At 42.5% G+C, this 144,179-nt stretch overlaps 2 protein-coding genes across 6 annotated transcripts in view; one reads left to right on the top strand and one right to left on the bottom strand.

The window, feature by feature from the left end:
- Nucleotides 1-1,866, bottom strand: part of LOC147634392 (uncharacterized) — a 13,737-nt gene extending 11,871 nt beyond the window's left edge. For 2 of the 3 annotated variants that reach the window (XM_086805547.1, XM_086805548.1), the window contains exon 1: nucleotides 1,683-1,854. The gene's annotated coding sequence lies outside the window, so the exon portion shown is untranslated. Of the gene's footprint in view, nucleotides 1-1,682 lie in introns of all 3 variants that reach the window. The other variant, XM_086805546.1, reaches the window with a different exon arrangement.
- Nucleotides 1,867-55,791: 53,925 nt separating this feature from the next.
- Nucleotides 55,792-113,499, top strand: KCO1 (Outward rectifying potassium channel protein). 3 transcript variants are annotated; one of them, XM_086804583.1, is made up of 4 exons: nucleotides 55,792-56,157; nucleotides 56,272-56,354; nucleotides 111,891-112,937; nucleotides 113,055-113,499. In XM_086804583.1, the coding sequence occupies exons 3-4, from the start codon at nucleotides 111,985-111,987 to the stop codon at nucleotides 113,209-113,211; spliced, it is 1,110 nt and encodes a 369-aa protein (XP_086660709.1). In that variant the 5' UTR covers nucleotides 55,792-56,157; nucleotides 56,272-56,354; nucleotides 111,891-111,984; the 3' UTR covers nucleotides 113,212-113,499. The 3 variants fall into 3 exon arrangements, with proteins under 3 accessions (XP_086660709.1, XP_086660708.1, XP_086660707.1); XM_086804582.1 differs by lacking the exon at nucleotides 56,272-56,354; XM_086804581.1 differs by lacking the exon at nucleotides 55,792-56,157 and having other exon boundaries at nucleotides 56,182-56,354.
- Nucleotides 113,500-144,179: the final 30,680 nt, after the last annotated feature.

The raw sequence follows: 144,179 nt of genomic DNA, 5'->3' as shown, positions 1-144,179 counted from the left end.
TTGCTGAAGATAACAGGTCGCTTGATGGTCATGTGTACAGCCAGCGCTGTGGAGAGGCGAACAAGCTGTTGTACGGCCTGTATGTGTGCGCTTTTTGTCCCCTCCTCCTGCCGACCAGCCCTTTGCCACCTTAAAAAGAGTTGTCCTCCTCTATATCAAGCGTAGGCTTTCTTTCTTTTTCCATCACTAAAAGTGGTAGCCTCTCCATAAATACCATAAAACTCCTCTTTTGGGAGTCAAAAACAACCGGTTTTCCACAGAAGCAGGGAAGTCACAGGATGGAAGACGCCTGTGTAAAGCCAATATCTGAAGGTGGATTACTGATGACCTCATCTTTACAGGTTCTTATTCTATGCGGATCCGTTCTGTTATGGATGCTTTGGAGACAGAATTTGAGATGACGGATCTTGGCCTCTTGCATTATTTTCTTGGCTTTGAGATTTGGCAGACCTCGAAGGGCATTCTCTTCTCTCTGATAGAATGTGCAGCGGAAGAAGGGAAAGTGGAAACACAGGAGAGAGAGAGAAAGAAAGAAAGAAAGAAAGAAAGATATATTAACGTCCTGTCGAGGCCAAAGCTGACCTATAGGACAGATCAGAATACATCTTTGGTTACAATCCACTTCGGGGTATCGGTTAAAGAAAAGTGCATGTGGGATCAAAAAGAAACTAACTTCAAAGCTCTCATGACTCATGAGAGTTACATGTTACAATGGTAAAATCACCATGTGCTTAATGTGATTAGATATGTATAAGTATCAAGTTCATGTTATATTAACGTCTTCAAAAGGCCATAATAGAGAGAGTCCTCTTCACACTGTGTAGGTGCTTGGTACCATATTGCTTGAAGAGGAGGTAGGGAAGTAGAGCAGCAGCAAAAGCAAGGACGCCTTTGATGCTGAAACAAATGGTGAGAGGACTCATCAATGAGTCTCTTGATCCTTAGTTAGAAAAGATCTCAAGTGCTCAACAAGTTAGTGAAGTATGACAAAGAAAGACAAGTAAAGGTAATTTCACAGAGGCCAACTGCTTAGAAGAGGATGTAAAGTCCGGACACTCAAATATTGGCGTGTAGAGGCTAGCTGCTTACTCAAGTAGAGGATGGAAAGTCCGGACACTCAAATATTGGTATGAACTAGTTTAAGGGACTAATATGCTTCTCTTAAGCCAGTGAGCGAAGTAATGAAGGTGAAATTCGCAAAGGAGAAAGGTTTAGGCTCCGTATTGGCCCGTGAAGGCATCACCAAACAACCAACTTACTTATGTACCGGATCCTCGGTGGCCTCACAACTGCTTTGCTGCCCAGGACCTTGTCTAGCCTCCAAGGTATAGTACAAGGGGATACTTGGGTAGCACATGTAGGCATGCCTTTGGGGTACTGTATAATGGTAAACCTGTTGAGTTTTTCCTGAGCTTTGTGATTTCTTCGACAAATTAGGGAGCCAAATTTCCATTTATCATTGCAAGGATTGCATAAAGCAGACCTCACAAAATTTGAAATGCTTCTCTTACTAACTGATTTATGTATGCGCATTTCAACGACCAAAATTGGCCTTGAAGCGGAATCGCATAAGCACAAACGCACATGTCGGCCATGGAAAAAAAGAACCCTAGCCTGTTGGCGAGCCAACAAAAAAAGAAACCATAGCCTGTTGGCGATGCAAGGTAAAACGAAACCCTTACCCGATGGCGATGTAGGAATGGCCAAGCAGTAGAATCGGAAACCGTAACCAAGGTTTGCCTGAAGCAGAAGCAAACCCTAACATGAAACCCTAAGCCAGTTTCTGTAGTGCGGAAGAGCAGGCTGCTGGGAGTACAGCCGATTGGTAGCCATGGTGGCCGAAAGAAAAAGTGCAACAAGCCTTCTATTTGACTGCAGCTAGCCGGCATCCATGTTGACTACCTTCAACGGCTCAGATCGCATATTCTTTGAATCCGACGGCTGTCATGGAGATCACAATCCTCACATTTCATGCAGGATATTATGTATCATTTTGTATTTTTAAATTTTGCATATATGTCATTGTACTTTTAAATTTTGCATATATGTCACTTCAATTGTACGCTACCATTTCGCTCTCTAGATTCTAAATTTTTAAGATGCTACTATTACATATGCTCTATAATAATCTTCTTCCTATTACAAGATAGCGTCATTCCGGGTAGCTTGCAAGGTTTGAACCTATAATGTTTCCCGTGGGTGTGCGTGGGGGTGTGGTGTTTGTAAAAGGGCATGCGGGCCTGAGAGGAGTACTCTCATCAACTAGGAATTCAAATTCTTTTTTTTTTTAATAATCTTCTTCCTATAAATTACAATTTCACATCAAATCTTTCATGGATACTTGCCATCCTTATCACAATCTTTTTTTTTTTGTTGCTAGATTTACTCTCACATTAGAATGAGAACCTCAATATGACATTTAGAGACATGATAATTGACAAGAGAGAGGACCACCTCATCATTTAGCCCATTGTTTGTTCATTCACTCAAATGACAATGACAACAATTCAAGAATGTAGATTAATCATCGTAGAAGTTTTTCGCCTAGGATATAAGTTGGATAACCCCTTCCCCGTGGTTTATGCAGGTGAAAAGATATCTATCAATCTGCCAATAGTTAAGCAATGTGAGGGTAAACAAGAGTGTAAAAATGGTGTCATAACATGTGGATCGATTACATATCCAAATCATTAAAAAGCTTTTTAAAGAAACATATATATTTTCTACACTAACATTAAAGTTTAAAATTATAAGCAAATTGTGAAAACACTTCGATCAATGGATCCAGGACAAGAAAAGAGATTTTGTGTATAACCAAATATAGAAAACATTCTACTTATGCTCGTGAAATGCATTAGAGAGATGCTCACTCATATTATAAATAGCTTATTTCTCCATGTTTATGAGCAAGCTTAGTTGGGGGGGGAAATAGTGCATGTTTAATAGATTATATGTATAGTAAAATTTCAACCGAGTCTACTTCTATTCATTTATGCATAAAAGTTATGCACCTACATTCAAAAACTTTTCACTCAAATCAGAAATTCACTCATTAGAATTACCATGATCTATTGGCATGTTTGACCTAACTTAGCAAATGGAATGATGTGGAGTGAATGATGTATTGTACAAGTTTGAACTATGCAAAAGTTGGTATGAGCATCCAATGAAGCAAAGTTCTTTCAACTAAACATGCATGTACTCTCATTACATCCCTATTCCCATCGGTCCATAGGTTTGCCTTTATCTTTCATGTGGAAGCTTCCATGTGGATGATACTCTCAAAAGCCCCTTTTTTAATTCTTATTGTCTTACAAAAGTAAATGCATGATCTTCCAATGTACTTTCACACCTTTCCTCCACATTGCACACAATAAATAGCCTTCACAGTGTTGCGAATTCATAAGTAGGTTATTTCCACATATTCTATTTTGTACGTGTCCATCTCATGTCCTTCAGGCTTTATATAAGTCATCTTTTGACATCATATTGTATTGAAAATCCTCACAACACTCATGATATCTTGACTTTTCAACATGCTAAAAACATTAATCATGCAATGTCCCACAGATTCCAAAGGAATGGTACATGGTTTCTTTCAAAGCGCCACACACGCACACATGCACCTCTGCCTATGCATGCACACACACACCCATCCATGCACTTTACATACACAAATGCACGCATGCACATGTGCACACACACACACACACACACACATGAGGATTTATTTACTCTACACCCTTGATATTTTCCATGCAATTATAAGTGCTAGGATTGAATAGTTGATATTGATCAAATCGGTATCACTTGATGTGAGCATCTTATGTCATACTTATGACTTTAGACTATCCCCATATGGCAAAGTTGTAATTTGTGATGCGAATATCAATAGATTCTAGAGCATACTATATAAGATGTTGAATATATAAATATGCATACACACTCAAGGTATACAAAAAGAAGACTTGAAAAAAAAATGGTTGAACTAAACCCAATGCCTTTGAACAAACTTTTATATAATGGAACCTATAAAAGTGGGTTTGAGCTAAGGTAAACATTATCCATATTCCATGCAATAAAAACTTGCAAGGCTACCTTCACATGAACTACTTGGAATAAAGTGATGAGAAAGTGATTTTTTCCCCGTTTGTGAGGCTTGTCCATAATATTGATCTTGAATTCCTCTCCTTACTGATTATGTTAATTTATAATTGCTTGGGCTCTTCAAGAACTTTCTAACATCTTTTCTTTATTTTTTAAAAGAAATTTTTAAAAGAAATGGGGTGAAGATGCAAATTAGAGAATTCACCATTCATTTTGATAGCTTCTAATGGCTTCTTTAGGAGAGAGGTTGTGAAGCTAGGGTCTCGTACATAGCAAAGGTAGATAAGTATTATAAGGATGGGTTACCATATGATTATCTATGTAACATCTATATATTATGGTCAATTTTGGCAATCCCCATGTGGCATGTGCTGAAGTGAGTGTTCTTTACAAGCTCGTAATGGTAGTAACAAAGAATCATGCAACTTTTAACCAATCCAAAGGCCCCATAAACTAAGGACAAGATGTCCCATGAAGAACTCCCCCTACCCTATACACGATGTTCATACTAGTGTATTGGGTACATACATAAGCTACCATGAACCCATGCATTACATAATAAGGATGGAGTTTTATAAAACTAAATATAAAATAACACTTTTTATATTCACTATATGCATTAAGGAGATGCTCTTGCCCAAGTAATTATTTGTAAATTCTTACTAATATTACAAGCTAGAATACTACTCGACATGTACATATGAGCAAATTTAGTAAGGGGAAGAAACGATACATGTTCTCATAGTAAAATTCCCCATATTATATTATTAGCCAATGCAATTCTCAATTCCCATATCCTCGTAAGTCCATGCGTATGCACGTTTTTTTGGCAAGCAATTTCTAATGATCACTTTTTTCAAAATGGCGACCTCTCACACACATTCTCACTCACACACTCTTTTTTTAGAATGGAGTCCTCATGCACACATGGACTCTCTCTCTCTCTCTCTCTCTCTCTCTCTCTCTCTCTCTCTCTCTCTCTCTCTCTCAAAACCAAAGCGATATCACTACTGGCAAGCTTGGGCTACTACACTCTTTATTGATGATACCTCTCACACACATTCTCGCTCACACACTCTTTTTTTAGAATGACGGTCCTCATGCACGCATAGACTCTCTCTCTCTCTCTCTCTCTCTCTCTCTCTCAAAACCAAAGCAATATCACTACTAGCAAGCCTGGGCTATTGCACTCTTTATTGATGATTGGTTATGCAAGTGCTACTATATGGAGTAGAGTCGTGGGGAGGATGCATATCATGATCCAAATGGGATGATCTTGAGAAAATACAAAAGATGTTTCTTCATTGGCATCTAAGGTGAAAGCTTTCACTCTATAGTCAATCATGCTTTTGGAAATAGCGACCATACCTTTTGAGATAATTGCACTAAAGAGAGTATACATACATGTAACGAAGGTCTAAAATATGCCTGCTATGTAAGTTGGCATGGGAAGTGGGCTCCAAAACCCAACAAACTACTAAGAGTTAAACACTCACATCATGATGGGTGCTTGACATCAAAGGGTGATTTCAAGAATGGGGATAGGTACACTATTAGAACTCACTCTCAATCAGATGCAATGTGTGAATGTTGAGTCACATCTACTAGATGCCTTGCAAATAGCATGGGAGAAAGAAAAAAGGATCCAACCTTGAATATTATTGCACACACATCAGCCCATAGTGTTGGGCCACATATAGGAAAGTTTCCTCTGAGAACGTGGCCAACCCCATACAGGCATGTCCATGATGGCATAAGTACAGAGAGCTATTCACACAATCTCATAACCTAGGTATCAAGACTACGGCATGGGTTATCTATAGCTGATCTCTTGGAGGGCTCTATTATTATGGAGGTGGAAATTCTCCTAACTACTCTTGGGTTATCGCATGACTGGAAGTTGTGGTGGATTATCCCATATACAAGAGCATGGGAAGTCGAAGAGCCATATTTAGGGTTTGGTGGCACCTTGTCATAGATATCTCCTCCGACCGGGTTTTTGGAGGGAGCAACGGTTGGGAGATGGGAGCCCACGGCCGCCGACGTTGCTCATTGCCCTAGGGTGGTGTGCGTGCTACTGATGCGTGACTTTGACATGGTATCAGAGCTCGGCTTGTGTGGTCTTGGGTGGTGCTAACCTCTATTGATCGAGGTGCTCGAATTGAAGGAGGGTGTTGGAGGTGGCTATTCTCATAGGGTTATCGCATGACTGGAAGTTGTGGTAGATTATCCCATATGCAAGAGCATGGGAAGTCGAAGAGCCATATATAGGGTGTGGTGGTACCTTATCATAGATATCTCCTCCGATCTGGGGGAGCGACAGCAGCTGGGAGATGGGAGCCCAGCCGCGCCGACATTGCTCAGTGCCCTAGGGTGGTGTGCGTGCTGCTGCGTAATTTTGACACTACTATGTACAAGTGCATAGTAGGCAATTTGTTTACATGACTATCGCAAGGCCAAATTTGAGTTATTTGGTTGGATTGGTGAGTCAATTTTATGCAGTCCCCCAAGGAAGCCACATTTAGATGTAGCTACTAGGAGATTTACTAGTGTGGATTTATGTTCTCTTTTAGGAGGAGTGCTATTGTTAGTTGGAGCAACAAGAAGCAACCCCTTACATATATGGTTATTTGAGCCCATGTATAGGGGTTGTTGTCATCTACAAGCAGCTTGGTTGAACAAGCTACTTGCAAATATGGGTGTTTGAGCCCATGTATAGGGCAATTATCATTTTTATTATAGATAACATGAGTAGTTTCAAGTAACCCAATGTATCATGCTAGGATAAGGCACATTAAGGGAGAAGGTTTTAGTAGCAAGTGATGTGGATTTACTATATGTCAGCTTAGAGGATCAAGCAACTAACAACTTCATGAAGGCATTGGGGTACATAGAAGCTTTGCAGGTTTAGAAACGTTTACAACCTTACTTAGAGTGCATGGTATGGAGTTGAGCTTGAGGGGGAGTGTGAATATATCCGAGCTCAACTAGTACAAATATGGATTTGTTATAGAGAAGCTTCATAGGATTAGAAGCCAACAGGCTATAGAGAAGCTTCACATGGTACATAGAATCTTGGTAGGTTTATAAGCATACTTGGAGTAGTGTAGGGTATGGAGTTCAACTCAAGGGGGAGTGCGAAGATATCAAACTCAAATAGTACAAATATGGATGACACCTCTGCACTTACGCCACTAGCATGGTTGATATGCCACTAATGGTGGTTTACACAAAGCCACTTTGGTTTACTAGAGCTATGACATTGTTACAATTTGGTTTAACACTTTGGTTTACTAGAATTATGGCATAGTTATAGCTTGAGCTCATATAGTCAGGATTACACTATGGACCTTGTATGTTTAGTAGTAAAGTACTTTGTATTATAGTATGTACTCTTATCTTGATGTTATGGAAGTAGATAAGTGAAGAAGAAAGAAGAAAATTTAACCATCTACCACGTGTAATTATTCCTCTCCCGAACCTGTCACGTTTCCTCTCCCGAACCTGTCTCACGTATAAGCTAACTAAGCTCAAGCTCACCATCCCTCGCATTCTTCTCAACCTCTACTAATGATTGCTCCTCACTCTACACACACGCATATATACACATGCATGCACACACACACACACACACATAAACTCTCTCTCTCTCTCTCTCTCTCTCTCTCTCTCTCTCTCTCTCTCTCCATGTCTCTCCCTCTCTCTCTACCCTCTTTCTCTCTTACACACACACACACACACACACACACACACACACTCTATCTCTCTCTCTCTCCCTCACACACACACACATGCACGCACACACACACACACACACACGTGCACACGCTCCCTCCCTCCCTCTCTCTCTCTCTCTCTCTCTCTCTGGAATCATGTAAGGCAAAAGTGGCTACAGGTGAGAAGGAAATGCATTCATGGGCTGAAATTACCACTGCCACAAAGAAACAAAAAACAGAAGGATACACCAGTCAATAAAGTAGAGGTGATGAATGCTACATTGGAAGAGGAAGCCAAGAGACGGGCACGTGCCTTACATGTACGTGTAGTTGGGTGGGAAGATAAGGGAAATCCCCAACCAAGAGGATGAAAAAGCTCTTACAACAAAAATTGGAGCCACTGATGTACCCATTACTAGAGCATGGCAAGTAGGCAAAGATGAAACTAGGGCGAAGATATTGATCATCAGGTTTGGTGACTTGGAGAAGAAGAAGGCCTTCCTCTCCAAAAGGATGGCCCTTAAGGGGAAAAAGATTTATTTGGATGAGGACCTTACACCGGCACATATAGCACACGGGAAGGAACACATGCCACGTGTGCTTGAGGCAAGGAAAGAGGGGAAATGGGCGGTATACAGAGATGGCCGAGTCATCATTACGGAGAGGAGGCCCGCTTGACAGTGCGTGGCCTATGAGACCTTGTGATTCATGGTGTGGAATTGCAACGGAGCCCTTAGATCAGATGCAGGATACTTTGAGGATACTTTCAGACACAGTGATATTGCTATGTATACGGAGACCCATCAGTGCACAAACAAGAGGCTTCCTGACGTCCGGGGTTATATCATGAGGTTTGCCAGCATGGGAGACATATTACTATTGGGAGACTTTAATGCACGTACAGGCACAGAGCAGACAGAGTTGTATGATACTCAAGAGGAGATCACGGCAGAGGATGTAGGGTTGCAGAGATCAGCACAGGATGAGGGGGAGATTACAGATTATGGCAGGCATTTTCTCACACTCGGGAGTGCACATGGGTTGGTCATATACAATGGCTTATTGAGATGGCAAGGATCAGATGCTCTCACACACTGGAACTCTAAAGGGGGAGCGAGCACAGTGGAATACTTGATGGGATCTCCTTCATTGATACCTGATGTGCGGGGTTTCACGATTTCCAATAGGCCCATTGGCATAGCAGTCGATCATGCATACCTGAGTTTCACACTAGTAGGTAGATCCTCGAGAGATGGGCCAGCCACTCATCTACCTAGGTATCCGAGATATCAGTTTACACGTGAGACAGTTAGGGTTTATCGGGATGCAGTATCTGATGGCTTGTTCGCTTTAGACCCACATAGCTCTCTGGACGAGATCACGAGATGATTGGCAGGTGTTCTACATGCATCCACCTCATATGCGTTTCCCTGCACTATGATCCCTTCCACCCACCCCTGCAGCACTGCCCCACAGAACAGTTGGTATGATGATGAGTGTCGTGAGACATGAGCAAAGCTACATCGTGAGATTGCCATTGGGTCTCACACACATAGACAGGCTAGGATGATCTTTCGACGCCTTGTGTGGAGGAAGAAATGAGCCTATCTGGCTAAGCTAGAGGAGGAGATCTACCAACTCTTCGTGGGGAAGGAAAGCAAGAGGGCATGGAAGATGTTTCAAGAGAGACAGCCTGGTACTCCGATTACTGCACCTGAGGCGGCATGGCATACTTATGCTAGAGAGCTATATGATGCACCAGGACAGCCCCCCCTCCACCACTAGGAGCTAGACCGCCTAGCAGCACCTTTTTTACTATATGTGGATGTTACAGAATGGAAAGGCACAGGATCGTGATGGGCTAGTTGGAGAGCACTTCTCATATGCACGAGACACTTTGGCTCTGCTCATCGTACATGTGTTTAATCGTGCCATTTGTGAGGGTTTCCTGACAAGCTGGACAGAGCATATCATTGTACCACTCTTTAAGAGTGGGGACCCCATAGTACCAGGCAACTACAGGACGATCATGATTGGTCATTACTTGGCCAAATTATATGGCTCTATATTGGAGTCGGAGCTGAGCCGATGGGCAGAGGCATGGTCATCGAGCACATGGACAGGCTGGCTTCAGGAGAGGATTTACTACCTTGGATCACATACTGACACTTCGGGCACTTATTGAAGAGGGCAGGGCACAGAAGAGAAGGATATACTGGTGCTTTGTGGACTTCCGCAAAGCCTTCGATACCGTACCACGTGCCAGGATTATGCACAGATTGCATGACATTGAGGTACCTGAGGATATGCAATGGGGGATATATGCTTTGTATGAGTCTGTGAGACAGGCAGAGTTCGAGCTCTAGGAGGCGGACTATCTGATAGGGTGACCAACACGATAGGGGTGAAGCAGGGATGCCCGCTATCGCCCACCCTCTTTGGACTGTAAATTGATGCGGTCTCTGATTATGTAGACACATTGGGAGGCCCAGGGGCATGCCTAGCAGGGGTGTTGATACCCATCTTGTTATATGCTGATGATATTGTTCTAATCTCAGACTCTCCGGGAGGACTACAGAGACACCTGGATGCATTACAGGCTTTCTGTGCGGATAGAGATCTGATAGTGAACCTTGGGAAAACCAAGGTTATGGTGTTTAACACCACAGAGGCATGGGGGGTGACGAGATCAGAGCCTTAGTTCACTTTCTGAGGGGAGCCGGTAGAGTACGTCACGTCATATGTCTACTTGGGAGTTACTTTCACAGGACCACGTTTCTCCCTGAAGGAGGCAGCAGCAGCTAGATTAGCTCGAAGGCATGCAGCCTTGGGGGCACTTGAGAGGCAGTGTGCACACATACAGTTTCAGGAGCCATGCACCAAATTGTGGCTATTTGATACACTTGTCACAGCAACCCTCCTGTACGGAGCTCCAATTTGTTGGTAGTATACATCACAAATCTCAGAGAGGGACAGATGAGGGATGGAGGCAAATGGAGAGACCACTGATTATGGTGATTGCCCGCATGATTCAAAGCAAATCATCAGTACCACATGAGATTGTTCAGGCTGAGCTGGGTGCCCCACTACACCTATCACATGGGATACGTTGTGCCATTGGACAGATCCGGACCTCATCACACCAGCTGCGGATTGAGACAGGGTGATATGTGCATCAGATCGTGGATGACCGCATTTGTCAGCTATGCTATCAGGAGGTAGAGACAGAGGAACACTACATTTGCCGATGTACAGTCTATTATGAGATCCGAGGAAGAGCTTACCTTAGCCTTAACGAAGCATATGCATGGAAGGACAAGCATGGGTAGACGGAGGTCCAAGATGTCTTGGTTCACGAGACAGGGTATTATTCCCAGATCTCTGTTGAGAAATGTGGTGCCATTGAGCACAAGGAAGAAGTAGTGACTGAGAATGAGTAGCCAAGCAAGAGCAAATTCTAGCATGATGCCATTTGAGCAAAGGGAATTATCTCACATTGATGTACAAGCCCAAGGGTGTACCTCCTTATATAAAAGGGGACCATTTCAAGCAATGAAATAAGAAGCAAGCTCTCAAGCCTCTATATGAGTACAAGTCTCAATCTTGTAACCTAATCGTGCTTAATTAGTTTAGCAATTAATCATCATGTTTATGCTTAGGTGTCACCCACCTTAGATTAGCTTAATCATGAGATTAATGTAGGATTAGTACTAATCACTATAGCCATGCACATCGTACCCTTGTTTCTCAACATGGTATTAGAGCCTTCCCTCTCTCCTTGAGCTTCTCACTAGTATCTCTCTCTAGTTTCATTTGCACTAATCATGTCATTAAGGCACTAAAATAATTAGAACCTTATCTTCTCATCTCCTTGTGGCTGAAATTTGTCAAGCTAGATTCTCAATGTGCAAGCCACCATTGTCTCTCATATTTTAGAAGCCTCTTACCCACTCCTAGGTGACCCTAGCCCCTAGAGGAATCGCTGTGAAATGCTACTCTCACAGCCCAAATTCGGCGCAAAACATACAGCTGGTCTTTTGTGCCATTATCATTATAGAGTTAAAATTGGCCTAAGCCCTCTTAGGGAAAGCTTAGGAATTGCTTAAGCTACCCAAAACTCAAACCTTAGCTCCAACTCGTTCATTGGTTGTCACAGTTAGTGAACAACCAGTCACTGCAATTGCTTCGTTGCGCCGATTTGAGCCATCATTGAAGTGGTTTGTGTGCTTGGGGGCTATCAATCTACCAAGGACAACAAAATTATGTAAAAAGCCCCAATTACTTTACCCCCCATAAGCTCAATTGAAGCCTCCAAAAATCAAAGCCTCCTAATCACAATTTACAATGTCAATCTCTATAATTAAGGGGTAATTAACAAAATTTAGGCTAATTAAAGGTTAAATTGGATTCATTGGGGTATATTAGCCTTAGTTGGGCATCAAATCACATCATTTGAAGCTAGTACAGAATTGTTAAGAGTGTCCAAGAGTTGGAGAATTTGGGATTAAGCATTGTTTCGTCACATTTCAAGCATCAAAATAAAAACTCTTTGCATTTTACATCATCCACATTGCATTAAGCTTGAAATCTGAGTCTATTTGCCAAAATGTATGAGAAGTAGACACTTTTCTCATTGATACTCAAAAGAGATCAATAGGTAAGACCTTCCTTAAAATCGCAAACACACACATGGCATTAAGCATTGATAAATTCATTGTGGAAGGGACATACACAAGGGATAAATTCATTAGTATGAATGGGTACACACATGTGCATAAGCAAAGAAAAGATGCACAAAACACTTTCCTAAGCATGCCAAGAGCACAAATGCATGGAGTGGCTGCATTACAAAGAATGGCACTCACATACAAAGCAAAGCATCAAGAAAAAGCATCAAGTGGCATTAAAGATAAAGTTTACACCAAAGGCACAATGAAGAAGACAATGCCAAAAGGTGGACATGAGGACAAGCAAGAACAAGCAACCAAAGAGCCAAGCGTCAAGCCAAAGAGCAAAGACCAAGAGCCAAGAAGCATTAAACAATGCGAATAAGGACACGGCATGGACATGAAGAATGAACGAAGCAATAAGGTATCTTCATCAAGAAAAAGTAAGGAGATTTGAAACCAGCCAGGAAGTACTAAGCAACAAGCTACCAACCACTACCCTAACCTAAATCATATGTTGTAAAAGCCACCAAATGAGTAGGTAAATTGATATGCAAATGTCAAACACTCGACCACCAGAGAGTAGCCAAAGTAGCACCCTGGGGGAGTGAAAATCAGCCCGACCATCTCTAAAGTAACCTCTGAGCTAGAGAGTAACCAAGACAAAGAGCCTATGAATTACCCAGCCAAGTTAGTAATGAGGGTGTGAAAATATGTTGTAAAACTCACATCTGACCACTTTGCGATAGCCTAAGAAAATGGCACCAAGGGGGGTGTTGAGAAATGTGCTGCCATTGAGAACAAGGAAGAGGTAGGAAGTGAGAATGAGTAGCCAAGCAAGAGAAAAGTCTAGCATGATACCACATGAGCAAAGGGAATTATCCCACATGGATGTACAAGCCCAAGAGTGTACCTCCTCATATAAAAGGGAGCAATTTCAAACAATGAAATAAGAAGCAAGCTCTTAAGCCTCTATATGAGTATAAGTCTCAATCTTGTAACCTAATTATGATTAAATCTCTTACTTAATTAGTTTAGCAATTAATCATCATGTTTATGCTTATGCATCACCCACCTTAGATTACCTTAATCACAAGGTTAGTATAAGATTAGTACTAATCATTATAGCCATGCACATGGTATTCTTGTTTCTCAACAATCTCATAGTGTGATGCCTAGCGATGGTGTGTTTTCTTAATAAATACATCGGCCAAGGCGAGGTGGTGATGGTGTGGAATTAGAGTTGAAACAGAGGTCATATGCATTGAATCACTTGAGTTATACCATGGGCTAGGCTTGTGCTTGCAATGGTCCCCCATCCAAGGATGTACCTGGAGGGTTAGTGTTGATGAGTTTAGTTGCAAGTTCATATGTTGGTGTGTGTCGTGAGATGCGAGAAGTGAAAAAACATTGTGATCAATATGTCCATCTCGTGAAATATGCAAGTGGCATGCATGGGTAATGGGTGAAAGGTGTGCCTATGTTTTGCACTTCTTTTTAAAAAAACCTCTTCAACACAATTGCTTTCTTTATCTCTCTTTACTACTTTCTTTGACATTTATTTGACATCCCTTTCTTGGGAAGTCAAGATCAATTGCATGCCAATGGATTTGCGCATGGTTGTGCCCATAGCTACAAATGGAGTTAGGCGGCCTCTAGTGTTGGGGCTAGAGGCATGGTGGATTGAATGGGTGGGATTGTCGAAGATGAGGGATGGAAGGTCTCTGTAGATTGTAGGAAGGTCTAGGTGATGGGTTGTTACCATGGGCTACGTATGTTTGGCACCCGCCATCCCTCTATCCAAAAATGTACCTAGATGGTTGTCTCGTTGTTGATGAGGCTCAATGCACATTCGTAAAAGAATCGTGCCTTATATATAAATCCCGTGGATATATTGTAGGTGGCATGCATCGTCACTCATTAGGCAAAAGGTGGGCTCGTGTGTAGAAGCTTCTTTCGGTGAAAACTCAAACACTTTGCTTTCTTTGATAGTTTTCATTTTGCTTTCTTCAACTCTTACACATGGTTTGAGATAGGAAATTAGTAATTCATGTGTAACAAGGCTAGTTGATAAGGCGGGTGTGACTAAGGGTGGGGTGCCATGAGAATGGAAGAATTGAGGGCACCCTATTGGTCACGGACATTGGTAAGCCGCCGTGAATGATGGGTGGCTTGTCAAGACATGGCAAATGGATTAGTGACATGGAACCTCAAATACTTTTTGAAGAATAAATCAAAAATCACATATACATCAAGGATTAAACCATAGAATTGAACCGAATTAACAAGATTGAGCATAAAATAACATAAAAACATGAGATAGAGTAGACATCACCTTTAACACAATATTGGGTGCAATCTGCCTCCCCAAGAAGTGTTGGCATACTCCCATTTCTTGGGTATTTATGTATAATAGACCACATGCTAAAAATAGTTGTACACTCTTGTATGGGCTTGCCCTTTACATAAAATAGGAGTTGCTTTTACCAAAAGCTTAAAGAAATCCTTCCTATCCAAATCACTAAGGAAAAATACATATGAATCCCCAAGGACTAATTCACGTGCAACCAAATTAATAGATCCATGCCCATGTATAACAAAAGTGGGCGGCTAACAAAATACAAAAAATATATTGTAGGCCAAAATACCAAAATCATTGTCTATCCTGCCAAAGCCAAAATACTAAAAGGAAAACATTCCCAGTAATTTCTCATGCCAAATCACCGCCATCATATCCCAGCCATACCAGCTTACGAGCACAAAGCTCGTCAATCTCACCAACCTACAAGTTGTCCATTCAAAACATTACACATTAGCAACACCTGCTAAAATTACACAGCAGCACATAAGCATTAAATCTAACACTTAGTTCCAACCATCCCTAAATTCATGTCTTATAGTGGAATATTTGGAATCACCCAAGTGCCATGCTATGAATGTGGTAATTAGGCATTCCCCAATTAACCCACAGAGGGATAGACATACAAACCGTAACATCCCTCTTGCGTGGGATAGCAACTGCCCTCAGTTGCATCATATCAACTAGTCTGTGTTTGAAAGTAAGATTGGATGAGGTCTGGATAAGCGCAAAAAACCACTAGGGAAAACTTGATCAACACATAATGCATATATGTAACAAACCAATCAAATGAACATATGTGAAACGAGTCTAAGTGTCCCATACCATGAAGGTGCATTCCACATACACATATAAGATGGTGAGTCATTTAAATGTGTCTAGTGTAAGTACATGAAATGAATCTAATGTCCCATACCACCAAAATTCTTAATTAAGATATTAATAATTAATACCTAAAGTGTGAAAAAATATTTTGAAGTATGCATGCTAAAATGTATTCTTACTTGAGAAATTAATGATAAGCTAATGAATTTCTTTTCAAAAATTTATTGCAAAAGTATAGATGGGATCTAAATATTGCTGCAGTTTTTCCAATTTGATCTAATCTTAATATTGAACGTATGGTTTGCTAGTGTTTATTGTTTAGGTCTTTAGATAGTAGAAATGATAAAATAGATGCAAAAACAAATGTGAACTGTTTGCGAAATGGAATCAACACGTACCTCCATTGTTGATAGTGTATTGGTTGATGATACCCTCTTGCTTGATATTTTTATCATTGATTGTGAGAGTAGATAAGAAATTGTTCTTCTTTTTCATGGGATAATCTTTAGCATAATGTCCTAATGGAGATAGATTTCTTGGACTTTTTGTTACTAATGGAGCTACAAGTATTTTCGTTAACTTTTCTTAGTTCTTTTTTATTGTTTCTACTCAGTCGTTTGAAAAGTATTTCTGGAATTTTCGTCAAAGTTTTTGTTCTTTATTTAAGAACTCATGAATAGAGTCAATCTGTTCTTGAGTTGTGGGGCATTGTGGTAAACTTTCCATGATTAAAACTAAAGAAATAACAAATATTTGTGATGAGAAGAATGGTAGAGAATACATATCTCATTATTGCAGTGTGGTTGAAATTATCTAGCAAAAACAATTGTAACACTCCAAAGATATGTGAACCTTTATACTTTCTATGCATACAAAATACAACTATTGATATCAAAGTTGGAGAAAGTTACCTTGAGTTGAAAAGTAGTTTGCTATTAAAGAAAAATGAAATTTGAAATGGATAAAAATAATAAATATAACAAGTTCAATAATAACTTTACAATCCTCTAGTAATGCAAATGTGATCAGTTTTATAATTACTTTCTTGGGTGGCAACTTAGTTTTAAGGTAATGAAGTCGACTAATAAATTCCTCATCAGATATTGATAAGTCATCCTCTATGCTATATCCCCAAATGATATTTGTGTTCCATGATCTGACAAAAACGGATGTTCGGAGCAAAAACTTTGGTGTTTTCGATGGGTATCATGACAAAACTTCATGGTCACGTGTCCAAATCTTTGACCATTCGTCATCTTGTTGATTAACGAAGATCCGCAGTAATAGCTGAAATAGAGCGATGTTCCATTTGGATAAATAAGCTAGATGGTTACACTTTGCCATGACTCGTAGGAGTTTCGAAGGTGGATAAGGGTCATGAGGAGATGCCCAGGTCATAACTCTATAGGCACAAAAAAAAAAGAGAGATTCAGAACTTCTCAAATTTTTTAAGAATAGAGAGTCCATGGGAATCTAGAGTTTTTGTTGGTGTAGTGTCTTACAACTATTTTTGGTCTCATTTGGAAGGTTTTTAAGTGGATGTTAGATTGTAAATAAACAATATACTAATGGACTTTCAATATGTCAAAAATTTAAACATAATATAAACATGAATATAATGAATGAGTAGCATCAATCTTAACAACCTTGATTGCTAAAATGAAACATGAATTTAACTATTTCGATTGATAAAATGAAACATGAATTTAACTATTTCACAATAACTCTCTCTCTTAGGGATCAAAATAAAAAGTTCAAGTCATAGATGAGTTAATGTCAAATGAGATTAGTGGGGGGAAAGGTCGTAGATGATTAGTAAAGGCCATGAAGAAGGTCGTAGATGATTAGTAAAGGCCATGAAGAAGGTCTCTAAACTAGGTAGGATTAAGGGTTGACACAACCTTTCAAAGAAAGAGTTATGATCATGTACTTATGTTAGTGGAGTTCTATGTGAACTCACATGTACACAAAGAGGACAGGATAATAGTTTCTAATGCATCTTCTATTATCTCTAATACAAACTAGGTCACAAGAAATAAACTTGTACATGTTATAAACTTTGGAACATCACTAGTTCATCCTTGAATCATTCTCACACGAGGATTGTCCCCCTCTAAATTGACTTGCCTAAAACTAGACTCCTATCAAATTAAGTATTACTCTTTCTAGCAATGGACAAAATCTATGGCATAAGGTACATAGGGCATGTGTCCCTCGAACTTAAAGAGGATAACCTTGTGATCATAATTTCCCAATTTACATACAAGTTTAAAGGGAAATCTCTAATAGGTTTTCCCTTAACACATCACATGATGGAAAATTCTACTAATTGTTCCACCATCTCTAAATTTTAGAAAGGTCTTTAACTTATGCTTTCATAAGTGAAATAAAAGTATATACCTATATAAGCTATTTAACACCCTAGTATAAGAATTATGCTTGAGGTTTTTCCGCCACTTAAATTATGACTCCATAATCTTTAAATTTGAGCATGATTAAAAGCTTTTACCTATAGCATTAGCTAATTTTGGTTTGATTTGGTCTAAAAGTAAACGTGCATGGCAACACCTAGAGAAGACAAAAATAAAGAAAAGAAAAAGCCCGAAGGTGGCAGCGAAAGACAAAAGATAAGGCTTACTTGAAGAAATATATGTATGACATATAAGAACTTGTTTCATAAGCTTAATAATCTAAGCTTTATAGTGTTAGTAGTAAAAGCTTTTAGTTTAAGCTTTATACAGCAAAGTTTAAGATTTTGCTAGAAAATCTTATAAGCTTTTTCTAATAATAGGCCTAAAAAAAACAAAGCTTAATATCTAAAGCTTTTAAACAAAGCTTTCTCCATGGCTTCAAGTCAAACCCGCCAGCGCATTCAGGAGAGAAAGAATGATGAAGCTGTTGTTTTCTTTCTTCTTCTTTTTTAAACTTTATAAATTAAAGCTTTGACTAAGCTTTAACTACAGCTTTAAAAAAAAAAGCCTCTCACTTTACTGAAAAACAAAGGAAAAATAATTCTCCACCTGCCGCCCGCGGAATGGAGAGAGAATAGAAAGAAATTGTTTTTAAAAGCTTGAATTTCCCATGAATTTTTCCTTGATTAATCTTTTTAATTCCAAAGTTAATTAGACAATAAACTCCAAATAAGCGCTACTATCTCAAATAAATTTATGGACAAATCTCCACCTTGCAATATGGATTTATGCCATGATCAGGGTTTAGCAATTTGAAAATTGGGCTTAAGCCTCCTCTAATTGGTGATTTTGTCCAAATCGTAGATCATTAAGAGACTAGGAATTGAGAAAAACCACTTTTCTTGAAGAAGGTGGTTTTTGGGCTTCACATAAGTGGTTTTATAAAAAATTTGCATCAAACCATAGACCTTGATCTTTTTCTCCATCCTATGGCTCAAAAATTTCACATAAACCTTCCAATTATTCTCCATCCTATGGCTCATAAATTTTACGTAAACCTTCCAAGCTTTGTCTAAGAGTCCCTAAGCTTTTGTCTTCTTTATACTCTGGATTTTTGTGAGCTTTCCTCTATTCTTCAAATCCAAGTACCCATAGCTTTATAACCAGATACCAGTGACAAGGGACCTCAAATACTTTTTGAAGAATAAATCAAAACTGACATATACATCAAGGACTAAATCATAGAATTGAAACAAATTAACAAGATTGAGCATAAAATAACATCAAAATATGAGATAGAGTAGACATCACCTTCAACACAATATTGGATGCAATCTCCCCCCAAGAAGTGTTGGCATACTCCCACTTCTTGGGTATTTATATCTTTATTCATAAAAATAGCCCACATACCAAAAATAGTTGCATGCTCTTGCATGGGCTTGCCCTTCCCGTAAAATAGGAGTTTCTTTTACTAAAAGCTTAAATAAATCCTTCCTATCCAAATCACTAAGGAAAAATACATATAAACATGCAAGGGCTAATCCATGTGCAACCAAATTAATAGGTCCACGTCCATGTATAACAAAAGTGGGCAGCTAACAAAATATAAAAATATACCAAAATCATTAGCTATCCCGCCAAAGCCAAAATACTAAAAGGAAAACCTTCCCAGTAATTGCTCTCCAAATCGCTGCCATTATATCCCAACCATACCGGCTTACGAGCAAGAAGCTCATTAATCTCACCAACTTGTAGCAAAAGCCAGTGCTTTGCTAGGCCACTTCATGACTAGGTTAAGGTGCATTGTGATGTGCTAGTGTTAGCAAATCTAGAGCTTGCCTTGGATTAGGTGGCAAGGCCTTCCGTAGATGTATAGCTTGAGCAGCCCTTTGGTGGTAGCAGATTGATATTTCATGATTGCCCCATCTCTGGCTGTAAGCACAATAGAGAGTTGGTACACTCTGTACTAGTGTGTTTGCCCCCATCAGTAAATTGGGTCCAGCACACTAGTTCTCTCTTGAGATAAAGATGAGGTTTCCCAACCTGATCGTGGCCTTGACCTATTCTCCATTATTGGGTCATTTATTGTATCAACGCAATTGCTAGCTGCTCCACCTGTTGTCCTAAAGAAGATTCCTTCCCTTTCCCTTTAGATTTTGTACTTGTGGTTTTGAAGGAAGCTTTAAGTGCCTTTATGCGATTCTCGAGAATGAATTCTCTTAAAATTATCTTTAAAATCCTTGGCGCTTCTGTAAAATTTCTCAAAGGAGGTGTGTCCAAGAGTATATAGCGAAAAGAGAGAAAGAGAGAAGAGAAGAAGACTCAATTGTGATAATGGGATTATATCCTTTTCATATTTCATAAGCCACTTATATACATGAGCTCTCTTTTTACAATGGTCGGCCACCCATTAACAATTGGGGGCCCAAAATTAGTTCTATAGCTCTATGCACGTCTAGGCATTGTTGCTTATGGCCGATATTACACATATCATAAGCTTGGTCATCCCATATCTTTTTACATGAAGCGCTTAGTGCGGTTTTGCATAAAAAGAAATTACATAAAGCGCTTAGCACGGTTTTGCATAAAAATAAATTACATGAAGTGTAACCATGCTTTGAGTAATGTTTACCATTGTGGTTAACATGTATTCTGGCAAGTAATGATCCACACAGTGTCACATTGTGCAGAAATTGGTGTGCTTGGAGCACTCAATTGATCAATTTGCACTTATCCAACTTCAAGGGGCTCTTGGGGAAAGATTTAGTAGTGAGTTAGCATTACCTTAAGCACCATAAACTCAAGATTAGGAATAATAATTAGTGCTTAATCTTAAAATTATCACAACTGCTTTCTGTGAGTACTAAGCACTGAAATCGGTTGCTAGCGACGATTGTTCGTGATTCTGACCACACAGGCGTGTTCGTAGTGTTGGAAAACCCCCAGGAACTCTCTCTTGAGGTCTATTTTGGTCAAAGCAGCATGTATTTGATGTTTGAAGTGATTCTGACAAGCTTTGGGGAAAACTTAGAATGCGCCGACCTGCGTCGTGCGATGCAGACTTCGTGAGCTGGAGATGGAGGTCGTCCTGACCTGATGATGAGCCCCCTCAAAGGATTTGATGAATGATGAAGGGGTTTAGGAGCATTGACTGCTTCTTCAAAGGGGTGTACAGGCAGCTATGGTGAAATGAAGGCAATAGTGATTAAATCACTAAATGATGGATTAAGAAATTAATGATAAGCTAAAGCAAGGATGGGCATGGATCTTTGGCTGTGATACCATGTTAAAATTTACATGGATACCATCACTAATGCAATGAAATGATCTATAGTGGGTCAAATATTAACCACTTCATAATGGCATGTGAGGATTAATACAAGATTAAAGAGCAATTAAAGATGGTGATTAGAAGCAAAATATGGACATGAGATTGACACAATAACCAGCTAGATCTTCATTAGCACAAGCTCAATTTATACAATTTTATCCATGATCTGCTCCTTGATTTGTGCCACCTCCCCTACATCTGGGGGGACACCTCATCCTTGATTCTCTCCACCTCTTTTGCTTGATTCTCTCCACCTCTTAACTTTTCCCAAAATATCTCCACACCTCCTAAATCTCCTCATGCTACCCTTTATTCTCTCCCAGTAGATACTTCTCACCTTTTCACAGCTTCTCTCACATTTACAGATTCTCTTTTATAGCCTTTTGCTAAGGGCTTGTTCCCGCACACACCCTATTCACTTGTATATTTCAATAGTTGGAACCATGGGAAGTTGAATTTTAGCCTAGGGTTCTCCTTTTGCTCGGTTTGGAACTCCCATATGTATGGTTTGAGAAGGAAGGGGCATCTCCAGATTGGCTGCTCACCCATCAGCTCAAATGTGATGGGCCGAGTAACTGATGGTGGTCATCTGTACACGTGCTGCATTGTTTTAGTGTGGGTATTGGTGCTTCCAAGCACCGTGTTTGTTGGTGTTAAGGTAGGGTCAGAGGACATGGATGTCTAGGTAGTTGGTGAACCTGGTGATGGGTGCTTGCTAGAGTTGTTGGACGATCAGGATGCTAATGGCCTACTAAAACTCCATTCGATCCAAAGGGTTACGGAAATTGAGTGGGTTGAGGGGTGGATCCAGTTTTTCGTGCCCTTATGGGGGTTGTGGTGGGATTTTGCCTTCCTCCAATGGGGTGGGTGAGGGAAGGTCAGTTGGAGATGGAGCGGTTGAGGACGAGGCTAGTGTGCCAACAGAGGCAGTGAAGGAAGGAGGGGGACATGTAGGGTATATCTTGGGGAGGTATAAGCAGTCTCAATCCCAGATGGAGGGACGAAGGGGGTGATGGGGGAGTGGGTGAGGGGGGTGGGGAGGGTACCTGAGGTGGTGTTGCAAAAGGCGAGGGAAAAAGGTGTAAGGTGGTGGTTGGAGGGAAGGAATGAGGAAAATTGGTGCCAAAGAGTATTTTGGTGTGGAGGGTGGGAGGTTCTAAGGCATGGCGGTGGTCAATTGGTGGGTGGGGGGTTGAGACAAGGGACCAGGTTGCAAAGGGGAATGTGGTGGGGGTGGAGCAAAGGAGGATGTGAGTGGGAGGCAGAGGGATTTGGGTGCTCTGAGATAAGGGGTGGTGTTTTCGTCCCTACCATTGTCATTGTCATCGTGTCTGGGTGTTGGGTTGGACATTTATAGAAGAAGAAGTGTCGGGCCTCCCTTGACACCTTGAAGGAGATGTCTAATGGGAAGGCAATGTGTGAATAATTGAACTACATTATGCATACAACAGCTATGACTTGCTGTTGAAGGTAGCAGCAATGATATAAGACAAAAAGACCATCAGGGATATGGGGGGGGAGATCACGACGGGGCGAAGGTATCCATAGGCATAGTAGATCATTAGACCAGCCAAGATTTTTGAGGAAGCCAAGTGCCGCACAGATTTGATGGAGTCACATGGGTATGGGCAGAGGCCATGTGGAATGGAAAGATCAATCATGGAATCCTCTTTGGTGGCGTGCCCATACTCCAAAATCGCTGCCCACCAATTGATGAGGCTTGCTCTGCTATGAGGGGATGGATGGGGAACGTGAAGAGGAGCATGGGGTCGGGAAAAGAGAACTCGTTTTAGAAGAAAAGGGTGACAAGGAGGCTAATGGTGGAGAGGCAGGGGAGCTTGTTAAGGATGTAGGGAAGCGTGGAAATGGATATTGGTTCGTTGAGGAAGATATTATGCCAGAGAAGGTTGAGGCAGATGGCTCGGTATTGGGAGGTCGAGGATTTGTGGAGGGTTTTGTAATGGAGTAGAGAGGGAGGGCAACTATGTTGCCATGTCCATGAGCGCATCCACCTTTTGCTCCATGGTGCTTGGTATTGGTACTGAGGGTGTGGGTGGGGGTTGGAGAGCCCTTGCTTCAGCTTCTTGCCAACTGAGTGTCCTTCTAAGATAGTGCCTTCTCAACCACCTGTTTGTAATTGTCGAATTGGAGTTGCAAGTCGCTTTGGTAGTGTGGGCTCTGTGGTTGAGCGCCTGGGCTTCCTCATGTGTGACGAAAAGGGCATGCTGGACGTGGCAGGCTTCTTCTTGGGCTACTTGGAGATGGTGTTGAAGATTGGTGACTGTGGCCAGGGTTGTGTGGCAAGGGTAGCCTCATGATCCTCTAAGGCCATTTTACAGGCGTTCATTGGCGATGGTAGCTTCCTGGAGGTGCTTGGCTTGCTAGGAAATGATCACTGTTGCACCCAGTAGCTCCTCAGAGGAGATAGTGCGCTCAGTCGGGACTGCCTCCCACGTCATGAGAACCACCTCGGTACTACACGTGTGATGGTGGCGGGATATAACCACCAGAGTAGTCATTGCCAAGATCAAGAAGACTGCTTAAAAGGATGGCTGATCACTATTTCAAGGAGTTCATGAGGTTGACCAAGAAAAGAAGTTGTGCACAGTCCAGGTCGAGAAAGCCCAAGAAGGGTGGAGCAACAAAACCAAGAAGAACAACCACAACAACAAAACCATGAGAAAACGTTCAAGGGAGCCATGGCATCATTAGCAAAAACTTTCCCGGTGTTCTCAGGAGAGAAAGGGGAAGATGCAGATCTGCATATAAGGAGGTTTGAGCAATATTGGAAAGTGGCCAGACCTTGAGATGTGGAAGAACCAAAGCTGTAGGTGAAATCCGTAGAGATTCTTTCATAAACACCTTCAAAGACAGAGTGATGGAGTGGGTGTCAAGATACCAAGACAATCATTTCTAGACTTATGAAGAGGTCATGACTTCTTTTTTGGGGAGATTCCGCAAGATAAATTCTGCAACTTAACTCTGTGTGATCAAATGAGAGAACTCCGACAAGAAGGCATGGATGTAGAGGCCTATGCAACAAAATTGTTGAGCTTGAGGAGGCAGAGAGTGGCGGAACAAACCTAACCCCCCTCAATCCAAATAGTTGCAGATTGGTTTGTCCAACGGCTTAAGCTAGACATCCCCATGGAGTAGTCAGCACAAAGTAGGCGGAACTTGAAGAGGAGTTTGAGGAATTGGTCAAGCTGGCCAAAATGGCAAAAAAAAAGAAGCCAAGAAAGAAGACAAAAGAGAAAGCCCAAGAAGAGTGTCACAACTGAGGAGGAGGATTCAAGTGACACCTTACATGACACTCCAGTGGCAGTAAAGAAAAGGAAGGAAAAAAAGAAGAAAACCACGGTCACAAACAAGCCCCGGAGAACTTGTGCTATAGGTGAAGCAGCTGATGCAAGAGATGAAAAAGAGAAAAACCACATAATTTCGTAAAAGGCGTTCTGCTCTCAATGCAAACAGGAAGGCCACCTCAAGGAGAAATGCACAGTGCCACCAACGTGTACCATTTGTAACATGTATAATCATAGTACATGGAATTGCAGGTACAACTTGAAAAATAGAGCTTCCATGGTGAACAATATGGAAGGAGCGGAAAGAAGACCCCAGGGATGGGAAGGTATGGGAGAAAAGGCCTCAAAAATTACTCAGAAAGAAGAATACGAGGACATGCTAGTGGTTCTACAACCTTCACATGCTACTATTGTCAACAACCTGGGCACACCAAGGTGGAATGTGCCATGAAGAAAAAACATGATGGATAAAGACAGGCAAAATTAAGGGAGCTCAGAGAAATCTGCCAAGTGTCAACATTATGCAAGCGAATGACATATAGATGGAGGTTCAAGACATCTTGGCAGTCACAAGGGCAAAAGCAAATGAATCTGGTGTAGTAATAACTATGCTAGATAATCAAGACTCGCCCAAAGCCCGCCCAAAGCCCGTAAGAGGTAGCTGTGGACTAAGAACAGCAGGAGAAGGTGAGGATCCAAACCACTAAAGAAATAGAAAGAAGGCAAGGCAAGCAGAAGGAGGGTGGCTCATACGAAGTCATCGTAGATCACCCGGAAGTAGGTAAAAATCTACACAAGATGCGTGCAGAGCACAACAAGGAAATCTGCTTAGAAGAAAGCAAGAAGGATGCTAGATTAGTTGTTAGTTTTGTAAACCAATGTAGTATCAATGCTATTGGATAGATAGGTTTTGATGAGACAAGTGTTGAACTTATGTCCAAGATTTAAGGCTAAAATCTTGATGGTAGGCATTGAAGGACTAAGCAAGGAATTGAAGCACTCAGAAGAAGAAAAAACCCTAAAATGCAGCAAAGTGCAAGCTGAGGAACTCCTAGCATCCAGAGATGATGAAGTGGCCAAAGTCACAATCGAACTGAACAATTTACTAATCAATGATGCTGAAAGATCCCTGTCTCTTCAATCCCCATTAGTGGCTCCATCAACATACTTAACCAATTGATTAGTTGGGGGCCTCTACCGTGAACAAAGAATTAAGCAATTTGTAAGGTAAATGGTGAATTTTGATCTTTTCTATAATTTCTCAATGCTTCTCTCTTCTCAACCCCTCTCAAGCTTGAGAAGCTTAATTGGAATGGTTTTTGAATGCTATTGAAGTTAATTGATGAATGGTAGTGAAGAATTACATAATTTGATGAATGCTATTGAAGTTAATTGATTAATGATAGTAAAGAATTACATAAATTTCCATTTATGCTTAATTCTAATAGTTTTTATGTAATTTCTCTCTCTCACTCAAGAAATGGTCATACTCATGACCCATTCTCAATCCAAATGAAGCTTTTCATAAAGCTTTTCTTTAATCCAAGATTAATCTATGCTTGAGGTCAAATTAATGGCTTTTTTCTATGCTTTTAGTTTATGTATTTCGTGTGACTTTTATCATATTTGGATTTCATGCATAGAGGTATGCATAAAAGTTGATTATTTTATTATAAAAGTGTGACTTTTATCATATTTGGATTTCATGCATAGAGGTATGCATAAAAGTTGATTATTTTATTGTAAAAGTGTTACTTTTATCATATTGGATTTCATGTATAGATGTATGCATAAAAGATATTCTTTTTATACTAAAAGTGTGATTTTCATCATAAATGGATTTTATGCATAACTTAGATGCATAAGAGAAATTCTTTTATTCTAAAAGTGTAATTCCTACCAAATTGAATTTATGCATAGGAAGATGCATAAAAGATTGATTTTTAAATTCAAAGTGTCATTCTCATCTAAATTGAATTTATGCATAGGAAGATGCATAAAAGAATGGAATTTCAATTCAAAAGTGTTATTCTCATCCAAATTGAATTTATGCATAGGAAGATGCATAAAAGATGGATTTTTAATTCAAAAGTGTCAATTCTCATCTAAATTGAGTTTATGCATAGGAAGATGCATAAGAGATGGAATTTTAATTCAAAAGTGTCATTTTCATTTAAAATGAATTTATGCATAGGAAGATGCATAAAAGATTGATTTTTAAATGAGATGTGATAATATGTGATAAGATGCGTATGAGAAGTGATAGGATGTGATAAGAGGTGTATGAGATGTGATAAGATGTGATAAGATGCATATGGGAAGTGATAGGATGTGATAAGAGGTGTATGAGATGTGAAAGGATGTGATAAGTTGTGTATGAGATGTGATAGGATATGATAAGAGGTGTATGAGATGTGATAGAATGTGTTAAGATGAGTTAGGATGTGTTAAGATGTGTATGGGACGAGGTAGAGAGTGTATCTGATGGGATAAGATGTATATGGGATGTGTTAGGGCGAGAATGGATGTAATATGGATGTATGAATGTAGATATGGATGTATGAATGTGAATATGGATGTGTGGATGTGGAAATGGAAGTGTGGATGTATGAATGTGGATGTGGATGTATGCATGTAGATGTGTATGTATGAATGTGAATGTGGATGTGGATGTGGATGTGGATGTATGGATGTAGATCCGGATGTATATGTATGTATGTGGATGTGGATGTATGAATGAGGATGTGAAAATGGATGTATGTATGTAGACGTGGATGTATGGATGTGAATGTGAATGAAGATGTGGATGTGGATGTATGGATGTAGATACGGATGTGGATGTATGTATGTGAATGTGGATGTATGAATGAGGATGTGAAAATGGATGTATGCATGTGAATGTGGATGTATGAATGTGAATGTGGATGTGTGAAAGTGGAAATGGAAGTATGGATGTATGAATGTGGATGTGGATGTATGCATGTAGATGCGTATGTATGAATGCGAAATTGGAAGTATGATGTGGACGTACGAACATGGATATGTATGTAGAATAATGAATGTGAAGGTGTATGTGAAATAATGTGTAGTCTATATGAGTGAATGGATGAGAATGAGTACACATTGAATGGAATGTGGGATAAGTAATGTGGTCCGAGAGTGGATAATGTGGAAAGACGAGAGTTCGTTATAGAAACTGTATTTGTGACTGTTTGTAAATGACTGTTTTATGTCAAGAATGCTGGGGAAGCATTTTGACCGTCTTAAGGATTAAGGTCATGAAGATCAAACTGATAAAGTTGCAACTGCTGTGACGGAGAGTCAATGGAGGACGTCTCGCGTAGCAAGGTCGATCAACGAGGTCTTGATCAGCCTCGATTGGATTAAAATGGTGAGCTTCCGGTACGGTGGATGAGGGACCAAGGAAGCGGCCTATAAGTGAAGCGCTAGGTTACCTGCGAAGGATCCTAGAGGGTGCTGACCATACGGTGCTCGGGCTCTGGGTCGTCGCCGAAGATACCCACACGTGCGTCGTGAAAGATATTGGAACAAGGAGTAAGAGTTGTTTTCTGAAACCGGGCATGGATCTGGTTTATTGACCTTGCTGGTCCTCAACAACGGATGAGTCCATGGCTCTTTTATATGGATCTGTGGGTTGATCTTGCTGATCTTCCACAGAGATTCCATTCTGTTATATGAATATATTATCGGTTACTATGAGCTAAGAACTATGGAAAAGGCCCCTGAGTGAACAGGTGGTGAGCGTTCTGGTTGCCAATGATGCCATAAGTACACCAATGAATGAATGACGGGAAATAAGGATTCAACCAGAGACTTTGAGGATTGTCATCAGTGGCATAATGGTTTCATTAAAGGATTGTTTGAAAGTTAGTTGATGCTGAGAAAAAGGTAATTTCATATTGGGTGTGTAAGTGGTGTGACTAGTTTTACGTTTGCATGAACTTCCGGCTAGGGGGCCTGGGAACTCTTTTCCCTGGTACCCGGGACAAAACCTAACCAAATTCCTAATTGGATCCCATCACTACAGTGGTTGGGAGGTTGGCTAACCCATGGGACTGGATGGGGTTAGGCTGGACTGATGGATCCGTAAATCGAGACTCAATTTCTGTTATTACGATAGATGAAGTAAATCCCGGATAGTAATTGTTCTATGGATAGGAATCAACGGCTGTGCCTCTTGATGGGGAAAAAAAGTTGATCCCAATGATCCAAGTGCAAGTTTCTTCCTTGATTGACCAAGTACCTTTAAAGGTGCAGTCAGATCAGTTTGATCAGTAATGGTCTTGACTACGTTAGAGTAAAAAATTATCTTGGTGGAATTGCCCGTGCTTTCTGGATAAAGGAAGTTTTTCCGGGTTCGGTTTTGGAAAAACCGACGGATTAGTCTCTTGTCCGGATATCCGTGGATGAGGCCCCAAGTGTGGGGCTCTGCCTCGCGCAAGATATGCTACTTCCGCTGCTAGTACCCCGAATCCATTGCGCGGTGGGGGACAGGGATCTCACAGTTGGTATCAGAGCGAATTGGCTAATAAAGATCAACTGAAAAGCCAAATATGTCAAAAATTTATCAAGTAGCACAAAAAGGTTATAATTGTGTGATATAATTCATACAAATTGATATTCAAACTAATATCGTAAATTAGTAATTGGGTCTTCAAATGGAAGTACCGCAATTATATGGAACCCTGACTTGCTTGAGGCTTAGACATAATAGTATTTACCTTATAATTCCAAGTATCATAACTAACCGTATATACCGAGGGTATAACTGTAGCTCTTTACCGGCAGTATATACGAGTAAATCTAAGACTTAAAATTATAATCATTAATGCTGTCTAGTTGATGAATTCGAATGTGGTTGATATGATTTTTAATTTTGTTTGGGAACTGATGAATTGATTTGGATTCTGATTGAAAAATGATGATCCCTGAAAATGGGTTGAACTGTAATAAGCTGAGCGAAACCATAATGTGGATGATTGGGATGAGTCCCTGTAATGATAAATGATGAAAATGATTCAGCAAATCACTATGAGATTAGTGGATTGTGCTGTCAAATTGCTACTGTTAATACTTGAGACGGTAGATCAAGTTAAGGGATGACAAATTGAGAACTTGCTTAACTAAAATTCCCATGGAGGAATGTTCAGAAGGAAATTTTTCGGTCTAACGGACCATTATCGTGTTAAAGATATGAATGATATGATCTGAATGAATTGCTATTTAATGATGAGTTCTATATAAGGGATATTTATCCCCATATTCTGTTGGGTTGACTGGAATATAAGGAACCCCAGAATAAATTGGATCTTAAGCAAAAGAGTTGTCCTCTACTTGCGAGATGAGGACATCTTGCACCTTTTAAGTGGGGTAGAATGTAAGATTCCTTCCCCAGCCTTAGAGGTATACACACTTAGAGGTATACAGGAGTAAGAATCTCCCTTTCTGATCTTATAATTATTCCCTCTCTAAAATAAAAGAAAGATTCTGTTTAAAAAGGGAAGACACTTTCCCCAGAATACCTTCTCAGGAGCCCACCTATTTTAAGGATTCAGAACGATGAGTTCAGAAGTGAGAACCGATGTTTTGGATACCAAGGTTTTGGTCATCAGTTAAAAAGACTGCCCGACTCCTACCATGAAAAGGGCACAGGAAGTCTAGAACCCAAATTCAGAGACCAATTCCTTCATACCAATCTAATCAGGGTCCGTCTCTCGGACAAGATTTCTTAACTCCATTAACTAGGTCCGACCCATTGATTAGGGTCGAGATGACCAGTCAAATGCTTGGCGACTTAGAGCAACAGATGCAGGCAATTCATAAAGATATAAACGCTGTCCACTAGGATCGACAGAGACAATATACAGATAAGAAGAGGACAATCAGAGAATTCAAAGAAGCAGTTATAGTCTTCATTTGAATACGGACCAAAAGAATTTCTTTATCTCTAGGGGAGTATAAGCAGTTATCCCCCAGATATTGTGGACCAAAGAAAGTAGGTGACTTAGCCTCCTACGAACTTCTTTTATCTCTTGATCTCAAAGTTCTTAATGCTTTCTATAGAAAATGTGCGAAACCCAAATCATGGAAAGACGGCAAAACTTCAGTGGCAAGATACCATTGGCTTCTAGGTTACGGTAGCTCCTTCCTTTATATAAGTCGTAACTTTTACTTGTCGCTCACAGTAATCTTACTTCCATCGATCTCCTTTCTTTCTTAATCTCCTTCATGGCTTGGCAATAAGAATTAGTTTTATCCATGATGATTTCTCACCTTCAAGACGCAAGCGAGTCTGTGAAGAAGGATTTTATAGAACAGTATGAGCGCTCACTTTTTCCTCACTTGGGAACTTCTGTAGCTCAGACCAAATGGCGGACCTATCAAGACATAACTAGGGTAACACCCTGGGGTCAGCAGCACTTTCGTAACAATGTCCGCTTGGCCATGGTTATTGAAGCCTTGGGTTTGGGTCCCCGATACTACTGCGTCATGAGATCAAGACATCTTGGGTTTTCTGAGCGAGTCTTCTTACTGGCGTGTTTTCTTCCTCATCAGAAGATATGCCTTTACCCCGTTTTTGGCTTGCCGCTCTCAGAGGTCCTTTTGTTAGATCACCTCATACCACTGAGATAGGTGCGGCAATAACAACAGAATTATTCCCATAGATGAGTTACCTTATACGTACGCAGCTTGTGAGTGCTGCTTTTGTGATCATATGATGGACGGCCTTATGGAAGTGTAAAGAGTTCTTCTATCTTTACTGTATATGTTCCAAGATAGAATAAAGTTTAAATCTTGTTCTTGTCTTGAATCTTACTCTCCTTGAGACTTTTTTTTTTGGTAGTTAATCTTAATTAAATTTTTCTCTAAGTCTCATATTCGTGCATCTTGCGAAATTATCCCAAGTTTGCGAAATTTTTCTCTAAGTCTCATATCCCAAGTTTGCGAGATGAGGACATCTCACGTTTTTCAAGTGGGAGAGAATGTAAGATTCCTCCCCAGCCTCTCAAAATGTCCAGCATATTCCCCTGTAATCAATTCCCTCTTCAGAAATATAAGAGATCTTGTCTCTGTCTGTTTTGGCATAGAGAGAGAAAATATTCTAGAGAGAGATTTTGAATATTTTTGGATAGAAAAATATCTCATCTTATTAAAATGAATTTTCCTAAAACAGAAATTCAGAAAGAATTTTCCAATGTGCAATTGGAATTAATTAGAAATGAGTATAAAGGACCTTAGCCTAAGGGTCTAGATTTTCAAAAATTTTAGATTATGGTCCAATTAAGGTTCCTTTGGGCCAATAGCATCAATCCATGTGTAGGTAGGAGATAAATCCAATTTGTAAAAGAAGATACCCAAAAATGAGTAAATGCTCACATAAGATGAAGAGTTGACTATGTACAAGGTTTATTAGTAAGAAACTATGAGTAATATCAAAAATATGAGATATTTTGGATATCCAAAAATGAGTAAATGCTCACATAAGATGAAGAGTTGAAAATGTACAAGGTTTATTTAGTAAAAAACTATGGGCAATATTAAAAATATGAGATATTTTGGGTATAATAATTCCATTTTGACACATATGTAAGGAAGGGGAGTCCATTAAAGGAGGTGCATATTTCACATGCTTGAATGAGTTTTAAACTCAAAATTAAAAAACTATGGGCAATATTAAAAATATGAGATATTTTGGGTATAATAATTCCATTTTGACACATATGTAAGGAAGAGGAGTCCATTAAAGGAGGTGCATATTTCACATGCTTGAATGAGTTTTAAACTCAAAATTAATGTGATATTTTTATCTCTCCTCTCTCTTGAATCAAACCAAATCAAAATGGAACCAAACCGAATCAAAAAGGAACCAAACTAGATCCAAATCTAGTCTAAATTTAACCAAACTAAATTTGGAAAATTCTAGAATTCAGTTAGCTTTGGTTAGAGCTTCCCTCTCCTATAAATAGAACATGAGTCCTTTGAAAAAAATAGAAGAATTTACTATACTAGAGTTATGCTGAAATAATGCTAATTTCTACTATTCTCTAAAATTCTCTCCAAATTGAAGAAATTGGAGCTCCCCTCTTTCTTCAATCCCCATTAATGGCTCCATCAACATACTTAACCAATTGATTGGTTGGGGGCCTCTACCGTGAACAAAGAATCAAGCAATTTGTAAGATAAATGGTGAATTTTGATCTTTTCTATAATTTCTCAATGCTTCTCTCTTCTCAACCCCTCTCAAGCTTGAGAAGCTTAATTGGAATGGTTTTTGAATGCTATTGAAGTTAATTAATGAATGGTAGTGAAGAATTACATAATTTGATGAATGCTATTGAAGTTAATTGATTAATGATAGTAAAGAATTATATAAATTTCAATTTATGCTTAATTCTAATGGTTTTTATGTAATTTCTCTCTCTCACTCAAGAAATGGTCATACTCATGACCCATTCTCAATCCAAATGAAGCTTTTCATAAAACTTTTTCTTAATCCAAGATTAATCTATGCTTGAGGTCAAATTAATGGCTTTTTTCTATGCTTTTAGTTTATGTATTTCATGAATATTGATGAATCAACCCATTATTGGGTTAATGATCCAATTAGGGATCATTCTAATCATTTCCTTAATGATAAGCTTTATCCTTCAAAATAAATTGAGATTTATCAGTCATAGTAGCGGAGCTATGGCCAAATTTTATAAAAATTACACATAAAATAATTTTATTCAAACCATGAAAAGAGAACTTCCTACCATATTCTAGGAATTATCATCCTAGATTAATTGAAAGAATTTTATTGTAATCATGGAGAAATTAATTTTTATGTTATGCATAATTGATGATTATTTTATTGTAAAAGTGTTACTTTTATCATATTTGGATTTCATGCATAGAGGTATGCATAAAAGAATTATTATTTTAATATAAAAGTGTTTCTTTTATCATATTTGGATTTCATGCATAGAGGTATGCATAAAAATTGATTATTTTATTATAAAAGTGTGACTTTTATCATATTTGGATTTCATGCATAGAGGTATGTATAAAAGTTGATTATTTTATTATAAAAGTGTGACTTTTATCATATTTGGATTTCATGCATAGAGGTATGCATAAAAGTTGATTATTTTATTATAAAAGTGTGACTTTTATCATATTTGAATTTCATGCATAGAGGTATGCATAAAAGTTGATTATTTTATTATAAAAGTGTTACTTTTATCATATGATTTCATGCATAGAGGTATGCATAAAAGTTGATTATTTTATTATAAAAGTGTGACTTTTATCATATTTGGATTTCATGCATAGAGGTATGCATAAAAGTTGATTATTTTATTGTAAAAGTGTTACTTTTATCATATTGGATTTCATGTATAGAGGTATGCATAAAAGATATTCTTTTTATACTAAAAGTGTGATTTTCATCATAAATGGATTTTATGCATAACTTAGATGCATAAGAGAAATTCTTTTATTCTAAAAGTGTAATTCCTACCAAATTGAATTTATGCATAAGAAGATGCATAAAAGATTGATTTTTAAATTCAAAGTGTCATTCTCATCTAAATTGAATTTATGCATAGGAAGATGCATAAAAGAATGGAATTTCAATTCAAAAGTGTTATTCTCATCCAAATTGAATTTATGCATAGGAAGATGCATAAAAGATGGATTTTTAATTCAAAAGTGTCAATTCTCATCTAAATTGAGTTTATGCATAGGAAGATGCATAAGAGATGGAATTTTAATTCAAAAGTGTCATTTTTATTTAAAATGAATTTATGCATAGGAAGATGCATAAAATATTGATTTTTAAATGAGATGTGATAATATGTGATAAGATGCGTATGGGAAGTGATAGGATGTGATAAGAGGTGTATGAGATGTGATAAGATGCATATGGGAAGTGATAGGATGTGATAAGAGGTGTATGAGATGTGAAAGGATGTGATAAGTTGTGTATGAGATGTGATAGGATATGATAAGAGGTGTATGAGATGTGATAGAATGTGTTAAGATGAGTTAGGATGTGTTAAGGTGTGTATGGGACGAGGTAGAGAGTGTATCTGATGGGATAAGATGTATATGGGATGTGTTAGGGCGAGAATGGATGTAATATGGATGTATGAATGTAGATATGGATGTATGAATGTGAATATGGATGTGTAGATGTAGATATGGATGTATGAATGTAGATATGGATGTATGAATGTGAATATGGATGTGTGGATGTGGAAATGGAAGTGTGGATATATGAATGTGGATGTGGATGTATGCATGTAGATGTGTATGTATGAATGTGAATGTGGATGTGGATGTGGATGTATGGATGTAGATACGGATGTGTATGTATGTATGTGGATGTGGATGTATGAATGAGGATGTGAAAATGGATGTATGTATGTAGATGTGGATGTATGGATGTGAATGTGAATGAAGATGTGGATGTGGATGTATGGATGTAGATACGGATGTGGATGTGTGTATGTGAATGTGGATGTATGAATGAGGATGTGAAAATGGATGTATGCATGTGAATGTGGATGTATGAATGTAAATGTGGATGTGTGAAAGTGGAAATGGAAGTATGTATGTATGAATGTGGATGTGGATGTATGCATGTAGATGCGTATGTATGAATGCGAAATTGGAAGTATGATGTGGACGTACGAACATGGATATGTATGTAGAATAATGAATGTGAAGGTGTATGTGAAATAATGTGTAGTCTATATGAGTGAATGGATGAGAATGAGTACACATTGAATGGAATGTGGGATAAGTAATGTGGTCCGAGAGTGGATAATGTGGAAAGACGAGAGTTCGTTATAGAAACTGTATTTGTGACTGTTTGTAAATGACTGTTTTATGTCAAGAATGCTGGGGAAGCATTTTGACCGTCTTAAGGATTAAGGTCATAAAGATCAAACTGATAAAGTTGCAACTGCTGTGACGGAGAGTCAATGGAGGACGTCTCGCGTAGCAAGGTCGATCACCGAGGTCTTGATCAGCCTCGATTGGATTAAAATGGTGAGCTTCCGGTACGGTGGATGAGGGACCAAGGAAGCGGCCTATAAGTGAAGCGCTAGGTTACCTGCGAAGGATCCTAGAGGGTGCTGACCATACGGTGCTCGGGCTCTGGGTCGTCGCCGAAGATACCCACACGTGCGTCGTGAAAGATATTGGAACAAGGAGTAAGAGTTGTTTTCTGAAACCGGGCATGGATCTGGTTTATTGACCTTGCTGGTCCTCAACAACGGATGAGTCCATGGCTCTTTTATATGGATCTGTGGGTTGATCTTGCTGATCTTCCACGGAGATTCCATTCTGTTATATGAATATATTGCCGGTTACTATGAGCTAGGAACTATGGAAAAGGCCCCTGAGTGAACAGGTGGTGAGCGTTCTGGTTGCCAATGATGCCATAAGTACACCGATGAATGAATGATGGGAAATAAGGATTCAACCAGAGACTTTGAGGATTGTCATCAGTGACATAATGGTTTCATTAAAGGATTGTTTGAAAGTTAGTTGATGCTGAGAAAAAGGTAATTTCATATTGGGTGTGTAAGTGGTGTGACTAGTTTTACGTTTGCATGAACTTCCGGCTAGGGGGCCTAGGAACTCTTTTCCCTGGTACCCGGGACAAAACCTAACCAAATTCCTAATTGGATCCCATCACTACAGTGGTTGGGAGGTTGGCTAACCCATGGGACTGGATGGGGTTAGGCTGGACTGATGGATCCGTAAATCGAGACTCAATTTTTGTTATTACGATAGATGAAGTAAATCCCGGATAGTAATTGTTCTATGGATAGGAATCAACGGCTGTGCCTCTTGATGGGGAAAAAAGCGTTGATCCCAATGATCCAAGTACAAGTTTCTTCCTTGATTGACCAAATACCTTTAAAGGTGCAGTCGGATCAGTTTGATCAGTAATGGTCTTACTACATTAGAGTAAAAAATTATCTTAGTGGAATTGCCCGTGCTTTCCGGATAAAGGAAGTTTTTCCGGGTTCGGTTTTGGAAAAACCGACGGATTAGTCTCTTGTCCGGATATCCGTGGTGGACGAGGCCTCGAGTGTGGGACTCTGCCCCGCGCAAGATATGCTACTTCCGCTGCTAGTACCCCGAATCCGTTGCGCGGTGGGGACAAGGATCTCACACTTATGGAGCCAATCCATTCCAAGGATTCCATCATAGATTCCCAAGGGTAGGACTCTGAACTGGCACTCTGTTACATGCCCATCTAGACTAAACTGAATAAGGTCTGTCTCAAGGTGTGTGAAAAGAATCTTTCCACTGGCCAATTCCACTTGTATAGGTTTCCCTGATTTTTGATTTAGGACTAACTTACACAGACATCCTAGGGAATTAAAAGAATGAGTACTGCCTCAATCAATTAAAAGCTTGAATTGCTTACCCTGGTACTCTACTAGAGTCTGGAGGACTGAAAATTGACGATTCTTCCCCTGATGCCCAATTGCGGCATAGATCTGTCCTTTTTCTTCCTCCACTTCCTCAGCTATAGTGACGGCTCTAGCTGCTGCAGTAGTCTAAGGTGGAACTCTCTCTCTTTGGTTACCCATTTTTGGTAGGGAGTTTCGAGACTGCTTTGCATGAAGGCTGCAGGCTGAGCTGGCACTCTTCTCTGGGGTTGCTCTAATTTTGGCATGGGGGGGACCCTGATTGGACTAATACGAAGGAGTCTGTCTCTGAACTCCGGGACCCTGGCTTCCTTGGCCCATAGAAGGAGATGGGAAATCCTTGAGCTGGTGCCCAAACCCCTGACATCTGAAGCACCTGTTCTCACTTCAAAGCTCTTCCCTCTGCATTCTTGAAAGAGCCGGAGTTCCTGAGAAAGAGCTTTGAGGAAAGGTCTTCCTTCATTTCCTGAAACTTCCTGTCTCCAGATTCTGATTGGGACCTTGGTGTCTCTTTGGAGGCGGAAGGTTGGAAGAACTTCCTGGTGTTTGGAATCTATTGAAGGATGAGGGAGCTGGCTTTGGCAGGACTTTAAGGATGAAGGCTTTGGTGAGGTCCTTCGCCATTCTTATAGCTTCAGCCATGGAAACTGGCTTGGCATTCTTGACCAGGGTGTCTAAAGGTTCGTTCATTCCCCGAATGAACTTGGCCATATGTTGTTCTTCGTCTAGCGGTGGTGAGTACTGAAGAGAAGAGCAAATGCCTGGTGATATTCTTCAATAGTTTTGCTCCCCTAGTTTAGCTCTTAGAATTCATTCATCTTGGTTTCTAAAAATCCGGGGGGACAAAATCTCTTCCTTAGATAAGCTTTGAGATCATTCCAGGATTGGGTATTCCTATCTAGATGGTTGGTGTCGCAATGGTTCCTCCATGCCACCCTGGCTATTTCCACAATCTTTAGCCTAGCAAGAGCCATTTTGCTCCTCTCATTGTATCCAGTGACATCAAAATATTCCTCCATGGCCTCAACCCACTCCCTTCACCTTTGAAGGGTCCTGGCTGAGTTCTCCTGGCTGAGTTCTGTTGGCTGAGTTCTGTGAAGGGCCTTGCAAACTTCGGGGTCAAGCCCTTCCTCATCAGTGAGAGGATCTGGATGTAGGCCATGGTTCCCTCGCCTCATGATTCTGCCAAAAATGATACATTATTTTAAAAAAAATATTTCGTCAAACGAGATCCTAAGACTTACGAGGTTCGAAAAATAATTGCTTAAACAAGATAAACAATCTTATTGGAGATCTATGACATATGTCCGAGTAATAGATCTTGCTTCTTCAATCCATCATATAATAAACAATCACTTATATAACAGGGAATTTTTCCACAAAACATTTCTTTATTTATATAAAGGTTGCAATAAGTACATAGAGCATCTCAGCTCCAGAAAGTCAAAACCTCCTCGCGGGAAATGCATAAGACGATGATGCTAGGCTACAAACATGCCCCGATACAAACGTTCCCTCACTGCCAAGGGAGCTACTATCTTATCCTTTGGAATAAAGCGGCTAAGGAGTCTGTAGATATGGCAGGAAAGTCTGAAATCACGAGGCATGGGGTGATATAGAATAACACCATGAATCACTTTTAGCCTCAACAGAATCATGGCCAACAAGATATTTTCCCTCAACATCACACGTTGGTCGCAAGAGGCGTGGACATACTGCCCTGCAAACCACTTGTGCTGCCGTCTCTCCGTTGGGTCTGGGAAATATAAATCCTCGAAATGGCTTGCGAGTCTGGCTCGGCTCATTCGAGTTGTAGCAGCTGAAGAGATGATATGCTCAAAGGCAAAAGCAGTCATATCTTGTGACTGGGTGAGATTAGGAATACCGGATAAGCATGGAACTTCCATCTATAAAACCATATTCTTTGATTAAAAATCTTCATTAATGAAGCTTAAGGAATGAAAATACAATACGTAAATGCCCTTTCTGAGTTTTTATTATAAATTTTTGATAAGATTTTATTTTTCCTTATTAGCTTTCAACAAAGCTCTGATAACAGCTGTGAGACCCCCTCCCCCTCCGAGGGCGCTAGCGGCGGAAGCAGCATCAATCTCTCGGGCGGGGTAGGGATCCACACTTGGGGCCTCGCCCACGGATATTTGGACAAGAGACTAGCCAACGGTTCCTCCGGAACCAAACCCGGAAAAACTTCCCTCGCCCAAAAGGCACGGGAGATTCCACCAAGAAAATCATCTAACGGGAGAATTGACCTAACAAATCAAAATCTTAACTAACCAAACTGATCCGACCAAGCCCAAAAGTCACATGGTCAGATCAAGGAAGAGACTTGCACTTGGTCCATAGAATCACCACTTTTTTCCTCCTTTAGCGAGGCACAGTCCCGCCGTTGATTCCCTCCCACAGAACAAGGGTCTTCCTAGGACTTAATCAAACTAACGTAATTTAATCGTAACTATTTGTATCACAGAAATTCCCCGATCCATGAGTTAGCCAACCACTGTATTGGTGGGATTCCTTTATTAGAATTTGGTTATGTTTTGCCCCATCCGGCCCATGGGTTAGCCAACTGTCCAACCACTGTATTGGTGGGATTCCTTTATAAAAATTTGGTTATGTTTTGCCTGGGTACCGAGGAAAAGAGTTCCCAGGCCCCCTAGCCGGCGCTTCAAGCAAAATTCAAGGTAGTCATACCACTTACACACCCAATATGAAATTGCCATTTTAACAGATTTGGCTGTCTTTAAAACAATCTTTCAATGAAATCATAGTATTACTGATCATAATCCTCCAAAATTTTGAGTCCATTGATTTACAAAAGTTATCATCCGGACTCTCCATTGAAGACCACAGCTGGTAAACCAACCAGATCCAATATCAAAATTTAGTTCACAAAATTAATTCTTTTCAGTTCATCAGTATCTTCCTCGACGTAAGCATGGGTGTCCTAGCAACCGCGAGCTCGTGCATCACTTGGTCAAAACCCTCTAGGACCCTACTTAGGTGTCCTGGCACTTCACTCAGGGACCACTTTGTCGGTCCTCACCCATCATACTGGAAGCGCACCATTTTAACCATACCAAGGCTGGTCAAGACCTCGGTAGGCTTTGCCACGAACAACGTCCCTCAACGACTCCCCGCTAGTTGTTGCACAAAGAGTCTCTCCTGTTTTTATTAATAGCACAGATGACAATGAGTCTTTTGAGGATAAAAGGCAAGTAAGGTCAGTTTCTATTTCCACTATTGTCCTAATATTGAATGTATTAACGTTGATACATCAGGTGAACTATTGTATCAACTTACTCCTCATGTATATGTCAAGGATCACAGGTGGGAGTTGGATCTAGATAATCTCTCTGATATCACTGATGACATACTACAAGATGTAATTATGGAAGCATTGAAAAAGAGTGGCAAATCCCCGTGCAAATGTGTCTGGAGCTACATTAAGGCCAAAAAAAAGGTAAGATCTTCTCCACAAGGAGAAGGGAATATTTTTGATGTGGATGAAGAAGAGTCTGCTACATCAGAAGCTAAAGGTTCTCAACTAGTGCCTTCCTCAAACTTGAAGATTATGAACCCCAAAGCTTTGGCAAAGAAGGCTAGAAAGGTGAAGGATTCACCTATGTGGCAGGTATGGATAAGTATGAAAAATACTTTCGTGTTGGTTTGTACATTGAGTTTGAAATCCGAGTGTCGAAGTGTTTGACTCCAAGATTTCCTTTCCAAACTAATACTTAGCCTTTATCCATGGATCACAATTACGTTGTACCACACTATAGACATTATAAGAGGTAGCCAACTCTTCCTAGTTGTGACACTTCTTTGAATCATCCAATTTAATAAACGTGATGAGTAGCTCCTCTTGGATAAATTTATCTTGCTTCATTAACATTACATCCTCAACCATGTATATCTTGTCCTTGTCATTAGTACCCTTGGAAAGAAAAATGGCTTTGACTTTAGTTCCGACTATATGATCTTCAGCTTCTCATTTTCTAGCCCACACAAGCATCTAAAGAGAGAAGGGTTGGGTTTTCTTCATTCCATTGCACCTTTTTCAATACCTTCTATAAATTCTACCCAAGTAATGAAGATCTCATTTGGACATGCAACCATATGTGAATGTTTTTGTGCAAAGTAGGCACCCATAGATGTTTCTGCGCACACTCGTAATAATAAATTTCTACAAATACGAATGAACACAAAGTAAACAACAAGAAATTTCAAAGTCTAATGTATCTGCAAGGAAACATAAGAAATAATGACTTACATACCAACCTTGAGCGAGATGCATCTCCCTTTACAACTAGACACTGCTTGGGCCTCTTGATTTGCCATCTTCGAGATAGCCACACAGGCTTCCGAGAGTGCATCAACCACAATACGAGCCTTCCGATTTGTATAAATATTCCTCAATTAAAGCATATCATTGGGCAATTGATTCCTTAACAAGAACTTGGTAGCATAAATGGAATGTTGGTCAATAATCATAATTCTTGACCTTTTCATTTACAAAATTTGCTTTGGTCAATGGATTCCCTCCCTTTTTGACAATTCTCTTAATTGGCATCAAGTATGCACTCAATCTTCTTAACTATAGTTTTAACATATTTCTACCTAGAATAATTACTTCCAAGGTTATAACATAGGTGAAATTGATTTAAATGTGTTTCTACACCTTAAACTCTCTCTACATAATTCCCAAAGCTTAAGGGTCACATATCTATTTAATAGAAATCTATAATAAAATATTCTAGAACAATCCTAATTCTCTGAAATAATATAGTGAACTATTCATTCAAAAAGAAACGAATTGATCAACTCTAAAGTCATTTAATTCATATATGAATTGCTCTCAACAAAGGATATGTGCAATTCAACAAATACATTAAATTGAATCTCTATACTTATAGAGAGTTAAATTTTGAAAAGAATAGAATTTATTTTAAAGTATAGAAAACAAGAAGAAAAGGTATTAATTATATAAATTTATGATAATTTGAAAACATAGGCCAAATGCATTAAATATAACACAGTTTTCTATTGTAGCTAAGATTTCAATATATATATTTCCAATCACAAGCACCATCACCTCTTACTGTCACATTTTCTTTCTCCTACCTTTCTTGAGTTTAATATGTTTATCTAGCTTTTTGTTTCTCAAGTTATTCTTGTATATGGTCCTACCTATTGGATATCAATACTCCACCCTCATATTGTATTGTCCAGTCGTACTAGTGGTTGGCTAGTGCTTGTTTTTATGGCCCTCATTATATGAGGAGTAGCCATGGGTAAGCAACCTAGGCACCCGACATCCCCGTATTCACACAAGAAGGTGGCCTATATGGCTAGATGGTTTAGAGACGTCTTGGATTAGATCTAGCACTCTGCCACCATAGGCTACATGCTTCATTAGACTGTTACCTCATAATGGTCCATACGTGGAGTAGGTAGAGTTTACTCTTAGATACCTTGTCCTAAAATTATGGGGCCTAAATGGGACCCAAAATGAGCCGAATGGTAGTGGGAAGTGTGGCAACTGCTAAGCAGATTCTAGTACACCTTTATGGGCCACATCTACATAATGGACAGTGGAACCAACTATGACTACAAACCTATGCCGTCGTACCATGATTGCTCCACGTATACATGCCTCTATCGATACTACACGACCAATCCCTTATCCATACAATTCATCAGTTCATCACTATAAATTTACTCCCTAACTTCTGCTAGCATACAACCTCCATCTTTGTAGTTTCCGATCAGCCCCACCATCGAAAGGTACCTTCACTATAGCAAATGTATGTATGGATCACGACAAGGAGAGAAAAGTGAACCAATGCCTGTACCAGCATTTTTACGAGTTTTTATGCTTGCTGATTGCTAGTACGGGATTGGTGGTATAAGATCGTCCTAACAATTTTACTAGCAAACTTACCACAACTCCCATACAAACGATCTGAATTTGGAAAAAAAAAAATTGGACAAATTGGGTACATAATTAGTAGTATACTTAATATGACGATAATGACATACTTAGCTCCTCATCCTCATCATCATCTTCATTATTGTCACTCTACATGTCAAACAACCCCCTTGAAAATGCATGGAAAATGTGGGATCATCGAGAAAGTAGAGGATGTGTTTAATGTGTTATCGAGATAGAACATTTTGTCGTGGAATGCGATGATCTCTGCTTATGCTGACCCGAGTCATGGAGAGAAGAGAAGGCTTTACGGTTATACATGAAGATGCAAAAGCAAGGTGTGATGCTAGATGATGCTACACTTAACTGCGTTTTGCAAGCTTGCAATGTAACAAGAATCTTAGAGATATGTAAACATGTCCACTTCAACATTATCTGTGCTAAATATAATTGGATGCACTCAGTTTGGTAGCTCAGCTGGCTATTAAAGATAACTTAAGAAACAATGTGATCACAGTGTCTACTGAGGGAGAGTATGCTCCTATAGTTTAGCAAGATGTTTATGGTAGGATGCAGAGTGGTGAAAGCCAACTGTAGGATCCTACAGTTGGCAGGATGTTTATGGTAGGATGCAGAGTGGTGAATGCCCCATGGACAAGGAAGTCAAGAGCACACTCAAGGAGGAGGATCCATTCTTCTTTCCAACCATAGAAGATGAGACATTCCCCATTCTCTATAAGCGGCAGAGGGAAGAGATATTATGGGACCCTGAGCCAAATGATGATGAGGATATGATACTTTCTATAATGGCTCTTGATGGCCATGGAGAGATTTCAAATGGTACCTTCATTCATGAAATAATTATCAATTTTTGAGGAGACATGCCTAGCTAGGAGCCAAGCATTTGACGCTGAGGTGGCTGGACAACCCCACGATCCCAAAGATGTAGCTCGAGGAGTAACTTTTGTGCCTAATGGATGCTCAAATGAAGGAGCACGATACTTACATTGTGGATGCTCACATGAATGAGCATAATGTTTGCTTTGAGGATGCTCAGATAGATGAGTAGGAACGGTTACAACATGTACCCATGGATGATGGAGGAGCTATGTGGCCGAGAGAGCCCAAGAATTCCCTCACATGTTAAGACCCCTCAGATAGATATGCAAGATATGCCCTCACATGTTAAGACCCCTCAGATAGATATGCAAGAGAGCATGGAAAACGATCTCCGGGATGCTCAAATGCATGAGGACAAGGGTGAGGTTGTGGAGGAGCAAAGTGGTTGTGAGAGCCCATAGAAGCCCTCACATGCCAAGACCCCTTGGATGGATAAGCAGGTGGATCACAAGTATGCAGTTTTTCTTTCTTCTACCCACATGCAACAGATGTTTTTCTTTCTTCTACCCACATGCAACAGATGTTTTGAGCTTGTGTCAAGTATGCCCACATGTATGTTGAGTTTCCACATGCAGCTATCTACGCATGGTTCGACAGTATGGAGGATCCCTTGGTGCAGTCCGTCGTTATGTCTTACGGTGGCCGAGTTTTCACCTATTCAGATTGCTTCCCGACTATTGTTAGTCAGCTCATTTTGGCATTGACATATCTATCTACTTTCCGACTATTGGCCTCCGGATCCGAGGCCACCAATGCTTCATGCAGAGGAGTAGTATATACTATATATTCCTGGAGTCTTGATCTTCTTGTGGAGACATGGTTTTATGTTTTCATTTTATATGATCATGTGTGGATGGCATTGTATTTTATGGGTTCCCCCAGCCCTAGCATGTTGCCATAAAATGGTTTCACTGTACTTACACTATGATATATGTTATGTGCACGACACTAGCATGGCCCTATGCTTGTGGGTTTGAGTCGTCGGATTGGGAATTCGACTCCCACACCGAGTGTGCCAAGTGGGGTATAAGCATGCTTAATGACTCAATGAACTTAATTCATTAAGGCATAATAAGAATTAATGAACACACATAATTGGGACATAAGCATAGGATCATATTATCATCTCCTCTTCAATGGATGAGTGATGCACCATAAACAATTAAAGAAAGGGATTATGAAAGACAAATACTCTCACCTTGAGAAGAAGAGAAGTTGAGTTTATGTTGCGAAGTTGACCTTACATTACAAAGTCAACCTATAAGTTTAAGTAAATATATATGCTAATAAAGCACAGATACATGTGGATTATACTTATGCATAAAGCTTTTACATTAAGGTAAGCATAAGCAGGGCAAGCCAAGCTAATGCAAGCTTGTGCAAGCCTATGCAAGCATGTACAAGCATAAGCATGCATGGGTAAGCCATGGGCAAGCATAGGCAAGTCTATGCAAACCATGAGTAAGCCATATGCAAACATGGGCAAGCCTATACATGCATATGCAAGCATAAGTAAGACATGGACAAGCTTATGCAAGCATAGGCCAGCCTATGCAAGACATGGGCAATAAGATTAAAAAGATAAAAGAGAGGGTGCCACATACCTTGCAAGAACTCACAATAGTTAAGTATGGCAGTGCCTGTAAGATCCCTGTCCCCACCGTGCAACAAATTGAGGGGTGCTAGCAGCGGAAGTAGCACTCCTTGTGCGGGCTAGGGTCCCTTATTCGGGGCCTCACCCACGGATATCCGGACAAGAGACTAATTCATCAGTTCTTCCAAAACCGAACCCAGAAAAACTTCCCTTGCCCGGAAAGCACGGGTGATTCCTCCAGGAGAACTTTTCTCTAAAGTAGTCAAAAGCCTTAACTAACTGAACTGATCTAACCGAACCCGTAAATCCCATAATCAGATCAAGGGAAAGATTGCACTTAGATCATAGAGACCAACACTTTTTTCCTCATTGTTGAGAGGCACAACCATTGATTCTTTTCCATAGAACAATTTTTATCCGGGATTTACTTCATCTATCGTACCAACAGAATTTTAGTCTCATTTTAGGGATCCATCCAATCCCATGGGTTAGCCAACCGCCCAACACTGTAGTGATGGGATCCAATTAGGAATTTGGTTAGGTTTTGCTCAGGTACCAGGGAAAAGAGTTCCCAGGCCCCCTAACCGGAAATTCATGCAAACTTAAAACTAGTCACACCACTTACACACCCAATATGAAATTGCCTTTTTCACAGAATCAGCATCTTCTAAAAACAATCTTTTTAATGAAACCATTGTGTCACTGATCATAATCCTCAAAATCTCCAGTTGAATCCTTATTTCCAATCATTCCTTCATCGGTGTACCTATGGCATCATTGGCAACCAGAACACTTATCCTCAAAATCTCCAGTTGAATCCTTATTTCCAATCATTCCTTCATCGGTGTACCTATGGTATCATTGGCAACCAGAACGCTTACCACTTGTCCACTCAGGGGCCTTTTTTATAGTTCCTAGCTCATAGTAACCGGCAATATATTCACATATCAAAATGGAATCACCGTTGAAGATCAGCAAGATCAACCAACGGATCCATATAAAAGAGCCATGGACTCATCCGTTGAGGACCAGCAAGGTCAATCAACCAGATCCATGCCCAAATTCAGAAAACAACTCTTACTCCTTGTTCCAATATCTTCCACGGCACACATGTGGGTATCGTCGGTGACCCAGAGCCCGAGCACCGTATGGTTAGCACCCTCTAGGATCCTTTTCGAAGGTGACCTAGCACTTCACTCATAGGCCACTTCCTTGGTCCCTCATCCACCGTACCAGAAGCTCACCATTTTAATCAAACTGAGGCTGGTCAAGACCTCGGCTGACCTTGCTAGACGTCCTTCATTGACTCTCCGTCAGCTGTTGCAACTTTATCAGATTAGGTCTCCACACGACCTCATTCACAAGACGGTCAAAATGCCTCTCTAGCATTCTTGACATAAAACAATCATTTAAAAACAATTCAAAAATACAGTTTCTATAACAAACTCTCGTCTTTCCACATTAATCAACATTACTTAATCCACATTCATTTCATATAAATTCCCATTCTCCTCCATCTCATCACTTCTTTCCTCAAATATCCTCATCAGATCTCATCCACTCGCATATACCCATATCCACATCTCATCACATCACATTCATTCACATCTCATCCATTCATATTTACCCGATTAGCATCACATCACATCACATTCATTCACATCGCGATTCACATGACATCACATCCATTCTCATCCCATATCATTCATTCACATCCTGATTCACATGACATCATATCCATTCACATCCCATATCATTCATTCACATCCCGATTCACATGACATCACATCCATTCACATCCCATATCATTCATTCACATCCCGATTCACATGACATCACATCCATTCACATCACATCTATCTGATTCACATCTTATCTCATCACATCTATATATCTCATATTCTCATCACTTCTATTCACATCACATCTATCCAACCATCTATCTAATTCACATCTTATCTCATCACATCTATATATCTCATATTTCAATCATCTATTTGATTCACATCTTATCTCATCACATCTATATATCTCATATTCTCATCACTTCTATTCACATCACATCTATCCAACCATCTATCTGATTCACATCACATATCATCACATCTATTCATCTCATATTCTCATCACTTCTATTCACATCACATCTATCCAATCATCTATCTGATTCACATCTTATCTCATCACATCTATATATCTCATATTCTCATCACTTCTATTCACATCACATCTATCCAACCATCTATCTGATTCGCATCACTTCTCATCACATCTATTCATCTCATATTCTCATCACTTCTATTCACATCACATCTATCCAATCATCTATCTGATTCACATCTTATTATCTCATCACATCTATATATCTCATATTCTCATTACTTCTATTCACATCACATCTATCCAATTATCTATCTGATTCACATCTTATCTCATCACATCTATTCATCTCATATTTTCATCACTTCTATTCACATGAATTTAAACATAGAATTTAAGAGGATTCTAATTTTTTATATAAAGATTCTTTACGCATCTATTTATACATAATTCAATTTTAAGGAAAATAACACTTTTGAAATAAAATTGAATCCTTTATGCATCTTTCTATGCATAAATTCGATTTTAATGAGAATAACACTTTTGAAATAAAAATAAATTGCTTTATGCATCTTTCTATGCATAAAATCAAAGTTAATGAGAATAACTCTTTTGAAATAAAAATAAATTCCTTTATGCATCTTTCTATGTATAAAATCAAAGTTTATGAGAATAACTCTTTTGAAATAAAAATAAATTTCTTTATGAATATTTTTATGCATAAAATCAAAGTTAATGAGAATAACTCTTTTGAAATAAAAATAAATTTCTTTATGCATAAAATCAAAGTTAATGAGAATAACTCTTTTAAAATAAAAATAAATTCCTTTATGCATCTTTCTATGCATAGAAATTAATTCTAATGAAAATAACGCTTTTATAATAAAAATATTTTCAATATGCATCTTTCTATGCATAGAATAAAAATGACACTTTCAGAATACACAAACGGAGGGGATTATTCTTTTTGAATAACATAAAGATAAAACTTATTTCCACAAAATTTAAGAAAATTTTGCCATAACCTCCTTTGTATGGCTGACCATTTCTCAATTTTAACATTCAATTTATGACTTGAATTCTAATATCTCTAATCTACTCCATTTTTCAAAAATCAAGAGAGTAAATAATGAAAAGAGTTTAATCAATCTTATAATTAAACTTTCTAGGATTAAGAAGGGTTGAATTGTAAAGAAGAGAAGGGGGTGGCCTTTCCATCAAGACATAGCATTAGATTTTAATTCAACATTTACAAAGCATAAAATTTAAGAAAACCATATATTTAAAATTCACAATAAGTAAGAATTAAGCTTACATGGAACTTGTAAGCTTTCCTTTGGCTTGAGGGATTGAGGGTTCTACTCTTTTTTGCAACAAGAGTGGCCACCAATTCTTTTGGAGAGGATTTAGTCAAAAACAATTGAATTATCAAGTGAATTCAATGTATTTGACTCTGGGGAGGAGTAGAGTAACAGTGCATAAACACTATTAAACCTTTACAAGGGGGGAGGCTTCTATTTATAGGAAAAAGTGAGCCTCTAATCAAGCAAACTGATTCTAGAATTTTTTAGATCAGTTTGGTCACTTTTTTGACCATTTTTAGGCCAGTTTAGCTCACTTTTTGGATCTAGTTGAAACAGGAGAGAAGAGAGATGAAAATATCTCATTCTTTGTGAGTTTAAAACTCATCCACACATGTGAAATAGGTGCCTCCTTCATGAGGGGATTCATTCACATCCCGATTCACATGACATCACATCCATTCACATCCCATATCATTCATTCACATCCCGATTCACATGACATCACACCCATTCACATCCCATATCATTCATTCACATCCATTCACATCCCGATTCACATGACATCACATCCATTCCCATATCATTCATTCACATCCTGATTCACATGACATCACATCCATTCACATCACATCGATCCAATCATCTATTTGATTCCCATCTATATATCTCATATTCTCATCACTTCTATTCACACCATCTATCTGATTCACATCACATATCATCACATGTATTCATCTCATACTCTCATCACTTCTATTCACATCACATCTATCCAATCATCTATCTGATTCACATCTTATCTCATCACATCTATATATCTCATATTCTCATCACTTCTATTCACATCACATCTATCCAACCATCTATCTGATTCGCATCACATCTCATCACATCTATTCATCTCATATTCTCATCACATCTATCCAATCATCTATTTGATTCACTTCTTATCTCATCACATCTTATCTCATCACATCTATTCATCTCATATTTTCATCACTTCTATTCACATGAATTTAAACATAGAATTTAAGAGGATCCTAATTTTTGATATAAATATTCTTTATGCATCTATTTATACATAATTCAATTTTAAGGAAAATAACACTTTTAAAATAAAATTAAATCCTTTATGCATCTTTCTATGCATAAATTCAATTTTAATGAGAATAACACTTTTGAAATAAAAAAATTCCTTTATGCATCTTTCTATGCATAAAATCAAAGTTAATGAGAATAACTCTTTTGAAATAAAAATAAATTCCTTTATGCATCTTTCTATGCATAAAATCAAAGTTAATGAGAATAACTCTTTTGAAATAAAAATTAATTCCTTTATGCATCTTTCTATGCATAGAAATTAATTCTAATGAAAATAACGCTTTTATAATAAAAATATTTCTAATATGCATCTTTCTATGCATAGAATAAAAATGACACTTTCAGAATACACAAACGGAGGGGATTACTCTTTTTGAATAACATAAAGATAAAACTTTTTTCCACAAAATTTAAGAAAATTTTACCATAACCTCCTTTGTATGGCTGACCATTTCTCAATTTTAACATTCAATTTATGACTTGAATTAATCCAATTTGAATTCTAATATCTCTAATCTACTCCATTTTCTAAAAATCAAGAGAGTAAATAATGAAAAGAGTTTAATCAATCTTATAATTAAACTTTCTAGGATTAAGAAGGTCTGAAATGTAAAGAAGAGAAGGGGGTGGACTTTCCATCAAGGCATAGCATTAGATTTTAATTCAACATTTACAAAGCATAAAATTTAAGAAAACCATAGATTTAAAATTCACAATAAGTAAGAATTAAGCTTACATGGAACTTGTAAGCTTTCCTTTGGCTTGAGGGATTGAGGGTTCTACTCTTGTTTGCAACAAGAGTGGCCACCAATTCTTTGGAGAGGATTTAGTCAAAAACAATTGAATTATCAAGTGAATTCAATGTATTTGACTCTGGGGAGGAGTAGAGTAACAGTGCATAAACATTATTAACCTTTTACAAGAGGGGAGGTTTCTATTTATAGAAAAAAGTGAGCCTCTAATCAAGCAAACTGATTCTAGAATTTTTCAGATCAGTTTGGTCACTTTTTGACCATTTTTAGGTCAGTTTAGCTCATTTTTTGGATCTAGTTGAAACAAGAGAGAGGAGAGATGAAAATATCTCATTATTTGTGAGTTTAAAACTCATCCATGTGAAATAGGCGCCTCCTTCATGAGGGGAATTCCCCCACACTGAGGTGTCAAAAATGCATCATTTCTTCTAAATATCTCTTCTTCTTTTAACTAATAACCTTGTCCTTAGTCAACTCTTCATCTTATGTGAGTATTTACTCATTTTTGGGAGATTTTCTTTTTATTCTTAAATTTATCTCCTCCCTACATTTGGATTAATCTTATTGGTCCATAGGAACCTTAATCCAAAATTTTCAAAAAATCTGGACCATCAGGCTAAAGTCCTTTTTACCTATTTTCAATTTATTCCAATTGCACACTAAAAAGTTCTTTTTGAATATCTATTTCAGGGGAAATCATTTTAGTAAGAAGGGATATTTTTCCATCCAAAGATATCTAGAAACTAAATTATCTCTCTCTAGAATATTTTCTCTCTCTAGGCCAAAACAGATCGAAACAAGATCTATTATTATTCTAAAAAAGGGATTGAATACAGGGGGAGAAACTGGACATCTTGAGTGGGGGAGGAATCTTACAGTGCCTATGCAAGCCTTCTTCTTTAACCGCTCTCAACCTAGGAAAAAACCATAAAAATAAGTTAGTTTATAAGCATAGGTAAGCATAAGCATGTATTAATTAATATACACTAATTACTTAATAATTTAGTTTATAAGCATAGGTAAGCATAATAATGTATTAATTAATATACACTAATTAATCTACTCTCCAAATGCTTTTTCCTCCCACACCATGCTAGTGAAACCCTAATATTGAGTTTTAAAGTTTTGTGACGTGAAAGATCCTACTTCTTGTGAGTGTTCTCTTGTATATACTGCACGTATTCTTTTACACTACCAGTATCCTACTAAACTACCATATGCATGTCCTACTACAAGCTATCAAAATCATGCTTCTCTTGTGTTTGGTTAGTTTTGTAGCAAACTATTTATATCTTGGGACTTAAAATCATTTGAACTATTTTTATCTTTGGGACTTAAAAATGTTTGAGCTATTGCAACTTACAATCTAGTGTAGGCCAAAATGGTAAAAACATTGTTTATGAAATATGACTTATTTTTATGCTAAAACAATTATCTTCTCTCTTTATTAACTTTCTTTTTCTTTACAAATTCGCTATTGAAAATTTTGGGCTACATAATACAAGTAACTATAGACATGGGAAAATCTTCCCATTAAAATTAGAATAGCATGGTGAAGGAAGACTCTAACATATAAGAAATGCATATAAATTTATGAAATAAGCATCAGATTGCAATATGTATATTAAAAATTTTCATGTAAAGGAGAAGTTAGGGGACTTAAAATTTAAGTTATCATGTCATGATAAAAAAATTTCATTCAAAAGCTCATTGTGTAAATTCATTTATAAAAGTCACATGGTGAGGAACTTATTTTTAAGCTTTGTGCTTTGCTTGAACTCAAAGTTTCCTTCTCAAAGTAATGTGTACAAAGGCACACACATTTTTTAATGTGCACCAAGTACACACGTACATGTTGTTTGTGGGAATTTGACTTTGAGTGTTTCTTTTGTTCCCTAGTACAATGGTACAAATGGTTCCCTAAAATGGTTCTTCCAACTTATTTATGCTAAAAGGACAAACATTGAATAGTACAAAGGTAAAATATTTGCATAAGCATAAACACATTAAAAAAAGAACCCACAAGTGCAACACAATATCCAACTTCTTCATAAGGATTTGGATTATGGATATATATATTTTTTTCCACTTATCACTTAGGCTAGAATGGATGGCCTTTAAAATGAGAAAAGTAAAGTGGTTTTTTAATAAAACACTTATCACTTAGGCTAGAATGGATGGCCTTTAAAATGAGAAAAGTAAAGTGGTTTTTTAATAAAACACACTTTAAGTTTTTCATAAGGTGTCTCGCTTCAAGGATTGTGGGTTCACAATGAGACATTATAATTTTCAAATGGTTTTGAACATTCCTAGTACTTTCATGTGCCTCATATTTGATGCTATGAAAACTTGTATGTAAACATTTGTTTGATAGAAGGCTAAGTGGCAATTTTGTTTATGTTGTAGTACTAAAAAGAGACCAAAATAATTTTGGCAATTTTGTTTATGTTATAGTACTAAAAAGAGACCAAAATAAACATGCCCCATTTTTGTGAGCGAGCACTAATTCAAGGCCTTTTAATACCTTAAAAAGAGCTCTTTTTCCCTTTTATTTTTTCAAAGAATCTTGCATTGATTCACAAAGGTTCTAGGCGGCCTTAAATACAATCTTCTATAATCTCCCATGGTGTCAGCTAGTGGCTAGGGGGTACAAGTAGCCCTGGGTGCATCATGATTGGCAGGGTGTGTGTGTGTGTGTGTAGCCTATTGAGTTGTTGGTATAACAAAAAAAAATCTTAACCAAAAACCAATCTTTACTACCCAAATTTTAGAAAGAACTTACAAAAATGAGGTTTACACTTGTGTTGTCCATGGGGTCTTCCTAGGTAGCCTTAAATTGGGTCTTTTAACCTAGGGAACTAGCTTATATAGGCTAGCAAGACTCACCCCCACAAATGGTTTGGCTGTTCTACAAAGAATATGTGTGCTTCTCTTCTCTTCTCTTCTCTTTATCTCTATATTATCTTAAGGAAGAGTTTCACAAAGTTGCCACGTGGCAAGAATTTAGAGGTTTGGGAAGGGGAAGAGTAGAATTTGATTTTGGGAGCCTCAAAAACATGCGGTACGAATAATAAGAAGGTACAAGCCTTAAATTGAGTCTTTTAACCTTGGGAACTGGGTCATATAAGCAAGCACTTGCCATTAGGTTAGCAAGACTCACCCCCTTTTTTGCACAACAAATGGTTTGGCTATCCTGTAAAGAAGATCAAGCGAGGAGCCAAAATTCCAAAGATGGCAAGCATTGATTGGTTCATTTGTAGCAATACTACCGGATGTTCCACACTCTTCTTATGCCTTGTCATGCGTTCTTATTCTCGTTCGTGAAGGATTTGCAAAACGAAGTTGTAAATTTCTCGTATCCATTTGTAATTGGCTTAGCTTTAATAGATTTTTAGTGTTGATGGAAATTTCCTATTCACTCTCCTATTCGGAAAAAATCATAGCTCCACAGAGACAAGGCCGATCAAAATTCTGTCACCACAGATATTTTTTAAATATACCAAAGAAAATTCCTATGGAGTTAGACTTTGTGTCGGCTGCAAACGGACCCGGCTGTCGCCTTTGCTTCAGCATGTTGATTTGCGCCTCCCACTGCAGCCCGCAGCAGTTGCAAGAAAACGAGAGCAACTTTGTTTTAAACACCAACTATAAAGCTCTGTAGAAACAAAGTTTGGTATGCTTGTAACAAACACTTCAAAGAAGCTCAGCAAAATATGACACTCTGCAGGCTACATCAAAAACACAAAGCCCCAATTCTCACAACTAAGCTACTCATCAGAGCACACTGCAGCAGAAGCAGGCTAGAAGGTCAACAGGCCAACCTGGGTGCAAAGCCAGGGCCATTCTCCCTCATTGGAGCACTTGTGAGGAGATTATAGCAGCCTTCTGACCTCCAGGTCCAGCCCAAAACACCCGTAAATAGAGATTGCACATTCAGCGTGGGTTGCCGCTCACGTGGGATCTGCCTATTGCCTCGTGAGAGCCGTCAGGTGGACAGAGCGAAGAAGAGGCGACAAAGAGGACGGTTGCAACTGTTGGAACGTTTCAACAATTAAAAAATTAAAAAGATGATATTAACCTTAGCTAACGTTTTCTACGATTAATTAATCGAAAGATTATTATTTTTCACTCATTGTGGCCCCCTATTCACTCTTTTTAGTGTTGCATTAATTAATGCCCACTATCCGCGGGCATTAATTAACACAACCTTACGCTATTAAGGTTTATCAGTGTTGCTCCCACGGTTGGAGGCGATGGAGAAGGGCCAGCCCGGCTGGTCACCTCCCTTCACCCGCCTCGTCCACCTTCCCCTTGGTTATTTGCCTGCTTGTCTCCGCTCCCATGTCCTTCGCTCGCCTGGTTGCTTGCTCGCGTGTGCTTGCCTCCCTGCCTCAACCAGCTCTCAGAAAACGTATCCATCCACTGAAGGCTCTACCTGTATATCGGCAGCCTGTACATCGATATGGCTAGTACATCATAGGGAGCTGCAAATTATGCGGGTACATCAGTATGGCTACGCCTATGCTAGGCAACTGCAAACGATGCGTGCCCCCCCTCCTTAGGCCATGGACACTCGTGTGAGGGACGGAGGGAGGGAGGCGTGCATGCGAGGGAGGGAGGCAGGGGAAACTGGGGGACGCGACCATGCAGTGAGAGAGAGGTCGGGGAACTCTAGAAAAGCATGCACCTGCATGTGCAGTTCTACTATTTTTACTCAATCTCAAAATAATGCAGGTCTTTCAACCTTTACAAATATATCAAAATTTTGCTTTCTTTTTCCTAAGGTTAAAGGAAACAAGATTTTACGATGGCATTATTTATTTAGAAAAAGCATATTGGCTTAGCTTCAATAAATAATAATGCAAGGCAATTCATTGATCTGAGCACCGGGTGTCACCATCACCACACAAATAGTCCACATCGTGCCATTCTTGTGGTGCCCACGACCACACCAACAGAAAAGGCCAGAGTGTTGTGGGTGATGTGAAACGCGTCCGGACTAACAGTGCAGCCATTCCCGTAAGTCCTCAACGAATAACATTAGAATAACAATGTGGTGGTCGCAGCAGCAGCAGCAAGTCGACGGAGTTGTCAGGACGTGCTTCGATCGAACAAGACAAGCAACGGTTGGAGGCGGGCCCCGTGGCCCGGCAATGACAAAACGTTCGCTTTTTAACCACCAGCTGCCGTTGCTTCGGCACTTTGCGCGACTGCGACACACACATGCAGTTTTGGGCAAGCAGAGGTTCTTTTGAGAACGCCCTTTCTTCACTGTTTGCGGTAAATGTACTCTTACCTTTTAAATTGACTATGCTGAGAAAATTTGTGTGTTGGCTTCCATCTGGACGAGTTCCCCATTAAGGATTCGGACCCTGCAAGCTATTATTTGAACAGGTGGATGATGTCTACACACATTGCATCTGGATCTTGATCTCTCTCTCTCTCTCTCTCTCTCTCTGGAACTACCCTTTGACATGGTGAGTCGAAGCTGCCTCATGTGATCATATTGATTGTACTTAGTTTCAAATACATCTGGAAATGTTTTCAGAGCTCTTATGATGGTGTGAGGCCCATTCATCAAGGTGTGGGTTTAATAGTATAATGTGTAACAAATGCTGTGTAGCGGGGAATCCATACAAGCCATAGTTGTCAAAACTTGGTGTTGGCAGGTTCCCAAGAGGAGGAGCCTTGATGAGACGCTTGCATCCCAACATGCTAACTGACACTTTCCACCACCATTGACAACATCATTGAAAAGCATTGGTTGGCACATTGGAAAAGGTCGCATTGGTCTCACATTGAGCTCGGCCTTAGGAAATTAACATCCTGTCATACCATTGCCGTGCCTTCAATCGACTCTTTCTCACCCTGCAACCTTACACTTTCATTGACTTTGAGGAGATTGGGACCTTAGGGTTCTAAAGATCACTAAAGGGTAGACATACTATGGGTAGTGTCTTCTTGTGAATTGCTCACGCTTGTGCCCCTTCTTACGGAACATAACTAACCCTATGACATCTTGCCCAATTTCCTGTTTTCAAAACATGTGGGGGTTGCCATTTCATTCCGTTGAGGTGTGTTGGCAATTATGATACAAGCTGTTGTATCAATACAAATGAAATGAAAGTGAATAAACATAAGTGAAGAAGATGCCAAAAGTATATGAGTTCTTGTGTGCCAAGGCTCTTTACTGTCAGAGCATGGATTACAGATGCACTTGAGAATATCTTTTTCCAAGGGTCTAGATAAATGAACCCTCCATGTAGCATCCCCCTCGTTGCTCGATCGTCCCAAGCATGGACTTTGAGCTGGTACCTTATCAATAGCTGCAAAGGCCCCACCATGCAACCTTCTCTTGGATGCATATCTCCTCAGCTTGGAAGAAGTTTTGCATGAATTTTAAAGCACCCTGCTTGAAAACCACGTTAGGGATCATTCATATATAGCATAAAAAAGAAGTGATTTGAGAAAGTGGTATCAGCTGGGGCTGAGTACGCCCTGTTTGATTGATAGCCCACTCATCTACATAGAAAACAATCCAAGTGGTTGGATGACATGGTGATTTGAATGGGAAAAGGGAATACTCTTGGGTAACCTAATCTCATGACCTGTAGTGTGAGGACAAGCCCTTCCCTTGGCTCACTCTATCTACCTGTAGAAAAGAGAAGGGAGCTTCACATTGTTTGTTATGGGGTGCCTCCAGCATGTTGAAATCCCCTCCCATGATCTAGGTATCAGCCTGCGGGTGGCCATGAATCTAGAAGAGCGCACTGTCTCTATACCCATTCATTATAAATCTCACTTTATCAGCTTCCTATTGAGAAACAAACAAACCCCCACAATCAGCTAGTTTTGATGAATGAGAGTGCTATCTAAGATGCAGACCATAATCTAATTACTCTTAATTGCTGAAGGTAGGGGGGCAGTTAGTGTCACTTTGGCCCATTATTTTCCCTGACTTGTGGCTATGTCTTTTGATGAGGTGATGCTCCTAGATAAGCTAAACAGTACACTCTTCACCCACTACTGTTTGCTGCATCCCAGCTTCAAGTGGCATTTTTTGGTGCCTAACAACAAGCCCCATGTGTACCTTGGCATGGACTAGGTGAACATATTACACACTTTTTTGCTTCTTACTTTTGAGTAACTTTTCTATATACCTAACTTGCCCTTGGTATAGAAGGAAATAATTCCTGAAGTTTTCGTGGATGGAGTGCAAGGTGTCCATAATTTTTTTCATTAAGAAGGACCATTTAGACTTGACTCGCGAGTGCACCCCGGCTGTTTGATGTTTGTGATTGGTGAATTAGGGGTAGAAGTGTTCTTGGATGGGGAATCTGGGTAGGGAAGAAGATAAACATGTGGCTGTTTGCCTCAGTCATAGATGGTGCCTGATACAACTTGTTTACCCAGGTATGTGTGTGTGATATGCAGCGGAAGACTTTGTATTGGAAGATCCTGTCACACAATATGCTCACACCGTCTTCTGTATCCTGAGTTTCGTGAGTTTAGCAATCCACTTTAATACTTCAAACTTTAAAGAGTTGAGAGAGAGAGATATGAGAACTGTACACCAGATTGGGTCCCGAATTACCCACTGAAGGGCCCCCTGTCCCGATAACGAGATAGTATTTGCTTTATTTCTTTAGAGAGAATGACTGTGGACTGTAGATAAGCCAAACGCAAGATCTCGGAGGATCGGAGAGTGGCTGATCTGTACACTGCTGTAGAAACACCTCGATGACTTGATCTCGAGCCTATGCACTCTTCCCAAGGGCATGAGGAAGGGCTGCACACCTGAGGCTCAAAGAAGAAGAAGGTGGACTGTTCTACTCTATGTTAGAATGCTGAAAACACTTATGAATGCTGTGTTACCTTCACCAGATGACTGCTGCATGTGTGGATGATGCATAGAAGGCTGGACACTGATGCAAACAACAGATTCAGGGCTGGAAACTGCTGTAGACTGAACCTTCAGGGTTGGAAACTGCTGTGGACAGAAACGCTGAAGTGTAGAGGATGTTGTGGACTGAAACGCATGAGAAACAGGGGGCTGCAGGGCTGCTGCTGCTGAATGGCTGGAACAGAAACGTAGATTGCTGTACGGCTGTGCAAAAACGCAGGTATCTGCAGGCTGAATCTGGCGTTAAACTGAGCTGAATGAGGTGCTGAATCTGAGCCTGAATGGATGCTGAATCAGGGCTGAATGCAGGCACCTAGGGCTGACTGAAGCTAGGGTTCTCAAGGGGCTGGAGAAGAAAGCTTATGGGCTCTAGGGTTGGATTAGTCTTGGGCTGAAAGCAAGGAGGAGGAGAGCTCTTAGCACAATGAAGACTGAATGAGAAAATAGGCTCTAGGCAAGCCTATTTATACTAACTGGAGGTTGGTCATTTAATAAAGTTTATATTTATAAATACCCAATAATGCAAATAATGCTAAATAAATACTAATAAATATGGAAAAAATACCAGATAAATCCCAGTAAATTCCCTAAGGCTTCAGGGATGTTCTAAATGATGCACAGGCATATGAATGCATATTATGCAGGATGCAGAGTGCTTTCTGATGCAAACCCTAAGGCTTCTACTGACTCTACATGCATGAATGATTCTCTCCAAGTGGGTTAAGGGACTTGACTGACTGAGTGACCCGCTAAGGCTGAGGAATGACCTACGTAGCTCGTGCCTGACTTATCCTGGACTGAGGATGTGCAATGGGGTCACGACGTACGACAATTATCATCCTATTGGGTTCTAAAACTATACAACTGTTGCACTTCTGATGATGAGCCATCTTGTCACCATGCACTGAGTGCAGAGTGCATGTGACATTTCCTCCTAGCTTGGCGGCAGGTTCATGGCTTCCAAGTTGTCCGCCAATACATGGGGGTACTCCTGGAAGAACTCCTCGTCGAGCCATACGGCTTCGTGGGTGCCTCGATCTTGGAATTTCGTATAGAACTGACGAATCCGTCGACCGGAACCATGCTTCCATCGATGAAGAAGGATCTGCTCAGGCTCAATAACTTCTGCCTCGTCTACCACGTCTGGCTGCTGTTCATCTGAAACATCAAACACTTCTGGACCAACATATGGTTTTAGCCAAGAAACATGGAAAACATCATGCATTGTCCAACTGGCAAGCAACTTTAACTTCATTGAGACATCACTTATCTTCTTAACTATTGGAAAAGGGCCAAAACTACGGAATGAAAGCTTGGGACAACGTTTGCCCACTTGTTTCAATCTTTGTTTCATGATGCACTGAGAGACCCAATCCCCTTCCTTGAAGTGGATATCTCGTCTAAACTTACATGCCTGTCTGTGAACTGAATGATGGGTAGGCTCAAAATTGAGGGCCAAACTGTGTTGAGTACCAAACTCTACGGAATCGACATACTGATCTTCTAAGTCTTTTCCAGAGATGTTGAGAATGGTAGACTCCTGACTGGTCGGGATGCTGGTCTTTCTACTAAGAACATCTGCTACTGGGTTATGTTGACCAGGGATGTACTTGATCATTCCTCCAACCTGGTGGAAGAGCTGACCCTGTCTAGTGTGCTGAGCACTCCACTGGGCACTTGGCATCGTCGGGAGCCACTTAAGTGCTTGGTGGTCTGTGGTGACTGTGAAAATGTGTCCATAAGGAACATGTTTCAAATGTTTGAGAACTGACTGCTGTTCTAGCTTGCCCTTGAAAGTCTTGGAAAGACAAGAGGGAAACTTGCTAGGAGGTTTTGCTAACTGTGGGATACTGGGTAGGAGATCATCCTTAAAAATGTCTGAATGAGAAAGGAGATCTGCTAACTGAGGGACCGAAGATGATGAGACAGCGGTTATTGATGAGATAGAAGCTGTCTGAGCATAAATTAATGTTTCTTTTGCTCCCTTGCACATAGCTCGTCGGGCCTGGAGATGAGAAATCATAGGAACGCCAAGAATGCTCCTATCCCCCCGAATCATGACAGGCTCAGGCAAACCTTTAGAGATAATAAAGGTGTCGTGCCCCCAATTGGGAATAGGTTCATACTGACGAAACCACTGGATTCCTAAGATCATGTCACATCCCAAAAGAGGAGAGACAATGAAATCTCGCTGGAATGAGGCCTTTTGAACTTGAAAAGAAAACTGTTGTGCCTTCTGAGAGATGTGGGTGCGGAGACCAGGTGTAAACCCGTCTACCTCCAAATGATAGGGCACTAAGGTAGAGCTCATGTTGGTAGCCAACTGTCTGTGTGATTGTTGCCTCACCCTCCTGCGTAGCATCAAGTATCACGGATGGCATGGAATGCATAGAAGGTAAGATATGAACCGCATTGAAGAGCGGCGGCGGTGGCTCCTTCTTCATCGCGGCACGAGAATCCTTCACGACGGTGGTCTGAGCGATGAGTGACACACCATTGCTCCCTGTTTTAAGCTTACTGGTTTCTTGGTTATGTGCTTGCAGCCATTCTTGGCTCGTACACGGTGCTTGGCAAGTCTCTAGCTCCGACACGTGCGATAATAGCGCACATTTTTGGTGCCACTGTCGGGGAATTGCCCTGCACCAAGCTCCAGATGCAGCTCGGGCTGCTGTTTGAAGTCTATTTTATTCTGCAGGAAAGGCAAAAGCAGGTTTGGAGGAGCGGGGGATACTGCGGCAACTATGGCAGAAGACTCTTTGGAGGCTTGCTCCGCTTGTCTTTTTGGACAATCCTTCTTACCATGCCCAATAGTATGACAGAAAAAACATCTGTTTTCTGACTGATACTGTCTTTGCTCCTCTGGAGGAAGATAGCCTCCAGTGATGCCTGCTTGAGCCTTTTCCTCAGGGGTCTTCTTAGGCTTGGATTCCTTACCCCCTGAACTAGAGCTAGGACTGTTGTCTCTCTTAGTGTCTTTACCCTTCCCCTGTTGGGGTTTGGTACTGGACTGAGATGACTGCTTGGGCTTCCCCTGTTGGGGTTTGGTACTGGACTGAGATGACTGCTTGGGCTTGCCTCCGTTCATCTTCATTTCTTCATTCTGAGCGAGAGTCAGAGCCCGGTCATATGTACTTGGTTCAAAGTTACGAACTGTGAACCGAATGTTGGAGTCCAATCCACGAATGAATTGCTCTATCTTGGCCTGCTCAGATAACCCTAACTGATGTGCTAAAGTAATAACCTTACCGGAAAACTGAAGCACTGGGGATCCGTTCTGTCTGAGTCCATAGAACTCGTCTTTCAGACCGGTCATGTACTGGGGCGGGAGAAATCTGGTCTTCAGGTCATGGACAAAGATGTCCCAGTCAAAGGCTGTGACACCTGTGGCCTGGTCTGTATGAATACTAGACCAATGCTGCCACCAAGTGACTGCCTCACCAGTGAGATGGGGAGCCGCTAAGTGGACTTTGTCTTGTGGGTCTGTGATCCTAGCTAATGGAAAATGAGCATTAAACTGATGAACAAATTGATTAACTGATGAATGATCACACTTACCATCATACTTACTGAAATTTGGTTGATTGCGAATGATGGTGGTTGATGCTGCTGCGGGTTGCTGGTGGCTGGTGACACCTATGACTGGGGAGACTGAGGAGAGCTGCTGATACCTCAAGTGTATGGCCTCCTTTTCCCGTTGGTGCTCGAGTAACATACGTTCTCGATCAAGCTCACGTTGGTGTTCCCGAGCGGCGAGTTCAGCCTGACGCCGGTCTTCGTCGATCCTGCGTTGGGCTTCCTCATAGTCCCGTCTTTCTTCTTTTTCTCTTTTCCTTCGGGCCTCGTCCTCTCTCCTTTGTTGTTCCATCTGAAAGAAGAGGGAGATGTAGTCGGGTGCTGCTGGAGGTGTAGAAGGACGTGCTGCTGCTGCCTCCAAGAGTTGGAGACGCTCCATGAGAAGCTGGTTCTGAGCTCTAAGAAGAGCTATGGTGTCTGCTGTAGGCGGAAGAACGAGGTCTCCTTCGGGGGAGACGTCTTCCGGCTGATGAGTACTCTCTCCTGTAGACATGATGCTGAAGTCGGTGGTCGTGCCGGAACGCAATCTAACCATCCAAGGATGCCCCCACGCTAGGATACGGTGTGTGTGGACTATCTGAATCTGATACCAATGTGATATGCAGCGGAAGACTTTGTATTGGAAGATCCTGTCACACAATATGCTCACACCGTCTTCTGTATCCTGAGTTTCGTGAGTTTAGCAATCCACTTTAATACTTCAAACTTTAAAGAGTTGAGAGAGAGAGATATGAGAACTGTACACCAGATTGGGTCCCGAATTACCCACTGAAGGGTCCCCTATCCCGATAACGAGATAGTATTTGCTTTATTTCTTTAGAGAGAATGACTGTGGACTGTAGATAAGCCAAACGCAAGATCTCGAAGGATCGGAGAGTGGCTGATCTGTACACTGCTGTAGAAACACCTCGATGACTTGATCTCGAGCCTATGCACTCTTCCCAAGGGCATGAGGAAGGGCTGCACACCTGAGGCTCAAAGAAGAAGAAGGTGGACTGTTCTACACTATGTTAGAATGCTGAAAACACTTATGAATGCTGTGTTACCTTCACCAGATGACTGCTGCATGTGTGGATGATGCATAGAAGGCTGGACACTGATGCAAACAACAGATTCAGGGCTGGAAACTGCTGTAGACTGAACCTTCAGGGTTGGAAACTGCTGTGGACAGAAACGCTGAAGTGTAGAGGATGTTGTGGACTGAAACGCATGAGAAACAGGGGGCTGCAGGGCTGCTGCTGTACGGCTGGAACAGAAACGCAGACTGCTGTACGGCTGTGCAAAAACGCAGGTATCTGCAGGCTGAATCTGGCGTTAAACTGAGCTGAATGAGGTGCTGAATCTGAGCCTGAATGGATGCTGAATCAGGGCTGAATGCAGGCACCTAGGGCTGACTGAAGCTAGGGTTCTCAAGGGGCTGGAGAAGAAAGCTTATGGGCTCTAGGGTTGGATTAGTCTTGGGCTGAAAGCAAGGAGGAGGAGAGCTCTTAACACAATGAAGACTGAATGAGAAAATAGGCTACTAACTGGAGGTTGGTCATTTAATAAAGTTTATATTTATAAATGCCCAATAATGCAAATAATGCTAAATAAATACTAATAAATATGGGAAAAATACCAGATAAATCCTAGTAAATTCCCTAAGGCTTCAGGGATGTTCTAAATGATGCACAGGCATATGAATGCATATTATGCAGGATGCAGAGTGCTTTCTGATGCAAACCCTAAGGCTTCTACTGACTCTACATGCATGAATGATTCTCTCCAAGTGGGTTAAGGGACTTGACTGACTGAGTGACCCGCTAAGGCTGAGGAATGACCTACGTAGCTCGTGCCTAACTTATCCTGGACTGAGGATGTACAATGGGGTCACGGCGTACGACAATTATCATCCTATTGGGTTCTAAAACTGTACAACTGTTGCACTTCTGATGATGAGCCATCTTGTCACCATGCACTGATTGCAGAGTGCATGTGACAGTGTGGGAAGATGAAGTTGTTGGAGGTGCAATTTTCACATGTCTAATGGGGATTGCAAGATGGGAAAAGGGATGGCAAGTAATCTCACATGCAAAGACAGTGTGGAAGATGAAAGGGCATGTGTAGTCTTAAGGGATACCTCCTCCTATCTTCACCCTCCCCCCCCCCCAAAGCTTGTCTTTTTTGGAAGATTGGAGGGCTGGTTAAGTAGAGTGGGGACTTGCCTTAGCATGCTAGCTCCTCTGCAAGCCCATATGGATGTGTATGCATCCAGGGGTGCTATTGGGAGCACGCTGGAGACATACGTCGGCCAACTGCCGTCTCTGTCATGGTGTGGTATTGGACATATCATTGGGGGGCCTAACAACTCTTGGTTTCTTGGGCCTCTTTCCTCCGTGCTCGATTGGAGGGTGTTAACCACTCCGGTTAACATTACCTTTTGCGTGGCTACACTCTTTGTAATCTATCTTTTGTAATTGCGCAATGCGCTTATTGTATAAGAGACATGGGATGACCGAGCTTACGGCTTGTGTAATGCCGGTTATGAGGAATAGTTGTACATAGAGCTAGAGAAACTAGGAAGACTAGTTTTGGGCCCCCAATTGTAAATGGGCGACTGGCCATTGTAATTATGAGCTCTTGTATATAAATCATTTTATAAAATATGAAAAGGAATTTGTCTTAATTGAGCTTTCCTCTTCTCTCTCTCTCTCTCTCTCTCTCTCTCTCTTATTTGAGCTTGTGGATGCATGTTGACTTGTGTTCTTGCTTGCTTACATGTTTGATTGTTGGTGTATGTAAGTAGGGATGGTAATGCTCTCATTTCTCTTCTTCTCTACCCTCTCTTTGCTATCTACCAAGTTGAGGTGAAGGTTGAGCTCTCCATCGCTCCTTCCTTCTTGCTCTCTGCCTAGCCATTGGATGTCACATGCACTCTGCACTCAGTGCATGGTGACAAACTGGCTCATCATCAGCAGTGCAACATTTGTACATTATTAGAACCTAGTAGGATGATATTTGTCGTACGCCGTGACCCCATTGTACATCCTCAGTCCAGGATAAGTCAGGCACGAGCTACGTAGGTCATTCCTCAGTCTTAGTGGGTCAGTCAGTCAGTCAAGTCCCTTAACCCACTTGGAGAGAATCATTCATGCATGTAGAGTCAGTAGAAGCCTTAGGTTTGCATCAGAAAGCACTCTGCATTTTGCATAATGTGCATTCATATGCGTGTGCATCATTTAGAACATCCCAGAAGCCTTAGGGAATTTACTAGGATTTATCTGGTATTTTTTTTCATATTTTATGGTATTCATTTAGCATTTCATGTCATTTATAAACATAAAGTTTAGTAAAGTTATGAACAGCCAACTTGACCAACCCCTAACTAGTATAAATAGGCTTGCTCGGTGCTTAGAAGAGCATTCAGCCCTCAGAATCCAGGCGCCTCATATCCTCAGCCCTAGGAGCATCCCTGCTTGCAGCCATAGTCTCATCCAGCCCTTGGAGTACTTGCGTTTTGCTTCAGCCAACCCTGGTTCTCCAACGCAGCAGTTCAGTAGTCCTTACAGCCATCAGGCGCAGCCATTCAGTACTTCCACAGGCCCCAAATCAGCAAACACAGCCGGCCTGTGTACAGTTCACTATAGCTCTGCGTTTTCAGTCCTACAGCAGTCGAGGTCTGCGTTTTCAGTCCTACAGCAGTCCTACAGCAGTCTACATCCTTCTATGCAGCATCCACACATGCTCCAGCCATCTGGTGAAGGTAACACAGCATTCATAATCATTTTCAGCATACTTTCATAGCTTAGAACAGTCCACCGCAGTCCTTTCTCAGCCTCGGGTGTGCAGCCGTTCCTCATGCCCTAGGGAAGAGTGCATAGGCTCGAGATCAGTTCATTGAGGTGTTTCTACAGCCGTGTACAGTTCAGCCAGGCTTCCGATCCTCCGAGATCTTGCATTTGGCTTATCTACAGTCCACAGTCGTTCTCTCTAAAGTAATAAAGCAAATACTATCTCGTTATTTGGATAGGGGGCCCTTCAGTGGGTAATTTGGGACCCAATCTGGTGTACAGTTCTCATATCTCTCTCTCTCATCTCTTTAAAGTTTGAAGTATTAAAGTGGATTGCTGAACTCACGAAACTCAGGATACAGAAGACAGTGTGAGCATTTGTGTGACAGGATCTTCCAATACAAAGACTTCCGTTGCATATTACATTGGTATCAGATTCAGACTGTCCATACACAGCGTATCCTATCGTGGGGGCATCCTTGGATGGTTAGATTGCGTTCTGGCAGGACCACCGACTTCAGCATCATGTCTACAGAAGAGAGTACTCATCAGCCGGAAGACGTCTCCCCCGAAGGAGACCATGTTCTTCCGCCTACAGCAGACACCATAGCTCTTCTGAGAGCTCAGAACCAGCTGCTCATGGAGCGTCTCCAGCTCTTGGAGGCAGTAGCAGCACGTCCTCCTCCGCCTCCAGCAGCACCCGACTACATCTCCCTCTTCTTTCAGATGGAACAACAAAGGAGTGAGGGTGAGGTCCGAAGAAAAGAAGAAAAAGTAGAAAGACGAGACTATGAGGGAGCCCAACGCAGGATCGACGAAGACTGGCGTCAGGCTGAACTCACTGCTCGGGAACACCAACGTGAGCTTGATCGAGAACGTATGTTACTCGAGCACCAACGGGAAAAGGAGGCCATACACTTGAGGTATCAGCAGCTCTCCTCAGTCTCCCCAGTCATAGGTGTCACCAGCCACCAGCAACCCGCAGCAGCATCAACCACCATCATTCGCAATCAACCAAATTTCAGTAAGTATGATGGTAAGTGTGATCATTCATCAGTTAATCAATTTGTTCATCAGTTTAATGCTCATTTTCCATTAGCTAGGATCACAGACCCACAAGACAAAGTCCACTTAGCGGCTCCCCATCTCACTGGTGAGGCAGTCACTTGGTGGCAGCATTAGCCTAGTATTCATACAGACCAAGCCACAGGTGTCACAGCCTTTGATTGGGACATCTTTGTCCATGACCTGAAGACTGGATTTCTCCTGTCCCAGTACATGACCGGTCTGAAAGATGAGTTCTATGGACTCAGACAGAACGGATCCCCAGTGCTTCAGTTTTCCGGAAAGGTTATTACTTTAGCATAGCAGTTAGGGCTATCTGCGCAGGCTAAGATGGAGCAATTCATTCGTGGATTGGACTCTAACATTCGGTTCACAGTTCGTAACTTTGAACCAAGTATATATGACCGGGCTCTGACTCTCGCTCAGAATGAAGAAATGAAGATGAACAGAGGCAAGCCCAAGCAGTCATCATAGTCCAGTACCAAATCCCAACAGGGGAAGGGTCATTCGTCTTCTAAAGACACTAAGACAGACACCAGTCTTAGCTCTAGTTCAAGGGGTAAGGAATCCAAGCCTAAGAAAACCCCTGAGGAAAAGGCTCAAGCAGGCATCACTGGAGGCTATCTTCCTTCAGAGGAGCAAAGACAGTATCAGTCAGAAAACAGATGTTTTTTTCTGTCACATCATAGGGCATGGTAAGAAGGATTATCCAAAAAGGTAAGCGGAGCAAGCCTCCAAAGAGTCTTCTGCCACAGTTGCCGCAGTATCCCCCGCTCCTCCAGACCCGCCTGCTACCACCAATGCGGTTCAGATCTTACCTTCTATGCATTCCATGCCATCCGTGGTACTTGATGCTAAGCAGGAGGGTGAGGCAACAACCACACAAAAGAGCTTGATCCGAGCTTATGGCTCTGCCCAAGGGCCGACAGTTCATAATCCTTTTTGACATGGGCGGTTCTGAGGATGCCTTCTCTCCCCAGTTGGCTACCAACATGAGCTGTACCACCTTAGTGCCCTATCATTTGGAGGTAGACGGGTTTACACCTGGTCTCCGCACCCACATATCTCAACAGGCACATCAGTTTTCTTTTCAAGTTCAAAAGGCCTCATTCCAGCGACATTTCATTGTCTCTCCTCTTTTGGGATGTGACATGATCTTCAGAATCCAGTGGTTTCGTCAGTATGAACCTATTCCCAATTGGGGGTAGGACACCTTTATTATCTCTAAAGGTTTTCCTGAGCCTGTCATGATTCGGGGGGATAGGAGCACTCTTGGCGTTCCTATGATTTCTCATCTCTAGGCCCGACGAGCTATGTGCAAGGGAGCAGAAGGAGCATTGATTTATGCTCAGATAGCTTCTATCTCATCGATAACTGTTGTCTCATCATCTTCAGTCCCTCAGTTGGCAGATCTCCTTTCTCATTCAGACATTTTTAAGGATGATCTCCCACCCAGTATCCCACAGTTAGCAAAACCTCCTAGCAAGTTTCCCTCGTCTTTCCAAGACTTTCAAGGGCAAGCTAGAACAACAGTCAGTTCTCAAACATTTGAAACCTGTTCCTTATGGACACATTTTCACAGTCACCACAGACCACCAAGCACTTAAGTGGCTCCCGATGATGCCAAGTGCCCAGTGGAGTGCTCAGCACACTAGACAAGGTCAGCTCTTCCACCAGGTTGGAGGAATGATCAAGTACATCCCTGGTCAGCATAACCCAGTAGTCGATGTTCTTAGTAGAAAGACCAGCATCCAAACCAGTCAGGAGTCTACCATTCTCAACATCTCTGGAAAAGACTTAGAAGATCAGTATGTCGATTTCGCAGAGTTTGGTACTCAACCTAGTTTGGCTCTCAATTTTGAGCCTGGCCATTATTCAGTTCACAAATAAGCAAGTAAGTTTAGACGAGATATCCACTTCAAGGAAGGGGATTGGGTCGATCAGCGCATCATGAACCAAAGATTGAAACAAGTGGGCAAACATTGTTCCAAGCTTTCATTCCGTAGTTTTGGCCCTTTTCCAATAGTTAAGAAGTTAAGTGATGTCTCCATGAAGTTAAAGTTGCCTACCCATGATGTTTTCCATGTTTCTTGGCTAAAACCATATGTTGGTCTAGAAGTGTTTGATGTTTCAGATGAACATCATTGAGTCCCAGCAGATTCTTCTTCATCGTTGGAAGCATGGTTCCGGTCGACGGATATGTTAGTTCTATACGAAATTCCGAGATCGAGGTACCCACGAAGCCGTATGGCTAGATGAGGAGTTCTTCCAGGAGTACCCCCAGTTGTTGGCGGACTACTTGGAAGCCATGAACCTGCCGCCAAGCTAAGCAGGAGGAAATGTCACATGCACTCTGCACTCAGTGCATGGTGACAAGCTGGCTCATCATCAGCAGTGCAACATTTGTACATTATTAGAACCCAGTAGGATGATATTTGTCGTACGCCGATCCTCAGTCCAGGATAAGTTAGGCACGAGCTACGTAGGTCATTCCTCAGCCTTAGCGGGTTAGTCAATCAGTCAAGTCCCTTAACCCACTTGGAGAGAATCATTCATGCATGTAGAGTCAGTAGAAGCCTTAGGGTTTGCATCAGAAAGCACTCTGCATTTTGCATAATGTGCATGCTTCACATTGAGGAGTTAACCCTCTTAGGGTTGGCTAAGTGCAACTCTTCGGACTTGACCCTTGTATGTATCCCTCTTCTCTTCTCTTCGCTTTCCTTCTTGCGTGGAAGGTAGCATGTTTTTCGTAACATCTTTGGCGCCGCTGCCGGGGAATGCATTTGGCTTAGGGTCCTCCATTCTATTCGTTTGCTAGTGTCTTGATTAGCCCGGTTGGAGTCAAATCCACTGGTTGGTTCTTTGATTTTGTGTTTGTTTTGTTTTTGATGGTGATTATCCGGAGCACTGGAGATTAACCGAGCATTGGAGCATTCAAGTCTTCACGGAGCACGGGAGGAGCAAGTAGGTGCTCTCACATTGCCCTTAACATTCATGCAAAACCTTGATTTTTTGTTCTTTTTTCTTTAAGCTTGCATCTTAGTTTAATCAGCAAATTAATCTCAATTTGTTAGTTTTAATTATTCATTGTAGACACTAATAGATAGCTAGAGACTAGCTCTAGCTCTCTATTGAATAAAAAACACAAAAAATCAATGGGAGAACACCTGAATCAGTAAGAATTTGAGGAAAAAACCAAGCGAAACTGCATTTTGCTGGCTGTTCTGAGAAGCGAACGTCCGTTCGCTTGGACGTTTGTTTTGCAGTCCATTTTTGCTACGTCCGTTCCCTTCCTCAGTTGACCAAATCTAGGAAGATTTTCTGGCTGAATGTGGCAGTTGCATTAAAATGGGAATATTTGCATTAAATTAAGCATTAAGTGCATTTAACTGCATTCAATCAAGTGGGTGTGGCTGAACTGTCATATAATATACTGGGTGGTTGTCAGACCTGCAGTCTTAAATTCCCAGACAAATCTTAAAAATTTCCAAGTATGATAGTGCCACGACCGTTCCGAACATGCCACGCTCGTCTGCCACTTGATATGAGAAGCGTACGCCCGTTCCTCTCATTCACAAGTGAACGTCTGTGCCATTCAACCTTGGGAAGCGAACGCTCGTCCCTTCCTCATTCAAAAGTGAACGCCTGTTTCCTTCAGCCTTCAAGAAGCGAACGTTCGTGGATCGCTTGCCCGTTCCATCCTAGACCCAACTTGGAATACCCGTTCCTTTCCGAGTTTTGAAGCATCCACCCGTTTCATTTCAAAAGCGAACGTTTGTGTCAGTTGTCCTTGGAAAGCGAATGCCCGTTCCCTTTTCATTTACAAAGTGCACGCTCGTTCCTTCCCCTTTTGAAAGCGAACGTTCGTACCAGTTTCCCCTGAGAAGCGTACGCCCGTTCCCTTCTCATTTTCGAAGCGTACGCTCGTTCCACTTTAAAGCGCACGGCCGTATCATTAAAAAAAAAAAGTCTTTTTATAGAGGGGTTCTAGACAACAATTCCACATTTCCATGCACCTACGATCCGGTAGATTGGTGCAAAATAATCCTCTTTTCGACGAAGAAAACTCTCTTGAAGCTCCCTCGCTTGTAAGGTTGGACCCATCGGTCAATATCGCGTGGAGTCAAACGGTGCTTGTCTTTGACAGTACCAGCGAAAGCAAAGACCACCTTAGCACGAGACGAGGAACTCGTGATCTTGAGACAGGAGAGCTTGAACTTCAGTGCATGGACATACCATCTGTCCAAGAGCAAGCTCCTACCTCTCCCACACATTTGTAGAGAAGCCTTGCTTCGAGGCTCTGCAATTTTAACCTAGGAAACACACAGTCGGAAGAACCGCAACCCAGGGTGAGAGGCATGGACTAACCACAAGAAATCGAGCCCACTTTGTCTCTAGATCCTAGAGTAGAAGTAGGGCAAAGTAAAAGCCAACAGACCCAGACTGAACCATCAGTCTGGAGAGCCATGCCTGTCTCTCAGGTGTGGCTGATCCTTATAGGGCCCAACATCCTGTACAAAACCTAGGGCCAGGTCCATCATCCCAAGGACCAGAAACATCTCACCAAAGGGAAAGGGTCTTCTATCCAGGCCCTTCACATCAACCTGGTCCACCTGTATATCAGGAGTACCCACCACAAGGAGTTTACCCTGGGTACCACATGGGACCACAAGGGGTACATGCTAACCCACCTATCTGACAAGGGCCTCCAATGGTATATTATTCTCCTAGCCCCGCTCCTCCACCAACCTTTCCTCAAACTACACCTGTTCCAGCCATGGCAAGGTTGATACTCGAAATGTTGAGATTAGCCATGGAAATAGGGAGGGGGGGGGCTGGAGTTTTGGGCATATCAAATGTAGCTGGAGCAGACAACTGACGGCTCGCTGAAGCTCCCGCCCCTCCCTGCTCGCGCTACCTGGACACCTGCGCCCCCCTGCCTACCTGCCTGCTCGCCCCCTCGCGCCCCCCTCTTTCCTTGCGCCTCCCCTTGCCCCCCCCCGCCTGCCTCGCTACTGTGCCCCCCTCCCTCGTTGCACTGCCCGCCGCCCCCCCTTCTCTTCGCGCCCTCCTCCCCTCTGCAGCGCCTCGACCCCCCCCTCCGCCAGCTCTCTCTCCCCCCCACCCCTCTTGCGCGCAGATCCCCCCCCCCCCCCCCGGGCTTCTCCTTCGCCGCTTCGCCCCCCCTCCCTTTTCTTGCTGATTTTCGCCCCCAAGGGGGTTTTTCCTTTTTCTCTGGCCTTCGTCTTCCGCTTCTCGGTGTGCAGCTCGGTTCTTGCAGGATCTCCGCTTTCGCCTCGCCTTCGCCTTAGCTTCAGACTCTGATGGAGGCTCCTCCCGCCCCACCTCAGAGGGACTCCCCCGCCGCCCCCTCGCGCGCCCTTGAGGATACCCCCATCAGGCTTTCTCTTTCGCCAGAAGAGGAAGCGAGCCTCACCGCAGAGGTGGAATGCCTCCAGGCTCATTCCACCATCTGCCGTATAGTAGATCCGGGATCTTCTCCAGGCCCGCCTTCTTGCAGATGTGGGCAAGATCCTGGACGTACAGCTACTGGGCCGTGGACATTACTAGATCGAGTTCGAGACCGCCCAGAGCGTGGCCAAGGTCCTAGCCATGAGTCCCCTTGACATCAGGGGTGCTTGGGCTTTCTTCAGATCTTGGCAGCATGGCTTTGACCCAGCAGGCTGAGCAGGGAGAGCGCCTTTTCCATGTTACAGTTTGCTTCCCTGGACTCTGCCGGGAGTATCTTCCGCTCCTCTCTAGGCTAGGAGCATTGGTGGGCTCGGTACTAGAGACTGGCCCCACAGCAGCTTCAGTGGTGGCCAGAGCAGCTGGGCTACCTTCGGTCAGAGTTTTGGTGTCTGACATCTCCTCCCTTCCTAAGGTCATTCAGCTACCTAGGATAGGGGGGGGATGGATTGATCAGAGAGTGGAGTTCTCGGGGCTCCCGAACCAGTGCTTCATTTGCAGGCAGGTCGGTCATCTGGCCAAGGCCTGCCCTCGCAGGAATCCCCGACCCTCACCACAGCAGCAGGCCCCTGATGGCCCGCCCACAGATGCGGCTCGGCAGGCTGCCTCCGGGACACCTGCTCAGGCCACAGAGACCTCGGAGTGGCAGCCTGGACAGGGGCGCCGTCGAGGGAGACAGCCACAGCAGCACGCCCAGAGACCGCTGCAGCAGCAGCCACAGTCTCAGCATCACTGGGTTCCCGTGAGGAACAGCTTTGCTCCCCTCCAAGAGGAGACCCCTGCGACGACTGAGAACCAAGAGATGCCAGCCCCCCCTCCTTCACCCCCCCCCCCACCCCCGTCCCCTCCCACCGCCTCGCTTCCACCTTCGCCTCCTCCCGTCCCCGCTCCGGTTTCGGCAGCGGCTCCCTCTCCACCCCCCTCGCCCCCCCCTCCTCCCCCCCCCCGCCCGCCTCACCTTCCCGGGAGGCCCTGGCAGTCCCCTGGCGTTCACTTGCAATCCGGAGGGCGCTGAGCACCGACCTTGCTCGAGCACCACAGAGGAGACTTACCATGCCGATTCGGGCTTCACGGATATCATCTATCCGCAGTCGGCTGAGTCGCCTCGGCATTAGACAGCGCTCGGAGGCTTTTGATTACGCCTTCACACGGCTTTTTGGAGCAGAGGGCCCCCATGAGCCAGCACCCATCCGAGTTCATGTAGTGATACCTCCGGCCCGTTGGGGAGCAGGCACTTGATTCAGCGGTGGCCTTCTCGTTCCCTCTATGTGGCCCATGCGACCGGGAGTGGACTCTAGAGCTCGCTCTTAGCACTTTGAAGACTCAGGTAGTTGAGTTTTCTCATCATGTGAGCGATCTGGAGGTGACAGATGTGATAGGCCGACTATGGGAGTTGGCTGATTTTTTTTTGGATCCCGGGAGTGTGGATGCCTCAGGGATTCGTCATTTGGTCGTTCGCATAGTGGCAGACTTAGCACGCGACCCTGGATATGTATGTATACACGAGGTTGCTCTGTCAGAGCGGGAGGCAGTCGCCATGGGCCACAGCCACTGGCGCGTGATCCGTGATTCTTGCAGTACACCGGGTGGGCAGATTCGCAGCCGCTCGGATGGGGACTACTCTCCATCCAAGCCGCTTGCGAAGGCCCGCCGTACGGCTGAGACAACATCCACCTCATCAGGTCATCCATGAGGATCATCTCATGGAATGTACAGGGCCTTGGCGGAGCACATTTTATACGCTATCGTGGTTGCTTGAGGCAGGAGCTTCAGAGATGCCTGGTTGGTGGTAGCATTGATATTTTGATGATGCAGGAGCACCACTTGGGTGAGAGCAGGATCCGGAGATATGGTTCGGTGATGCCTGGTAGATGGGACACCTTTTGGTCTGCAGGGTTTGGTCCTTTGGGTGGACAGGGAGGAGTATGCATGGTCATTGCAGATGTATGGCGGCAGGCCATTGTGGATCGAGGGATCATTGTGCCTGGTAGAGCACAGTATGTCATTCTGAGGATGCATGATGACCTGTTGGGCGTGCTCACGTCTATGCGTCCAACCATGCTAGTGCCAGAGCAGAGTTCTGGACCCAGGTTACGGATGCATTGCCAGAGGCCGCACATTGGTGTGTCGGGGGAGACTTCAACATGCTTGAGGACCCGGCCGATAGGGTGGGAGGCAGTCATGTTACAGTGCACGGCACGGAGCTTGCAGCTTGGGACCGGTTTTGCATGTCACTGAGGATCACTGATGCATGGCAGCATGGGGCCTTCTCCCGCTCTCAGGACAGTCTTAGTTTCTCTCGGTCGGATCGCCGGCAGGGAGGGACTAATCTATCACGGATTGATCGCTTTTATGTGGGCGACTGGTTAGGGGAGCGAGGGGGCTCCGTCGGCATTCTCGCTGGCACCTCATTTTCAGATCATGCGCCAGTTATCTTGACATTGGAGGAGCGGACACGGGAGCCCAGCTTGCAGTTGAGGATCCCAGAGAGGGTACTTACAGATCCCAGTCTTGCTGAGGATATTGAGAGGATCTGGCATGATAGTCAGTGCTCTGACCAGGATGCAACAGGCCAGTGTGCCCAGGGACTCATCGAGCTTAGCTCTTTTTTGTACGCTGTAGCTTTGACACGGCTGGGAGAGATTCGCGAGTGGGAGCATCGGCTGAGACGCAGCCTTGCTTCGCTTCAGCGCCTTCAGGAGCAGCAGCCTGCATGTGAGTGGGTGGCGTCCCAGCTGAGCCAGGCACGCCAGGAGGTTAGAGAGGCAGAGGAGCAGAGACATGATTTTTACTATCGTCGTCAGGCCTCTCAGTGGACGCAGCTTGGTGATAGAGTGACTGGGGAGTTTTTTGAGATCACTGGACCCCGCCATGCTCGAGCAGGAGTCCGTCAGCTTGGTAGGCCTGATGTAGCTACTGAGCCCGGGGAGATCAGAGCCATTGCCACTGCATTCTATAGAGACCTGCTTTCAGCGAAGCCAGCCACCACTGAGGATCGGGATGCTTGCGGACAGACTGTGTGGGTCCATGTGCAGAGGAGGGTCACAGATCGTATGCGTACAGTTCTTGGTGCGCCTCTTTCAGAGATTGAGCTTGCCGAGGCCTTGAGGGTCCTGCCGCGACATAGTTGCCCAGGGGAGGACGGACTGAGGCCGGCCTTTTTTATGCGCTATTGGGACCTTTTGGGACCAGGCCTCCGCAGGGGCTTTCAGTATGTTTTGGACACTGGGGTGATGCCACAGAGCTTTTCAGAGGGCTTGATCTTTCTTATCCCCAAGGGGGAGGGAGTATCAGATGATATTCGGCATTGGAGACCTATTACGATCCTCAATACTGTCTACAAGGTCTTAGCCAAGGCCTTGAGTTTGAGGATCCAGCCCTTCCTGGGGGAGTTGATTCATGCTACCCAGACAGGATTCGTCAAGGAGCGCAGTATCCTTGACAACATCTTTACTTTCTGGGAGGTGACGGCCCGAGCTAGATTTCTTGGTGAGGACTTGGTCGTGATGCTTCTCGATTTTGAGAAGGCATACGATAGAGTTGATTGGGGTTTCTTAGAGGGCACTATGCTTCGCCTGGGCTTTGAGCCAGGCTGGATTAGAGGGGTGGCGGCTCTGTATTCCACAGCTCGTAGCCAGGTGTTGATTGCAGGAGGATGGGGGCCGAGTTTTGAGCTGACCAGATCAGTCCGTCAGGGGTGTCCCCTCGCCCCTTTTCTTTTTCTCTTCTTTGCGGAGGCTATGAGCATGTATTTGACGGCAGAGGAGGTTGGTTTGAGAGGACTCCAGCTCCCAGTCCGGGGGGAGGACCTGCTCGATGTTGAGTTTGTTGACGACACGGGCTTATTTTTGCATGGCCAAGAGGCCAATCTTCTTCGGGCAGAGCAGTCGCTCCAGGTTTTTAGTGCAGCTTCGGGAGCATTGATCAATTGGCGCAAGACAGTGGCCTTTTGGATTAGCAGCGCTCCCACTCCGGCATGGAGCCCGGACCCCGGTTTTAGATGGATTCCTCCTGGCACAGCAGTGCGGTATTTGGGATGCCAGATTGGACTAGATTTGTCACCTGAGCAGCAGATTGCCCCGCTTCTTCTGAGCATTCGGAAGAAGCTTTTGTATTGGAGTACAGCTCGACTATCCTTGGCTGGGAGGGTGGTGGTGGCAAATGAGGTGCTGTTAGCGACCATGTGGTACATTACGTCTTGCTGGATCTTTTCGAGCTCTTGTATCAGCCAGGTACAGAGGCTGATCAGGAACTTTCTTTGGTCTGGGCGGGACGGTCAGCCAGCCCGAGCAAAGGTTGCATGGGCAGTTATTACACTTCCGCTGGCTCAGGGAGGCTTGGGCATTATAGATCCAGTCGATCAGAGTAGAGCCTTATTGGGGAAGCTTATTGTTCGGGGGCTGCTTCCAGGCGCAGAGCCGTGGAAAGAGCTTCTCTTGCAGCGGCTGCAGGCTCGGGCTCCCCCAGCAGGGGGCACTTGGGCACCAGAGATTCGCTGGATCTTCATAGAGATGAGGAGGACAGGCCTCAGTAGAGGATGGGAGGACAGATTTGCTTTGAGCATCCTGAGAGCTTGGGAGCTGCTGAGACCGGGGCTCTCTGAGCGACCTTCTTGTGTTGAGGAGCGGGCCAGACAGCCGCTCATCTGGAGTCCAGCGGTTCGCACAGAGCAGGGTCATATGCTGGGTTCTCGGCCTCGTCTAGCCTGGGGGCCTTTAGCGGCAGGCCCAGCACGTAGTTTTGGAGACTGGCAGGCCTTCTGTAGTCTCCTAGAGGAGATCCAGGTGGAGAGGCTGAGTCACTTCAGAGGGGGGTTGATTATGAGGGATGATATTCAGGAGGCACTCACAGAGGAGTGGTTCACGCCTTTCGAGCTAGTGGCCCCACGGTGGATGGGAGCCTTTACACAGTTGGAGATCCTGATTGCTTCAGAGCTTGCACTGAGGATGGCAGATGCCTCTACTATGAGATTCAGGATGAGGGCAGACTTCAGAGAGTGGAGGTGGAGTCGCCTTTGGTTGCAGAGTGCACCTTTCAGAGGACACGGGTAGTGGCCGCCGCTTCTCGGAAGTGGCATATTGACCCCGACCCTGCAGATGTGCTCCCGGATTGGCGCATATGGGCATATGCAGCGCGCCCCTTGGCCCGGCTACAGTGGGACCCTGGGGAGTACGAGTGGCATGATTCTTATGCATCCCTTGAGGCCACAGAGATCACCTTTTTCCAGTATACTGTTCGGCTGGGGCGGCATATTTTGACGGCAAGGAGGATGGTCTCTCCAGCTGCAGCAGGGCACTGGCGGCTACAGGGACTCTCACAGGAGTTCCTGGAGGATTTTTGGGCTCGGCTCTGGGCTAGTCGACAGGCCCGCAGGATCTCGACTTTCCAGTGGCTGGTCGCCCACAGGGGCTCAGCAGTTGGCACCTGGCTTGTTTACAGCGGTCTTCCGACGGCCTGCGTCCGATGCGGCCACCCTATGGAGACACAGAGACATTGCCTATGGGATTGCCCTCAGGCGCAACAGATTTGGCTGCGGATGCTGCGTATTCTGGCCCCCCTCTCTCCAGAGGGTATGTTTACGTGGGGTGCCGCTGCTTGGTCGACTTCGTCAGGGCCTGCTATGGGCTATGAGATGGAGCAGGACAGTCAGGCCATCAGATTCATTAGGGGCCAGCCTCGCCTGGTTCCGTCACCGGATTTCTCGTCCGCCAGCTGGACACAGGAGAGGGATTTACGATGGGAGCTCCTCAGCAGCCTCACCATCTGGTTCACCTGGAGGGCCCGGTGTTTCACGGCCTTTGAGGGGAGATTGGAGCCACCAGCAGAGACTGTACGGGGGATTTGGCAGGAGTTGATCCACACCCTGCGAGGACAGTATGACCGCATCCGCGGGGCGACTCGGATAAGGCGATCTTGCGGCGCCAGGCCTTTCACACCACCTGGCGCAGCGGCCCCTTCTATACCTTACACACGGGATCCCCCCGTTGGCATTACAGGCCACCTGTTTGGCTTTTCCCCCCTCCTATTGTATGATTTAGCCCCTCAGTCCTTTGTACTGATGCTTGTATTTTGCAGCACCTAGGGAGAGTCTCCCGGGCTGCCTTGCTGTATTCACTGCTCTGTTTCTCTTATGAGCAGGAGAGATCTTTTGTAGCCCTACGAGCATTTTTATATAACTAATGAAAGGATCTTTTCTCGGGGAAAAAAAAAAGGGAGGGGGGTGGCTGCGGGCATCACGCCCCTAGCACCAGTACAATCTGCACCTTCACCAAGATTAGAGCAGAATAAACCCACTAACATCTCGAAACTCGTCACGAAATTTGATGGGATTGGAGATCCAATCCCACACCTGGAGATGTTTAAACTTTAATCAGATTTGCGAAGCCTTTTGCCATGTAGAAGATCAAGTCAAGGTAAGTGCCTCGGCCTCACCCTTGATGGCAAAGCAGGCCAATGGTCTAGGTCCTTGAAAGCTGAGGACAAGGCCACCTTTGAAGCCTTGAAAGAGGCCTTCAAGGCCATAACTTTATTTTACTTTGTGTGACATTGTCTTGCTGCCTGGACAATGCTTGTTATTTTGGCTTGTGAAGTCCGAGGGACCGGGGACGCCCGGGCACCTTGTAGACACGTGTGTGCACTCCTGTTTGGGCCTAAAACTGTGGGCTTATGGGTTTTGTAGGTGGTAAGTGCGTCCACACTCAATTTACAGCTTACTTCATTTACTACTAAGGTTTATTGGTTTGCAGGTCCACACTCATTAATAAGTGGCCGGACAACTTATAATGCGTTCGCATTTGGTTGGACCAAAATTAATGAAGTCCGGACAGCTTATGGCCATTTCCCATTTGGTTGGACCTAAACTTATACAAACAAGACAAATGGAGCACTATGGGCTGGACACCTACCTGGACACCTTATGGGGACACATGTCGGCCAGTATGTGTACCCACCAAGCCCCTTAGGTGGCACTGGAAAAAGGCGCCTCCCTCAAGAGGTCTTTTGGGCTGTTTTATTCATCATTCAACACATTGGAGAGCTGGTTGGAGCTTTGGGAGTTGCTACAGGGCTGGTTGCTTGCTTCCCGGACTCACACAAGCTTGGACAACGATCCCCACACTCTTCTAAAGGGCTGGTTGGTAAATTTCAGACCTGCAATTTCTGGTTATTGCGAGTTTTGGGCTGGTTACAGGTGTCCAAAGTCAACTTGGACAGTACAGGACAGCTCTAGGGACCTCCACAGGGCTGTAGGACCCTTTACAGGTGGAATTCTTGCGATAGAAAGTTGCTGTTTTGGACTGGTTATTGCACAAAACAGGCCGGACAGCAATGGAATATGTGAGCATGGATGTGTCTCAAGGATTCCTGGTATAACAGGTGCTTAGGGCAAGCATTGGGGACACTTGCTCGCGGAGAACACAGGTTTCTGGATCAGTTTCTCGCGTGGAAACAAGGCCTAAAGATCCATTTACATCTTGTGCAGGGCGGAGTACCTGTGAGGATTGTGATACTCTTGTGCAGGGCGGATGTACCTGTGAAGAGGCTTGTGCAGGGCGGATGTACCTGTGTGTAGGGCGGATGTACCTACAAATTCTCTCGTTTGAAATGTATTCATTCATGATGTATTTGGAAGAATCAGGTGCAGGCTGGTGGTGAATCCCCAGGCACCCGTAAACTTGTACTTTGCAGACTCTTTTGGTAATATAACCTAAAGGGGGGGGGTCAGCCTATCATCGGCCCCTTTATGTGGTGTACTGACATTTTCAGCTTTGTGGTTGTAATGCTCAAGTGTTAAGTGCTCAGAATCTTGTTCACATTTATACGATTCCAATACACGCGTTCGCCTCCCGTTACATTGGTATCAGAGCTCAGTTTTTCCCCTCATTGGAAAACGGTCTGAGGCTTGGAATCATAAGTGGTGATCTGATTTGATTGTCATGGACAGCCACATTTCTGACAGTGTGGAGAACACACACGACCGTGAATTTCATGGTACAAAGGATGCAAGAGATGCTGTAGGCAATGATGTCTATGGAGATGCAGGTACTCATGACACTATGCATTCTGATTTGGAATCTTTGAGGCGTCAAGTGCGACGCTGTAGGGCTGAAACCGAAGAGCTTAGGTCATTGAAAAATGACCCGGATGTACAAAGGGTGTTGACTGCGAAGGCAAAGGCTTAGGTCCATGAAGTCACTTTTGAAGCAATTGCAAAGGAAATGGATGTTGAGAAACCCCGAGAGCTTGCACTTGCATACCTAATGGTTAAGGGTGATGTATACACTGAAGCAGATGGTAGTTTGGCTTTCAAGAAGCCACCCCTCATGGCTGCCCGTGGTGGTGCACATGATGCACAACAAGCAAGAAGAGCACAGCAAGTGCCAAATGCTGAAAGGACAAGAGTCCCTGGTGCTAGGCTTGATGCAGGTCAAGAGAAGAGTAAGGATGAGGGATCCTCTACTCATTCCCGCTTTGCTCCAAGAAGACATGTCCGTTCTCGTGTTGAGCTTTCCACTCATTTGGAGAGTGTGGCTCAAGAGAGAACGAAGAGGGATCGTGAATCTTCATCGCGGCATCACCACCATGGAGATGAACAGGATGTACATAGGGATGCACATAGAAGGAAGAAGTCTCGAGAGTTCAAGTCCGGTGACAAGGATGTAAAGTTTGAAAACTTTCAGGGACGGATGGACTCTACCAAAGCACTTGCTTTCATTAGACAGTCTGAGATAGCTTTTTGCAATGAAGATTTTTCGGAAAAGTCTATGCTCAGGCATGTGGGAATGCATCTCAAGGATACGGCAAGTGATTGGTGGCTTGCAAAAATACTTGATGGAAGTGCTGCCCCAACTTGGTCTTCTTTCAAAATTCAGTTTTATGATCAATTCTTACCACCAAACTTTGCAAAGGATGTACGCAAGGAGTGGGATTGGCTGTCCCAAGATGAGGGAGAGTCCGTTGCTTCTTACATAGCAAAGTTTTGGAAAGTCCTTCTCAAGGCTACTCCCTTCATGAAGATTGGAGAGGACGAGAAGAAGAGAAAGTTTGAATCGGGGCTCCATCACATCATTCAACAAAGCTTGGGAGTGTACCCAAATAAGACCATACAAGAGCTTATACACTCAGCCATGATTGCGGAGAACTTGCACATAAAAGCACCCACAAATAAGCCATTTGCAGGTCAAAACAAGAGCAAATTCAGGGCTGGTTATGACCAGAAAAAGGGTGGACAGCCACCTAAGAATGCTCCCAAAGATGGCCGAGATGCAAAGGATGACTCCGAAAAGAAGCCGGGGGGTAAACGCCACAATTTTGGGCTCTCAAAACAGCAATTGGAAGAGTACAGGAAGGCTGGAAAATGCTTTAAGTGTGGCAGTAAAGATCATATATATCCTAAATGCCCACAAAATCCTAAGAATGTTGAGCCTAATGTGGAAATGCCTCTTGTGAATGTTGTACCCGATGTGCAGGATAATACAGGGCATGAGCCCAAGAGTAGAGTCATATGCAAGGCTTGGGGCAAATTGAAGGATCAGCCCGCTTTGTTTCTTTTTGATGATGCCTCCACAGATAACTTTATATCCGTACAGATGGCTGCCGCCATAGGTCTCAATGTGGAAGACATGGGAATGCAAATGAATGCAGATGCCGCCTTTGAGGGCAAACAGGTTGATGTAACTTCGGTCATTGGTAAGCTCCGTGTACACATACAGGACTACCTCGACCATGAGAGCTTTTTAGTGGCTCCTCTTACAGGTTGTGATGTTTTGTTGGGGATGCCCTGGCATCACCGTTTAGAGCCTATTAAGGCTTACAAAGAGAAGAAAATCAGCTTTGTACATAGAGGCCGTGAGCACTCTATAGATGCTGGTACTACTGGAAGTACCATACCTCTTGTAAGCCATGTACAAATTAATAAGGCAATAAAGAAATCAGCTTGTTCTTACTTGGTTTTTGTACGTGATACCATTGAACATTCTAGTGTTGATATTAGTACATTAGATCAAGACAAGCTTAACTTTTTGAATGAGTTCAAAGATTGTTTTGCGAATGCTTTGCCAGCAAGGTTGCCACCAGAGAGGCCGGAAGATCATTGCATAGATCTAATTCCCGATAGCTCTCCACCTAATAGGCCACCATACAGGGTGAGTGCTAGTCAACAAGAAGAGATTATGGCACAAGTGAATGAACTTTTGGAAAAGGGTTTGATTCGGCCTAGTTCCTCGCCATATTGCTCGCCGGTACTTCTTGTTCAAAAGAAGGATGGTACTTACAGGATGTGTGTTGATTACCGTGCCCTCAATAAGATAACCATCAAGAATCGGTTTCCGATTCCGCGCATTGATGACATCTTGGACAAGTTTGAAGGTTCGGCATGTTTCAGCCGAATAGACCTCAAGAGTGGGTATCATCAAGTGAGAGTGGCATCTCAAGATGTACACAAGACTGCATTTAGGACAGCCTTTGGTCTTTATGAGTTTTTGGTGGTGCCTTTTGGCCTTACAAATGCACCCGCTACCTTCAACAGGATGATGGACAGGGTGTTCAGAAAGCATAGAAAGTTCACAGGTATATTCTTTGATGACATTATTGTATTCTCAAAGAATGAAGCCCAACATCGTGAGCACCTGGCTATTGTGTTTAAAGAGCTTAAAGAAAATCAGCTCTACATAAATGCAAAAAAGAGTGAATTCTTCCTTCCAGAGATTCACTATCTTGGTCACATTGTATCAAAGGATGGTGTGCGCATGGATCCCGCAAAGATACAAGCCATGCAAGAATGGCGAGAGCTGAAATCAGTCCATGAAGTGAGGAGCTTCCTTGGTTTATGTGCTTACTACAGGAGGTTCGTCAAGCATTTCGCTTTCATTGCCGCTCCGTTACATGAGTTAACGAAGAAGAAAGCAATCTTTAAATGGACACAAGAAGAGAGAGATGCCTTTCAAAAGTTGAAGAGTGCAATCATCTCGGGACCGGTACTCATTATTCCGGATTTGCACAAACCTTTTGTGGTGGAATGTGATGCATGTGGGGACTGCATAGGGGTTGTTTTGAACCAAGAAGGACATGCCATTGCCTATGAGAGCAGACGCTTGCAACATGCAGAGCTTCACTTACAGGCTTATGAGAAGGAGTTGTTGGCTGTAATTCATGCCCTTACTATTTGGAAACACCATCTTTTAGGGGCTGATTTTATGGTCAAAACTGATCATCAAAGTTTGAGATACTTTTTGACTCAAAGTAAGCTCTCAGAGAAGCATATGAGATGGGCAAATTTCCTCTCAATGTTTCATTTTCAGATTTTATACACTCCAGGGAAAAAGAATGTGGTGGCGGATGCCTTATCTAGACGACCACAGGTTCATGCTATTACAGTTGCATACCATGAGGACTTATCGGATATGCGTAATACTTATCATCTGGATGAGGATTTTGCACATGTATGGGCTAATTTGCAAGAGAGTATTGCTGTCCCATCTTATGTCATAAGAGATGGATATCTCATGATGCAAAATCGTATGTGTGTGGTAAAGAACCTTCGCCATAAGGTTATGGATGAGTGCCATGCTCCTCCATATGCAGGTCATAGAGGCATTTTGGCCACAGCACAAGCTTTGGAGAGGTATTTCTTTTGGCCACATATTCGCAAGGATATTGAAGCATATGTACGTGAATGTATGGTATGTCAAAAGGTCAAGTTTGACAGACATAAAGCACCTGGATTGCTTCAGCCTATGCCTATACCAAATGAACCATGGGAAAGCATTGCTATGGATTTCATTATGGATTTGCCAAGGACGCCACAGGGAAATGATGCTATTTGGACCATTATTGACAGGTTTAGCAAGCAGGCACATTTCATTCCCGTGCGCAAGACAATAAAGCCAGATCATATGGCTAGGATGTTTTTGGCACAGATATTCAAACACCATGGCATGCCTAAATCTATTGTGGGGGATAGAGATCCTAGAACCACAAGCTTATTTTGGCGCGCATTGTTTGACAATATGGGTACAAAGCTGAACTTCTCATCAGCTTACCATCCACAGACAGATGGGCAAAGTGAAATAGCAAATTCAGCCGTCCTCGACTTGCTGAAATCTTATGTATCCGATCGCAAATCGGATTGGGAGAAGTATTTACCGCTTGTGGAGTTTGCCTACAACAATACGGTACATACTTCTACGGGCAAGGCGCCCTTTGAGATTATCTATGGCAAGGTGGTACTACCACCCATCCTTCGTACAAACGATGAGATTTTTGCAGCAGATGAGTATGTCAGAGACTTGGATACTGCAATTGCACAGGTACGGACAGCCATAGAGAGGTCTCAAACCAAGAATAAAAGGGCAGCTGATAAGCATAGAAGGGATGTACAATTCAAACAAGGTGATTGGGTCTTGCTGAAATTTGAAAAGGCACGCCTTCGGAAGAGGCCAGGAAAAGAGGGAAAGTACCCTAAGCTTTCCAACAGGTACTATGGACCTTTTCAGATCTTGGAGAAGATCAATGATGTTGCATTTCGGCTTGTACTCTGAGATCATTGGAACATGCATAATGCTTTTCATGTGAGCCTATTAAGGCCTTATGTGGGACCGACACCGTTTGACCCCATTTTGGAAGACCCACCCGAGGTGGATGAGCTGGAAGAGATTCTTCAACCTGAACAGATTGTTTTTCACATTGAACGAAAGCTTGCGGGAGGCAAACTTGTTCGTAGGTACCTTGTGAAGTTCAAGAATTATTCAGCTTTGGATGCGAAATGGATGTATAAGGCCTACTTCGAGGATTACCCAGATCTTTTGAAGGCCTATCTGGAGGCTTTTCAGTTGCGGTCAACTGAAAAGAAGCCGGGGGGATGTCACAAACCCCTATATTCTAGGGACATGCGGATGCGTGTCAGGCCTAGAAACATGCGGATGCATGTATGTATTATACCTGGGCATGTGTATGGATCATATGAGTGGATGCATATGAGTCCAAGGACATGGCAGGACATTTGTGGGCTTTCGGGCGGTGCCCGTGTGGATTCCGGCCATGCACACATGGTGTGTTATGATGGCAGGCGGAATATTTTCGAGTACAAGAATGATGATAGGTGGTTCTCCAAGTTTACATGTGCACAATGCATAAATGATGCATGCCATAACTTTATTTTACTTTGTGTGACATTGTCTTGCTGCCTGGACAATGCTTGTTATTTTGGCTTGTGAAGTCCGAGGGACCGGGGACGCCCGGGCACCTTGTAGACACGTGTGTGCACTCCTGTTTGGGCCTAAAACTGTGGGCTTATGGGTTTTGCAGGTGGTAAGTGCGTCCACACTCAATTTACAGCTTACTTCATTTACTACTAAGGTTTATTGGTTTGCAGGTCCACACTCATTAATAAGTGGCCGGACAACTTATAATGCGTTCGCATTTGGTTGGACCAAAATTAATGAAGTCCGGACAGCTTATGGCCATTTCCCATTTGGTTGGACCTAAACTTATACAAACAAGACAAATGGAGCACTATGGGCTGGACACCTACCTGGACACCTTATGGGGACACATGTCGGCCAGTATGTGTACCCACCAAGCCCCTTAGGTGGCACTGGAAAAAGGCGCCTCCCTCAAGAGGCCTTTTGGGCTGTTTTATTCATCATTCAACACATTGGAGAGCTGGTTGGAGCTTTGGGAGTTGCTACAGGGCTGGTTGCTTGCTTCCCGGACTCACACAAGCTTGGACAACGATCCCCACACTCTTCTAAAGGGCTGGTTGGTAAATTTCAGACCTGCAATTTCTGGTTATTGCGAGTTTTGGGCTGGTTACAGGTGTCCAAAGTCAACTTGGACAGTACAGGACAGCTCTAGGGACCTCCGCAGGGCTGTAGGACCCTTTACAGGTGGAATTCTCGCGATAGAAAGTTGCTGTTTTGGACTGGTTATTGCACAAAACAGGCCGGACAGCAATGGAATATGTGAGCATGGATGTGTCTCAAGGATTCCTGGTATAACAGGTGCTTAGGGCAAGCATTGGGGACACTTGCTCGCGGAGAACACAGGTTTCTGGATCAGTTTCTCGCGTGGAAACAGGGCCTAAAGATCCATTTACATCTTGTGCAGGGCGGAGTACCTGTGAGGATTGTGATACTCTTGTGCAGGGCGGATGTACCTGTGAAGAGGCTTGTGCAGGGCGGATGTACCTGTGTGTAGGGCGGATGTACCTACAAATTCTCTTGTTTGAAATGTATTCATTCATGATGTATTTGGAAGAATCAGGTGCAGGCTGGTGGTGAATCCCCAGGCACCCGTAAACTTGTACTTTGCAGACTCTTTTGGTAATATAACCTAAAGGGGGGGTGTCAGCCTATCATCGGCCCCTTTATGTGGTGTACTGACATTTTCAGCTTTGTGGTTGTAATGCTCAAGTGTTAAGTGCTCAGAATCTTGTTCACATTTATACGATTCCAATACACGCGTCCGCCTCCCGTTACATTGGTATCAGAGCTCAGTTTTTCCCCTCATTGGAAAACGGTCCGAGGCTTGGAATCATAAGTGGTGATCTGATTTGATTGTCATGGACAGCCACATTTCTGACAGTGTGGAGAACACACAGGACCGTGAATTTCATGGTACAAAGGATGCAAGAGATGCTGTAGGCAATGATGTCTATGGAGATGCAGGTACTCATGACACTATGCATTCTGATTTGGAATCTTTGAGGCGTCAAGTGCGACGCTATAGGGCTGAAACCGAAGAGCTTAGGTCATTGAAAAATGACCCGGATGTACAAAGGGTGTTGACTACGAAGGCAAAGGCTTAGGTCCATGAAGTCACTTTTGAAGCAATTGCAAAGGAAATGGATGTTGAGAAACCCCGAGAGCTTGCACTTGCATACCTAATGGTTAAGGGTGATGTATACACTGAAGCAGATGGTAGTTTGGCTTTCAAGAAGCCACCCCTCATGGCTGCCCGTGGTGGTGCACATGATGCACAACAAGCAAGAAGAGCACAGCAAGTGCCAAATGCTGAAAGGACAAGAGTCCCTGGTGCTAGGCTTGATGCAGGTCAAGAGAAGAGTAAGGATGAGGGATCCTCTACTCATTCCCGCTTTGCTCCAAGAAGACATGTCCGTTCTCGTGTTGAGCTTTCCACTCATTTGGAGAGTGTGGCTCAAGAGAGAACGAAGAGGGATCGTGAATCTTCATCGCGGCATCACCACCATGGAGATGAACAGGATGTACATAGGGATGCACATAGAAGGAAGAAGTCTCGAGAGTTCAAGTCCGGTGACAAGGATGTAAAGTTTGAAAACTTTCAGGGACGGATGGACTCTACCAAAGCACTTGCTTTCATTAGACAATCTGAGATAGCTTTTTGCAATGAAGATTTTTCGGAAAAGTCTATGCTCAGGCATGTGGGAATGCATCTCAAGGATACGGCAAGTGATTGGTGGCTTGCAAAAATACTTGATGGAAGTGCTGCCCCAACTTGGTCTTCTTTCAAAATTCAGTTTTATGATCAATTCTTACCACCAAACTTTGCAAAGGATGTACGCAAGGAGTGGGATTGGCTGTCCCAAGATGAGGGAGAGTCCGTTGCTTCTTACATAGCAAAGTTTTGGAAAGTCCTTCTCAAGGCTACTCCCTTCATGAAGATTGGAGAGGACGAGAAGAAGAGAAAGTTTGAATCGGGGCTCCATCACATCATTCAACAAAGCTTGGGAGTGTACCCAAATAAGACCATACAAGAGCTTATACACTCAGCCATGATTGCGGAGAACTTGCACATAAAAGCACCCACAAATAAGCCATTTGCAGGTCAAAACAAGAGCAAATTCAGGGCTGGTTATGACCAGAAAAAGGGTGGACAGCCACCTAAGAATGCTCCCAAAGATGGCCGAGATGCAAAGGATGACTCCGAAAAGAAGCCGGGGGGTAAACGCCACAATTTTGGGCTCTCAAAACAGCAATTGGAAGAGTACAGGAAGGCTGGAAAATGCTTTAAGTGTGGCAGTAAAGATCATATATATCCTAAATGCCCACAAAATCCTAAGAATGTTGAGCCTAATGTGGAAAAGCCTCTTGTGAATGTTGTACCCGATGTGCAGGATAATACAGGGCATGAGCCCAAGAGTAGAGTCATATGCAAGGCTTGGGGCAAATTGAAGGATCAGCCCGCTTTGTTTCTTTTTGATGATGCCTCCACAGATAACTTTATATCCGTACAGATGGCTGCCGCCATAGGTCTCAATGTCGAAGACATGGGAATGCAAATGAATGCAGATGCCGCCTTTGAGGGCAAACAGGTTGATGTAACTCCGGTCATTGGTAAGCTCCGTGTACACATACAGGACTACCTCGACCATGAGAGCTTTTTAGTGGCTTCTCTTACAGGTTGTGATGTTTTGTTGGGGATGCCCTGGCATCACCGTTTAGAGCCTATTAAGGCTTACAAAGAGAAGAAAATCAGCTTTGTACATAGAGGCCGTGAGCACTCTATAGATGCTGGTACTACTGGAAGTACCATACCTCTTGTAAGCCATGTACAAATTAATAAGGCAATAAAGAAATCAGCTTGTTCTTACTTGGTTTTTGTACGTGATACCATTGAACATTCTAGTGTTGATATTAGTACATTAGATCAAGACAAGCTTAACTTTTTGAATGAGTTCAAAGATTGTTTTGCGAATGCTTTGCCAGCAAGGTTGCCACCAGAGAGGCCGGAAGATCATTGCATAGATCTAATTCCCGATAGCTCTCCACCTAATAGGCCACCATACAGGGTGAGTGCTAGTCAACAAGAAGAGATTATGGCACAAGTGAATGAACTTTTGGAAAAGGGTTTGATTCGGCCTAGTTCCTCGCCATATTGCTCGCCGGTACTTCTTGTTCAAAAGAAGGATGGTACTTACAGGATGTGTTTTGATTACCGTGCCCTCAATAAGATAACCATCAAGAATCGGTTTCCGATTCCGCGCATTGATGACATCTTGGACAAGCTTGAAGGTTCGGCATGTTTCAGCCGAATAGACCTCAAGAGTGGGTATCATCAAGTGAGAGTGGCATCTCAAGATGTACACAAGACTGCATTTAGGACAGCCTTTGGTCTTTATGAGTTTTTGGTGGTGCCTTTTGGCCTTACAAATGCACCCGCTACCTTCAACAGGATGATGGACAGGGTGTTCAGAAAGCATAGAAAGTTCACAGGTATATTCTTTGATGACATTATTGTATTCTCAAAGAATGAAGCCCAACATCGTGAGCACCTGGCTATTGTGTTTAAAGAGCTTAAAGAAAATCAGCTCTACATAAATGCAAAAAAGAGTGAATTCTTCCTTCCAGAGATTCACTATCTTGGTCACATTGTATCAAAGGATGGTGTGCACATGGATCCCGCAAAGATACAAGCCATGCAAGAATGGCGAGAGCTGAAATCAGTCCATGAAGTGAGGAGCTTCCTTGGTTTATGTGCTTACTACAGGAGGTTCGTCAAGCATTTCGCTTTCATTGCCGCTCCGTTACATGAGTTAACGAAGAAGAAAGCAATCTTTAAATGGACACAAGAAGAGAGAGATGCCTTTCAAAAGTTGAAGAGTGCAATCATCTCGGGACCGGTACTCATTATTCCGGATTTGCACAAACCTTTTGTGGTGGAATGTGATGCATGTGGGGACTGCATAGGGGTTGTTTTGAACCAAGAAGGACATGCCATTGCCTATGAGAGCAGACGCTTGCAACATGCAGAGCTTCACTTACAGGCTTATGAGAAGGAGTTGTTGGCTGTAATTCATGCCCTTACTATTTGGAAACACCATCTTTTAGGGGCTGATTTTATGGTCAAAACTGATCATCAAAGTTTGAGATACTTTTTGACTCAAAGTAAGCTCTCAGAGAAGCATATGAGATGGGCAAATTTCCTCTCAATGTTTCATTTTCAGATTTTATACACTCCAGGGAAAAAGAATGTGGTGGCGGATGCCTTATCTAGACGACCACAGGTTCATGCTATTACAGTTGCATACCATGAGGACTTATCGGATATGCGTAATACTTATCATCTGGATGAGGATTTTGCACATGTATGGGCTAATTTGCAAGAGAGTATTGCTGTCCCATCTTATGTCATAAGAGATGGATATCTCATGATGCAAAATCGTATGTGTGTGGTAAAGAATCTTCGCCATAAGGTTATGGATGAGTGCCATGCTCCTCCATATGCAGGTCATAGAGGCATTTTGGCCACAGCACAAGCTTTGGAGAGGTATTTCTTTTGGCCACATATTCGCAAGGATATTGAAGCATATGTACGTGAATGTATGGTATGTCAAAAGGTCAAGTTTGACAGACATAAAGCACCTGGATTTCTTCAGCCTATGTCTATACCAAATGAACCATGGGAAAGCATTGCTATGGATTTCATTATGGATTTGCCAAGGACGCCACAGGGAAATGATGCTATTTGGACCATTATTGACAGGTTTAGCAAGCAGGCACATTTCATTCCCGTGCGCAAGACAATAAAGCCAGATCATATGGCTAGGATGTTTTTGGCACAGATATTCAAACACCATGGCATGCCTAAATCTATTGTGGGGGATAGAGATCCTAGAACCACAAGCTTATTTTGGCGCGCATTGTTTGACAATATGGGTACAAAGCTGAACTTCTCATCAGCTTACCATCCACAGACAGATGGGCAAAGTGAAATAGCAAATTCAGCCGTCCTCGACTTGCTGAAATCTTATGTATCCGATCGCAAATCGGATTGGGAGAAGTATTTACCGCTTGTGGAGTTTGCCTACAACAATACGGTACATACTTCTACGGGCAAGGTGCCCTTTGAGATTATCTATGGCAAGGTGGTACTACCACCCATCCTTCGTACAAACGATGAGATTTTTGCAGCAGATGAGTATGTCAGAGACTTGGATACTGCAATTGCACAGGTACGGACAGCCATAGAGAGGTCTCAAACCAAGAATAAAAGGGCAGCTGATAAGCATAGAAGGGATGTACAATTCAAACAAGGTGATTGGGTCTTGCTGAAATTTGAAAAGGCACGCCTTCGGAAGAGGCCAGGAAAAGAGGGAAAGTACCCTAAGCTTTCCAACAGGTACTATGGACCTTTTCAGATCTTGGAGAAGATCAATGATGTTGCATTTCGGCTTGTACTCTGAGATCATTGGAACATGCATAATGCTTTTCATGTGAGCCTATTAAGGCCTTATGTGGGACCGACACCGTTTGACCCCATTTTGGAAGACCCACCCGAGGTGGATGAGCTGGAAGAGATTCTTCAACCTGAACAGATTGTTTTTCACATTGAACGAAAGCTTGCGGGAGGCAAACTTGTTCGTAGGTACCTTGTGAAGTTCAAGAATTATTCAGCTTTGGATGCGAAATGGATGTATAAGGCCTACTTCGAGGATTACCCAGATCTTTTGAAGGCCTATCTGGAGGCTTTTCAGTTGCGGTCAACTGAAAAGAAGCCGGGGGGATGTCACAAACCCCTATATTCTAGGGACATGCGGATGCGTGTCAGGCCTAGAAACATGCGGATGCATGTATGTATTATACCTGGGCATGTGTATGGATCATATGAGTGGATGCATATGAGTCCAAGGACATGGCAGGACATTTGTGGGCTTTCGGGCGGTGCCCGTGTGGATTCCGGCCATGCACACATGGTGTGTTATGATGGCAGGCGGAATATTTTCAAGTACAAGAATGATGATAGGTGGTTCTCCAAGTTTACATGTGCACAATGCATAAATGATGCATGCCATAACTTTATTTTACTTTGTGTGACATTGTCTTGCTGCCTGGACAATGCTTGTTATTTTGGCTTGTGAAGTCCGAGGGACCGGGGACGCCCGGGCACCTTGTAGACACGTGTGTGCACTCCTGTTTGGGCCTAAAACTGTGGGCTTATGGGTTTTGCAGGTGGTAAGTGCGTCCACACTCAATTTACAGCTTACTTCATTTACTACTAAGGTTTATTGGTTTGCAGGTCCACACTCATTAATAAGTGGCCGGACAACTTATAATGCGTTCGCATTTGGTTGGACCAAAATTAATGAAGTCCGGACAGCTTATGGCCATTTCCCATTTGGTTGGACCTAAACTTATACAAACAAGACAAATGGAGCACTATGGGCTGGACACCTACCTGGACACCTTATGGGGACACATGTCGGCCAGTATGTGTACCCACCAAGCCCCTTAGGTGGCACTGGAAAAAGGCGCCTCCCTCAAGAGGCCTTTTGGGCTGTTTTATTCATCATTCAACACATTGGAGAGCTGGTTGGAGCTTTGGGAGTTGCTACAGGGCTGGTTGCTTGCTTCCCGGACTCACACAAGCTTGGACAACGATCCCCACACTCTTCTAAAGGGCTGGTTGGTAAATTTCAGACCTGCAATTTCTGGTTATTGCGAGTTTTGGGCTGGTTACAGGTGTCCAAAGTCAACTTGGACAGTACAGGACAGCTCTAGGGACCTCCGCAGGGCTGTAGGACCCTTTACAGGTGGAATTCTCGCGATAGAAAGTTGCTGTTTTGGACTGGTTATTGCACAAAACAGGCCGGACAGCAATGGAATATGTGAGCATGGATGTGTCTCAAGGATTCCTGGTATAACAGGTGCTTAGGGCAAGCATTGGGGACACTTGCTCGCGGAGAACACAGGTTTAGGGCCTAAAGATCCATTTACATCTTGTGCAGGGCGGAGTACCTGTGAGGATTGTGATACTCTTGTGCAGGGCGGATGTACCTGTGAAGAGGCTTGTGTAGGGCGGATGTACCTGTGTGTAGGGCGGATGTACCTACAAATTCTCTTGTTTGAAATGTATTCATTCATGATGTATTTGGAAGAATCAGGTGCAGGCTGGTGGTGAATCCCCAGGCACCCGTAAACTTGTACTTTGCAGACTCTTTTGGTAATATAACCTAAAGGGGGGGGGGTGTCAGCCTATCATCGGCCCCTTTATGTGGTGTACTGACATTTTCAGCTTTGTGGTTGTAATGCTCAAGTGTTAAGTGCTCAGAATCTTGTTCGCATTTATACGATTCCAATACACTCGTCTGCCTCCCGTTACATCTACCTCAGGCCTTGCCAGCCAATCCCAGGTAACCTTGTCAGCACCAACACTTCATAACGCACCTTAACCAGGCCAAGAGGTGGCCCACAGAGGAATCCTGCGGATGCCTGAAATGCCCTTACCACCCCTGGTTCTTCGACCTCAACCCCCACTGCCGAGAGTTGCACTAGTTCGTCAGCTAACTCTGACTGAAATCTTCGAAGATGGGAATGAGGGGGAAATTTCGGAGGTTCCCACTTATGAAACCCTAGAGCCAACAAGCCCGCCCTCTCAAATCTTAAGTCACTTTGTTATGGAGGGAGACTAAATGTACCCGGTGTACTTAGCAGCCCTCATGCTGCGGGCCAGAGACATGAATAGGATGGTTAAATGACCACCCATACAGTGCTATGATTGTGCGAGACCTCACGGAGTGGCTGAGTGTTCCAAGAGTGGCCGAGTGTCCCAATAGAAAAGGGATGGTGAGTACCTCTGCAGGTGCTCTTGCCGACTCCCATGTGTGTTGGGTGTAGTATTGATCACATGTATAAGGATTGTCCGCTAAGACCTGGAACAATAGAAAGGGCTCATGAAGCAAATTCGAGCACCAGCCTTAACTTGCTGAGCACGTTAGAGATAGTTTCATCAGAGCAGTCCCACTTAACGCTGTAACTAGACTGCAGAACAGGCAGAGGGCCGCAGCTCACACTGCGCGGAGGCATCAACCTCACGAGGCCAGGGCCAAGCTAATGCCCCTGAACAAGCATGAGCGACTAGGCGCTCAAGAAAGAAAGCCACAAAGATTGGCAAGGGCGAGAGCCGGGTGGTTATCAAAAGTGGTTCAGAAGATGGCACGACAACTCATGCGTCAACTTCTTTATCTGAAGAAGACGACTTGCTACGCTCTGCTGCCCGAGCCAAAGAACCTATCGACACGCACCAACTACTGAAAAAGCTCACTGAATATCCTAACCCTATAGAGGAAAAAGAGAGACTCTTGGCAGCCCAAGAGTTGGTCAGGGACTGCCAAGCGCAAATGGAAGATGAGCCTACTACAGCCTATCTTGAACCATGCCCATCGGTCTCAAATCTGAGGCCTGCGGAAGAAGCTCAAGTATATCGTGGAAAGCTCCCAGACCAACCACCTCCACAAAGGCTAGCAGAAGCAGTAGCTTCCACTGCAGTAGCTATCCCCCAGTAGGGAGACAGGGTGGCTGAATATCGTAGAAACCTGGGGGATGACCATCTCAAGAGAACGAGCATTGAAATCCCCATTCCCATCCCTTATACTAAAAAAAGCTTAAGACTAAGCCAAACCAACCTTCCTCGCGGGACAGCCCCAGCTCCAAGAGACATTGCAAGTCTCTCCTTCTTTCTCTCTTCTCAAATCCAAATCCCTATCGGCACCTTGCTCCGAGGTAGCCCAAGCTTATGGAATGATCTGAAGGATTGGATGGAAGGATGCCTCGGGGCAGGCATGCACGAATCTATGGAGCGAGACAGCTCTAATGAATCCGAGGAAGAAGAATTCCTTGTACTTCGTATGGTAATTGGCACCATGGTTGTTTCTCGTATTGGTACGAACCTATTCGTACCGTACGGTTCGTATGATACGAGTTCCCCCCCCCCCCCCCCTCCCAAACTAGAGAAAGTAAAATCCAAATGCTCAAAAGAAATATAAATCGTGCTCAATGGAGATCCCAAATGCCCGCAATACTTCGCAACTTTCGTGTCCACTCAATATACCTAAAAAATATAGCAAGGTAGACTGGTAGTGTACACTTGATTGGTAGGATGAGAGAATCTTGCTACATCACTTGGAGATCCCTGGTATAGGTAGGCTAGACAGTCAGATCCTCAAGTTATGTACGAGGGAGGAGATTTGGAATGGGCCATTTCGATCTATAGAGGAGTCCCTAAACCTATCACCCTAGATGCACCGCCCGTATTTGTACAAGGATGGTCCCTTAGTCATAAACGCTACACTGGGAGACCTTTGGTATCGCATTACCTAGGTAGGCTCTTTTTTGGAGACAATTGGGAGATTCAACTGGGAGAGACACATCTCCATGTTCTGGTTCCTCAAGCACTCTAGACTCCTCCCCCCCCAACCTTTCCTCACATTCAAGCTTGAAGCTTCATAGTTTGTAAGTGAAAAAAAACCATATTTTATCGTACCAAAAACTCCCGTACGGTAATGTATCAAAAATTTCCGTACGGTATCGTATTGTACCAAAAATTCCCGTAGTCAATAAAATCTAAAGTCTCATTAATATGTAACTTAAAAAGAGTCGAAGAGAGAGGGCACCCCTGTTCGACCCCAATCACGTTGCCAAGCTCTGTGCATAAGCTCCCAGCTTTCTCTTGCTCGCATGGGTTAGCGGCTATTTCCACACTGTCTTCTTGACGATGTGAAGTACTCCTGACTGCGTGCTTTCTAGAGGGTCTTTTGCGAGGCATTACTTTTCACCTTTTCTGGCTGCTTTTATATGAGAATGGCATGCTTGAATGTGGTTGGGTTGTGCGATGAGCAGCTCTTCATGTTGAGTTTTCCAAAAGGTTCCCTCCATATTGTGATTTCACTGTGTGTCTGCTTCAAAGCCCTCTTACCCTTTCCCAATGGTGCAGATTTATACACCGAGAGGTTTGTTGTGAGTTCCCCAGCAGGATCGCCAGATGTTTTTAGCTAATCTCCCTATAAGCGGAATGGCAAGACAACAGTCTGGGGCGGCAGACTAGTCAGGCAATGCCGTGGGAGCCATGAGGACTCCCGCCCAAGGTTGAGGGTTCAAACACCAATTCTAAAGTAGTTGCTAGGAATTCTTCGGACCTCTCTCTCGTGGACAGGCTTGTGTGCAGTGGGTGTGCATCACTCTCTTTCTCACTCAGCTCTCACTTAACATGCACATATGAGCAGAACTACAACATAATCATTCACTACAAAGTAAAAGTTGACACAACAAGGATGAGTAATGACAAGTGTGTCCCTTGATCCATTCCAGAAGTATTACAAGTGAGACGGAAGATATTTGTAAGACTCTGACACATTACAAGCTCCATGACATGACAGTCAATTAACATCGCAAGCTTACAAGGCTACATTGTAGCACACAGACCATAAGCTTACACACGTACACACCATGTAAGATTTCTCCCTCCAGCTTTTGAGGTGTAAAGGTTTAAGAACCTCCTCTTCTGTTCTTGAAATTATTCCCCTCTGAAACAGAAGAAAGATCTTGTTCTACCCTGTTTTGGCCTAGAGAGAGAAAAATTCTAGAGAGAGATAGTCCTAAATTGAGGTATCTTTGGATATAAAAATTCTCCTAGTGTCTAAAATGGATTCCCCTGAAAGAGAAATTCAAAAAGAACTTTCCAATGTGCATTTGGAATTAATTGAAAATGTGTATAAAGGACCTTAGCCTAAGGGTCCACAGTTTCAGAAATTTTTGGATTATGGTCCTATTAAGTTTCCAATGGGCCAATTGGATTAATCTAAGTTTTGGGATGAGATAAATCCAAAGAATAAAAGAAAATATCCAAAAATGAGTGGGCGTGTGTCATCACCACACACGATGCCCCAAAGCCCTTTGGCTACCAGCAAATTACGGATCATGAAACTCCAGAGGGAGTAGTTAGATCCATCCAGCTTGTCCTCCTGGGTGAGCACACCAAATACATCTGTAGCATTCTGTGCCATGTCAACAAAATATATCTGCAAGCAAACCAAGCACCAATGTGCACTGCTAGGTAACCAAATGTCTTGTGCAAATGTATGCCTGCAAACCAAAGCAAGTGTAAACCTGCACCAAATTGTCCCATTACACACAATGTGTAGACATACGCGACAAATCGTAGCTGTAATGCCCAATTACATGCTCCAATCAGAAAATCCTCAATTTTTATGCACTCCAATCGCTTCAATGTGCATCTAATTGGCCAATTTTCACAAAAGCCCCAAATTTCTGCAAATGAAAGAGGTTCAATTTGCTGATTTTGACCTCAATTTTGAAAACCCCCAAATTGCAATTTTCAATTTTGCCTCAAATTGAGAAATCCCCCAATTTGCCTGAATCCTGTACCACCTGCAAGCTTTCAAATTTTCCTGGCAAACCCCCAAATTTGTCGAATCTGGAGCGGAGTGCTTGTTGCAGAGCTTATTTTGTTTACTTTGTTTAATTTTGCTGTTTGTTGAAACAAAGGTACCTGCACGTGTGGGCAGTACTGGCAGCCATATGGAGGCATGCAGAGTGTCGAGGAGCTGCAGGTGTCGAGGTGGGCAGGCTGAGGTGCGCCGACGAGCTGCCTGAGGCGGAGAGCAAGCGCTAGTAGCTGCAGCAGGACCCGGTGGCCTGGAGTCGTGCACGGCGTTGGAGAGTGTCGGCAAGTGTCGGGCGCTCAGGTCGGAGCTGTGGGCAGGTGACGGGCGCTCAGGTCAGAGGGTGCGAACAGTAGACGGAGGCGGCGCTGGAGTTGGGCAGGACCCGCCGACGGCCTTGGACCAGCAGGGAGGGCGCAGGGGAGCCTGGAACGGGCTGGCCGAGAGTGGAGGTCGGAGCCGGACATGCCGGCCGGAATGGAGCAGGATGGCGCTGCGTGCGGAGGTCGGAGCAGCGAACGGCGCGAAGGATGTCGCCCGGAACGGAACGGCGTGGGCGGGTGGCTGGAACGGACCCGCGACGGCGCAAAGGACGTCGCCCGTTTTGGAACGGCGAGGGCGGGTGGTCGGGACGGCGCGTCTGTGGGCGGCCGGATAGGAGCGCCGTCGGATGGACGGAGAGGCAGAGGATCTGGGTAGAGTGTCACCGCCGGCTGGAGAGACAGTGCCGCCCGCGAGGCTGGGCGGTGGTGGTGGGCTCCCACTAGTGCCGCCCGTTTCTGGTGGCCGGACGGTGGAGCAGCGACGGAAACGTTGGACGGAATCCACGGACGGACGACGACGGAAGTTCGCAGGCGACGAAAAAACACAGCGTCGACGGAATTTTGCAGGCTTTCCTCCAGCAGCAGAATTTCAGGGCCAGCTTCCAGCTCCCAGCTCTGATACCAATTGTTGGGTGTTGGACTTACACACTCACACACACAAACCTGCACATTAGGGTTAGGTGCAGGGTAGAGAAGCTCACACACAGAAATGAGAGAGAGAGAGAGCCAAAAGTGTGGTATCCACAAAATGCAAGTCAACTCTTGCATGTGTGCCACATCCATATAATATAGAAGTACAAAATATTATATGTTAGAGTGTCCTTTCACACTTGATGTGCAAGGGGAAAAACCACATGGGAAAAAGTACCCTTGGTTAAGCCCTGTTCACACATAGCACTACCATAAGTGAGCATATGCCTACATATACAGGTCTATGGATTCCTGGACTTCTTTTGTAGGGATTTGGATCCATCCTCAGGTTTATGGATTATGTTTATGACTCCCTTTTACTGGGATGGATTATTCTTTATGGCTCCCTTTATTTGGGATGCATTGGACTTATGAAACTTATGGTTCACATACCTTGTGTAGTGTTCTCTTGTACTACGTGCTCTCTTGAAGATTGTTTCTACCATGTGTGGGTGGAACAATAGAGAGCAGATGGAGTTAGTAGTTGAAAAGGGCTTGTGTGGGGGGGACACTTCAAAGGGTAGTGTCGAGCACAACATGCCGTGTGTAGTGTTCTCTTGTCCTACGTGCCCTCTTGAAGATTGTTTCTACCATGTGTGGGTGGAACAATAGAGAGCAGATGAAAGGGAACATGGGCAGTGGAGAGGGTAGTGTGTGTTGGTGGCCGAAATGCCTATAAACTGTGTGTAGCAGAAATGCTTATGGAACATCAGGTTATCTATGCTTGCGAGTGATTGTTTTATCTTGTTACTTGAGCCCACCTCTCATCCAAGGTGTGTGGTCAGAGTACCAACACGGAGTACAAGTGGTAAAGTGGACATGACGCCTGGTTGGCACGGGACTTATGTCTATGCCAAGGGTCATGTGGACCGATGCCTTGTTGGCAGGAGACTTATTCGTCTCGCCCATTTACTTGGGACATGGATTACGATATCTGGACTTATGGGACTGATTTGTCTCGTCCATTTACTTGGGACATGATTATGATATCTCGACTTATGGGACTGTTTTGTCTCGCTCTTTTATTTGGGACATGGATTTATTTATTTATCTTTCTGCCATATTAGAATCACTATCTTCCCATACAGAGGCCAAGAGGTTCATTGTTCATCTCACCATGCATGTGGATTCATGTTGGGATTGTGAGAGGGCAATTCAATGAACACTCCACCATACACGTGGATTCGTGTTGCGATTGTGGAGTGAGTGTTTCATTGTTTCCACACCATGCTTGTTGATCAGAGTTGGGATTGTATGGGAGAACATGGGAATTGTTGGGATTGGGAGAAAGGATTGCCAGAACTATGGAGAACCAGCTTTTCTGTCACCATGGTTTGTGCTCTTGAATGGCACCAGTTTGTGTACATAGCACATGTTTCTGTGCGAGGCACTAGTTTCTTATGCATGGCACTTATTTAAGTGTCTTAGCACGTGGTTGGTGATTTTCATTGGCATATGAGTATCTCATTGATATTGGTGATTGAGACACAATTGGCTCTTGTGCATGTGTCTAGCATATCTTCCATGGAATTCTCGCCCATTTATTTTGGGACATGATTTTGATATTGGTATTATGGAGACTTATTTAGTCTCATCCATTTCTTTGGGACATGGATTCTTCAGTTATATTGGATTTTTGAGATTGTCTCGTCTCGCCTACTTGATGGGACATGATTATATCTTGAATATATGGCTTCAAGCTTAAAGTTGTGGACAATTTCTAAGAAGTTGGGGAGGATGTCACCAAGACATTTCCCAGTATGAAAGGAGTATGGTGGACTCTAGGATGTCTAAATATTTGGAAAGTACAAGCTTTGGGAATGGGGGATTATCCTAGAATACAAAGGACCATACTCCTAAAATTTAGGAGAGTTGCTATTTTTGGCCCGAATCCGATGGAAGTTCTGTTCGCGTCATTACATCTGGAATTGAGCAGATACCAAGAGTTGGCAAAGTGCCTATGACAGAATGTCTACTAGTTGGGATATTTTTAGAGGTAAAGATTATGGAAGGACCCATCTTTTAGATTGGGACATGTGGCAAGAAAGTGGACCAAAGTGAGACAAGTAGCCTGACACTTGTTAGAAAATGGATCAAAGTGAGACTAGTGGCCTCACACTTGTCACTTCAGCTATTGTGTGGCTCTCCACTTGTCATTGTAGCCTTCTCTTGCCATTTTAGCTCATGGGAGGCCCAAATCTATAAATTGGAGCCCTCTCTCTTCATTAATGGAGGCTCTCTTTGTTGGGTTTTATGCTGTGTATGCACCCAGAGGAGTGCTAGTATCATCAGTAGATTACTGGGGCACTTTTTACTTCAGTTAGTGGAGGTTTTTTCCCCCAGTTTAGCTCAGTTTCACTTATATGCAGTTTATAAGTGTTTTGGTCCACCCGGCACATTTATGGCCGGACATGTGAACACTTATCTTTAGGGTCACTATCATGTGGCTATTGTACTTCACTTTTTTTATTATTCAAGCAACAGACTGAAGTCGTGTTCTCTATGTGTGTTGGTTTCCACGCCTGTTTGTACCTTCTGTAAACCCTAACCCTTCATTGCCTTCAATTGGTATCAGAGCATTGAAGCTCTGCATTGCCCTGCCCGTACACTGCCAAGCTCTTGTTGCTGCTGCCCGTACAGCACCAGTACAACTGTGCGCTTGCTGCCCCGTATACCCACACTGCCCCGTACACCTGTGCGCCTTCTGTACCTGCTTCGAATGACTGCGCCTGTCAGCGCCTGTACCTGAAACGTACATCTGAAACTGCAGCGCACGTGTATACTGTACCTACTTCGCAGACTGCGCCTCTGTACAAACCTGCGCAGGACTGTGTAGACAGCCGTACAGGCGACCTGCTGTGGAACTGGTCGCCCTGCTCCGTACAGTGCACAGTACAGAACACGACTGCAATAGTACAGTCAAAGTACCTGCATAGTACAGCCGACCAGAATCTGCTACGTCAACATTCGACTGCAGTTTAGCCTTCTGCTTCAGTACTGTACCTGCTTGCTCAGCTTCCGTACTGCTTTCGTACCTGCTTTCGTACAGCACCTCGACTGTAGTTGCTGTGTACCTGCACAATACAGTCGACTGTACTACTGCTCAGCATAGAAGTGTTTGGGTGCAGCAAATTTGGGCATTTTGGCATTGTGTACGCCATTTGCTGCTCTACTCAGTCATTGGTGCATTGAGCTGCACATTCCGAGGATTGAGAGTGCAGGCATATTTGGGTGAACTGTATTCAGTGGAGTACAGTTATTATCAGGGTTTCTGCTATTGGGTTTTTTGGTAAACAGGTACAACATTGTGCGTAAAGCATAATGGCAAATCAACAGCAAAGTGATGTATTCACATATTTGTCTAAGGAAGACAAATTGGATGGCACGAACTACTCCTTGTGGAGTTTTATGCTGAAAAATGTGCTTGTGGCAAAAGGTCTTTGGGATTTTGTTAGTGGTGATGAACCACGTCCAGGTCCATTGGCTCCAGAGACTCCTCCCCAAGGGGGTGCTCGTGGACGAGGACAACAGGTACAGGCTCCAGGACAGCCATTGCCTGTTCAAAGAACAAATGCTCAAAAGACATGGGATGCCAGGGATGCACAAGCTTTGTCACTCATTGCATTGTCAGTTCAGAGGTCCATTATACCTCATATTCGTTCAGCTGGCTCTTCACAGAATGCATGGGTGACTTTGGAGCAGATGTATGCTGCTCTTAATGAGGCTAGGATCTCATTTTTGAAAAGAGAGCTGGAAAATCAGAAAATGAATGAAGGAGATGATATGTCTAGCCACTTAAACAAGCTGCAGGATTTGAGAGAGCAACTCATCAATGTGGATGAGATTATTCCTGAGACACAACTTGTGTCCACCATCTTGCATTCTTTGCCAAGATCTTACTTGGCTTTTCATACCTCTTTGAACCTCAGCATGAGGAATGCTGTTGAACCCCTCAAGTATCAGGAACTTGTTGCTCTCTTACTACAAGAGGAGCAAATGAGGAAGAATATGAATATGAACACAAATGCTGAACAAGCATTTACTACAGGTCAAAAGGGGAAAGGAAAAACTCAGCCAAAGAGTGCAAATCAAAACTCAGGTGATGGTGGTTCTTCACAGGATACCAAGAAAAGTGATGGACAGCCCAAGAAGAAGGGCAAATGTCATTACTGTAAGAAGCCAGGTCACTACATCACTGAATGTAGGAAGAGGATTGCCAAAGAGAAGGCAAAGGAAGCTGGGATGTCTGTTAATGATGCTTCTAAAGCTCCTCCAGAGACTGTTTCTTTTGTTGAGGACAGGGATTACTGTTTTTATACATGCAGCTATGATGCCTCTTGGTCTTCACAGGCACTCAGTTTGACAGAGCATGCATGTACTTGGTATTTTGATAGTGGTGCCTCAAAGCATATCACATCTCGCAGGGATTTGTTTAGTCATGTTGGCCCTGCCCCTGTTGGCAAAACTGTTCAGTGTGCCAACAATGCTTCATATCCAGTTCGTGGCATTGGGGAGATTCAGCTCACAGCCATTGATGGCTCCATTCTCCGCCTTACAGATGCCTTATATGTACCAGGGATAAAGAAGAATTTGTTGTCCATTTCTTCTTTAGCACATTGTGGAATGCAAGTCCACTTTGATGATGATAAATGCATGGTCAGAGACAAAGCTAATGCCTTGACCTTGATGCTTATTGGTACATTATGTCATGGACTTTATCAGTTGGATGCATTTCAGCCAGTGGATCAGTCTGCTTATCATGCATTCACTCTTACTCCAGCTATGGTTGATGCGGAGTTATGGCATGCTCGCATGGGGCATGTAAATTTTGGTAGTCTTATGCTTATGCAGCGACATAATATGTTTACAGATCTACCTCTCATGGAGAAGCCTCCAGATCACATTTGTGAAGGATGTATTTTGGGAAAAATGCACAGGTTTTCCTTCCCACGTGATCAGGCTCTAAGAGCAACTGCAAAGTTGCAACTTATACACAGTGATCTCTGTGGTCCCATGCAGACGAAGTCATTAGGTGGTTGCTTCTATTTTGCAACATTTATTGATGACTTCTCTCGTATATGCTGGGTGTATCCTTTGACACAGAAATCACAGGTATATGATGCATTTTTGGCCTTTGTAGCACTTGCTGAGACAGAGTCAGGATGCAAGGTGAAGACTCTCCGTTCTGACCGAGGGGGGGAATATATGTCACATATGCTGAATTCCTTTCTTGGGAGTAGAGGTATAAAACATCAGTATACTACTCCTTACACTCCACAGCAGAATGGGGTTGCAGAAAGGAAGAATTGGTCACTCATGGAGATGGCCAGATGTATGCTAAAGGCAAAAAGGCTACCACATATCTTTTGGGTGGAAGCAGTAATGTGTGCTTGTCATATTTTGAATCGATGTCCCACAAAGGCTTTGGTTTCTATTACTCCTTTTGAGGCTTGGCATGGCCGCAAGCCTTCTGTATCGCATTTTCGTATCTTTGGGTGTCTTGCATATGCACACATACCCAAAGAGTTGAGGAGGAAGCTGGATGATAAAGCCACAAAATGCATTTTTGTTGGGTATAGCCGTGAGAGCAAGGGCTACAGGTTATATGACCCACTATCCAGGAAGATATTCACTAGTCGGGATGTGATTTTTGATGAAAAATCAGAAATATCCATGGCTGGTTATGAGGCAAATCAGGCTGAAAATGATGTGTTTGAAGGTCTACTACCTATGGAATTTCATTCCACAGTTGGTGATCCAACTAATGAGGGTACAGGACAGCCAGCAAATGATGTAGGTGGTGCAGAAATTCAGCAGCAAAATGAGCCAGAAGCTGAACCAAATATGGGGCAGCAGGCACCACAGGTCAGACATATACCTAGATGGTATTTGAGGACATTACAGGACAGCCATTTAGAGGGTCCTCTTGCTGGTCGTACTCGTAGGGAGACAAGGACCAATGAGCATGCACACATCATGGATTTGAATCTGGTTATGGCAGCCAGTTTACAGGATGATGATGAGCCTGATTCATTTGTGGATGCACGAGATAATGTGCATTGGAACAAAGCCATGCAGGATGAGTTTGATTCTATTAAAAAGAATCAAACATGGGATTTGGTTGATCTGCCCAAAGGCAAGAAAGCAATTGGTACTAAATGGGTCTATAAGTTGAAAAGACATGCAGATGGATCCATTGACAGGTACAAAGCCCGTCTAGTTGCAAAGGGCTATGCACAGAAAAAGGGCATTGATTATGAGGAGACATTTGCTCCTACATCCCGTATGTCGACACTTAGGTGTGTCATTGCATTGGCTGCACATCGTGGTTGGGTTGTTCACCAGTTGGACATAAAGACTGCATTTCTACATGGGGACCTCGAGGAGGAAGTTTATGTATTTCAGCCCATGGGATTTGCAGAACATGGTCATGAGGGGAAAGTTTGCAGGCTGAAAAAGGCCTTGTATGGTTTGAAACAAGCTCCACGAGCTTGGTATGCAAAAATAGATGCTTTTCTACTCACTCAGGGATTTGTGAACAGTCCATCAGAAGCCACTCTGTATGTAAAGAAAGAAGAGACAGATCTGCTGGTCATCAGTCTTTATGTGGATGATCTCTTGCTCATGGGATCAAATGATGACAAAATTGCAGCTTTTAAGGAGATACTGCAACAGACATTTGACATGTCTGACTTGGGCCTTGTACATTACTATTTGGGCATACAGTTTGTGCAGGATAACAGAGGCATTGGGTTGTTGCAATCACGCTATGTTGCTAAACTTCTGGAGAAGTTTAAATTTCAGGATTGCAAGCCTATTAATACTCCTATGGAGCCTGGGATGAAACTGTCACTACAAGATGACAGTGTTTCCTTTGATGCCACTACATATGCTCAGGCTGTTGGGTGCCTCATTTACTTGTGTAATACAAGGCCAGATATTCAGTATGCAGTCTCTCAGTTGAGCAGATTCATGCACAGCCCACGGTTGTCACATTGGCAAGCTGTGAAGCGTGTATTCCGTTATTTGCAGGGTACCTTGTCTCTTGGATTGCTTTATCCTGAGGGGGGTGACATGCAGTTACACGCTTACAGTGATTCAGATTGGGCTGGTGATTTTGATACCAGACATTCCACTAGTGGAAATTGTTTCTTTCTTGGCTCTTCATGCATTTCTTGGCTAAGCAAGAAACAGACCACAGTGGCCACTTCGTCTTGTGAGGCAGAGTACAGAGCAGCCTACACTACTACTGTTGAGTGTGTTTGGCTGCGTCGTCTCATGACTGATATGGATATTTCAGTGGAGGAGCCTACACCTATCTATACTGATAGTCAGAGTGCCATTGCTGTGGCCAGGAATCCTGTGTTTCATGCTCGCACGAAACACATTGAGATTCACTATCATTTTGTTCGGGAGAGACTCCAGGCAGGAGATATCAGTCTGATCTACTGTCCTACAGATCAGAATGTGGCAGACATCTTCACCAAGGCATTACCACGTCCGAAATTTGAAGCATTCCGCAATGCTTTGAATTTGTTTCCTTTTGGTGGATGATGTACAGTGATCACATATCACTCCAGGGGGGTTTGTTGGGTTTTATGCTGTGTATGCACCCAGAGGAGTGCTAGTGATCATCAGTAGATTACTGGGGCACTTTTTACTTCAGTTAGTGGAGGTTTTTTCCCTAGTTTAGCTCAGTTTCACTTATATGCAGTTTATAAGTGTTTTGGTCCACCCGGCACATTTATGGCCGGACATGTGAACACTTATCTTTAGGGTCACTATCATGTGGCTATTGTACTTCACTTTTTTTATTATTCAAGCAACAGACTGAAGTCGTGTTCTCTATGTGTGTTGGTTTCCACGCCTGTTTGTACCTTCTGTAAACCCTAACCCTTCATTGCCTTCACTCTTGCTGCACACTAGTCTCTACCACCGTTACAGGCTGCCCTAATGATGGCTACTCTCTTTCTCTCTCTCTTGAAGGCTGCCCATGAAGAATACCGGCTGTTGGGGATTGTTTTGGAGGCTTCCATCGCGAAGAAATACTGAAGGCAAGGGTATTTAATCATTTATTATGATTTCTAGCCATTGTACTTGTTGTACCAGCCCTTGTACTTGTTGTACCAGCCACTGCACTGGCCGTACAAGCCCTTGTACCTACCATACCAGCCACTGTACTGGCCGTACCAGCCCTTGTACTTGTTGTACCTATTGTACCAGCCACCGTACCGGCTATACCAGCCACATACCTGCTGTACCAGCCACTGTACCAGCTTTTGTACATGCTGTACCAGCATTTGTACTTGTTGTACTTGCTGTACCACCCATTGTACCAACTGTACCAGCCATTGTACCCACTGTACCGGTTGAATGGAGAGTTGTACTTGCTGTACCAGCTCTATTGCATGAAGACCCGTGGTTTTTGGGGAAGAATCAGTACCCACACGGAGGTATATGGATTATATTATTGGCTCGGCATTTCTATAGCCTATGTTCTGGCTTGGTTGCCTCGTGTTGGGCTGTGTTATGGCATTTGTATATGGATAATCCGGCATCTCCCGTGGGGAGAGTAAGGCCCTCAAAGCTTGCACATGATATTATTCTCCTTGGGTAATAAAATACTCCAAGGGGGGGGTCGGCCCATTCCGGCCTCTATGTGGTGTCACATGTGCAAGATCCATTTTCAGCATTTGTGGATGTTTTGTCCGGCTTTTATGTTTTATGCAAAGTGATGATGGATGTGTTAAGGCTATGGCCATGTTTAAGTGTTTTAATATGCACTGATGGTATCAACAAGTGTGTCAAAGGCCCTAGTCCCCCGGGCGCCGCCGCGAGTTTCATTAGCTCTGTTAGCGGCATAATGGGGGTTATAGTGTCACTGTAAAGCTTCTGCTTTCCTTTTTCTTGGGCAGTCTTTAGGGCAGAGGTCACATTTGGTTTACATTGAAAGGTAGGGGATTGCTGAGTGACACGGGGTGGAATTTGAGGTTGGGGAGATTTGGAGATCCAAATATGATGGTTGCCCGCGTAGAAATGTTGGGCTCGTAGGAGATGTTTAGGCACTGGGGGGTTGGTTTTGTATACAGTAGAGGGTTTGACTGAGGGTTGGAGTGCCGTGGAGAGCGTTTAGGCTTGCGCTTGTCATGTACCCTATAGGCTTCTGGTTGGCGAATTTGTTGCCGACGCAAGGGACAAGGAGCTTTGGGTGCCTGTGGTTGAAGGGGAGGGTTGGATCGTCGGGGATCCACAATGTAGATTCGCCCTATTAATAACCGTGTGCTGCGAGAAGCTTCTTAGGTATCCAATGGGGAGATGGCAGACCTAGTGGGGTGTTGTTAGTTTTATTAGTAATGTTAGTTGGGTTAGTGTGGATTGGTGGGTCAGCCAGCTAGTGAAACGGCGATATGAGAGTGGCTTGCTGCCGAGCATGGTTGCAGGGAGGGTGTGAGAGGCATTGATGTGGTTGAAAGGATGGGCGGCCTCTTTTTTAGGGGGAGCAGCAGGTACTGGCTCTTCATCTGTCATAAGAACAGTAACTTGGCCGGAGGCTAACTGCAAGGTCGCCGTCCATGCGTCCCAGTCGATGTTGCACGTATTATGTCCCATGCAACCCCTTCCCAAGCAGGCCTCATATGGCGTGATGGTTTTCAATGCTTTGGTAGGGCATCTATTCAATACGTGTAGCACACATTATTGCCTCCATCCAGAATTTGTGAGGCAATCCTTTGCCTTTAACCATGCATCTAGCCATTTCCATCAAAGACATGTTCTTTCTCTTGGCAACATCATTTTGCTGAGGAGAATATAGCATCGTGCATTGATGCTTTATGCCTTTCTTTGCCATAAATGCTTTGAAAGCAATGGACATGTATTCCCCCCCTTGATTTGTACGGAGGGTCTGCACTTTGCAACCTGTCTGTTTTTCAGCTTGTGCCACAAAATGCTGAAAACATGCAAATACATCAGATTTGGCCTTCAAAGGATACACCCATGCAATTTTGCAAATTTGGAGTAGTCATCGATAAAGGTTACAAAGTATAGATGCTTTTCAAAAGATGGTGTCTTCATAGGACCACACTATAATTTTTGAACAGACCTTGTTGATCCATCTTTTGGGAATGCATTTCTGTGCATCTTTAGTAAATCCTCTCCTGAAGCTAGCCTGTCCATGTGCTCGATGACCATGCCTCTCTGCCCTTCGGCTCAGCTCCGACTCCAATATAGAGCCATATAATTTGGCCAAGTAATGACCAATTTTCAGATCATAAAATGTGAGCTTCAAAAAGACTTTAGAGTTTGTGATTTTGTCACGCCGAAAATACCTTCCAGTTTGGCTAGCTTTGCTTGGCTGTAGACTTGAAATCAATGTGATGCACTAGTGAGTCTGCAAGTTCGAGGCCTATGATTGCGATGGCCCTTTGGTTGTGTTGTTGCCACAGTTGTAGTTTAGGGCCTTTTTCTTCCTCAGAGATGACTTTCCATAGCCCCTCCTGCATCAAAAGCGGCTACAACTTTGTCTGCCAAGTGGCAAGCCTATTGCTAGAGAATTTTTCAACTAGCGAGGACACGACAGATGTTAGGAGTGCCATAATAATGAAGTAGAGGCAAGCTGGGCATTGGGCAGTCAGAAATGAAATGCTACTAGTGATAACACATAAGAAGCTCAACAAATTCTGTCAAGAGCATGGCATATGTGAGGGGAAGATTGCATAGTCAGACGAGCTGAGAGAAATGAAGAAGTGTAGACGTAGATGCTCGATAGAGAGTAGGCAAGGGCGTGAGCGACTAGTCACTGACGTACATGCATTTATATGGGGAAGGAGGTTTTTGGCATCATTTTAATATTATTGTGAGGGCCTTGGGGCTTAGACGCTACCCTTGGATTGATTATCCAAGAGGTAAGACTACCCAGAGTCATGGCCAATCCCAAAGTTGATAAATTTGAGAGTTACAATTTCCATACTTGGCCGACAAAGATTAAATTTACTCTAATTAGAAGGGGGTTAATGGGGAGTCACAAATGGTGAGGAGAAAATGCCTACCACCAAGGAGGAGGCGGCCTTTTGGATAAGCAAAGATGAGAAGGTAGTGGCAATTATTGCCTCGGGTCTCAGTGATATATATATATATATATATCCATCATATAGATGGAAATGGTATCTCATATGAAGCCTGGAACACTCTTGACACATTGTTTGGGGCTTAGTCAAAGAACTCAAAGATCAGTCTTCTCATAAAGTTCTTTGAACTGAAAATGAATCCAGGTGATTCTCTTCGAACTCACCTTAATTATATAAAAAGTATTCTTACTTAGCTTGCACGTATCAAGAAGACTATTGAGGAGGATGTTATCATAGCAATACTCTTGAAGAGTCTACCCCAAGAGGAGTTTAGTAACATTATTACTACAGTTGCCAGCTCAAAAGCTGATGGATGTCGAAGCATCCTTACTTGATGAGGGCAACAAGGTCAAGCAGAGGCAAGCTATTACTGAGGGAGCCTTCTTCAACAAGGGAGGTTTTAAGAAGTCAAAGGCACCCTTCAAAGGTACACAATAGAAGTTTCCAAAGAAGTCTTGTAACTTCTATGGAAAACGAAATCAGGATTTCTTCTATCGAAACAAAGCACATAAAGCTTAACATGCAAGTGAAGAAGAAGAAGTAAAGCATGAAGCAGAGGCCTCAACTAAGGCTAATTTTGTAGAAGACTACGAGGCATTCTAGACCAGCTAGAATCTAGCCCTACCTGTTGGTTACCCCTCTATCCTAGGTTTGTTGTAAGCATAACTAGAGCTTAGCATCTGGCATCATAATTGGCATTGTAAACCAACTAGAGTAAGACCTATGCCATATGGGCACCGGGTTGGTCATCATAAACTACATTGTAACTAGTAACTAGGACTAGCATTGCCATCTTCGAAGCCATGGATATTTTGTTGAGGGAGGGTGTTGAAATTATACACCAAAATATCTTGTATGTAACCTTGGGGACATTGGGCAATTAGGTTCTAAGTTCTCTAGACAGGCAATTAGGTTCTAAGTTCTCTAGACATGTCAAGCACATAGTTTTGGGCATGTTCACACCTCCAGGACAACCATTAAAACTCGTGGGATACAAGTGGAGAGGATCTTAGGTGCACTCAATTCAATGCAATTGGTGCTCTTTTTGATGCTACTTTTATTTGGGTGTTGATAGAGTGTGATTATTACCTAATCACCTAAGTGGGGGAGGGGGTGGCGACAGGTGCTTGGCACAGAGCAATGGGGGCGTTAGGTGAAGGGCACTCGCAGGAGCTCCAGCTCTTTAGCAATCCTATGGTCGTTCGCCTTACCCTTCTGCATCTTTAATAAAGCTTTGGTGACATTTGATTGGTTGTAAAAAGGGTGGCTAATTGGGTCATGGGATGTGTGACATATCTTGTGCGGTTTGGTGATGGATGTCATAAAGTTGATGAACACAGGCTTCCCAAACTGTGGGGCTAATGATGGGAGTAGGTGGTTGCTTCTCCCTAATAGTTCCTTTCTATCCACACTCATGAAACTGGTATACATCCCCCTTGTGCTTGCCTAAAAATGCTCCTTTTTTTGACATGTATTGCATCTGGAAGGACCTCTGCATCTCACGTGCAGAGATCTGTTGCAATGCCCGTTCACATAAAAGGTGGAGTCTTGGAGCTTTTCATTGATCGTCATACCAGCTATTTTGTTGCTGAGATCCACTTGGAGGTGTAGTAATGTGTGGGAAGCTGGCACAGGCAGTCCGTGAATAGTTTGTGGCTAGGAGATTGCCTGAATGGTCTTTTGACTAAACCAAACCCCCCAATGGTCTTTTGACTGAACCAAACCCACCCCCCCCCCCCCCCCCCCCCCCCCCCCCGACACACACACCCACACAAAACAACAACAACATTACACACACCCCAACCCACAAAAGAAAAGAAAAAACCGGTTGTTGAGTTTGGGAACAATGTTAATACTTTTTGGATCTCCTTGTATAGAGATATACACATGCACAACTCGATGGCAATTGATTGAATTGCCTGTTTTCTGGCTCCATTGTTGCAGCATTATTGTCTCACCGGCGTGTACACATGGACTTCAGAAGAGTGTTTGATGTGATATAAGAAGCTTCATAAAAAATTGCAATATTAGTCACAGCATGGCCTCACAAAGCTTACCATCTGTTAGATGGATTGAGAAGGGGAAGATGCCTTCTAAGAATGGAAAACTGGAACCTCTGCTGTCAGACTTATCTGGTGGAAAGCAGAACAATAGAAAACACACCTCAAAGCTTGCAAAGAAGATCCGGCACTGTCACAGTGCCCCTGAATTGGATGAAAGCAGCCCCAACATAAATCTAAATGAAAATGCCATCAAGCCTAACAAAAACTATGATGCCAAATTCACAATCTTAATAGGTGCAGTGCTGTTTGTCATCTACTTGGGTGTTGGGATGGCCTGTTTCTATGCGATGGAGCAGGATCTCCAAGGAGAGAGAACTAATTCTCTGATAGATGCCCTTTACTTCTCTATCGTCACCATGACAACCGTTGGATATGGAGACCTCGTGCCTAATGGAGTTCCTGCAAAACTCTTCACTTGTGCCTTTGTTTTTGTGGGTTTTGGTCTGGTGGGGTTGCTTCTTGGCAGTGCAGCTGACTTTCTGGTAGAAAGGCAGGAACTACTGCTAGTAAAAGCTCTGTCTGGCAACAACCAGGATTCTGATTATACAGACTTCAGTGGATCAAATCAGATAATAAGGGTTCGGTTGAAGGTGGCCATAGCTGGGGCAATACTTCTGGTGCTCTTTGGCATCGGCTTGCTTGTTATGATAGAAGTAGAAGGAATGAGCTTTGTGGAAGCTTTTTACTGTGTTTGCGTGACGGTTACCACACTAGGTTATGGAGATATTAGTTTTCAAACTACTGGAGGCCGGGCGTTTGCAGTGGTTTGGATTTTGATCAGCACAGTAAATGTTGCCCAGTTCTTCTTGTATATAGCAGAGCTGTACACTGAAGAGAGGAGGCAGTCACTGGTGCAGTGGGTGCTCACTCGAAAGACCACATTTTCAGACCTCGAGGCAGCTGATATGGATAACGATGGAGTTGTAAGGTTAGTTTATTCAAGTTAAATAGAGAGATCGTGCTTTGGTCATTTCACGAAAAAAAAAAGATCGTGCTTTGGTCTCTCACAGATACTTGACTGAATTTAAATGCTCCTTGAATGCAGTGCTTCTGAGTTTGTTGTCTACAAGTTGAAGGAGATGGGCAAGATTGAGGAGCAAGATGTCGTGGAAATCTTGAAGGAGTTTGTCTCACTTGATGCAGACAACTCTGGAACTTTATCTCCTTACGATCTGAAGCTAGCACAGACAGTAGAAGCATGAAGGCTCTCAAGAGAAGGCCGTCCTACACTGGTTAAGGCATTTTTATAATGAATTGTAGAGCTTTCTGCTGCATAAAGATGGAAGCAGGAACTAGAAGGCTGTTGTAACCTCTCTTTGGTTTGAATTTAACTTTTTTACTCCAAAATAACCTAAGAATTGGCAGTCTTACTCTACATTCTGGCGTAGCCCTAGTTTTTGTCTTTACCGCCTTCCAGTGTCTCTAGCCAGTGGACATTTCCAATTGGGGATAGATCATAGGCTTACAACAGATTGAAAATGGGGGATTTCCAAGTCACATGGTGCATGTGCATTGTGGATGCTATGTTCTGTCCTGCCTGCATGATGTGTATGTGTCTTGTGGGGCCAGGGAGATGGCCCGCTGGATTGTGCGCATGAACTTGTTTCCTGACAGGTTTTGTGGCATGTGGCAGGTGGTAAGTAGTGGCTTGAACCTTAGTACGTTTCATTGTGGGGTGGTCAAACCCAGGGTTCGGGAAAAGATAGGTTCGACTGAGGCCAGAACTCGTTCAAATTTGTGCAGAGCTTGCTCAAATTTGTGGGAGGAGGAGAAGAATCCTCTTCAAAATTTTCAAGTTTTAGTTACATTTTGCAAAATTTATAGAGAAATGTCTTCTCAAAATGGTCAATTTCCTCTTCAAATTACAATGAGAAGGTTTTCAATCCGGCTCAATAAAATGTATTCACTGGTCAAACCTTTTCAAAAAGAGCCCCCCTCGTTTCAATGTAGTGTGGGCTCTCTTTTGACACACGTCCATCTCTCTCCCATTTCTCCCCTTTTGGGATGAGGGGTCACTTGTGAAAGCCATAGTAAGAATCCACTTACACGTGTGTTTGTTGTAAGCTCGAGAAGCAGATACAAGCCACTACAACCATGCACATACAATCATCACACGATCATGCAAACAAAGGAAAAGTAGAGGTGATCGGCTAGCACTCGCCGTCCAACCATAAGATCCAAACCACACGTAGTGGTAAGCCACCTCTGAGCTAGAGGTCAAGGCAACACTAGCTAGATTGCACCCTCAAGGCATGTGTGTCCCATACCTTGCACTCCTAGTCCTCGTGACCGTCATTGGTGCGACTAACCAGTGGGCTAGTACAAGCTAGGTTCCTTGGGAGGCCCTCTTCCAAGGTATAGTCCACTCATGGAACACTCAACAAATGAGCCACAAACCCAACTATATAGCCCTATGACAAGTTCATGGCTAGCCTGCCACGTTATATGTCTTATCATGGGACATAACATTCTCCCCCTCCTAGCGAGAGGAAGACTAGGAGACAATCTACATATTGGCATCTAAGTGAAGCAACATTCTCCCTTGGTGTTGTCTTTATACGTAGGATTCCTCCATTTGCCACTTAAGAATAATTCGATTCCGAAGGGTGTGATCCCTATGATCCACAATAGCCATTGGTTCATGGGGAACATAGACATATGGATCCTCAAGTCTCGCAAAGCTCTTTGTTATCTCTTGCACCTAGCACCTGTTTCAGTCTACCAACAGGAAAGACTGGATGCACACGTACTCTATCTGAGAGATGTAACCTATAAGCACTCTCATTAATCTTTTTTTAAGCTCATATAAGGTCCAACAAATCTCAGAGACATCTTATAGACTTTTCCAATCCGCATTACCTGAGAGCCTTTTGCGATTCTCAAGTAAACCCATTGTTCTTCTTCCATGACTCTAGCTGATTGCTTTTGGTGAGCATAAAACTGTGCTCTATCTTGCGTACTCTTTATGCTATCTCTTGCAAACTGTAGCATCTCTTGCTGTCGTTTCAAGAAATCAACCCAGACCAACTTGAACTTTTGGTAAGCCAATCATCCACAAGAATCTAGGTTGATATATCATCCACAAGAATCTAGGTTGATATCAAAAATCAACATAAAAGGGCTCATCTTATTAGCAACATGCTAAGCACTATTGCTACGGAAGATACTCTTCCCAATCCAATTGTTTCACAGAGACATGCACGTAGCATGTTTTCCATGGTTTGATTACGCGTTCAGTAGTCTGCCTATCAGACTCAGGATAGTTAGATGAGCTCATACTTAGTCTAGTGTTAGATTTCTTGAACCCCTCATGCCATAAATGTCTAGTGAACATAGGATCTCAATCATTGGCAATATCAACTAGCAAACCATGAAGGCTAAATAGCTTCTCAACAAACAAATGAGCAAATTGCACATTTATATTTTCTCTTTGGTAGGGATGAACCTAGTCAATTTGGTGAGTCTGTCAACGATCACCCAAATGACATTATTCCCCCTCGATGTCCCTGGTAATCCAACCACAAAATCAATAGAAAGTGTGCCATTTTTTTAAGGTATTTCCAATGGCATGAGCAAGCTACAATGTCTAGCATTCTTTATTAACTTGGCATTGTTGGAAATTTCAAATATATTGTTCGACATGAGCCTTCATCTTGGTCCGAATAAATCTCTTTTTACCAAACACTCAGTCCTTAGTATCCTTAGATGTAGTGCAAAAGGCATTAAATATGATGCGACTCCTCGCACCATCCACATCTTGTACATAGACATTTCCCCTTCGGAAGACAACTCCATTCCGAATAGGATACTCCCGCAATCTAATGCTTATAGGGGTCGTCTCAGCCAGAGCTATATCATCCTAGACTCTACTAAAGAATCTATCTTTTGGTTACACGCCCTTGAGAGAGTTAAAAAGGACAAATTGAATAAGGTTGATTCATATGTCCAATCCTACTCAAGGCATTTGCTATTTTATTGGTAGATCCTTTTCGATAATGGATCTCAAAAGCTGTTGCGCTAGGGTTTGTAGAGCAGCAGCAACACACATCCACACATAGTCCAAGTACACAATCACGAGAGAGAGAGAGAGAGAGAGAGAGAGAGAGAGAGAGAGAGAGAGAGAGAGAGAGAGAGAGAGAGAGAGAGAGAATGAAATGAAATGATATATTAACGTCCTCAAAAGGCCAAAATGATCTATGAGACCAAAAGGTTACAACAATTGGTGGATCTGATACAATGTCTGTGTAAGAAAAGCTAAAACAACTAAACAACTAACTGAAACTGAAACAGCAACTATGAGGAAAAGTAAGGTACTAGGAGCTCCTAATGGATAACATCTGGGAAGGAAAACTCCAGCAACAAAGGTAAGCATCATATACATCACTATCCAAAGATGTCTCTCATCGGTCGATGGCAGATATCCTCAATGTCCATGGTGAGTACTCTGACTGGACGCCTCCCATGCCATGCTAGTATGGTCTTGATCCTTTGTTGTAGTCTCCGCCGGTGTCGAGATGGGCCTCTCATCTTGGGGCGCCTGGACCGCCCCAGCTCTATAGCCCGATCAATCAGTGTACCTCTGGTGCGGCTATACTCTGGGGCTAGCTACAATGATTGCTGGCCTCACTGCTCAATCTCTGGTCGAAATAAGTCTATAATTTGCCTCTGTCGGTGTCTCTCCCTCTCTGATCCCCTCCCTCTCAAGAGACCCTCTCTATGTCTACGCAGCTCCAACCAAGTATAATCCGAGGCATCTCTGATCCTGGTATCTCATGACTCTGGAAAGTGGTCCGAAACCCTCTCTGAAACAGGCAGTGAAAACGGCCTCGTATCTCATAATATATTGGACAGTGACATATGTAATGTAACTCTGTCTTTGGCTCCATCTGGCACAACTGACAAATCCTGGCCTCAGCTGGTACTCCTCTGAATCTGCCAGTCTCAATCTCTAGCTGGTGTGAGGATGTGCGCATCTGACCAATAGCACACTGTACCCCATGAGAAAGATGAGTATCCATGTAGCTGGGTCTAATCACAAACCCATCCTCCGTGAGCTGGAGAAGATGATATCTATAGAAAGCCATCTTCGTACCAAGCTCGTGTGTCGGCTGTATCCATGTCCTCCTAGTGTCCAGCTGAGTCAAGTCCTGCTTGATAAGTCTGGTAATCTCTGCCCGTGTGACAGAGAGGGAGGGTGCATCCAGGGAGTACTGAAATGGAGGTAGCGTGCCCATATTAAAGCCATGCAGTTGGAACCAAGCTGTTATCTGTGCATATACCAACATGATCCGTCTCCCTGTGATGCCAACTGTCGTGAAGACTCTAGGGCTAAGCGAGCATACCTGTCTCTAGGGAGAGCCCAAGTGCTCACATCACATTCTTTCACATACACATCTATATCCGTTCTTTCACATACTCATTCACATCAATTCTTTCACGTATACATTCACATCCATTATCATCACATACATTCACTCACATCCCATATCATTCATTTATGTTCTGATTTACATGACATCACATCTCATCCATTCATTCACATTTATCTGATTCACATCACATCTCATCACATCTATTCACCTCACATCTCATCACCTCTATTTACATCACATCCATCCATCCATTTTTCATCTATCTGATTCGCACCACATCTCATCACATCTATTTAACTCTCATTCTCATCGCCTCTATTCACATCGCATCCATCCATCCATTCATTCCCATCTATCTGATTCGCATCACATCTCATCACATCTATTTACCTCTCATTCTCATCACCTCTATTCACATCGCATCCATCCATCCATTCATTCCCATCTATCTGATTCGCATCACATCTCATCACATCTATTTACCTCTCATTCTCATCACCTCTATTCACATCGCATCCATCCATCCATTTATTCCCATCTATCTGATTCGCATCACATCTCATCACATCTATTTACCTCTCATTCTTATCACCTCTATTCACATCACATCCATCCATCCATTTATTCCCATCTATCTGATTCTTCGCATCACATCTCATCACATCTATTTACCTCTCATTCTCATCACCTCTATTCAGATCACATCCATCCATCTATTCATTCCCATCTATCTGATTCGCATCACATCTCATCACATCTATTTACCTCTCATTCTTATCACCTCTATTCACATCACATCCATCCATCCATTCATTCCCATCTATCTGATTCGCATCACATCTCATCACATCTATTTACCTCTCATTCTCATCACCTCTATTCACATCACATCCATCCATCCATTCATTCACATCTATCTAATTCACATCACATCTCATCACCTCTATTTACCTCTCATTCTCATCACCTCTATTCATATCAAATCCATCCATCCATCCATCCATCCATTCACATCTATCTGATTTACATCTTATCTCATCACATATATTCACATCTATCTGATTCACATCGTATCTCATCACATCTATTCACCTCATATTCTCATCACATCTATTCACCTCATATTCTCATCACTTCTATTCACATCACATCCATCCATCCAATCATCATCTATCTTCATCACATCTTATCTCATCACAACTATTCACCTCACATTCTCATCACTTCTATTCATAGAATTTAAACATAGAATTTAAGAGAATTCTAATTTTTGATATAAAGATTCTTTACGCATCTATTTATGCATAATTCAAATTTAAGGAAAGTAACACTTTTGAAATAAAATTAAAGCCTTTATGCATCTTTCTATTCATAAAATCAATTTTATGAGATTTACACTTTTGAAATAAAAATAAATCTTTCATGCATCTTTCTATGCATAAATTCAATTTTAATGACAATAACGCTTTTTGAATTAAAAATAAATCTTTTATGCATCTTTCTATGCATAATTTTAATTTTAATGAGAATAACACTTTTGAAATAAAAATAAATCTTTTACGCATCTTTCTATGCATAAATTTAATTTTAATGAGAATAACACTTTTGAAATAAAAATAAATCTTTTATGCATCTTTCTATGCTTAAATTCATATTTAATGAAAATAACACTTTTGAAATAAAAATAATTCTTTTATGCATTTTTCTATGCATAATTTTAATTTTAATGAGTAACACTTTTGAAATAAAAATAAATCTTTTATGCATCTTTCTATGCATAATTTTAATTTTAATGAGAATAACACTTTTGAAATAAAAAAAATCTTTTAGAATGCACAAACAGTGGAGATTACTCTTTTAGAATAACATAAAGATAAACTTTATTTTCACAAAATTTAAGAAAATTTGCCATAACCTCCTTTGTATGGCTGACCATTTCTCAACTTTTACATTCTAATATCACTTTAAATTAAACCCAAGTTGAAGTAAAGCACTCTAATCTACTCAATTTTTACTTTCAAAAGAGAACAATAAGAAAAGTTTAAATCAATTTATTTGTTACTCCTTTTTAGGATAAAGAAAGGCTAAATTCTTAATGAGAGAAGGGGGTGGCCTTTTCATCAAGGCATAACATCCATATTCACACTTAAAAAGCAAGAATCAGAAAACCATGGATTAAGATTTTAAAAAAAGTAAAATTTTTAACTTACATAGAGTTTTTGTGAGCTTTCATTTGGCTTGAGGGATTGAGGGTTCTACTCTTGTTTGGATCAAGAGTGGCTACCAATTCTTTGTAGAGGATTTAGTCAAAAACAATTGAATTATCAAGTGAATTCAATTTTTTTGGCTCTGGGGGGAGGAGTAGAGTAATAGTACATAAATAATATTAACCTTTTACAAAGGAGGAGGCTTCTATTTATAGGAAAAAATGAGCCTCTAACCAAGTAAACTGATTCTAGAATTTTCTAGATCAGTTTGGTCAATTTTTGACCATTTTTGGGTCAGCTTAGCTTACTTTTTGGATCTAGTTGAAAGAGGAGAGAGGAGAGAGAAAAATATCTCATTATTATGAGTTTAAAACTCCTCCACACATGTGAAATAGGTGCCTCCTTCATGAGGGAAATTCCCCACACCGAGGTGTCAAAAATGCATCATTTCCTCTAAATATCTCTTCTTTTTTAACTAATAAACCTTGTCCTTAGTCAACTCTTCATCTTATGTGAGTATTTACTCATTTTTGGGAGATGTTCTTTTATTCTTCAATTTATCTCCTCCCTACATTTGGATTAATCTTATTGGTCCATAGAAACCTTAATTGGAGCATAATTCAAAAATTTCTGAAAATCTGGACCCTTAGGCTAAGGTCCTATTTTTTATTAATTTCAATTGCACATTGAAAATTTCTTTTTGAATTTCTGTTTCAAGGGAAACCATTTTAGACACTAGGAGGATTTTTATATCCAAAAATATCTCAATTTTGAATTATCTCTCTCTAGATATTTTCTCTCTCTAGGCCAAAACAAGGTAAAACACGATCTTTCTTTTAATTCAGAGAGGGGAATAATTACAAGATTAGAAGGGGAGGTTCTTACACATGCACACCTCAAAAGCTTTAGGGAGGAATCTTAGAGAGCCGGTATAATTCTTGTTCTCGTCTGGCGAGAGAAATGTCCATTTCTTTCGACGTACGGAAGATGCGTTGCATCTTATGTGCTGAAATCAGCCCATGTTCCCTCTCGTGCAAGAGGCGAAGCCTAGTGGTTTTGCACTCTTCATCTTACCATCCATTCTCGGGTTGGGATTCCATTGGCAAACTCACTATGGAGCACGTGGTGTAGGGGAAGCTGACGTGGGCGGAGTCATGGATGATGGAGGAAAATTGGGATGTAATGGTGGAGATAGGGAGGGATAAGTCGAGAGCTGAAATGTGGCGGGAGAGGTGGTCCTCATAGATGTGGTTAAGATCATAATGGAAATGAATCTAGGTGAAGGTGGGGTGGCAGGGGGTGTGGGTGTGGGTGGTAAGGTGGGGCATGAGATCGTGAAAGAAAGTAATGTGTGGTTAGTTAGTATGGGGGGAGGAGGGATGGTGAAGTCTGGTATGTGTGGTATAAGAGCGGGAGACCCCATGAGGGAGTCCACCATACTAGTGCCTCTCCCATGCAGAAAAGATGTAAGGTTGTCCCCAACTGCGGCCATCTGGACAGCCCATTATATATAACCAGCTCATGCATAGCCCCCATCTCCAAGAAGTGTCTACCATATTGGTGTTGCATTTCCCATATCTTGGTTAGCCCTCTAGAGGCCCATCTCAGCCAAGTAAATTTTTGACAACATAATGGCATCTTCCTAGAAGTCATATGTCTGCCCTTGTTCCCCTTTTGTCTGTGCATTAAAGTCTCCTAATAGGAGGACCTCTCCTTGTTGTTGGGAGAACTTTGCAATGTTTGCAAATAATGGTGCATATGGAGTCCCCCTTTCTTTGTCAACTTGCATGCATATTCGGATTTCTCTGGTGGGAAGTAGCATATTGCAATATGCATCACTCTCAAGAAAGGCTTGGCTAATCGCATCCACATAAAGCGAGCCTCCTCATCGTGTCTAACCATTGTGAGCATGCCTCTCAAATGAGGGTGAAATAAGCATGCCACTCCTCCCAAGCCACGCACCCCCCCCGTGGTGCGTTTGTCCTCCTACAAGCTAACTCCCATGTGTAACCCTCCACTTTGGGTAGCTCTCTCTCAAGGCTTTGATCTGTTTGTGTAGAAGATAATATCCCTATTTGTGTAAGTCTCTGTGAAGCCTCCTGTGTCTGACCATAGGGTTCCATTGCAATTCCATACTCCCATCCTCAATGCATCTGTGGTCTCATAGACCCCACACCGTCATGTGGGGCGTTTATCCATGATGATGACTCACTCATCTCATGATAAACGGCCCATTTTCCTGCCTTGCGGGCTTCCATAACCTGAACCATCTAAACTTTCCTATGTTCCACCTGTAGGGGGTGAGGTCATCTCCAAGGTATATTTTGGTGGTTCGGAGGTTGGCCCTCTTCTTCAAGGAGGCCAAACGGGATTCCATATCTTTGAACTTGAGGAGGAGAGGCCTCTCCCTCGTCAAGTCCTTCCCGACTCGCCAAGCATCTACAAAAGGGGTGTCAGTGAGGCCCATCTGTTTGCATAAAGTCTCACTGTCCTCTTTTGGTGAGTTGCCCGCTTGCCTGTTACTTGCACATGTAGAGCCCTAGATTGGTGATGCTTCTCTTCCTCAAAGCGTGGCCCTCATGATGCTTCTCTTCCTCAAAGCGTGGCCCTCATGATGGATGTAGCATTTGGGTGTGGACTGTTTTTTGCTTTTTCACAACCTCAACCCATTTGGAGGTTTCTCCAACATCCTCTTTGGTTGCCTCCATGTCTTTTCAAAGGCCTGCATGCTCCTCTCGGAATCCTGATTTGGCCTCTTGAATCTCTGATGTGATTGCCTTCTTAGCCTTCTCTAGTTCTGCCTCAAGTTCGGCATTGGCATCTCGCAAAACTGGGCAATCTCTAAGAGCAAGAGCTTCTTGTCTGGCTAGCTCTCCTTTCTCTTTGCCATACTTGTGCATCTCTTCCTTGCATAATTCCATACATTTCTCCATGCATGCAGCCAGGCATGCATCCTTCCAGACTTCCATCTCTTGTCGCATCTCATCTTGTAGCTATTTGTACATTTCCTCTACCTGGTTGTGTTTGCCGTGGATCTCAGTCCTAACAGCATGAATCTCCTTTTGATGCTACTTCAATGTCCTGTCTATCAGCTTCTTTTGGTCTAAAGGGCCTTTTGAGCCTGTTCTTCGATCTTGTTCACTCTATCTTCAACAAGGAGCACCATTGTCACAATCACCTAGCTTAAGTTGTGGTTAAGGACACGGGAGAAGACGGGAGCCGGCCCGATGCATGCTGTTGTAAGGGTGGGAGTGGCTTCTAGTTGAGCGTTCAACCATTTGTCCAGGGTCGCAACATTCTCCAGGGTAGGGACATTCTACATTATTGGGGGGAAGACATAACAGAGCCAGCATAGGCGAAAATGGGAGGGAGGGTGTCGGCAGATAGACAAGATGGCGGGCGCAGAGCACAGGCAGAACGGGCGGCGATGACGGATAGAGAGTATAGGCAGAACGGGTGGCGACGGACACAGAAGATGGAGGGCACAAAGCACAGGCAAAAATGGGAGAGAGGGCGACCACGAACATAAGAGATGGCGGGCGTAGAGCACAAGCGGAATGGGCGGCAACGGACAGAGAAGATGGAGGGCACGGAGCACAGGTGGAAATGAGAGAGAGGGCGGCGGGCGGACAAACAAGATGGCGGGTGCAGAGCACAGGAAAAACAGGTGGTGGGCGGATAGAGAATATGGAGGGCACAGAGCACAGGTAGAAATGGGAGAGAAAGAAAGGAAAGAAAGATATATTAAGTGTCTACTAAAGAAAGGAAAGAAAGATATATTAAGTGTCTACTAAAGACCCAATGGGCCTATGAGACCAAAGTGGTACAATAATGTCCAGGGCATATCTCATCATGGAATGGAAAATAAAATAGAAAGAAAACATAAACATAGCTAACTCACTGTGGTGATATAAAACTATCCATGGAAACTCATCATGGAGGAATACTAAGAACATAGAAACATGAGAGCAGCATCATTAGCTCCGAGTAGATCATATACCACTCTCCAAAATATCAAGCATGGGGCTAGTGAGTATGGCCGAGAGGTCTCCCTCAGCTGTGTCACGTGGAAAAGTAGCTCCTAGATCTAGAGGGAGCTGATGAGGTGATCGTGCCCGACGGCCAGGGGGCTAGGGGCGTTGGGCATGCTAGAGTGTCGGGGCTCAGTCCGAGGTAACTCCTCTCGAATGAGGTAGGTTTGGAGCAGCTCGTGGAGGCTCCACAAGATCCACTATATCGGTGTCCTCCACCTTGTGGGCCTGAAAGAAACTGGTGATGGTTGGTTGTTGGCGAGGGAGAGGGCTGGGTGGCTGGGGCCGAAGCTCTCTCAAGAAGGTGTCCGTGTGTCTGCAGAGCTCAAGCAGGAAGAGGCCTAGGCAACACTGGTCTTGGAAGTCAATGATCCTAGAGAGTGGACCAAATCGCTCACGAAATAGACACACAAAATAGACAGTGAAACCTCTCGTGGATCTCATAGTATACTGGGCAACGACATATGTAGTGCTCCTGTCTCAACCTCTGTGTCGCATAATCAGTATATCCTCTCCTCTCTGGGTCTCCGTATGAGCTTCCCGGCTCTGAAGATGCACTTAGCTCTACCTATCTCCACTTTGAGGCAGTGTGATGAAACCTATATTTGGGCAATCGCAATCCCCATGGCATGGGATATGTGAACACTCAAGTAGCCCGGTTTCTGGATGAATCCATCCTCAGTGAGTGTGAGGAAGTGACCTCTGTAGATGTGCAATGGGTGTAAAGGCTGAGAAGATCTAATCGGATGGCCCCCAGAAGGCTGCTCCATACATCAAGGCTGGTGTGACGAGGGTGTCAAAAAGCCAGCCCTTCGTCCTGGGCTCCTAGAAATGTTCCTGGAAGCACTGTCGCTTAAGTAAGCTCATGGTTGCATATCCCTGTGTCACTCTGGCTGTAGGAAGCATGGTAAAGCGTGGGCCACTAAAAGTGGCACCGAGGTAGACATAGGACGAGACAATCTCCACAGGATCCCCTCTATATGTGAAGCTCAATTTAGATGTGAAGGGGTGAGAGGTATTGAAGACCATTACCTTGGTTTTACCAAGGTTAACAGAGAGGTCCTATTGAGTGCAAAAGTCCTACAAGGCATCCAACTATCTCTGAAGCCCCCTGTTTGAGAGGAAGACGATGTCATATACATAAAGTAGTATGGGGATCAATATGCTTGCCAGTTTGGGACCATCCCCACCTAATCCGTCAATAAAGCTCGAGATCTCATCAATGTAGAGGCTGAAAAGAGTGGGTGATAGAAGGCATCCAACTGTCTTTAAAGCCCCTCGGATGACTCTGAGAGGAGGACGATGCCATCTGCATAAAGTGGTATGGGGATCCATATGTCTGCCATTGTGGGACCAGCTCCGTCAAAGAGCTTGAGATCTCATCAATGTAGAGGCCGAAAAGAGTGGGTGATAGAGAGAGAGAGAGAGAGAGAGAGAGAGAGAGAGAGAGAGAGAGAGAGAGAGAGAGAGAGAGAGAGAGAGAGAGAGAGAGAGAGAGAGAGAGAGAGAGAGCTGTATTATTGTCTACTAGAGGCCGAACTCGACCTATGAGACAAATCAATGTACAACTGTCAATGTCTTCTGGATGTCCAGAAAAAAAAGGACAAAATGAACATGAAATAAAGTATGAAAGTACTGAGCTAGTGGGGGTGTGTGATGGATGGAGCACTACTGCTAGAGGCTTTGTATGCAACCTATATGCGTAGGGTATACAAGAATGCAATGCATATCTGTCTAGCTCCAACCAGTACCATAATGGGGGTGTAATATGTGATACATAGGCGATGGCTTGGCAAAAATACATCGGAGAGTATGATCTGCGGGTGTGAGTGTAAGTGAGCTAGCCGCCCCTGGATATGGTGCTCTGATGTCGAGCCCGTATCTTTGTGATCTCCATCTGATGTAGTCTGGGAGTCTGGTAGCCTGGTGCTCTCAGTCTCCGTCTGGCTTCGAGGTCCGCAACGCGCTGAAGTGTAACCCCCTCCTATGTTAGGGTAGGCACTGGGATAGATCTCTGGAAGAAATCAGTGAGCAAGAGCTGTCGCCCACCTCTCCCCGTGGTATGAGTCCGTATCAGTGTCTCTGTGTGTGGCGCTGTGTCTCTAACAAGAACTGGCCAAATTTGCGCTGGGGTCTGCGGACTCCATGATCTGGCGAGTGAGGGATGTCCACTGAAGATCGTGGTGTATCTCTCTCTAATGACACTATATGCTCTGCATCTGTATACATAATGTTCCTCACTCTCAACCTCCTCCTGTCATAGTCTGCATATCCTCTCTGCTCTAGGAATCCGTGCTGCCCTACCTGCCTCAATCTCAAGCTGGTGTGATGACACTCTGAGCTGGCCAATCACCACTCGGGTACTGTGAGGCATGTACACATCCATGTATCCAGGTCTCTGGGACGGTAGAGGCCGACTGGGTGTAATCCAAGTCTCTTGAGTGTATCGCTGCCATAAATCCCGTCGAAGGACTCTGTTCCTCTCACTGTGAGAGAGGTGGATGTGTGGTGCATGTATATCATACTAGAAAGGTGGCAGGTGATCTATGTCGAGACCATGCTGAGTGAGCCAATGTATCATCTGTGAATACCATGATCTCCTATCTCCACTCTCTGTCTGCGAGCTACCTGGACGCCTCAAAAGCTTGATGTGAAAGTCGATTTGATGGCACACAACTCGATAGTGATAGCATTAGGTAATGAAAGAGAGTGCTAAGTACAAAAGATAAGGACACCCACTAAGTGGATAAGAGAGTGTTCACATGTATGAGGGAAATTTTTCGGTCAGAGTGCCCAATTGGTCCTAATTGTGTTCACACACATCACTAACATTTATATGGCTATAAATCCTTCCTAAAGTGATGATGTGAACATGTATAAGATATGGTTGATCAATCCCCAAAAGGGAACAAGACGAGAAAGAGCCTTCGTGAACAAATCTACCATGTTGTCATGTGTACACACAAACCAAGCTAATCTCTCCTGTAGAGAATCTCTCCCTGACATAATGATAGTGCATCTCAATGTGCTTAGTGTGAGCATGAAACATTGGATTCCACACAGCTGTCAATGCGTTTTGAGTGTCAGGAAAGATATAAGTGGAGGAAGATTGGTCGGCACTCTAACCAAAAGGCATCTGAGCCATACACACTCAACTTTCATTGTAAAAGCTGTTGTGTACTCAACTTCACAGTTGAAATGGCCATTGTTGGTTGCTTCTTTTGCTGAGCCATGATATACATGAATGACCAAGGCAAAAGGAAAAGTCACTAGTGGACACTCTAGTGTTATACATCCAGAGCCCAATCTAAATCAGTGAAGGCATGCAATTGTGATTCAACTCCCCAAAGATAGAACAATCCAAGGTGCTGAGTACCTTGCAAATAGCAGAAAACGTGCTTCAGAGCCTCCCATCTGCATGAGAGGCCTTTTTTCCTCTCTGCCACATCGTTTTGTTGAGGTGTGTAAGGCACCATGCACTAGTGTTTTATGCCTCTCTAAGACATGCATGTAGTAAACTATTTCGACATGTACTCCCACCCTTGATTTGTACAAAGAGTGTCAACTATTCATGATGTAGACACATTTTCAGCCATGGAAAGAAAGTGTCTAAAGCATGTAAAAACCTCTGACTTTTGCTTCAACAACTAATAACATTGAGGTGAGGGGAGGTGAGTAGGAGAAGGCAGAAGAGGAGGCGGCACAGTATGTGGCTAAAAAAAGAGAGTTTGATGGCGGGTGGGCGCGCGAGCGATGAGAAGTTACCAAAACTGATTGCCTGGGGAGCAAGTAAGAGAAGTTGCATGGGGAGGCGAGGAGGAGAAGGGAACTGAGTAGGAGAGGGGGTGAGCATAAGGCAAGGGATGCAAGTAGGAGAAAGCAAAAGAGGAGGCGTGCAAGTGCCTCAGAGGTGGTGCAAGGGGAGGAGTTTGGGCTACAAAAAGAAAGTCGGGGTGAGCATGAGAAAGTTGCGGATGGGAAATTTACCGAAAACAAATCAAGGTGGAGTATGAAAAAAGGTATGGGGCGAGTATAAGAAATTTGGTCACTTTTTGGGAAGGAGCGAGTATGGAGGGACAAGTAGGAAACTTGAGGGGGGAGATCTTGGTGAGTATTAGGTTAAGTGAGTGTAGTAGGGGGGTGAGTATGAGAAATTTTGTCACCGTTGTGAAGAATTGGTTAAGGGAGGTGAGTATGATAATTGTTGTGACCTTGGAGGAGGGGGGACGAGAACACCTAGAGGAGGGGAGCATGAAAGATGCCAATGTGGGAGAGGCGAGGATGGGAGAAAGTATTGTGAGGTGAGAAAATATGCCTTTTTTTTTTGAAGAAGACAAGTGTGTATGAAGGTATGGGGCGGCGAGGGTGAGAATGAAATTGTGGAGGGGGGGGCGAGCATGAAAAGCATGAAGGGACCCTTGAGCTTATATGAAAGTGCTAAGGGGGGAAAGCATGAAAGAGGGGAGCAAGTATGGAAAATTATGTCACTTGGGGAGTGATTATGAACCCTGGGGGAGTTGGGGGGGATGAGTTTCCACCTATTTGTACATTAGATTCCTATTGTTGTTGTTGCCCATGATTTTGGTTTCCAAACCGACCTGCACCTCGGCCTCTAGATGATGATCTGCCTCTACCTCTACTTGTGTCCATGTAGAAGGACTGCTCCTACATATTTCTAGAAGATGATTCACTTCTGACATTCATCTCCTCAGTGATAAGAAGGGCTATAATATGTTTGGGAAATTTTCACGAGTTTGGATAGATATCTGAAACTGATCATACTCTTTGCCAAGCCCATTCAATGTGATCGACACCAAGTCGCATCATTCACATGAGTTCTAATAGAGTTGAGGGCATCTGTAAGCCCTTTAACTTTCAATGAGTAATCATTGATACTTGTCTTCTTCCTCTACACATCATGCAGCTCTTACTTTAGCTACATCTTCCTTGCTTTGGTGCTTATGCTATATAACTTAACCAAGGTATCCCATGTATCCTTAGGTGTCACTAACATCTTGTATATGACCAATCATAGCATCTGGAACACTAATAGATCTCTTTACCTATTTGTACATTAGATTCATGTTGTTGTTGTTGCCCATGATTTTGGTTTCCAAACCGGTCTACACATTGGCCTCTAGATGATGATCTGCCTCTATCTCTACTTGTGTCCTTGTAGAAGGACTGCTCTTGCATATTTCTAGAAGATGATTTACTTTCGACATTCATCTCCTCTCTGTGATAAGAAGGGCTATAATATCCTCAAAGTTTGGAAAGTTTTCACGAGTTTGGATAGATATCCGAAACTGATCATACTCTTTGCCAAGCCCATTCAATGTGATCGACACCAAGTCGCATCATACATAGGAGTTATAATAGGGCTGAGGGCATCTGCAAGCCCTTTAACTTTCAATGAGTAATCACTGATACTCATTTGCTTCCTTTGCACATTATGCAACTCTTGCTTTAGCTGCATCTTCCTTGCCTTGGTACATATGTTATATAACTTAACTAAGGTATCCCATGCATCCTTAGGTGTCACTAACATCCTTTATATGACCAATTGTAGCATATGGCACACTAATTCTCTTCAAAAAGACTCCTCTGCAACCAAAAATTCTCGCAAGTGATTTTGGCACTGGATTAAGTGTTGATTTATTTTCCATTAGATGGAATCATGCATTTGTCATCAACCAATCATTGCCCAATCATATTCTAGCTCCACCTTTGATTACGAGTCTTCATTTCCTTAGGGAGTGGTACTAGACTGTGAGTAGAATTGAAATCCCTTATTGTGCCAAACACTAGCTCAGAAGTACGCATGAGTCCTACAACGAAAAAGACAAGATCAATATTATGGGATATAAACCCTGTAGAGCTTTTGCAAGAAAGACTTAGAGCCGTGTGAGCATCTTCATTGGTGAATCATCAAGAAGGGCTCAAAGAGCTCAAGTAGCTTCTCATACTGGAGAGAGACGAGACATTAGTGAGAATGTTGGGGAATAAGTTCACACTTGAACAATAAATGAGACCTATGCGTTGCAATGCTATGGTTATCATGAAACTGTAAAAGTTCCAATATGCTTAACCATCACAAGGTGCTCTTGCAGTGATCTTAGAGTGATGGCCACTTTTGGCTATGCCAGAGCATGAACCAAAGATCTTGGATAACCCAAACATTAATGTCGCTTCACACGAGATGAACATGAGTTTTATGTAGACCCATAGGGGAATATGTACATCCCTATGCTAGACTCTAGTATCCAATCATTTTTGGATCATTTAGTGTGCCAACAACAAGGGCACAAGGACCTCATAGAGTCTTGGAAAGTTCAAGCGCTCGCAAAGAGCCTATTGTGACTCAACCTCCAAATGTAATAGCTAGATTCTTTCTAAGGAGAGTTAGACTCAATTGAGGCAATATAGGCTAGTGCAAGGATGCCTAAGGTAACCTCTTTATTAACATCATTAACGTATAAAGAGACACGTATGAAAATCACCAATTTTTAGGGATGCACCTTTAGTCAACATGAGTTATCATATCGCCAGTGATCAAATGATATATGGATGAGGATGGTGACACATACATCCCAAGAACGGCTGAGTAAGTGAGAAGGATGAAAATGTAAGGACAAGGAGAGCTTTCCCATCCAACATGGACCTAGAACCTATATATGACTTTAAGGCCAAGCGAAGTGAGGACCTTTCCTGAGGAAATTATCTTGAGACTAGGAAGTGCTGGGGTGAGAAGAATTTTCTTTCTACTCTACAAAGGAAACAAACCATAGAACCAAGGCCAAAGTCTGGCTTCCCTTCACGTTGGACCTAATGCAGGAGGAAGGAACACTCAGCTTCTAATGACAAGGATGAGAACCATTAGGCGAGAGCCTTTCGAAAGAACTATATAGGTAATTCTGGTTAAACCAGTAGTCCTAATTCAGTAGGACAGGGAAACCACGAGAGTTAAGAGCCATGACTATAGGGCCTTGAGTGTACCAATAGCTCTTAGAACACCACTATATGGATACCAAATGATGCGTTTGGGCTTTGTACTCCTTGAACAACCAAGAGAAGCATCTTTTGGAGTGCCAATATATGGATATGTGGGACCATCTCCCAGAATGGAATCAAGGCACATGGTTGCTCTTGAGCCAATTTCAGAACAGACATAAATTGAGTTCATAACTCATATAACCCAAGAAACAAGAAGAAACATCGACATCGTTTCTAGCATTAATCATACCAATTAGGGAAATGAGGGAGGCAATGGAGTATGGTAATCCTAGGATAAGAATCTCTCTCATAGCCAAGATGGGAGATCACTATAACCATCTAGCTACTTTCAAATAAGCTTTCAAACAAGTCTGTACTGCAGAAAGAGTGACTAATCCTTGAACAAAGATAGATGCATTTGGCTTAAATTTAGAGAATAATGCTTTATTTTGGTTTCAATTACTCGAAGATTTCCAAAGAGAAACCATGAAATATTTGGATCTAGTGTTTACGATGGGATTCTCTAAGACAGGTGTTAGCATAGCTCAGTAACTCAGCTTGAATATGAAATAGTGAGAGACTGCATCAATCCTCAAGAACTCGAACAACATATGCCCTCCTAAGGAAAATCAAGCCAAACTAGGCTGATTTCATTATTCTTAGAAGGGTTAGGGAGAAAGTAACTACATGATTCATTATATGTTAAAAGGCATTGAACACTAGTGGAATGCTTCTTAGATGCCATAGACTTTGATAACTTTATTTCCATCCCAACCACAGATAGTCTAAGGTTAAAATCATTGACAAAAACAGAGCCTAGTGTTAAGAGCCAAGATTCAAAGAGGGCTGAGGCAGCCAAGAGTGTCAAAGACATAGCAAACATTGTGATCAAAACACTCAAAGGAGTACTCAAAGTGGGATCTAGAGAGTTGGGCCATTCTCATTTAGCTCCTAGATGAGAAATGACGTGGTGTTGTTTGTAAAAGCAACCACACAGTCCATGAATGCTTAGTACTTAGAGTGAGAGCGAATCAGTGGGATGTGGGTATCACAAAAGATACAAAAATCATGAATCTACCAATTTCTAACATGCCCAATGAATGATTGGAGTGCCAGCCTTGCCGACACCCCCATAACCAATTAATTTTGCCACCAATGCCACCTCCCAATGGTGCAAAAGCGGCTTACCCAAGAACGAACCCAATTTTCATTAATAGGAATCCCTATAGGGACATGGAAATTCCACCTCTAGTGTTACCTCAACGAGCCCTCAAAAACCTGGTTATTATAGTACAGTAATGCATTTTGGGAGTACAAACAATGGTTACACATGTATTGCTAATCTTGGGTGTATGTACATATACTCTGGTTATATCTGGTGACATAGTGGTTGTGCAGAAGTACCACTGTGGCTCACAGAAGATACTGCTTTGTTACAAGTTGTATACATAAATTGTTTGTTTACAGGTTTCTAGTTGTTGTTGTAGAGGAAAATATGTTTGCCAGACTCAATCAATAGATAATCACTTAGAATCCGGACAAGAAAAACTTTCATGCTTGGAAGTTTAGAATGACCAATTTCTTGATGGGTAAAGGATTTGGGACTATGTTGAAGGAGACAATTGAGGAGCTTCTAGAGTTGCCTGAAGAGAATGCCATTCCAACAAATGTTAAGGCATTCAAGGACTAGAACCAGGGTGCAAGGAAAGTCATGTATTGGCTTTCAATCAATGTCATAGACACAATGTTAGGACACATACAAGATGCCAATACTCCAGCAATGGCAGAACCTAGTGCAGATGTTTTAGACCAACACAAAGGCAAGGAAATCGTAGCTAAAACAAGAGCTGTATACTGTGGAGAAGAAAAGCATGTCTACCAATGAGTATGCATTAAAGATCAAGGGCATTGTTGAATCCCTTGGGTCTATCAATGTATTGATTGAAGATGATGATTTGGTGAGCGTATGTCTAAATGGGCTTGGCAAAGAGTACAAGCCATTCAAGACCTCCATTGCAATCAGGGAGAATGTTCCCAAATTTTGAGACTTATTAGTCTCTAAGTGAGGACTCTTCTTTACAAAGCAAGAACACATCAAAATAGGCCTTCTACTAATTTAGGTAGAGGTCATGGTTGAGGCCAAGATGGTGGCCGACATAGAAACCATAATTATGGATAAAAACAATCCAATGATACGCAGCAGCAATAATAATTATACACATGTGAAAGAGACCAGTCTCAAGGCAAGGAAAGCCAAAGAGGCCATGTAAATTGTAATAGTCAACAATTAGGAGCAAGTTACAGAGATTGCTATTATTGCGGCAAACCAGGTCATTTTTCTACAGAATGTCACAAAAAGAGTGGCATGAAGAATGGGAAATTGAAGCAAAGTAATTGTGCATCTTCAAGAAAGCTGGCTGAAGATAGATATGAACATTTATTTGTTATGCAGCACATGGTAAATACAGTTATCACAAATGTATTCACAAATGCTGATGATGTATGGTATGTGGACTCGGGAGCCTCTAACCACATGAACTCTCATGGGGGTGAGTGGTTTAGAGATGTGAAGGACTTGGAAAAACCAAGTTACGTAGAGATGTGGGATGACAGAACTCATCCTATTGCTCATTTTGGGAATGTACCATTGGCTATGCAGGATGGCAAGATGTAGTACTTGTATGATGTACTTCAAGTACCCAACATCACAAAGAACCTAGTTTCTATTGCAGATGATTGAGTAAGGTTTGCAAGTACACAACCTCAACCTTGATGTGGCTGCTATGTAGAGGGCTTCAAGAAAAAATGTCATTTGGTTGCAAAGCGTAAGAGAGTGGGAAAAATGTTTACTTTGGATGTAAGCACGCCTAAGGTCAAAGCTGCTATGTTTGCACAAGGCGCAGGTGTTGTGGCCAATATAGATATTTGGCACAAACATATTGGTCATGTAAATGAGTAGCAATTGAAGTCCATGCAGAATTCTGAAATTGTTTCAGGTTTGCCAAAGTTTAAGGTGGATGGAATGCATACGGTTTGCGAAGGATGTCAATTTGGGAAGCAAACAAAGAATGTATTTCCACATGTCACAAATGTAAGAAAGAGGGCACTTGATGTGATGTATCAGATGTATGAGGGCTGACAAAGATGGTATCAATGGGAGGATGTCGCTATCATGTGTCTTTCATTGAGGACCACACTAGAAAGATGTGGGTGTACTTCATGAAAGAGAAAAGTGAAGTGTTTACTCACTTTCAAAATTTCAGAATGTTGGCTGAAAAACAAACAGGTTTACAGATTAAGTGTCTAAGGTAAAATGGAAGGAGGATAATATTTCTCCAATGAGTTCAATGTGTATCTGAAAAAGCATGGAATTTAGAGACAATTTACATGCAAGTACACTCTGCAATAAAATGGAGTTGCTGAGAGGAAGAACAGACACATTGCCAAAGTTGCTCGTGCATTAATAGATGAGAAGAGCATGCCTCATAATTATTAGGCTAAAGCAGTTGTGACTATAGTTTACATTATGCATAGGACCCCCACAGCAACAGCGCATGGTATTCCTTCAGAGGAGAAGTACATTGGTAGAAAACTAGATTTATCACACCTAACAGTTTTTAGATGCATTGCATATGTACATATTCCTGATGAGCTACACAGTAAGCTGGATCCGAAGGCTGAAAAATGTGTTTTTGTTGGTTACTCCCTTGAGAAAAAGGGATATAGATGTTACAACCATGTCACATGTAAGATGGGGGTGAGTAAGGATGTTGTATTTGATGAGATAAGAAGCTGGTATGTTGATGTAAAAGACTCGATTAGGGCTAATGCATAAGAACAAGTGGTTGCACAAAATGTAGGTCAACAATCATAGTTGTTGATGAGTGGATCTAGAGAGTCCTCTAACACTAGGTCTGTTGATAGACCATGGAGTGGCAGGCTACGTCATAATGTCAGTCCTGTAATTTCAACAGGTGCATCACGTAAAGGCAAAGATAACGTTGATGAGCTCCTTGGTATGCTTGACATTTTAGCAGGACATTTATTTGTTGATGGAGAGTCTAGGGGCTTAGAGCAAAGCCTTGACAAGAAATTTGGGATTCAAGCTATTAGGACACCTAGTGTAAGGAAAGATAAGGCATCCATGAGGACACCAAGGACGGATCCAAGACTACGTAGGTCAAACAGGGTGAAAAACCCTGTTTAAAGATTGATATATGATGGTTATGTAGCTCACTACCATTATGCATATATAGCAAAGGTTGTGCAGGATAATGAACCCACATATTTTGAGGATGTTGTTGGGTATGCAAATTGGGATACAACCATGGATTTTAAAATGGCTACATTGGATGAAAATAAGACATGGGAATAGGTGTCTTTGGTTGAGAATAAAAAGGCCATTGGATGTAAGTGGGTGTACAAAGTGAAGCACAAATTAGATGGAAACATTAGAAGGTACAAAGCTAGATTAGTTGTTAAAGGTTATGTTCAGACCTACAACATTGATTATGAGGAGAGTGGCCATTGTTGTGCGGTTCTTCTCAAGTTGATTATCATTCTTATTGACATTCAAGACAATTATGTCCACAGCTACAACCGCCTCACGAGGGGATGCCCTTAGACCTCAACAAACGGTCTTCTGACAATGGCATCATGTACTACTATCATTGGCTATGGTGTCACCCCTTGTCATGCATACTACGTTTGAAGATATGATTGATACCAACTTATGAAGGTCACTCTATTTTCTTCTCGTCGAACCCCTCACGTCCTCCAGACAAGGAAGAGCCACTACAAAGAGTATCTAAGGCAACATGCCATGCAGGCAATAGATTCTAGGACAGAATCTCTATCAGGTAGGGGGATGTTAACCCCATTTTGATATTAACCTAGCATCTCTTTGTTGCTATGTAAGAGAAATAGCACAATAAGTGTCATGAAATGGCACTATAAACATTGTATTTATGAGAATTACCTGCTGGCAATGCCATAAATGGGTTGTTGCAAGATCAAGGTGTCCAGTTTTATCTAGTTTATGCTGGACTGGGACAATGCTTGGAGAGAGCATATTTTGGGGCAACGTACATAAAATGAGATCAAGCAAATAATAGAAAATATGCTTGCCCTTAAATTAACCTAATATAACTTAAATTAATATAAATTAGTCTAATTAATCAAAATTAGTCAAAAATATGATGAAATGATAAACAAATGATCTTTCCATACTTAGAGTGATCCAATTTATTTTTCCATATATGCACCATTACAAGTACACTAGTCCCTATAGGTTTTAGATGATTCACATCAAAAATGTAATTTTACTAATTAGATTATTGATATTTGCAGGCCTTCTGATAGTCTGGAAGAATTTTGAAAAAAAGATCATTAAAAATCCAACCATTGGATTTGTAATTTTTACTAATCACCACATTCTACTAATGTCTCAGTATCTACCCACTCTTTTGATCTACAAGATTGAGGATTTTAAGTGGTAGCTATTGTGGGTACAAAAAGTGGCGTATATTATAACACTTTAAAGACCTTGAAATATTTAAAGAAAATAGACAGATATCTTAAAATTTTCTCAAAAAATCAAGTTAAGCTCCATATTATGTGAAGATCTAAGGTACAAAGTGGGAATCTCATGTGAGTTTATATGTAAAAGATATTAGCATTTTATGGAATCAGTTCAAATTTGGGACAGGGTGTATACATTGACTTTGTACCTAAGAAAATGAGGACTTCTGACTATCTAATGCTTAATCAAATTATGCAACTATATTTCCAACTTTGAATATGATGTTCTAACAAAAGAACTTGAAATGAAATTCCTTCATTTACTGGGAGAGATTAGCCACTAAAGGTAAACAAATGCCTGTTTTTTTACTGTTTAGAGGGTGCTTGAGTGGACAAAACTGGGCACCCTGATCTTGTAACCACCCAAATCTATGTATCTTGTAATCATTTAGTTCATCTTTCATTAAGTTTTGGACGCCCAAGTATGAATAAGAACCAATTGTCTAAAAAACAACATTCTCATAATACAAGTAGAAAGATGCATAAAGGATTTATTTTTATTTCAAAAGTGTTATTCTCATTAAAGTTGATTTTTATGCATAAATAGATGCATAAAGAATTTTTATATCAAAATTAGAATTCTCTTAAATTCTATGTTTAAATTTTATAAATAGATGTGATGTGAATCAGATAGATGTGAGTGAATGGATGGATGGATGCGATGTGATAGAGGTGATGAGATGTGAGGTGAATAGATATGATGAGATGTGATGTGAATCAGATAAATGTGAATGAATGGATGGATGGATGTGATGTGAATAGAGGTGATGAGATGTGAGGTGAATAGATGTGATGAGATGTGATGTGAATCAGATAGATGTGAATGAATGGATGGATGGATGTGATGTGAATAGAGGTGATGAGATGTGAGGTGAACATATGTGATGAGATGTATGTGAATCAGATAAATGTGAATAAATGGATGGATGGATGTGATGTGAATAGAGGTGATGAGATGTGAGGTGAATAGATGTGATGAGATGTGAGGTGAATAGATGTGATGAGATGTGAATGAATGGATGGATGGATGTGATGTGAAGAGAGGTGATGAGATGTGATGTGAATCATATAGATATGAATGAATGGATGGATGGATGGATGTGATGCGAATAGAGGTGATGAGATGTGAGGTAAATAGATGTGATGTGAATTAGATAAATGTGAATGAATGGATGGATGGATGTGATGTGAATAGAGGTGATGAGATGTGAGGTGAATAGATGTGATGAGATGTGATGTGAATCAGATAGATGTGAATGAATGGATGGATAGATGTGATGTGAATAGAGGTGATGAGATGTGAGGTGAATAGATGTGATGTGAATTAGATAGATGTGAACGAATGGATGGATGGATGTGATGCGAATAGAGGTGATGAGATGTGAGGTGAATAGATGTGATGTGAATTAGATAAATGTGATGTGAGGTGAATAGATGTGATGTGAATTAGATAAATGTGAATGAATGGATATGGATGTGATGTGAATAGAGGTGATGAGATGTGAGGTGAATAGATGTGATGAGATATGATGTGAATCAGATAGATGTGAATGCATGGATGGATGGATGTGATGTGAATAGAGGTGATGAGATGTGAGGTGAATAGATGTGATGAGATGTGATGTGAATCAGATAAATGTGAATGAATGGATGAGCTATGATATCATGTGAATCAGGCTGTAAATGACTGATATGGGATGTGAGTGGATTATATGTGATGTCATGTGAATCAGGATGTAAATGAATGATATGAGATGTGAGTGGATGATATGTGATAAAAATGGATGTGAATGTGTATGTGAAGAATGGATGTGAATGTGTATGTGAAGAGCGGATGTGAATGTGTATGTGAAGAATGGATGTGGATGTGTATGTGAAAGAATGGATGTGGATGAGTATGTGAAAGAATGGATGTGGATGTATGTGAAAGAATGGATGTGGATGTGTATGCGAAAGAATGTGATGTGACATGAATATATGTGGATGTGAAGTAATAGATATGAATAAATGGATAGATATGAGTAGTCGTATATGTGAACAATTGGATGGATGTGGATGAATGAGATAAGATGTGTATGATGATATGATGTGGATAGAAGTGATGTGATATAATGTGGATAGAATACATGTGATGGGATGGTTATGAGAATGAATGTGGTGGAGATGAATGAATGAATGTGATGAATATGAATGAATGTGATGTGATGGATGTGATGTAAATGAATGTGATGGATGTGATGTAAATGAATGTGATGGATGTGATGTGATGTGAATCAGGATGTGAATGAATGAGATGTGATGTCATGTGAATCGAGATGTGAGTGAATGAGATGTGATGTAAATTGGGATAGATGTAATATGTGATGTGAATGAATATGATGTGATGAGATGTCGATATGGGTAGATGCGAGTGATGAGAACTAATGCAGATAAAGGAGAAAAGATGTGATGAGATGGAAAAAGATGTGATGCGAATGGAAATACATATGAAATAAATGAGGATTGATGTGGAACAATGTGGAAAGATGAGAGTTCGTTATAGAAACTATATTATGACATGTTTTTAAATGACTGTTTTATGTCAAAAATACTGGGGAAGCATTTTGACCGTCTTGTGGATGAGGTCGTGGTTGGAGACCTATCTGATAAAGTTGCAACAGCTGATGGAGAGTCAACGGAGGACGTCTCGTGTAGCAAGGTCGGTTGAGGTCTTGACCAGCCTCGGTTCGATTTAAATGGTGAGCTTCCGGTATGAAAAGGCCCCTGAGTGGACAGGTGGTGAGCGTTCTGGTTGCCAATGATGCCATAGGTACACCGATGAAGGAAAAATTAGAAATTAGGATTCAACCAGATATTTTGGAGGATTATGATCAGTGATACTATAGTTTCATTAAATGATTGTTTTAAAGACAACTAAATTTGTGAAAAAGGCGATTTCATATTGGGTGTGTAAGTGTCTAGTTTTGAGTTTGCATGAATATCCGGCTAGGGAGCCTGGGAACTCTTTTCCTTGGTACCCGGGACAAAACATAACCAAATTCTTAAATGGATCCCATCACTACAGTGGTTGGGTGGTTGTCTAACCCACGGGACTGGATGGGGTTAGGCTGAACTGATGGATCACTAAAATGAGACTCAATTCTGTTATGGTACGATAGATGAAGTAAATCCCAGATAAAAATTGTTCTATGGAAAAGAATCAATGGTTGTGCCTCTCAATGAGGAAAAAAGAGTTGATCTCTTCGATCCAAGTGAAATCTTTTCCTTGATCTGACTATGGGACTTAGGGGTTCGATCAGATCAGTTCAGTTAGTTAAGGCTTTTGACTACTTACAGTAAAAATATCTTGGAGGAATCGCCCATGTTTTTCGAGTTGAGGGAAGTTTTTTCGGGTTCAGTTTTGGAAGAATCGAGGGATTAGTCTCTTGTGTGGATATACGTGGGCGAGGCCCCAAGTGAGGGACCCTACCCCGCAGAAGAAGTGCTACTTCCGCTGCTAGCACCCCAGAATTCGTTGCGCGGTGGGGACAGGGATCTTTCAACTGGTATCAGAGAGAATTGGCTAAAGTGGATCAACCGAGAAGCCAAAAATGTCAAAAATTTATGAAGTAACACTAAAAAGTTAGAAATGTGTGATGAAATTTATACAAATTCATATTCAGACTGGAATTCATAAATTAGTAATTGGGTCTTCAGATGGAAGTACCGCAATTGCATGGAATCCTTGACTTGCTTGAGGCCTAGACATGATGGTATTTACCTTATAATTCCAGGGACCGTGACTACCCATATATACCGAGGGTATAACTGCAGCTCTTTACTGGCAGTATATACAAGTAAATCTAAGACCTTGAAATTATAAGCAAAAATGCTATCCAGATGATGAATTCGAATGTGGTTGATATGATATTAAAAACTCTGGATGAGAACTGATGAGTTGATTTGGATTCTGATTGAAAAATGATGATTCCTGAGTCTTGGTTGAAAAGCGATAAGCTGAGCAAAACCACAATGAGGATGAATGGGACGAGTCCCTGTGATGATATTCGTAACTAGAATGACAATAATGACTTCAACAAATCACTATGAGATTAGTGGATTGTGTTGTGTGACAGATTGCTACTGTTAACACTTGACCCAGTGGATCAAGTTAAGGGATGTCAAATTAAAAATCTGTATAATTGAAATTCCCATGGAGGACTGTTCAGATGGAAATTTTGGTCTAATGGACCATTATTGTGTTAAAGACATGAATGATTAATCTGAAAGAATTGTTATCTGGTGATGAGTTCTATATAAGGGATCTTTATTCCAGGATCTGTTGGGTTGACCAGACTGTAAGGAACCTCAGAATCAGTTGGATCTTAAGGGAAAGAGTTGTCCTCTAGTTTGCGAGATGAGGACATCTCGCATTTTTTAAGTGGGGTAGGATATAAGATTCCTCCCTCCATCTTTTGTGGTGTGTAGGTGTAAGAACCTCCCCTTCTGATCTTATAATTATTCCCCTCTCTAAAATAAAAGAAAGATCCTGTTTTACCCTGTTTTGGTCGGGAGAGAGAAAATGTCTAGAGGAAGGTAATTCAAAATTGAGATATTTTTTGATATAAAAATCCTGCTAGTGTCTAAAATGATTTCCCCTGAAACAGAAATTCAAAAAGAACTTTCCAATGTGCAATTGGAATTAACTGAAAATAGGTAAAAAGGACCTTAGCCTAAGGGTCCAGATTTTCAAAAAAAATTAGATTATGGTCCAATTAAGGTTCCTACAGACCAATAAGATTAATCCAAATGTAGGGAGGAGATAAATTGAAGAATAAAAGAAAACCCCCCCAAAAATGAGTAAATGCTCACATAAGATGAAGAGTGACTGAGTACAAGGTTTATTAGTTAAAAATTAAGAGATATTTAGAGAAAATGATGCATTTTTGACACCTCAGTGTGGGGATCTCCCCTCATGAAGTAGGCACCTATTTCACATGTGTGGAGGAGTTTTGAGCTAAAAAATAATGAGATATTTTCATCTCTCTCTCTCCTGTTTCAACTAGATCCAAAAAGTAAGCTAAACTGACCCAAAAATGGTCAAAAATTCACCAAACTGATCTGGAAAATTCTAGAATCAGTTTGCTTGGCTAGAGGCTCACTTTTTCCTATAAATAGAAGCCTCCCCCTTTGTAAAAGCTTAATGGTGTTTATGCACTGTTACTCTGCTCCTGTCCTGAGCCATCTACATTCAATTTTTTAATAATTCAATTGTTTTTGGCCTAATCCTCTCCAAAGTGAATTGGTGGCCACTCTTTCTTCAAACAAGAGTAGAACCCTCAATCCCTCAAGCCAAAGGAGAGCTTACAAGCTCTATGTAAGTTAATTTTCTTACTTATTTATAAATTTGAAATCTATGGTTTTCTTGATTTTATGTTTTGCAGTTAATTGAATTAAATTCAAATGCTATGCCTTGATGAAAAGGCCACCCCCTTGTCTTCTTTACATTCCAGCCTTTCTTAATCTTAGAAAGATTAACTAAAGGATTAATTAAACTCTTTTTATTGTTTACTCTCTTGAATTTTAGAAAAAAGTTGTGTAGACTAGAGTTCTATGAATCTAATTTGGGTTAATTTAAGTTAAAATAGAATGATAAAAATGACAAATGGTCAGCCATACAAAGGAGGTTATGGCAAAATTTTCTAGAATTTTGTGGAAAAGAAAGTTTGTTTTTATATTATTCCAAAAAAGTAATTCCCACCATTTTTACATCTAAAAGAAATATTCTAATTACTCCATGTACATATTCACCTATGAATATGCATGGATATCACTGATATTAATTATTAAAATTATTTTTTATTCATAGAAAGATGCATAAAGGATTTATTTTTATTTCAAAAGTGTTATCCTCATTAAAACTTGATTTTTTTGCATAGAAAGATGCATAAAGGATTTATCTTTATTTCAAAAGTGTTATTCTCATTAAAATTGATTTTTATGCATAGAAAGATGCATAAAGGAATTATTTTTATTTCAAACGTATTATTCTCATTAAAATTGATTTTTATGCATCGAAAGATGCATAAAGGAATTATTTTTATTTCAAAAGTGTTGTTCTCATTAAATTTGATTTTTATGCATAGAAAGATGCATAAAGGATTTATTTTTATTTCAAAAGTGTTTTTCTCATTAAACTTGATTTTTATGCATAGAAAGATGCATAAAGGAATTATTTTTATTTTAAAAGTGTTATTCTCATTAAAATTGATTTTTATGCATAGAAAGATGCATAAAGGATTTATTTTTATTTAAAGTGTTATTCTCATTAAACTTGATTTTTATGCATAAAAAGATGCATAAAGGATTTTTATGCATAGAAAGATGCATAAAGGAATTACTTTTATTTCAAAAGTGTTATTCTCATTAAGCTTGATTTTTATGAATAGAAAGATGCATAAAGGATTTATTTTTATTTCAAAAGTGTTATTCTCATTAAATTTTATTTTTATGCATGGAAAGATGCATAAAGGATTTATTTTTATTTCAAAAGTGTTATTCTCATTAAAGTTGATTTTTATGCATAAATAGATGCATAAAGAATTTTTATATCAAAATTAGAATTCTCTTAAATTCTATGTTTAAATTCTATGAATAGATGTGATGAGATGTGATGTGAATCAGATAGATGTGAATCAATGGATGGATGGATGTGATGTGAATAGAGGTGATGAGATGTGAGGTGAATAGATGTGATGAGATGTGATGTGAATCAGATAAATGTGAATGAATGGATGGATGGATGTGATGTGAATAGAGGTGATGAGATGTGAGGTGAATAGATGTGATGTGAATCAGATAGATGTGAATAAATGGATGGATGGATGTGATGTGAATAGAGAAGATGAGATGTGAGGTGAATAGATGTGATGTGAATCAGATAAATGTGAATGAATGGATGGATGGATGTGATGTGAATAGAGGCGCATAGATGTGATGAGATGTGATGTGAATCAGATAGATGTGAATGAATGGATGGATGGATGTGATGTGAATAGATGTGAATGTGATGTCATGTGAATCGGGATGTGAGTGAATGAGATGTGATGTAAATTGGGATGGATGTGGTATGTGATGTGCATGAATATGATGTGATGAGATGTGGATACGGGTAGATGCGAGTGATGAGATGTGGATATGGGTAGATGCGAGTGATGAGAACTGATGCGGATAAATGAGAAAAGATGTGATGAGATGGAAAAAGATGTGATGCGAATGGGAATACATATGAAATAAATGAGGATTGATGTGGAACAATGTGAAAAGACGAGAGTTTGTTATAGAAACTGTATTTATGACCTGTTTTTAAATGATTGTTTGTCAACAATGCTGGGGAAGCATTTTGACCGTCTTGTGAATGAGGTCGTGGAGACCTATTTGATAAAGTTGCAACAGTTGACGGAGAGTCAACAGAGGACGTCTCGCGTAGTAGCAAGGTTGTTTGGCCGAGGTCTTGACTAGCCTCAGTTCGATGGTGAGCTTCCGGTACGGTGGATGAGGGACCAAGGAAGCAGCCTATGAGTGAAGTACTAGGTGACCTGCGAAGGATCCTAGAGGGTGCTGACCATACAGTGCTCGGGCTCTAGGTCACCGAAGATATCCACACGTGCGCGTCGGGGAAGATATTGGAAAAGGAGTAAGAGTTGTTTTCTAAATTCGGGCATGGATCTGGTTGATTGACCGTGCTGGTCCTTTACGGATGAGTCCATGGCTCTTTTATATGGATCTATTGGTTGATCTTGCTGATCTTCAACGGAGATTCCATTTTGATTTTATAAGTGAATATATTATCGGGTACTATGAGCTAGGAACTATCAAAAAGGCCCCTGAGTGGACAGGTGGTGAGCGTTCTGGTTGTTGCCAATGATGCCATAGGTACACCGATGAAGGAAAAATTAGAAATTAGGATTATGATCAGTGATACTATAGTTTCATTAAATGATTGTTT

This window comes from Cibotium barometz, chromosome 11 (assembly GCF_041138505.1).
Source record: "Cibotium barometz isolate CiBa-2024 chromosome 11, ASM4113850v1, whole genome shotgun sequence".
Classification (NCBI taxonomy): domain Eukaryota; kingdom Viridiplantae; phylum Streptophyta; class Polypodiopsida; order Cyatheales; family Cibotiaceae; genus Cibotium; species Cibotium barometz.
Note: the sequence above shows the minus strand (reverse complement) of the source record. Positions and strands in the feature narration are given on the sequence as shown.

Bases quoted from the DNA above. Each gene is read 5' to 3' on its own strand.
- KCO1 (XM_086804582.1), top strand. From the start codon at position 111,985: ATGGCCTCACAAAGCTTACCATCTGTTAGATGGATTGAGAAGGGGAAG. The intron at 112,938-113,054 runs GTTAGTTTATTC...CCTTGAATGCAG, and splicing joins GATAACGATGGAGTTGTAAG to TGCTTCTGAGTTTGTTGTCT.